Source organism: Scomber japonicus, chromosome 24 (genome assembly GCF_027409825.1).
Source record: "Scomber japonicus isolate fScoJap1 chromosome 24, fScoJap1.pri, whole genome shotgun sequence".
Taxonomy (NCBI): Eukaryota; Metazoa; Chordata; class Actinopteri; order Scombriformes; family Scombridae; genus Scomber; species Scomber japonicus.
Window position 1 is genome coordinate 9,701,266 of NC_070601.1, and position 106,774 is coordinate 9,808,039.

The window sequence follows — 106,774 nt, forward strand, 5'->3', positions numbered from 1 at the left end:
CCTTGAAAAGAAATACCTTGATTTATCTTGTGTCACTTTTCCTTGTTTGGATTATGACTAGTGAGCCTGTAACAATGAAATAACAAACACAACCAGAACAAACATTTGTGTTGTATGTCTTCTTTTTTCTTGTATTTATAAAAAGTGACTGAATTAAATTTTTGTCTCCAATTTACTAATTCTAATTGTGAAAGGTAAACTAAAAGAACACCTTACGTAGGAGAGTGTGTTGAGGCCAGGTCCTCCTCATTATGGTGGAGTTGTAATGTATTTGAGCTACTCACAGTTGTCACCAATACTAGGCCAAAAAACACTGTACAGCATATCTCCAACTGATCTGCAACATAGAATATGAAAACAGTTATTAAACTAGGTTTAGTGTGTGAAATAGCAACAGGAAGCCATTTTTTTCTATGCAAGATAATGTATCAGAATATTGGCTAATGGCAACTTGCTAACCACAAAGAGAAATTATAATAAATATTGGAGATTAGAACTGATGAAAATATTTATCTTACTAATGAGTTAAATCAGATATAACAAAATGAGCTGGGACCGCAAAATAAATGTGTTTCTATGCAGGAGATTTGAGGCCAAAATAAATACAACAGCACCAGTGCGACCAGAAAGAAAACAAGAAACTTATTTCTAAGCATGCCTGTCTTTTTCTGAGTAGTCTGGGTGGGGTAAACCTCACATTTTTAGTCCAGGATTTGAACTTGACCTTCATATCATCAACACATGTGCACAGATTATTCCCAAAACGCACAAAGCTTTGCCATGAGACATTTTGCATGATTTATCCCTGCTTTGAATGATGAAGTATGAAGTGGGAAGTATTAAATGAACTGTAAGTGCTGCTATGATCTCCCACCCACAAAAAGAATTAGGGGGAGGAGGGGGCACCTTCCTGCTTGAGTAGCTCCGGTGTCGGGCTGACTTCCACACAGCTTGGCAGGGTGGCTGCCAGGGAGAGGAACGTCAATTTTAAAAGAGCATCTCTTTCCTCTAGGCTGGAGGGTGACGGATAATGCTTTTGTGCATTACGGAGAGGGGAAGGCCATCCATCACAGCTACGTGCACGCCTTGGCCTGTGTGTATTTACAATGTGTGCATGTGCTGATTGTATGCAGGTAGTGTTGCTCTCCTCCAGGCTGTGGTGTGTAGTTATGGAAGGGGTGGAGGGGGAAAGGGAGGAGGAGGACGAGGCCTTGCGGTTAGATGCAAGGCAGGCAGAGCATCTGGAGACAAGGACTCTCACTGGTGTCAAGCGGGGGCGTGTTATTTATTTGGTTGGGGGTCGTGGGAATACTGGAAGCATCTTCTTGCTGATGAAGAACTGATGCTCTCAGACACATTGCAGTGCCAGTGGTGGTGTATATTTTGTGCTCCAGCACCAGATGTTGTCATAGGGTGGCTAAAGGGAGGGGAGGAAACACAGGAATGCAATAAGAAACATGCACATATATATATATACTGTATATACTGTACAGTATATGATTTCATATTCATAAGTTACAGGAGCTGGCTGTAGTTTTGACAGTGTCACCAGTCAAAACTCAGCGGGAGAGTGTACAGCAGGAAGGCTCACATTCTCTCTCATGTGTGGGGAAAATATGAAGTTAAAAAAAATCCGATTTTGGACACAAATGACTGGAAAATACAGGTGAAAAGCAGTGTAGAAATGAATTTATGCTTGCATAATTTGGAACATCTTTTGTATTTTGACTACTATATAAATCTGGGAGGAAATCCAGTCAATATAGAGGCATACAGAAGCACTTCTTATTCTTGGCAAGGTGCTGAGAAAGATAGTAGTTGACCTGGTGAACTTGCTCTGTTTAGCATGCCATGCTCTCTGGAGCTAACATACAACACCCATGCAAATCCTGTTCCTACAGCCACTCTTGTTTCCATAACAACTAAAGGTGAAAGAGCCTCTAACCAAAAAACAGAGCAGCTTTGGTGGGAGGACACACGGGAACTGAACCTGTGCACGCTCACACACGCGCACACACACACACACAAACAAACACACACACACACACACACACACACACACACACACACACACACACACACACACACACATTTACTGTAAAATAAGCACACACACAATTCCATACCACACAACAGAAATACACACATCCTCACAGCTGTAATTTTACACACCCAGACTGTATCCACCTACCCATCCGCCCACTCCTGTTGTTTTCCTTCTCCAGGTGTGTTCAGAGAAGAGGGCAGGTGGTGCGCGCTCCCCTGGTTCCATCCTTTGAGAGTTATTACAGTTACAAATAATCCCATGATGACGCCAAGTCCAAACAGTTTCAAAAATAAAGACTGGATATTGATTTGATATTTGCAGCGGTATTTGTCAGTGGATTCGGCTGCTTGTTTGTTGTTCTTCCCAGTGTATATATGAAAACTGCAGTGCTTGTGTCTTTGTGTGTGGCCTTGGTCATGGGAGGAAGGCCTTTTGTGTAGCTTGCTTATTCTACTACGATGTGTTTACTTGACTCTCTGCTTGTGTCCCAGTGGCCTGATGCTGTTATGTCTCAAAGGCCCCAAACTGTGGCTTGAGAGGGACTGATAAGCAAATTGAGCAGGCCTCTTTCCTCCTTGCTGTTTGGTTATATGCAGAACAATTTTACATTCGCATACAATGTGTTGCTTCCTTTTTACTGCCTCCTTTCTCAAATCGCTGTATGAATATTTTGTACCATGAGTGCAAAAGCGTGTAAGAGCATAGTGGTTTCAAGCCCATACAACTGTGAGATTCACTTCTGTGATAATGATGATTCAGGTGAAAAACAATACTGCACCGAAAAATGAGAGGAATGCGCAGAGATAAATCTCCAAAACACCTACTGCAAATGTTCCATGAATTTTACCTCTGTGACATAATTCAGCAAGAGCCTCTATGATGTTATGAGGAAAGGTGTGTGTGTGTGTGTGACAAGATAGAGAAGGAAAGCGAGAGAGAGCTTGCTAAGTTGGCGGTTTGAATGATGTTTAACTGGAGCTCAGCACAGTTGAATGATGCTGTAAATCCACTTTCTCCTGGGTGCAGATACTCAGAGCACCGTGGTACAGAACTATCACAGAGAGAAGGATGTCACCACATTAATGTCACCACATTACAGTCACGCACACACACACACACACACGCACACACACACACACACACACACACACACACACGCACGAATACTACCTCCTACAAGGCATAAAATATAACCCGTACCATCAACAGCAACCCACTCAGAGGATTGAGAATATACACAGAGCACAGAGCTACATCCCACATTAACCAAACACAGAGGTCTCTCCTCTTGAGGCTTTAAATCCACACTGGCCTCACTGACACATAATCTTCCTCTGCCACAACACTTTTCTTCACAGCTTACACTGCTTATGATCAAATCATGAAAACAGAGTTAAAAGGAAAACAACAAAACAAGGCGGACACTGACTGACAGCTGCAATTTCATGCCATAATGGAAATCAGTGTTGTGTATAAATAAATGAAAGATGGGATGAGGTCAATGTTTTGCTTTGGTTTTTTTTTCAGCTTTAAGAGATGTATCTACTATACGTCTAAATGTATGATTACAAACCTTTTCCCTTGCAGATTGGTATTCAGTTGACATTTCAACTAACATTGATATTTATAACTTCACTTAAGGGCATTTATTATAGCAAGTTGCACCAAATTGAAATTACTTGAGCAATAAAAGGCTTTTAAGGGCAAAAAAAAATCCCCTTCCATGCTTTTTCATTTTACCTTTTTATTCAGTGCCGCATTTTATGTCGACATCATACTGCAGTGTCCAACTTCATCAAAGAGGAAATGTGGTGGGTGTTCTTACAAAGCCGGTTCGTAAACACACGTTACTTGTGGAGCTAATTTGATTCAGATGAGGAGATTTATGTGCAGAGCCGAGCAGACTCGGGAGGTTGTTTTTTTGAAGGGTAGAATCGTCAATTATTTTGGAACAGATGGGTCTCAAAGTGCAATTGAATTTGATTATCGCCTCAATGGAATACATAATGAAAGAGCCATAATTTGAAGAGAAAGTTATGAGAAGGCCATTTCAATTACTCCACCAACTAAACTGGGGTACCAGCCTTACACAACACACTGAAGCATTCAGATGGTTTTCTATTTCTTATTTTCTTTCTTTCTTCCCCTTTAATGACAGTGAGAGTGAATCATGATGAACACAGCTGTTTATTTGCTTGTTTCAGATATCTGGCCCAGATGCATTCTTGAAAGCGTGAAGCTTTTGTCATCGTTAATTGATTACCGCTTTTCATGAAATACAACTTTGTTATTTTAAAATTCTATTATTGACGCGTTTGTTCAAATAATAACAGGCCTGGCATCTCAATTCTGTAGAAATTATTTGACAGATTCGGAGTAAAGAATTGTCTAACAGTGCCGGTATTGAAAAGAAGCTTTTAAGATGTTTTGTCCAAGAGCGTTCAAATCCTGACAACCTATCAAGCGTGATTGCTCCACCAACGACTCTCCTTTACTTAACTTGTGATTGACAGCTACATTTTTAGCTATTTCTCCTCTCAGGTTCAAGAGTTCATATTGATTGAGGTTTCATGACATTCTCAGAGCTTATTTAAAAAATGATCAGTTATTCCTTCATCTTCAGAGCACTAACACAATAACCACCGCTCCCTAATACAATTTTAGATACGTAATTGCTGTTGGTTGGACTAGATGTCTAAAAGTGGATTCTTGCCAAATGAGAACAGGTTATTAGGAAGGTTTGTTTGTGTGTGCAGCAACACTAAATAGATAGCAACACCATCCTAATACCAAAAGCTACAATCTAATTTAACATATCAGTGGTTAAAAAGATTACCTTGGGCAAAGTAAACATACATTTAATTTGATGAAACATTCAAGTCAGACTATTTAGAAGTCTACAAACTCCTTAAAGGTTCATAGATTTATCTCAATAAGCTGTGAGTGGGGCTGCTTTAATCCAAAGCAATTGCTTAAAACTGTACCACTATCACAATCAAGATTTTCTCAAGCTATTTTGAATTATAATCGGTCCCTTCAGATGCAACACCTTCACTCTAATCTGACCACAAACACTCCAGACAGATGGTTAGGACCCATTGCCAGAAGCCTCCGACCATGCCTTATAACAAGTTTCCCGGGCTATATAGGGCAAACATGACTGTAAACACACCAGCCTCAAGTGGAGCGAACAGGTGGCCTTCTACATAGGATCTACTGGTCACGTTGTGCGTGTGCCCACAACTAAAGATCATTTACGAGGAAATGCTTGAGCCATTCGATGACGGCCTAGGATGTGCTGATGGAGAAAATATCAGAGCTGTGGTGCTCCTGGGAAATCAAATCCAGAGCTCTGCACCCAAACATCGCTGATGAGCAATATCGGCAGCAGCTTCAGTCGAGGGGGAGTAGCATCCAAGCAAAAACAAAACTAAAGCCAGACCATCAGAATTGTGGTCCCTGGTCAACAGGCCTAAGAAATGCCTCAAATCACACTCACTCTATCTTTTTTATCAAGTTAATTTCCTCTGTGCTGCTTCACAATGACACACACACACTGGCCTAGTTTGGAGCTGTGAATAGAGCTTTTCTCATCGCAATCATTTCCTCCATGTATTTGTTTTCGGAGGCAGTATCCTCTGGTGGTCGGGACATGATAATGTCACGGAGGAAGGAAAGTGATGGTCTTCCTGGTGTTTATATAAGACTTTGGCATTTGTTGTCACTGGGTCTGCCGTCATTGGCAGGCAAGTTGCCACAGAGGCCCTTTCGATCTTCCATCCTCCACACACACACACACACACACACACACACACACACACACATACATGCACACACTCTGACCCATATAGGTGCTTTGAACCGCTGGCAGGCCCGACAAGATTATCTGGGCCCCCTTCCCAGGAAGACCACTGGGATCTGGGTGCGCGGTGGTGTGTGTGCACACGTGTGTGTGCATGAAACACATCTAAAAATGTAAGTGTTCTCTGTCAGTCACTGCATTTATATGTGCATTGCTGGTGCAGTTTTCTGACAGCACTTTGGATGCTGTTGAAAGAGATGTAAGGTTAGCCTCCAGATGGTTCTCTTCTTCAGACTGTCACTGAAGGTGCAGGGAGGATGATATAGAGGATTTAGATTTTTGAATTTATGATTTCTGAATTTATCCTGGGAATGTAGAATTCTACTCTGTTACTATTCTGCATGACTACATCAAAAACCATTTTCAAGGGTTAACAAGAGTTAAAACCATTGTATCTTGATCCAGCCATGTTTCACCTAGGACACCATGAGAACCCTCTGTGTATGAACATAAAGGAAATACTAAGTGATTAATTTATTATAAAACCAAACAAAGTTTCCCCCTACCTGTGATGACTAATGTTCTGCCTGTCTGCCTTCTCCTCCATCTTGATTACATAATCCCCAGATTAATTAGCTGTGTGTTTCAGTCACTTCCTGTAGCGCGACCATCAAATGGGCTCCCTCTGCAATCTGGCCTATCGACTTACAGGGCGCCAGAGCTTTTTCTTTGAAGGCCGCCTTGGCTTCAGAGGCAAAAGAACTCTCTGATCTGACGGCTAAAGGAAAGGGCCCCTGCAGTGTGCCATTACAGACTGATAAAAACCTAGAAAAACAACATTTGGGTAACACACACACTCACTTGGAAAAAAAAAAGAATAATTTGGTTGTGAAAACAAGAGGCAGTATGGAACAATGACAATCTGGCTCCTTTGGTAATTTCCTGTCGGCATTCATTCATGTGATGTGGCCGTGACTGTTCTACCGGGATCAATCAAACCTGTGAGCAGATGGCATCGTACTCCTCTGGCGGACTGGGGATTGTCTGTGTCTTTTCAGAGGCGGTAATTGGCCCGCTATGTCACGGACCGGAGCATGCTAACAGCCACTGCCATCGCCGCTGTGTAGCGACAACACGTGTCATTCTGCTTTGTATGTCTCCCAATGTGGTACCTGTGCTACAGGCTCCATTTCATATCAACGCAAAGTTGTGTTAAATGTTGTCAAAGTTAATAAGGTATGATGCCAATCTACTTCAGCAAGGAAAAACACATTTCAGGAGTGCACACGAGCCCCCCCCCCCCTCACTCTATGCACAAAATGTGTCTACCTTACTACAGGCGTCCACAAGACACAGAGGAGTGAGCGATATTGCCTTCTGGATCTGAAACTCAGTGCTGCATTTGCTAACAGGGTTTGCATTTAGGTGAGGAAAGCTTATGTGGATAAATGGAACCGTGTGTGGGAGACGCAGCACGCCGTATAAAAGAGAAGCAGAGTAATTGCATGTGTACTGTATGACTCTGTGTGTGTGTGTGTGTGTGTGTGAGGCTGAGACGGCGGGCACTTCAAAGCTTTGATGTTGGAGCTCCTAAATGAGGGCCACCAGAGGTCCAGACTAATGGGACATCATGGGGAGATTAGAGGCCAAGTGCAGCAGACTGACAACACAGCATTATGTATGTATGTGTATGTGACAGAAACAGAGAGGCAGAACATGAGTTTGTGAGGGAGTGTGATTCCCCGTGTGTAGTATTTTTGCAATTAAAAGTGAAAGTTTGGTCCGAGTCTCAGATGGCGTTTATGGGTAATTTGACAGGAAGCATTTAGTCGTGTCCACATGTATTGCAGGAAAGTCAATCAGCAAAGAAAACCTTGCATCAATCAAACTGTTCTTTTTAAACATTTTCTAAAAGCATCACAGCAAGAAAATCTTAGCCAGCATATTCTTTAGTATGGTATAAATCCTTTATTAAATAATCATAACAATAATTATAATAACAATAATAAAAAGAGCATTTCTGTACAAAGACCCCTTTAAAACAACAACAACAACAGCAGTCCGAGCAGTGCGAAGGGGGGATCCTGTCCTTTTATCTGTTTGGTCCTCCCTGGCAGAAGGGGGCACTATCACTGTCACTGTCAGTGTCACATTACTGTATCTGATGCCGGCTCCAAAGGCAAGCTGGATCCCCGAGGCTCCAAGGCACTTTGAAGAGAGTCAGTGGGATCCAGAGATGCGGGCCTCAGAGGAGAAGGAGGGCGAGTGTGTGTGTGTGTGTGTGTGTGTGTGTGTGTGTGTGTACATGAAGAGGGTGAATTGGGTGAAATGTTGAATGCATGTGTTTACTTCATAGTCATGGGGCTCAAATATATACCTCATGCTTCTCAGCAGCAGCCACTATTCCCTTCATTTGAGTGCCTCTCAGTGTGTATGTTCATGTCTTTCTGAGAGACAGTGTATTAATGTTCTGTATATACATCTGTATATACAAGCGGATCCTGTCAGTGTGTGTAGACGAGATGAACGTGTGTGTGTGTGCATGCGTGTGTGTATGTGTGTGTGCATGGGAGGGAATAATAAGACTTTTTTCCTCTCACCCTCTCCTTCTCATGGCTTATGAGTCCTTTCAGAGCGTGCAAGACAAGACCTTTTCTGATTGGTTTCAAAACCTTCCCGAGGAATGCCCGTCTTGCTGTGCGAGAGCTGACATTAAAAAAAACAAATAAAAAAACAAAAACAAAACAACTTAAAAAAATAGGCCACAATTAGCCAGTAGGTTGAGGTGGGGGTGGTGTAATGTATGTGTGTGTGTGTGTGTGTTCGTGTCTGCATCTGTGTGTGTGTTTTAGGTGGGTAGGTCCTTTAAATCATGGCTTTTGAGGTCCACAGGTAAAAAGAGAGAGGGATGGATACCTCCTCTGTAGTCTTGGTGTCACCTCAACGTTCCTTTTCAACATTTCCACAAACAGTTTGCTTTTAAGGCTTGTTGTGTGTCCGGGCACACAGTCAGTCGATTGAGAAGAACTGTTCCTGGCTGTGCATTTGTTTTTGATCCCATTTGTTTTTTGTCCTTGCGAAAGCACAGAGGGAACACCGCCCCCGTGAGAGGCAGGGGATTTTAGTGCTCTGTCAGTCATCATCTCTTTCGCTCTCTCTTTTTTTTCTCTTTCTCCAGTGGTTTTCAGTCTCTGCCCTTAACAGCAATCCATAGGTTGCACCGACCAAAGCTCCTTGACCTTTCACTATTAACCACAATGTAAACATGACCTTCTCTTTGACAGGAACCAGTAACAACAGTCTCTGACAACTAAATCTAACAATAACGCTCCCTGTCATTAAAAGAATGTGTTAAAATGCCCCCCTACCTCCCCACTTCTACACACACATACACTTTCTTTGCCTCTTTTTCTACTTATCTGCCATCACAGACTGGCAGCAGGTCAGAACGAAAACATTAAACAGAAAGAAAGTGACCAAGCAGAAAGACAAAACTTGAGGGACGTCAGTGACTAAAAATACCACAGACTGTCAGGAAGGAAGAGGATAACTGAGGTTGATAGGTAGCAGAATCTACGACGGAACAAAAAAGCCAACGGGCCACACATAGGAGCTAAGTTCTAGGCCGCTGTGTTCACATGTGATCAAAAAAGACGCTTTCTAAGCACGTTCCTAACCTACCACCTTTCCAACACAATGTGTTCTGACTCAGTATGTGTAGCTTACAGTATCCAGTTTCAAAACTAGACCTCTTACAAATCTATGATGCATTTATAAACAGTTGTCTTTTGGTGGAGCAGGAATCTGTAATTGATATGTGTAGATATTTATTTTTTGAGGCCTGAAAACCCCACAATGGAACAATCCATCTGGGTGACCCCAGTCTTTCTCTCATTGGTTCAAAAACCACCAACACTGGACTGTGCCATGTATTCCAAACAGGAAACAAGTACTCATTTGAGCTAAAAAATGGCATTCTTGTTGTCCAAGGATCTGCACCATTGAGGAAGTAAACTGACACTAAAGTGAACTGGAGGAAATGAAGAAAATAGTGAGAGGTTTTCACATAATGGCTGTATCTCTCGCGTTCTGTCTTCTTTTGTGGTTCTTCTCTCAAACCTCCTCACGCCTCAGTGCAGCAGCGCTGTTGGTTCAGTTTGACCTTGTGCTTGAGACCATCGTACAGTTCGAAGTTGTAGTTCTCCAGGGTGGTGGAGGAGCGTGACGACAGGCCGCTGTAGGAGCAGGTGCAGTACAGGAGGAGACCGGCGCAGACCGCACCGAGCAGGACGCCCAAGGAGCTCATGACGATGATGGTGACCAGGATGGGGTCCAAGGTGTACAACCAGGAGTTATCCTTCTCTGAGACGCGGGTCACTGGAGGCTCAGATGACGGGGATGCTGTATTCCACTCCGGGAACTGTAAACCTGATAGGAAGTGAGATGAGAAACAGGAATTTGAATTCATGACAGAAAAGTCGTGCCAGTATAAAATGTGTAAAGAGAATAAATGATTTAGAGATTGAGCAATTCATCATTCGTTAAAATCAGGCTTAATGAATGTACTGTGAGATGGGAATTCCACTTGCATAAATGTACAGCACAGAAAAGGGAGATGTATATTTTAATCTTAGTAGTTTTCTTGAACCAGCAATGTGATAAATGATTCTGCCTTTACTAAGCAAAAGGTGTTATATTGAGCTCCTCTTGGCTTACCTCCACCTAGTTGGTTTCTGCCACTGAACAGTCGTCCATCTCCAAATTCATTGGGTATTTTAACTGTTAGAGAGAAGCACAGGAAAACATTGTCTTTAAGCATCATGCAAATTCCAAACTGTCTGATTGATTATTTGGCTGTCAAAAAAAACAAACATGTATTAACCTTTTGGATATTGAATAAATAAATAACAATTTACAGATTTGGCGTCCATACACACACACAACACTCTTGGAATAATAGAAAAATATGACTTTATTAATAGAGAAAGATCATTATGTTACATTCCTGTCAAACACACAGTCATCACGTAGCATACTGATGGTATAAGACTGTTCATTCCATGTGAATAAAGATGCAAACATGTCATCAGATAATTAACATTACCCATCATTATCACCTTTAAAATCACTGACACTATTACTGTCAAGTTTAAGAGTGGTGTATAAGATGATCAAAGAAAAAACAACAACAACAACAACCTAATGGCAATAAATGTCAACATTTAAGTAGTGCTTGTGACAGTTTTGTTCTCCTTTCTGTGAAACCTGCGGCACTGCCAGACGGTGAGAAGTGGAAATTAATATGTATGCGGGTAAAAATTACAAGTGTGGCAAAACTAGCAATGGCTGCAGCACTTTAGTCGAGCCCAGTAGCTCAAGTGTATTCATACTTAGATCAGTTTTCTTTTCACTTTTTTTGTGTGTTTGTGTACATTTATGTCTGTGTGTGAGTGTGTGTTTTTGTGCTCCCTGCTCTTGGCAAGCGTTCAGGAGTGGGAGTAACTACTTGGCAAGGCACACGTCTAGATCTGGCGGTCTTTGATGGCCAATGGCGTTATTAATGCTGTTTCAAGGGCAACAGAAGTCGGCAGAGTATTGGGCGATGGAGGTGCGGTATATGGGAGGGAAAAGTGCTTACCGCAGCCTTAATAAATGTTATCTGTCCATTAACTAATTACAACTATTAGAGGCTTGGACCGTAACGGTGTCGAGGTGGACCAAGTAGGGTGTCCAATCCCTCCTCCCAAAGTTGATTTAAAAGCACACAGTGAGAGTGTGCCAATAAACGTTTTTTTTTACTCTGTGGAGAAAAGTGCAGATTCTAAATTTTGGCAACAAATCGACATGCATTCTGCTGAGCTGTGGCCTAGTAGGTGATGAATTTTCACTTGTGTGACAGATTACGAAAGCACGTCTTGTTAAGCCACAGAGTGAAGACCTCAATTTCATTCAATCCAGGGTGTTAAACCGAGCTCATGTCACATCTCACCACTTCGCTACCAACTGATGAGAGAGAAATTGGTGCCAATTGGTCTGTCTCAGTCAGGATTCAGTCAGTTAAATATGTTAAATATTAGGTAGAAGTGCATTTACTATGTTTGGTGTCTTATGGCACTAAGGACCCTCAATAGCTGCTCTGGTTTTGATAATGTCTTGGACTCCTTTCAAGGGTGCATATATACAGCAAAACACTGTGCTTATGGCTTCCAGCTGGTCCAACAGCATTGTGGGATTTGTAGGAGTATAAATCAAGAAAAGAGTGATGATGGCAGACAGCTGTGTCTATTTACAACCCTAAAAACAACAAGCACATATTCACACTGAAAACACAACAAGACTTGGCTCGGCATGGCATTCATCTGCTCTGTGCACCTCAAAGACATGGTGAACAACGGGAGTGGGTGGTATGAAGCATAAATGGGAGTGGAGCAACGTGCTTTATTATGCCAGAGAATCAAGATGAAACACTAAACTCTGAAGACGGCTGCATCCATCACTGACTGATACCTTTATCAGGAGAAGACAAGACATTCAATCAAATGAGCTGGTAATCTCCATTTGTGATGTAGGACTTTAAGTATGATGGATTTGCATTCCTTTGTTTTTTAAATGTGCACATGCTCTGTTGAAAAGGACAATGGGAGGATTTTTTTCTCCTCTGTTACAACACCATCACTATTGGTACAACAGGCCTAACTCATATCAAAGCTATCTCATGTTGTTATTACAGAGATACCAAGAGCTTTATTTTCTGGGGCTTGCCAAATAATTTCCACAGCTAGCACACTGAATGCCTCTCAGCCTAACAGTTTTCTCCTCTCTCTCTCTTTCTCTCTCTCGCTCGGCACTGCAGAGCTCCTCATGTCTCTGGGGTCTTGTTTTAGCCTGTGGTTTGGCAGCTCTGGCTGGCTCTCACAGCGGAACCAGCTCGACCACCCCCTCCTTCCCAGCCCACACATGTCTGTGTGTATGTCCATGCTGGGGTCATTCCAGGAGGACCGTTGGGGTTATGAGGAGCCAGACGGAACTCAATGGTCCGAAACAAGCTGTTCAGATAAATAACTTACTCAGACTTCAGTCCTCTCATCAGGAGCAGCATAGTGTGAAATGTCAACAGCAAACTCCTTAATGGAACAAAGAAGAAAATAGCAACCAAAGCTACAACCATTAGAGAGAGGGAGAGAGCACAGTGTTTTTTTGTTTTTGCAAATTTTGAACTTGGCAGTTTAGGACAGTGTCTGTGTTATCATCACCCTTGCAACTGTAAACTAAATGAGGGAGGGGTTCGTTGAGTGGATTTTCTGTCAATCTTGCAGCATCACGACACACATCCTGCCACTGACATCACAAGCTGGCGTCCTGCTCTGCCAAACAATGCAGCTAAGTGCTTCTTTCAGCAGAGGGTACGGTGTCGGTCCCGGCTGTCCAACCTCACTGTCAGGACTGGCTCCACCCCTGGGGTGGCCATACTGGAGGACCAGTTAGAATACTGGAAGCACTGTGAGGAGCTGTGATAGGCCACTGACAGCTGGCTCTTCTTGGTGGCCAGGTGTTGTCGGCAGCAACAGAGGGCTCTGACAAAGATGGCCACCGCCAGGAGAAGGAGGGCGCCTCCAGCGGCCATTATGTAATACCAGTGGATGGGCAAGGGAGGCACAGGAACGCCTCGCCCTGGTGGAGAGATACAGAATAATTGGCCAGCGGGAAAAAGAGAGGAGTGGCACTTGTTTATTTTCTACATTTAATTTGTATATTTTCTATCCCAATTGGTCTTCATCATACGAACAGCAGGCGTGCACCTCATATGAGCATGCACAAGCATGCCAGTTGCAAAAAATTAAAATATAAATCTCCAAGGCCAAAAAAAAAGAAAATTTTAAATGCATCCATTTCTGTCATGTAGCTTGGGTTGCAGTTGGAGGACAAGTTGTTTTCACACCAAGATCATCAAGAGATTTGGTTTGAAATCAGTCCAATGGTTGATCATATCAAATGCAGTACAATTCAATTTTTCAAAGCTCCAATGAAATGACTTGGTGTGAAAAGAAAGCCAAAATAATTAGTTATAAAAGCACCCACACACATTGAATTAAGGAGCTTCCTCTTCGTGCTTCACACTGGCACAGAAAGTCCAAACAGCCCTTCAATAAAGTCTCAGAACCATGCAAGACTCAGTCAGACACAGCATGAGAATCCAATGTTCCATAGCTCTCTCTGAGCTGGTAATGGATTGGCATTTGTTATTTAGCTGGCTCAAGTTGGTAAATTTCTTTTGAGTATATATTTTATACTGTCCTCTGTTCTTGGTTTTACATTTTTCTTTTTCTCATACATCAGCCTCCTGGCCAGTCCTCTCCTCCTCAAGCCAAGCGCCGTCTCCTTGGAGACTATCTCCACAGATCCTCTACACTGCTGCCCCTGGCTTGAACCCCCTTCTCAAATTCTTGGTAAGAACCAACTAACTGCCTTCCAAGAAGCCTCAACACTACAATTCAACACTGAATTGCAAAAAACCGGATCTCCAAAGAAAAATCTAAAAAATAAAGCTCACATGTACCACCCAAACTTGATGCAGAGAACTGGAAGACCGAAAGAATGTCACATTTAACTAGTAAAAGTCAAGCAGAGCTGAGAACATCCTGATTTTTGGACCATGTCGCATAATTACAGAGGGAAATGGTGCGTGCTCCTGCTACTTCACACTGCACACACTCATTAGACAGACCTGAGTTGGGGAGAGGAGAGAGAGAGACACCCGTGCTTGCTGCTGCTTAGTCACTCTATCTGATTGCTTTTCACTGGGGACACTGGTGTGTATGTGTGTGGTGATATAATTGTGTGTGTCTGTGCATGTTTGTCAAGGGTTAGAGACTCTGTGTATGACTGTGTGTGTCTATGTGTGTGTATGGAGACGGAGGGAGTAGAAAAGCCAAAGAAGTGCACACACATCACATTCACACTGAAACCGCCAAGCTCTTATCTTATTGGAAGACATTATGAGATGCCAAAACACTAACATCAATCTCATATAGTCCCCCAGGATACTCTAAATATTTTTCATGAGGCAGACAGTTATTTAAAACCCTTCAGGCTGTGTCAGGCAGCCTAGAACTGAGAATATGTTGCTCTTTTCAAATATCCGAATCCATGAGGTGTGCTTGATTTAGCTTGTCTTGCACGCAGAATTTGCTCTTTTGCGTCTAATCCTTTGTTTCCACGGAGACTGACAAAGTAAAACTAATGCACAACAATAAATTACTGGGATAATCTATTTTCCAACTAAGTTAGAGTTTGGGAAAAATCATTTGGCACTTGAAAATTCAATAATTAGGTTTTTTTTGGCAAGAGGTTTAGTATTTGTTTGGTGATGTCTCCATGCTGCTGATGATGCGATGAATCACTAGTTTTAAAAATGAATGCAGTTTTATTAATCTGGAAACACACAGCTCTAGCAGCCTCGGTGTTGTGGGCCACAGACTCGTTTGGGCTTATTATTTAGCGGTTGATACAACTTAGTGCCACCAAGCAAAAACCCCAGGCTAGTGCATACCAACGGGCAGGAAGCAAGACCAGAGAGGAAGTGACGCCATAATAAAGTCAGACTCACCTGTCATTTCAGGAGAAAAAGCAGCAAAGGGTTCTGCGAGGACAGAGAGAAAGTCAGGAGCAGAGCAAGAAAGAGAGAGAAAGAGAGAGAGCTGTTAGATAACTTTAAATATGAGGAGAAAGTCAGCCAAATGTCACACAAATGTCACGGGACTATCAAACTCCTCCTGAGGAAATTTAAGTTAATTCCTCACATAGCTCACATGAATTATGGCATTTACTCAGCTCCTTTGCTAGAATGCAATTTCAAACAGAGTACATTGTGTGAGTCGGGAGCTTGAGATGGGTTGTGCAGAGAGTGTATATGCTACGAGTGTTTGCATGTGTGCATGTGTGCATGTGTCCGTGTTCGCAAAGTTCACGTATTTCAACTTGTTTATCTACAGAGTCCAGTTAAACTGGAGAGGGCTGGTTGTTTTTGGCTTGCTGTAAAATGCACAGAGCAGAACATGCACTTTGATTGCCTGGAATGCAAACACAGAGAACTGGTATGTGTGTCTCTGTGTGTGTTAGACTGTGTATGTATGTCTGTGTGTATGTGTGTGTGTGTGATGGGGTTGGGTGAGAGAGAAAGAAGGAAACTGAGTTGGGAACTGGCGCCTTTTGGCGGGAACGCCAACGTACTGTGAAAAACTCAACTGCGTTGGGTGATAAGCAACATCCCAGCATGCTCTGGGAACAGTAAAGGAGGGGAGAGAAGGGAGGAAGGAGCAAACAGAGCAGCATGGTGGCAGGAGATGGTTCGACTGTCATCTTTGCCTTCCAAGCTGCGGTGCTGCTTAGACTCTATCAAGACTCTCGTGACACACGAAAATGACACAGAACGCAAACACAAAGAGGAAAAAACACACAAAAACAGAAGTGTTTGCCACAAGCTAGCAAACAACACACACACACACACACACACACACACACACACACACACACACACACACACACACACACACACACACACACACACACACACACACACACACACACACACACACACTTTCCCTCAATTACACTTTGCCTGCTCCCTACTGTGGTCCAGCTCCAAAGCACATTGGACGCCAGTCAGAAATGATGACGGCAGGTTTTTGGCTCTGAACCCCTCTGGTCTCTGATCTGTTTAAGACCCTCTCCAAAGCCCCTTCTCGGGCCAGATTAAGGAGGCTGCGCTGGCACTCGGCTCGCACCAGGCACCCAGAAACTTGCTTGGGAAACAGCCTGTCTAGTAATTCCCTTTGACGGCTTGGGAAGAACTCTGTTTACAAATACGACAGAGGAGTGAGCGCAAGGAGGAGAGATAGAGGGAGACGAGAGAAAGAGAAGAAGAGAAATCTAATGAAACATAGATTAGCATCGCTGGGGCCCACAGGGCGTTTATGGCCTAGTTTTCCTATTCTTCTTTTCTTTTCTTTTTTTTGTGGAGGAGTAAATGCTGTCCCTCCCTCTCCCTCCTTCTTTCATCTCTGTATTCGGTGGGAGAGACGGTCTCCAAAACTGAAATGGGAGGGTGAAGGAGTGGAGGAAGGAGTGGTGGGGGTGTTTATCACTTCATGTGTGTCACTGTTCAAGGACCTTCCGGGTAAAAGTGGAGGAGGTGGGAGGGAAAAAGAGGAAATGGCAGATTGATGGAGGTTGAGATGATGAGGTGATGGAAGCGTTGACAGAGGATGTGAGGGAGTTGGTGGGTCAAATGGATGTGAGTGTGTGCATATGCTTATTGTTTATTTTTCAATATCATACTGGATAGAAAAGATTTTGGCAAAAGGAAGCAAAAAAAGAAATAAAAAGAAACCCAAAAATAAGACAGTTTGTGCCCAAAGTTTGTCCCAGTCTGTCTGTCAAACCCTTGCAAATGTATGTGAAGTGCCAAATCTCACTGAATACCTGTGTGTGTGTGTGTGTGTGTGTGTGTGTGTGTGTGTGTGTGTGTGTGTGTGTGTGTGTGTGTGTAACTTACGTGTACACTCCTCCAGAGGGGTGCTGGAGCTCATCTGGATGTTGTCTATCCAGATGTGTCCTCTGGTGCCGTGCACAAAGAAACCCTCCATCACAACCTACCCCAGCCAAAACAGAGGAGGAGGCGGAGAAGGAGGAAGAGGAGGAGGAAAAAGTTGAAGAAGAAGAGGAAGAGGGAAACGGAGACAGGATGAAGGCAAGGGGGGAACAGGGGAGGGAGGATGGGGGTGGGGCAAATTGAGAATGGGGACAAGCATGCGGAGGAGGAGGAGGAGGAGAAGGAGAAAGAAGATAAAAACTTAATACAGTGCCTGTGATTTCAAAGTTGCACTCAACACATGCAATCATCTTTCCCTTCTCTGCAAGCTTCTCCAACTGACTTTTTTATGAGAACATTAACTGCTTGTGATCTCTCTGACAAATGCACAGTGATCCCCAAACAATCACGCAGCCAATAGAGACAATATGGCTTACTTTAGCTTCTTTTGAAGTTAAACTTTGCCTGGGTGACAGAGAGGTTAAAGCTGATGCTCTCTTATGCTCTGAGATGAATCTCTCAAATCCTCCCTGATAAAGACACTATACATATATTAATATTGACATATAATAAAGGGTCTGACCCAGTTACCTATTTATCAAGCAGACATACTTTTGATGCTTTTATAGCAGTGCAGTTATAACTTTTCCAGACACCTACTTTTCAAGCTCACTCAAATTTATGTTCTACTTAAAATGTGAGTTTATCACTACCTGAAAGTCTTTAGGGGAGCGAGGCAGGATGGTGCGCCCCTCCTTCCAGACAGGGCCCTGATCGTCTTTAAGTGTCCACAGGAGGGTCTCCTCGTTGTGGGCGTCCCGCAGCAGGACCCTCAGGTAGCCCTGGGCCTCCCCCACCATTTGGTAGTTGAAGAGGAGGCAGAGGGGCCCAGTGTCAGCCGCTAGTACGGGGCTCACGAGCCGGGCTCGTTGCTGCTCTGTCTTTAGGCTGGCGTCCATGTACAGATAGCTGTTGATCTCTGGAGGGGAGAAAGATACATCATGAAAAGAGATTACTTCGTCTTACTTTAAATGATTGTGTGTAAAATCCCTGAAATTGAATTTATATGCCCAGACAAAATCACTAGTCACCACACAGGAACATCTTTAAATCTAGATGTGCTACAAATGTTGACTAACTTTGTTGATATAGCTTAATTGACTAGTTCTGAATATCCCATGAAATTCACCAGAGAGAACCTTTCAAAACCCAATTAGGTAAACTCAGGAATACGTTGGATTAAATCAAAAATAAACCTACCAGTCACACTGTGCAACCCAGCTGTTTAACATTTTTAACACATTGCTAGAAATGAGCACAGCTGTGTTTAACCTTGAGTTTGCCGGTTGCCACAATCAGAAAGTGAAAAAAGCCTGATTTAATGGGTTTTTATTTCAGCCCTGGAGGCAATCAAAACTGGGAAATTTGAAAGGCTGTGTAGACTTTTGATATCCACTGTAAATGGTTGCTGCTTAAATGAGTTTGTTGGGCACAAATGTGTGCACTGATGAAGTCACACAGTTATAGCCATTAATCACCACTGCTTGCACATACAGACCGACTTAGGCACATATACATCCATATGCAGACATGTGGAGCAAGTGTTTTCACACAATTACGGATACCTCTAACATGACTCTCAATTGTAAAAGAAACTAATCACCAGTTGGTAACAGGAACGGGATCACTGCCACACAATAGTCACACTTAACAATAGGGATGTGACAAATATAAACACCCAGAAGAATAGGTCCAGTGAGAGCTTCATTCGTACATGGACCGCTACAAGAGCTCCAGCCAAGACCCTCGGGGACAATTTCTCTTCATTCCCTTCCAGGTAACTTAAACAACGGAAAAGTCCAACAAAATGCACGCCACTCCATTTGTGTATACCAGAGGATGTTTAGTTTGCAAATTGGATGCCGGCATGAATTCCATTGTGAGGGAGAAAGACTGGTGAGCTGACTGCATGTGCAAATGTGTGTGTGTGTATGTGTGTGAGTGGGAGAGAGTGAGAAAAATCAGCGTGTGTTTGCCCATATATGTGTGAGAGAATGACTCAATGAGGCGTCTGGTGAAGAATTTCTTAAGTGGGCCCTGTGGGAAAATGTCCAGTATCAACAATCTGCAGATTAAATCACCTGCTTTATCATGAATAACTGTGTGTGTGTGCGTGTGTATGTGTGACCAAGTATGTGTGGGAGAAGCTACGTGCCTTTCTGTTTTACAGGCAAGGAAACACACTCTGAGACAGGGGGAAAACAGGTATTTTCCAGAATGAGCAAATATGAGTGTGTCTGTTTTTGTTTTAGTCGCCACAAGGTTTTTCTTTACGACATCCCCGAGTAGCATTAGCAGTAGGCAGCAAGCAGTGTATGATTTAGCGAAGCCATGCTCAAGTTATTATGTGACTGGGCTGATACCCTTCTGCTGTGTGTGTATGTGTTTGTGTATATGTTTGTGCGGTCTTTCTAGCAGATCAGACAAGCAGTATCTGTAGGGACAAATCTTCCTCTGGCTTGACAGCTCCCCTCTGCTCGCCATACGCCCAGACTCGCCTGTGTGTGACACTTCAGACAGTGTGTGTGACAGTATGTCCCTTGGCCTTTCGCAGCCCTGGAATGAGTGTGTACTCTCCCTTGCTGCATATGACACTTTTTTTGTGTGTATATACTGCAAGTGTGTATGTGCCTAGAGAGGATGTGCGAGTGAAACATATTTGTGAGTCTGCGAGGCATTTTATCACTCATTCTAATGCGCGCACCAAAAGCCTCTTCCATTTTCTCTGCCTCACGTTGAAGCGGCGGCGTCTCGAAGCGAACCCCCCATTGTTGTGCCTCTTGTTCAGCAGACAGCTCATAATCGAGACTGCCTCGCAATACGCAGCACAACAGAGCATTATTAATCCATTTCATAGCGCTCTCCTGCTGCGAGAAGCAAACAAGGATTTAATCTATGAAGCCTAGTTAGCAAGCTTTTACTAGCGGGGGTATATTAAGACAAATAATACAACATCATTGTGACTACCGTAATTCAAACTCTGTGCCTTACTGACTGGTTTGATGACTTAGGTCAAGAGGTGAGGGGATCATGGTTTCAGGGTCACATGAGAAACCAGAATTCTATGGAGGATTAAAAAAGTGATTTGATAGTGGTGAAATCATGATCCTGTGTTGGCTGGGATTTCTGACCTTTGACACCTGAAGGAAAATCAAAGGCTGGCGTGGCGTGTCAAAACGGCTCGAAATGATATTTCATACATGAAAGCCACAACCTGACTAATCTAAGCAACCCTTCCAAAAACCAGCCGTGATGAAAGAAGCTGCTTTGAAGCCCCCTGTCAAAGATGGTTATGACCTAAATAGGTCATGCTTCAAGAAAATTTCTGCCTTTGCTGCGGGATCCATTGCCCTGCTGAACATGACCCAGGTGACATCACAAATTTAACAAAAAAACGGGGCATGCTAAACCTCTTGTTTAATTCTCTCCAGCTGGAGAAATTCTGAATCTTTCATGGAGACTTGCTCAAAACCAATGAATTTTAAAACAAGGTTGGGACAACAATCCCTTACCCTGCATATGAAAAAGTATTAATAGTGCTTTAAAAAACCCTCCTTAAACCCAGCAGGATATGTCTTCTATAGCTTTTAATAACATGCCAAAAGCTGCACTTTTGATCCGTGGGTATGTATAAAGGGAGAATGAATAATTATTTCTTCAAGGAGTGTCTAAGTAGATGGAAGTCTACACAGCATCATCTGGGATGTGCCTGAGGTAATGGAGGGGCAGTAACAGTCGACTGGGAATAACAGCTCGTCTTTGGAATCTCCTGCTCTGAACTTAATTGGAGCTACTGGGTCTTAACCCCTTCCTGCCGAGACGTCACACATTTTGACACATAGAGGCGAGCAGTCTGAGAGCTGGTCTGTGTCACACGTGTCATGTGTGAGGCTGTATATGCTTGACACAGCAGTGGTGTCTCTTTCCCTCTGGTTCCCTCGACTCATTTTCATTCGCATTCACTCAGAAAGAGCGGCGTGTCTGGCAGACAGTGTTACTGCTAAATTAGACTGGTTTCAATTTGAGGAATTATTTTAATCAAATTGAAAAAGGTCTCAATGAAGATACACATGGAGAATGACTCCATTTAATTATAGAAAACAGGGTCTTGTCTAGACCCAGTGAAGTTGAGAGAATAAACTTAATGCGTTTGTGCTTGTGCAATTTTCTGCGACTGAATGAAATTCTCCTTGCAGCTGCATACATAAAAGCTGCGCAACAAACACGCTGATTTTGAAAGAGGTAATACAGAAACTCAGAAACAGTTATCCATAGTCATCCTGAGCTGCTAACTGCATCATTTTGTAAAACCAACCGGACCTAAATGTGAGACCAATTTTAGAGAATTATAATTTGCACCATCACTGTGACACTTAAATTAATGTTCAGTCACCTCCTGCAGGTTATTGTCCATCAAATGCTTGCTACACAGAGAAAAGCTCCTTCAAGCAGACAGATAATCAGACAGAGGCAGTGAGTCATGCGGAATCTTCACATGAATGATGAGGAGACTCACCGTGGCTGTGCAGGGACCAGAGGAGAGGGGCGTTAGGGTCGTGCGTCCACCCACACAGACCATGGTCAAAGTCACACACGCTGTCTGATGGAGGAGCGGTGGCAGCTGTGGAGGAATGCAAAATCACAGTCATTTCAGATAAAGATGCATTCACAGCTGCTCTACATAATGTCACACAGGCTATTCAACACATTTCATCGCAGTCATTGCATCCTCCTAATAAGACTATTAATTTCTTCTCACCTGCAGTCGTGACGGGGACGGTAGTGGTCTCGATGCCAGCGGGCAGAGTTGGCGTGGCGGTGTCTGCCAGCGTGGTGGTTTCTACGGGAACAAACATAGCATAACTCGGGTCAAAAGGTGGTTGTGTGAAACAATCCTGAGATGTTAGATTACTGGAGAGAGGATACATAAATCAACCAGTGTTTGTTCAAGAGATTATGTATGTGGAATGTCTCCACTGGTAGCAATACATTAGGGAGAGCCAGGAAATACAGATGAGAGGAAATGATAAGCTGCAAAAACAGAAAGAACCATAAAGAAGTGAGGTATAGTGTCTTTATACACCTTTACTGACTGAATCAGAGTTTCTAAATGAACTACCTTTTTAACTACTTAAAGGAAATTCTTTATATCGTTTAAAAGCTTAAGTTTTGAGTTTGACATCTTTTCACTTTTTTTTTGATGGAAAGGTTGTGTCTCATGTGATGATTGATCCCCATAGGGAAATTGATCCTCGGCATTTAACCCATCTAACCCTAACCCACACAAACACTATACTGTAGGAGCTGTGAGCAGCTGCCTCCAGTTCTTTTGCCAGTGGAAGTAGGGGGACTGACAGAAGTATTAACTCTAACACACATATCTTTTGATAATAGGACACCGGAGCACCTGGTGGAAGCCCACGCAAACATGGGAAGAACATGCAAACTCTACATAGGACCTTGGGCGGCGTGGGTTCAAACCCAGGGCCTTCATGCTGTGAGGAAACACTGAGCCACCCTGCAGAGGACCTTTTAAACAGGAAGCTGAAGAGTTATAATGCACTTTTGAGTAACTTGTCAAGATTCTTTGACCCTAATTCAGCACATAAACAGTTGGTCTCAGCAGTGGTGAATTAAAATTGCTGTCATAATAGACAACGTGAGGTCATCGTCTGAGACTAGCTCTATCTCCCGACTCCTGTCTCCAATTCGGCCATCCCACCCAGAGTGTCAGAGACAGGCCGAGGCAGGCACAGATAGCCCCAGAGCACCAAAAGGGGCCCCCATCTTGTTGTGTCTGGGTGCTCAGGCGTCAGTGTCTGTCTCACACACTGACTCAAATATGTAGCCACACAGATGCACACATGTCCACATACTAATACACATGCAGATGCAGAGTCACACACACTCACATACATATAGAACGCCTGGCGCTAAGGTTGATGGATGGATGTGTCTAACAAACTCCCCTCGACCTTGGACAGGATGATCACACTGTGGGACCACTCACTGGCTGTCAGGGAGGATGCAGAGCACACACACACTCCATCTCCCACCCTCCTCTCTTGTACATGCGTGAGCTATGTGAGCTCACATTATAGCGTCTTCCTCACACCATAACTCATACGAACTCGGAGGAAAGCAGAACAAACACAGGGTGAAATGTATGCATTTCTTTTTGCCCTTAACATCTATTTAAGCACACATATATCAGAAACACTTAAATGAGCCAACAATTTGCTCATTAAAACACATCACATGTGCACACAAACAGACACATGTTGAGCAGGCTGCAGTTGGAATGTGAATTGGGAGAAAACACAGTGTTATTAGGAGCAGATGGGTCACCCCTGGTGAGTTATGAGAGTCTACACAGAGGTTTGGGTCATGTCTCAACCAATGATCCAAATCTATCATGTGAATAAACTATGTAAGCTGTTCTTCCTTTACTCTCTGCCTGTAACAAAACACGTTTACACAGGGACTTTTTTCCGTCACATTTCACTTAACTAGATTTCCACAATTTTCTGCAGATATATGACACCGGTGTCTTCTTCTCATTTAACTGACATTAATAACCACTAAAATGGGGAAGTGAATGCATATGCATAATATACTTTATGTTCATTTGTTAGCTTCTCCTGCCATATCCCATTTACGTCTACAAGACATAGCTCCTCAGTTGGAAAAGAAACACAAGAAGCATGCAAACATCTCAAATGAAGGAGTCACGTGGATTCGTCACCACACTTTGCTCTGCTAAACGCCTGTTAGCGGCAATTCTAGAGCCTCCTACTGATAATTTTCCTCTTTATGAAAGACTACCAACATCATTTAAAGGTGCTAAGGGTAACTAACGCGGCGTGATACACAATTGATCCGCTTAAAGGAACTTCCTGTGGAAATGAGCAGGACCGCTCCCCAGCTGGAGAAATGGCAAACATGAAAGGGCCGGCCACAGTTGGTGATGGCTTCTGACATTAACCCAGCGTTAATGTCATGTCCTTTATGCCAGTCATTAGCTACCTAATGAGACTTTTATCGCTGCCAGCCCACCAGGAAGGTGCAGTGTAAGGCAAAGAAAGTGAAAGCAACCAACCACTCAAACCTCTCTTCTTACTGAGTTTCATCATCTCTTGTTCCCCCTCTCCTTTTTATTCTGTTTCTGGTAATCACATATATTGTTTGTTTTTGCTTTTGTGGTTGTCTTTTTATTCCAGTCTAACCTTTGAGTCCCCCAGTTAAGTCTTGGGACAAGGCGTTAAAATAATCCAAGAGCCTACACATTAACTGGGAAGCAGCACACACGCACTCCCATGTGTTCAACAACTAAACACACATAAACACAAAACACACAGTCTAGTCCATTAAGATTCTACCCAGCTCCCGAGCACTCTATGCTTTCAAAGGTCAGGCCTTGTCACAGTGTAAATGTGCTGACCTTTCCAGGGTGTGACAGGAGTGTCAGGGGCAATGGGAATGGGACTGACTTTTGCGTTTATGTGGATGCGGATGTTTATGTGTGACAAAGAGAGAATGTGTGTGAACGTATGTGACCTGCCTACCTTGCCCCGAGCCCTGTCCTTGATTTGTGCGAGGAATAGGTCGCAGAGCTGCATAAGGAGGCCTATGTGTGCACAGACAGGCCTAGTGTACATGCGCACCAGAGGGCCTTGTAATGCAGGATAAGTCTCTCTGCAGCGGAGTGTTGGCTTACATAATGTGTCTACTGCTACATGTGATGATGCAAGTCATCATCATGCACGGGATGAAACACCAACACTTAGAACTGGACCCAGGGGAAGTGATGGTATAGATAATGGAGATGCATGCTCACATGCATAAATACACACTCGGTGCACCTGCACATGCATACACATGCTCACAGAAATACACATAGACATAAATACAGATTAATGCAATTTCAACACACAGAGACACACATCCCAAAAAACAACACACACACACACACACACACACACACACTCTCACACACACACATACACACACACACACACACACACACATAGGGTGGCGAGGGCCAACCCTCTCTGCATAAAAGACATTGCTCACTCCCAAAGTATCTGACTCAGCAATATGTCAGAGATGAGGGAAAAAAATCTTCAATTATGTAGAAAGCCTTTCTGTAAATCTCTGCTTGGCAGTCCCGGGTGCAAATACACACAAAAATGAATAGATCCATACACACACACTCACATCCCAAAAGAATATGATGGAAAAGACAAGTAGCCATTGTCTAAGCCATTTGATATTCTGGTGGGTGGGGTTAAGTGCTCAGATCAAGGATCAACACACACACACACACACACACACACACACACACACACACACACACACACACACACACACACACACACACACACACACACACACACACACACACATTCCTAGAGGATGGGATGCTATGAAAACAGTAATATAAAAAGCTTATTTGAACAGCTGTATAAGTATAGGACAAAGCTGTGATAACAGGTGTGAGGTATACAATACAGTATTCCTGAGATTAAAATTATCCTACCTAGAAAAAGTGAGAGGCGATATTTTGCATATTTTTTAACAGATCAGTCTGTAAAATTTCTTTCCTGAGCTCATAAATTTTTCATTTCTGGAGCATCTACATTAGAAAAAAACACTGTGACTGCTGCAGCTCTGAGCTAGTGTGAGTGTGTGTGTGTGTGTGTGTGTGAGAGAGTAAGACAACTGTGCATAAACAGGGAGAAACAGAAGGAGTCAGGACCAACAGCAAGGAAAAGAGGTGCGAGTGATGACTAACAGAGGCGGTGGGGAGGAGAGGAAAGGAGAGGACGCATGGTAACAACAAAAAAAAAGTACAAAAACATTTACGAACCCACGCACTGGGCCGCAGGGAGGGAAAAGAAAGAACTACAACCATGTGTGTGAATGGGAAGAGAGAGTTTATTCTGTTTCACTGTAGCAGTTGGTATGATTTGAGGGGGGGCGGTGGGGGGGGGGGGGGTTTCATCAGGCTAAATCACATAAATAAGATGTGTGAGCACATTCAAAAAAGTGCTTCACTGAGGACAAAACAAGTCCAAGTTTCAACGTGAAGTGAACAGTTAGAGTGGAACAGGAAGTGAATGATTTACAGGATTTCATAGTACTCCATTTCCCCTGCTGTGTTTTGGAAGGCCTGTGAAAAATGTGTGACACTCAGCAGCGGTTTTCTGTGTCACAGTTTCCCCAAGACTCTCCAGGCCATCTGATAAAAATCACCCTCTTAGTAAAAGTGGTAATCTGTGAGTTTTTATTTCATTTCTAGGGCTAGTTCTCACCATTGTTGTGTTTCTGCATGCGCTACACATCCCACAAGTCACTTGTCAATCACCAAGTAAATGCGAAACACATTTGTTTCCTGTGTGCCGCAGAAGTTTTAAGGGGAAATAAAATGACCACACCGGGTGTTAAGAGCAGCAAAAGTAAATGAATGGCATGCATTTAAATCAATTAAATCGTTACTTAAGAGAGATTTCTGGTTTATCACTGGCTGTAAAAAGTATTACAGCTCAATTATAACTATTAACACAAGTTATGTTACTTTGTGTTTTTATCTCAGGGATGGAATACATCTTTGATAGAGCACACACACAGGGACCTACTTTATACTCACACTATTTATCAATCACTTTTATTAGGCATTGTGAGTGGTGTTGTAATGGCAGATGTACATTTGTGTCTGTGTGCCTTTAAATGTGTATTATACTTTCCTGATGAGTGGTGAAGGCGATAATGAGGATGTGCTATTCTTAATATTTCATCTCTCTTCAACAAGAGAGGAGGTACAAGGCCACCACACTTCATCAGCACTTATTCAACAACACACAGACACACTTAAATCATCTCAATTAAAGAATAGCATAACTTGCATTTATCATGACATGATTACAATAGTGTGTGTGTGTGTGTGGGTGTGGGAATCTGGAGAGGACACATGTACATGTCTCTCATTCTGTGGTTTGTTCGGTGTGTGTCTATATGTGTTTGTGTATCTGTGCTTGTATGTGACTGCTGTGTGCCATACAGCCCAGTCATCCTGTTCAGGCACAGAGGGAGTGGTAACTAGTGAGAGTCCATATGTGTGATAGTGCCTCTGGATGTGTATGTGTGTCTCCAGAGCTGCCTCACATCTGGATAGCAGACCATGCTGGAAAGTCTCTCTAGGGAAGCATTCCTTTAAACCGAACCCTGTCCACTCCCTCCTGATGATAACACTTGTTGTAGAAGCTGACAGAGAGAGTCTAACTCGTACTTTCCAGGTGAAATGATCGAAGAAACAAATCAAAATAATAATGTTTGAGGGTCAAGCTTTCATAGTGCTACCACTTTCCCTTTCCCAGCTAACTCTGGATGTCTCTTTTCACCCCTGGCAGACTCTAATGACTCTCATGCATATGTAATGTAAGCCTCACTTTTATGGTGAGCCACCTTCCTCAAGGTCCATTCAGTTCTGGTTAGAGTTCATTACAGTACGGGGCAAATAATTCAGCCTGGAATAATATAGGCAGCAAATTATCATATATATAAAATGATTCTTTGTCATGTCGGCAGCAGCAGAATGTCCTACCTGGAAGGTCACAACCCAATATCTCCACTCTCATCCCGATCCCTGCTGGAGACCACCTCTCTGGATACAGTCTGATGTACTGGGCCACAACCTCGTCAAAATGACGCAGCTCTGGGGTGTCGTAGTGTGTGTTCCCCTCAAAAATCTGTGCAAAACACACAAATACAAAAGTGCAGGGTCATTGCACTGGTATGGGGGATGTTACTGAACTAGTGTTGTATAGTACAAACACATAAACATATAATCTTCTCCATCTATGCATTTCTCTACCTTGGGCAGGTTAGACTTCCAGTCCATGATGAGATTCCAATCTTTTCCATTCAGGCTGTATGCCATTTTGTACTTCCTGACAAATGCTCGGTTATCTGTGGTTGCTCCACTTCCTGTATCTCCTCCCCTCGCTCCCTGGGTGATTACCCCACGCACCGTCTTAGGAACACCTAAATCCACCTGTAGAGTTTAGATTAATTTACGGTGATTAAAGCACAAAAATACTTATTTGCAGCTGTGTCATCTATACTAATGTAAGGGATTAATAATGTATGGAAAATTAATTTAACAATGGCTCATTTTTGGTAAAATATCACACATTGCAACAAGAAACAATAGAGAAACATGGATCTGCAAGTTGAAGACTCTATAGTATAGTATAGAATAGTATAGATGTAAGATCATCTTGTACCTGAAGCCACTCCTCTCCAGCAAGAGGTTGTGGAGGAGCGGGGAACCAGCCGGAGCGACTGGCCACCAGACGGGCAGTCCCAGGGTTCCAGTCCATGTCCCTGCTGGAGGAGGCTGAGATCTGGGCATCGGGTAGCAGGCCAGACAGCAGGCCCTGCAAGTTTGAGCACGGGGCATCTGGAATTGGAAGCAGAGAGGGCAGAGATTACTTTAACCTTCACCTCAGGAGGGCTGATGGAGAAGTTTCAACCATGACCTAACACACACTCACACTGTTACAAATATTCCCACCTGGGAGCTGTTAAGCTTCACCGCAGGACTGCACTACTGGCCACTAAGCATTAAGAGTTTAGACTGGAACAAATAGGAGAGGGTGAGGTGAGAGACAGGGAGGGGGCGGAAAGGAAAAGATATGTGTAGAGCAGCACTGCTTGTTCATGTTCACTAAGGCTGCTATTAGTGAGATAAAAGCATGTGTTAAGTCTGCTATTGAATGGGCACACTTCCCTGCTTTGCATTCACGCACTTCACATCTCACACAAATACTTAATACATTGTCGGTTGTATCAATAGTCTGGTTGCTAACAGTGCTGCACACATACACTGACTGAGGCACAGTTGCAAGTACATATAAAATGAAACTTAGATATGGATGGGCAAGTAGCTTTGAAAGTAGCTTGCTGAGGGAGTATGTGAGAGGGGAAATGAGGATTAAGGGGATAAGAAAGGTATAATACAAGGAGTCGGGAGGCAGAGAAGTAGAGAGCGGAAAGAGAGGAGAAAAAAAAGAGACTTGGAGCTGAAGATGACGGCTTGGGGAAACTGGGAGGAGAGCAAGATGTTGGGATGAGACTCCTACAGTGAGAAACAGTGGGAAAGGGAAGGATAGAGGGAGGTGGATGAGCACGGAGGGTGGTAGCGGGAGAGAGCTTCAGGAAGAGACAGAGGAAGAGAGAAAGGGCAGGAGGAAGGGAGATGGGGAGATGTTAGTTGTGCTGACGGTTTAAGAGAACACAGATCAAAGTTTCATGCTGTTATGTCACTGCAAACGCAGGAGATAAATAATGAATAAAAGGCCCAGGAAGTGTGTGTGTGTATATGTGTGCCGGTGGGTGGTGTCTGTGTACATTTCAAAGGGTGTGCTTGCTTTTGAGGTCATCTGCTATATTTAGAAACCGACTGTGTGTGGATGTACCTGTACTGTAAGAGCTAATAGTTATTTCAATAGCAGCTGTTGAGGCTGAGGCGAATCTCAGTTTCTGATGTAAGAGTGAATGGGGAGCTATAAATGATTGATCGCTACTCATTTCTCGATATAGAAGAGCTCACAGAGCAAAGAGGACACATCAAAAAAATATCTAAAAACATGAGAGGAAAAATAGGCGGCGTTGGGGGAGTTAGAGACAGAAAGTGAGCACAGAGTAGAAGTGAGGGAGTACTGATGAGAGAGAGAGACACAGAAAGGGAGGAAGCATAGAGGGAAATGACACTGGTGCAGTGTCTGGAAGGAAGAATAGAGTAAAACTTTCCTTTAATTAGCCTGAGGCTTGCCATGTTTAAAAGATAGCAGGGGGAGTATGGGAGAGAACCTAAACACACATCTATGTGTGTGTCAGTGTGCATGTTCGTTCCTGGTTTTTATGGTTTAGGGAGTTTTTTTTTTTTTTTACTGATGTTCAATGTCTTTAAGGTTGATCTTTTTTTAAGCAATTATATTTAGTGTTCAAAACATTTTTTCATGGTGAGACAATGGAAAAGACAAACCACAACATCCCTAAATCACTGAAGTGGAAAGACGTGACTGAGTAACTTTCTCCTCTGCCTCATTGTCTCTGCTGAATTGTCTTGAACATGAAACTGAGCCCAGAAAACTGTTGTTGTTTTTGGGCAATCTAACTGTATCAGTAGGAAGCAGGTTGATGGTGGTGAAGTCAAATTTCTTTAGGGCAACAAAAAAAAGGTTAGAAAAATCGAACCTCGTGACAAACATACGCCCACACACACATACCTGTAATTTGGCATCCGTAGAGCTCGAAGCGCAGGGCGATGCCGTTCCTCCATGTCTGTGGTCGGATGCGAACAAACCGAGCCAAGACTGGCTGTGGGACGCGGTTCAGAACTACCTCAGCTGGGTCTGTGTTGGCATGGAAAGTCTAGTCAAACAAAGACAAAGAGATGATAAATTAAAGGAGATGAACTGTATATGCCCGTATGACTGCTTGCTTGTCTTATCTCTCTTTTTCTCTTGCACACAAACACACAAACACACACACACACACACACACACACACACACACACACAAACACACACACACACACACACACACTACCTCTTGCTCTAACACCCACCCACAGTGCACAGTTTCGCTTGGCTACACACACAGTGGCAGGCCGGACAAAGCAGAGACAACCCAAACACGGATCCAATGTCACCAGCCCAGCTGTCGATGCGTTTTGGGGTCAAAGGTTCGGCGCTGGGAGTCTGGGAAAGCCCGACGATAGATGAGGGTTTCTCTCTCTCTCTCTCTCTCTATCCTTCATGTTCACGCACATACACTGCTTACTCATCCAACAACTCCCATACACCTCTATGCTGGTGGTCATAGGAAACTGTGGGAGACGTGACCTGACATGACCAAACATGATTGGTCATCAGGCGCAGGAAGTCTCTCCAGGTGGGCAGGATGTGAGTGAAATTCACTTCCTGAGGCATCCGCCCAAAAAGCATCAACATTAACTTCTTCTTTATGAACACTCCCTTCCTTCCACTAGCTCTTAAGCGGCAGGGAGGGGCAGCAGGGGGTCAGAGGGCAAATGTAACGCAGGTGGTCAAGTTACGTCCTGTTTTGGGCAGAAAAGCATCTCGTGATGCTTAAGGGCGTTGGATGGGGACACTCAATGACAGACATGAGTCTTCCTTTCTATCTTTTTGTGGAAAACATGTTCCCTCAAAACCATAAACCTCCGGTTTGTAATTACGAATGACTTCCTTTTCCTGCAACACTTCCTTTTCTGTCTGCCTTTGGTCACAACATCCTTTCATTTCAATACCTCACTTTTCTCTTTCAATATGTTCCTCAAAACCATACAGTTGATATCTTTCAACATCTCCTCTCTCACCCCCTGTGTGCCTCTCTTCTCTTTTTGATGGCTACTAACTGAAACCATGCACAAAGACACAGGAAACCTAAGGAACCCACACACACACAGACACACACAGACACACACAGACACACACAAACACACACAGACACACACAAACACACACACATACACATCTATATCCTACATACTCAGATAAGCAGAGGAGGTGTCTTTTAACTGACTGTTAAGTGTCATTCACTCTATCTGGCTGTGGTCGAGTGTGCCGGATATCAGCAAAACCGCACCAATTAACATCACAGCCACACAACACAGTGAAAAGATGGAAAGACAACTGCTACAAGCAGCTGAATTAAAGATTAAAGCCATCCTTCTAAAAATAAAAGATCTCAACATGATTTTTTCTTTTACTCTAATCCAACCACGGGATGATCAAACCCACTGCCGTAGCTTAAGAATGTGATACACTATTGTTTTGATAATATTATTTTTCAGAAATGATACACGGTCTGGTTTCAGTTAGAGTTTGAAAATATTACTCTGCCATATTGATGTAAAGTGACCTATTTGTAAAATTCCCTCTCTGGCATACACCTCAAAATGACATGATATTCCAGAAATTCCATAACCAGTGGGAATATGACTGATACGACTTCAAAATCCTACTCGAGGGGTTTATTTGATTTTGGGCATGGTCTGATTTAATCAAGTGGAGATGACAATGGCAATACAAAGCAGTGTGAGTGTTTGAACAGATAAGAGGGGCTATCTCCATCTCTATCTCTGCTGTATCTGCTGCTGGATTGCGGATTGACAGCCGTTATGTTTACCTAAGAGGCCAAACAGTGGATGTGGGCTCTTATGGGGGTTATGTAAACACCCACACATGCTCACACAAAGACAAACGTATGATGGAAGCTTTGCCTCATATACAACCGAACCATCTTTACCACTCCCAGATAATTCTTGCTGTGAAACAAAGAGCTGCCGGGAGGAAAGACAGAGCAGGCACTGAAAAACAGAAAATGACTACAGGGAGGAATAGTCCTCAGAAGAATAGTTAAAAACAGATGAAGACAGGGGCGGAGGAGCATGTGAGAGAGAGGAGAGAAAAAGGAAAGGTTGAATGGAGGGCAGCAGATATCACTTAATGAGGAATATGAACAGCGGAATGTGGGAGAGGACGTAGGGAGTGGTAGTGAACAGTGAATAGATTCATCGCTGAGACAGGAAATCTGAGTATTTATCTCATAATGTGGCCAAAAAGCTAAATGTAATAGTATTTATCAGTTTTAAAATAAATTGCTGTCTGCATTTAAAGTTGACTGCAAAAATATCATCGGACACTTTAAATAAATAAATGATAAATTGTGCTAAAACATAATCCATATCGACATGATATGGGATATGGGTCTTAAAAGTGGGAGGTTCGAAAGACATTTGTCTGCTAAAACTTCCCAGAAACATCTTGTTCCAGCGTACAAAATGCCCACTATGACTAAAAGGCCATTAGCTGGTGCATTACAATACTGCCAGCTGCCTTTCTTTGTTTTCATCCTTGGAAAAAAAGCAGGGAATATATGGTCGACATTACTGACACAAAAAGAACAATTTGTTCAATAAGAATCAGCTCTCGAGAGGCTCTTTCCATTTTTCTTTTGGGATGTGAAAGGAGAGAGAAGAAGACTCAGATAGTAGAAAGAGAAAATCCACAATGAGATGTTGTCAGTTGGCTCATAGCCTCCTCTGCCCCCTCCACTTCCTCTCATCTATTGTCAGGGTACCTGAGGGGTCACTCATTTAACGCCCCGATCCATTACTTTTAAGGTTAAAGGTCAATGGCCTTAGGAAACAGATGGCTGGCCACTGACCAACTTGTCGGTAACACAGTTACTCTTTGACTATGAAGCTTCTTTAATGGCTTCAAATAATTTCCTCCAGTTGTTTTACTGTTATTATTGTGTAGAAATTGAAGTGTTGTGGCATTTGCAAGGGCAAGACAGCCACCTCTATAATCTGCCTGGAGACTGGTATGTTTTTTCCCCTATCTTTTGTATGTGTCTATGCGACTCTAACCCTCACGTGATGTGCAGGCGAGGTGGGCTGAATAATTAACGTTGTCATGTTGTGTCTCCTGGTGTGGAGAGTCATGAAAATATAACGAAGCCTCCCTCATAGTCTGAAGCCCCGCATACACACACACACATAGCAGTATGCGACGGTCAGACATGTTTGTGTGGACATTGTCGGGACGCAGGCACCATGGGTATTTAACTATTGATGACCTCTCTGTAGAACAAGGTCACTGTGAAAGATGTATGTGTGCTACAGTAAACAGCCTTTCTACAGATATAAAGCTCTGGACCAGCAAATACACAGTAACAAGAAGCTACTATGAATCTGAATGAATAAATTTTGGAATTTTTCGTTGTTGAGCAAAGAATGTTGGTTCTCTGGAAAATGAGGCGTGGATAGATGTATGCCCCGTAGCTTGATTCATTTACCATCTCCCTCTTTCTCTCCCTCTTCTGTGTTTTTGGCACATGTCTCCTTTCTCTGCCAGTGTTTTCCTTCAAGCTGATGGCACCGCGGGGAGATGTGGTGAGCTCTGCGTAAGACATTATTCGTTTCCCGGATGTTTTTTTTATCCCCGTGTTGTTCCCTCGATCCCAGTCTCTTTCTCTGTCCATTACACTCCTCATCCTCCTCTTCTTGCTCTAGTTACTCCCTCTGTCTCTATCTGTCTTTCTCGCCATTACCTCCTCCCATCTTTGCTTCAGACGTTCACCCCTCTAGTCTCTCTTCCTCGTTCTTGGTATGAAGATGTTGACAGTAGGAACTGGTTCCAGCTGGCCGCTCTCCACTACTGGCTCTAAGAGGGAGTAGCAGTGTGTGGTGTGGTGTGTGTGTGTGTGTGTGTGTGTGTGTGTGTGTGTGCGGGCTACGGTTGAAGCACTGATCCTTTGAAATGGTCTGACACCACCTTATGTCGAAGTCTTTGTACCAATGTTGCCAGATGTGTTGGACCCTGTTTGTGAGCTTGTTAACTGTGTGTGCATATGCAGAATCATGTTTCTATCATGTATTAACTTGAAGAATGACTGAGTGAACAAAAGAGCTTGCATGTGTGTGTGTGTGTGTATGTCTGTATGTTGGTGTGTGACACAGTGTGATGGAGGAACAGCGTGAAATGCTGTGTGGGCTTTTTCCTCCTCTCTCCCAGGTTACTTTGAGTGAATGTGTGTGTGTGTGTGTGTGTGTGTGTGTGTGTGTGTGTGTGTGTGTGTTGGACAGATTTAGCACAACCTCACAATGGTTTTCAAAAACACAATGCTTGGTTAGCACTGGGGCTGATGGGATTTTCCTCACAGACACATGGTAGTGTGTGTGTGTCTTAAATGTTAATTTGTTTGGGCGCACATGTGTGTTTATTGCTACAAAAATACTCTGTGTGATTGTGAGTGTGTGTGTGTGTGAGAGAGAGAGGAATAGATATGCAATTCTTAAGTGTGCTAGCATGTCATCAAGTAATGAGGTGCATATGTGAGTAGTGTGATTTAGAATTAACAAGTCACATGGGTGTCAAACTGAAAATGTGTCGGCATGCACAAAATTAGTCAAAAACACACACTAAACACACACACACACACACACACACACACACACACACACACACACACACACACACACACACACACACACACACACACACACACACACACACACACACACACACACACAAAGCCTGTTTGCTAGTGTGACTGAAGTGATTGCAATCTGCAGAGCTGGTGTTTTTCTCTTCCTACAGCACTTTTCCTACAGCACAAAAAAAGTGCTATTTCCCACAAAGCTTTTGCTTCTTCTGCCTCTCTCTTTCACCGTGTGTCTCCCTCTCTTTCTGTCATATAATCTTTATTGGCATTAAATCCTTCGATCTTTGTTAACACAGCAAACAAGGGCAGATCTTGACAATAAATGGCAATGTGGTCTCTCCCAATAACAAACACAGTGAGGTAAGAACTGCCAAGCCAATCCTTTTATTCATGGCTGATTCATATGATGCACAGATACACTCATGGCTCATCCTTGCGCAAACACACATATATTGTACACTGACGACCCACACACACATACTCATCCAAAGCTACATTAGCTTCAAGCTCACTGTTAAATGACAATTAGAAGAACCAAATCCTAGTCATTACGGGACCCCCTGACGAGACTTGAGCTTCAACCACTTAAGGGCTCTTTGGTGGGCTTAGTATGGGCTAACTGGGAGTTTGTATGACATGACTGGTGGATTAGCAGTCACGGAAGATTCAACAGCAGCCTGCGGGGACCAGAGGAGAACCTAGCTGATGAGAAGAATGAAAAGTATAGCGAACTCTTTTAATCTGAGCACTATAAAAGCACACCAGGCTGAAATCATGAGTGCAAATTGTCTTGTCAGCATGTGATTTGTCAAATGAATCATCCCTGAATCCCATTTTTGCTCATCTGTGGTCAGCAGAAGTACAAAGAGAAAGTTTTATCCAACCTAATCTAAGATGCATTACACATCAGAGAGTGAATGCACAATAAATCCTTGTGGATTTTAAGCAGAACTTGAGAGTCTTACCACGCATGAAGTGTTTTAACTGTCTTTAGCATCATGAAAAACAGATGGTATACTTAATCTGTCCGTGTAGATAATGTTATGTCCCATTAGTAAGCCGTATTTTGTGGTTTCAAATTGGTTTTGAGGAATACTCCCAAACTCTTTGGTTGCTTAAGTTAATACTGAGTTCAGTGTAGACTTGGCTATGTTATTGTAAACTTTCTACTGCAACAGTCACTCCAGGCTTTTTCCTGAGAAACCAACCCCAAGAAAAAAACTATAGCAAAAACCAACTACCTTTTAATCGATCTTTCATCATCCAACTGGACTTTGTGCAATCCAGAAGTCGAAAACTGTACCGTACTGTCTTCTTCCACTTTACGCCTGGTTCACACTGGGCGCGAAAGCGCCGCGCTTGGAAATTCTTGCGCGTCACAGCCCTTCAGTTCACACCAGAAGCGTATTTCTCCACGCCCGTCGGCAAGCGGCTCTGCTCCTCGACTCCTCTGTTGTCACACGTGGAGCTGTTTTTTCACTGTCTCTGTTTGCGTGTGTATGACACCCCACCCAGCCACCCCACTCTGTGTCCCTCTCTCTTTTGTGTGTGTGTGTGTGTGTGTGTGTGTGTGTGTGTTTATGCACGTGCGTGCCTGTGTGTGTTCGTCTTGTGCTCTGATTAGACACACACACACACCGCATTCGTCAAACGGGGTGTTTAATTATTGAAAAATAGTATAGTTGTTGCTTTGTTTGACTTCCTGCCCGGCTTGACAGATTCGCCCACGGCACGCGGAGAAAAATAGACCAGACGCCGAAATGATCGCTGCACAGCGCGAGCCGGCAGCAGGGCAGAGCGATGCGACACAACGCTTCTCATGTGAACGACACCATTGATTAACATGGCCCCAGGATCTCATCCCCGACCCGGAGAGTGCATTCCACCCTTTTCCGGTTGAGAACCATGGACTCGGATTTGGAGGTGATGATTCTCATCCCGGCCGCATCACACTCGGAGGCGAACCGATCCAGTGAGAGTTGGAGGTCACAGTCTGATGAACCCAACAGGACCACATCATCTGCAAAAAGCAGTGACCCAATCCTGGGGTCACCAAACCGGACCCCTCAACACCCTGGCTGCACCTAGAAATCCTGTTCATAAAAATTATGAACAGGATCGGTGACCCTCCCCCCGGACCTGTTTGCCATGGGAGACCCTACCAGGGGCATAAAAGCCCCCGACAACTGAGCTCCTGGGGTCATTGGGACATGCAAACCCCTCCAACACGATAAGGTAGTAGCTCAGGGAGGGTTACTACCGAAAACATCGACAATTAAAAAATTACAGTGACCACTCTAAGCACAAGAAACATCTCTCGCAAATGCATGTCGATGCATCTGTCTGAGTCCATGTCTGAAAGTGGTGAACAGTTTTTTTCCTGCTCAGACAGATTAGTGGACTCAGATTACAAGGGTGCAGACGGGCACACACATCATATACATATGCACACACATGCACAGACCTCCAGACAGAGAGATCATCCAGAGGTTATTTAAAGGAGGGAATCTGTGGATTTTATCTGTGTGTGTGAGTGTGTGTGCATGGAAGGTGTGGGGGGTTTCTGATGGGTTCTAATAAATTGCGCAGATGTTGACTTTTTAAGTCAAATCCACATTCTGCTCAATAATCTCCACATCAAATACCCCCCACCGGCCCCACCCAAACCAATCACTGGAACACACAGAAGGGGGCCGACAGTCGTTGTGGTTAAGTGTGTGTGTGGATTAACCCCCTCCTATACACACACTCACCCCCCCACCCTTGCCACTCTCTATTTTTCTGCTTGAAATCCACAGTGACCTTAACCCAGATATGAGGGGCAGTGTTCGAAACCCCCAGAGAAAGGCTTACTGTCGGTCTCACCGTGACAACAACAACAACCTGCACTGTATATTTATTCATGCACAAGCATTTACTATGACCCCCGCTCCCTACACACGTGTAAAAACACACATAAACAAGCAAGGATGGACACATGATGCTCAATCGAAGCACTGTGAGTGCACACGTGCTCAGTCTGCTCCGTTGGATTGCACAACATTAGGTGTACGTGTGTTTGTGTGTGTTGGTGTGAGAGAGATGATGAATAGCTAGCCCAGATAAGGGCACATAGAGGACTCTATTGTTCTTGTTTGTCAGCTTCCCCTCCTCTCTCTATCTCTATTGCTTCCTCCCTCCTATCACCTCTTTCTCTGCTTCACGACTAGGGTCATGACTCAGGTTCATAAACAGTCCTGGAAAGGGAATGACTCCTTCAGAAATGCTGCATCCACTGATATGCCTCTGAACGCACACAACAGCCTCTTTTATTGGAGAATATATCCTGATTGTAGTATGAAGGTTAAAGAAAGGGGAACTTGTGGTTAGAAGTTCAAATCCTTGTTGGGGAGGGTGTGTTTTTTAAAGCTTGTAACGACCACTTTTTCACTCGATTAGATTATGTTAATCTCATTGTAGGTTTGGGGTTTCCATGTACAATAAAACCTTACCTTGTGGTTTTTGCCATGCCGGTAGACCATCCAGTCCTCCCCGTTGGTGCTGACCTCCAGTTTGAAGGTGGTGACGTAGTAAGACTTTTGTGTCTCTTTGGAAATGGCCCCCTGTGTGGCGATGCCCGTCAGAACCTTCAGAAACTGAAGGTCAACCTGGAAAAACGAGCAAAAAATAAATGATTTAAAATTCGATTGAAGATGTACTTTATTATAAACTGAATAGAAAAGAGGAACTGAACTACAGGGTTGTGTAGATTCCAGGAGGGATTTATTATGCTCAGCGCTGATGTAGATAACAGAGACAGACCAGCTGCTGTGTCTATCTGTCACACAGACAGCAGGGGATGGACACTGACTGTGGGCCTACTGCTGTGGAAGCCTAGGTGGTGTGTCTGCTTGTGTGTGTGTGTGCATTGTCGTGTGTAAGGGGAGGAAAGCTGGAGGCAAAGATCAATGGCGTAATGTTCGAATGCATTCCTGAAGAGCACCTTCATCAATCAAGGGCTTCTTGGCGCTTTCCTCTGTGCTTGCTTGTGTCTACGTATGCATGCATACGCGCGAGTGTCTGAGACAGGAAAAGATTGAGAGCACAGAAGCACTTCCTTATCATCAGTTCACAGTTCCTCCATTTCCTCTCCTCGTGTGTGTGTCCTCACTGTATACGAGATGCAGGTGACCTGCACATCTTCTCCTTCATGCTAGTATCACTAAGATGAATTCCCCACATTCACTGTGCTCGGAAAATGAAAGCAGATCTCTATAGAGGTGTATTTAATCTTATTTACAACTACCATTATTGAAATTTTCATATCTGAAATGTGTGTGATTTTGCTGGTTTATACTAAAAATAATGTCTCTTTAGATCCATTTACACAGGAATGATCATGGTCTTTAAGTCACCTGTTTTCATTTGCAGGCTGCTAATTTGCACAGTAATTATTGTGTTTAAAGGTCATGAAAGCTTGTATTTATTGTTCTGAACACTTGAGTTTAAGAAAATTCAACTACTTTGGCAGGAAACCCTGGCAAAAACATGTCATCTCTGAGAAGTGCAGCACAAAAAAACTCGAGGACAAATACTTACAAATACGTCTGAACACTGACCTGTATGTACTCCTTGTTGCTGTCCTCTGAGGGTGTCCAGGCATTGTCATCATTGTTGAGGCGAGCCTGCCGTGGCAACCAGCGGTTGTCATAGAAAGATGTGGAAGCACTGATTTGATCGTCGCTGATCTTCCCCGACTCCATACCAAGGGCCATGCTGCAGTGGAACGCTGAAGGGAGAAAGAAAAAAAAGGGGGATGAAGGAGAGAAAGTGTGAATTGCTTTTTTGTGGATGGAGCTTTAGAGTGGAGATGGTTCATAAGCTGTATTAGAGTGAAGAAGAATTATAATGCACTGGAAAATGGAGACATAAAGAAGAAAAGTTGACAGAAGGAGGATTATTTTAAAGGGGCTGAAAGAAGATCTAAGTAGCATATTATGGAGCTTGAAGACAGAGACGAAAAGGTAAATCCAGACAGAGAAAGGGCAGAAGGAGACAGAAAGCAGTCCAACAGGTGAGCAGAGGTAAATTGAGGTGAAGTTAATTTATATTCTAAAAGAAAATAGTCTACCTCTGAGAAATCATGCTCTCTTAGGAGAAAGCAAAATAGGCTGAGAAGGGTGAGAGAGAGCTGTGAGATTGAAATAGCATTAAAGTAGGCGAGCTGAAAAGATCGAGAGGGTAAGAGGAGTGAAAGATGAAGAAGGAAAGATGAGTGTCACCAGAGATGACGGTGAAGAAACTCTTGAAAAGAAGAAAATGGAGATGGGGATAAAAACCGGTAAACAAACCTACAGAGAGGGCATTTTTGCACGTACACACACTCGCTAAAAGTTATCTCGCACTCACAGTCGCTGACTTCTTTGTGTGTCATGTTGTAGCGGGCGGAAAAGCCGTCTTTGGCCACGGCCATGTCGGTGTGGAAGGACAGGGACAGCAGGCCGGAGGACGACTGGATCTCTGGAGGGATCTTTGTTCCGCAGTACCGGCCGATTAGAGGAGCCACTGCAAGCAAACACATAAATCAAAACAATGTAAATAAGTGTGATATGTTGCTGTTTTTTGGTTAATCTAGTATTATCTACCTTGTTGCATTCACCACTTTTACTATAAGATACAACTTGTTATGAGCAAAAAAAAGGGAAATATTTCGCTTCCCAGTATCTTTGTGAAAAAACAAAAAAGCAACAATGTGTCATTTCCATTTACAATAAAACAAGAATCCAGCTGTGCAAAAGCAGGTTTCCTTTAGCCACACTGCTTCAGTAAGTGTTGTCTAATGAGACGCAGCATGGCCCCCCCCCCCCCCCCAATCTCTCATCTCTTTTCCGCCCATCATTCCTCTCTCTCCCTTTTCTCTCCTGTCCATCCCTCCATCTGCCATGTGTGTCTCAGCCAGGGCCCAGCAGGGGGATTGGAATCCCTGCCTTAATGCAAGCTGCTCTGGGATCAGCTGCAGACACACACACACACACGCAAATGCACACCAGTGAGGATTACAATAGTCTCAAGAGTAGCTCCTTCGCCAGACACCGAATTCTTCACCCTTCCGTCTTGTCTCCCATCCCTCTTTCATGCCCGAGGACTCGGCTCACTGGAACTGGGTTACACTTTAATTTCCTCCTAATTCTCAACTTTGAATGGTATAAATTGTTTTCAGCTATCAAAGCTCCTAAATTCAAGGCTATAATTGGAATTTTAAATCCACTTGGATCCCTTTTTAGCAACTGAAAATGGAATAATTAGAGCAAATCCTCAATTCTGTGCTTGATATATTAAAAAAGAGGGGAAGAAAGAAAGAAGGAAAGAAAGGGGGTAAAAGAAAGCAAGCATAAGTGGGAGAGAGAGGTGGGAAATACACCACTCACCACCACTAATGTGGTTTTCATCAGCAGAACAGCAACTAACATTACCCTATGGCGGTCACTATCAAAGCCCTTGATAACATCCTCAAATGTTTTTTCCTTTCCACTTCCTGATCCTGGCTGATAGGCCATTTTCGCAATCCTCGGCACCTCCTATTGGATATAAACAGATACTCATCGTGGCCGTCACTCTCACTCGCCCGGGGGAGGAAGGAAAGTGATAAGGAGGGAGGACAGGGAGGATAGGAAGGAGGGTGATGAAGGGTGTTATTATGGAGAGGGAAGAGGGGCATGGGAAAGGGCTGCTCCTTTGGGGTGTCGAAGCATTTTCAGTTCCCAGTGTGAAATAATGTTTCCTCTATGTAATGTAAAGGAATGCAAGGCAAGGCTGCTTACATCAAAGAAAGTGGTGTCTGCTCAGGAAATTGAAGACTGGTATGTAAATTTCTGTGTGGGAATAGGGGAGGATTGCACGAGTTCTGAATGTGGATATGAATACAGTGTGTGTGTGTGTGTGTGTGTGTGTGTGTGTGTGTGTGTGTGTGTGTGTGTGTGTGTGTGTGTGTGTTAGCTGGACAACCGGGAAACATCGATTTTATAAGCATGTCTGTTTGCCCTCACCTTGTGGCAGGCCGTCCCATACGTCCAGCCAGTCGTACTTGCAGTCACCTTCTCCCACTAGCAGGGGGTCGTTCTCAAGGTCAAAGGTCAGGAAAGTGAGGGTGATGTCCATGTGTGGCGGGGCGATGATCATGTAGGAGCACTCCAGATTGTGAGGGTATTTATCTGGGAATCCTGGGGACTCAATCATGCCGGAGGAGCTGGTAAAGTTGCGGAAGCAGAATTCCGACCCTGAGTGGATAGAAGGATAAAAAGATATTTAGAAAGGAATAAGCAATCGGTCATATAAGGAGAAGATAGAGCCGTAAGTGATCGATCACATGGGATATCTCATCTGACTTGCAGAGGGTGTTCCAGAAAGTCATTCATCACTGACAGCACGCACAAATATATAGTATCTGTAGTGGTGAAACACACAAACACACAGTTTATGATTACCGATGGAGGAGAAAACACAATGAGCAAATGCTCAAGTGGGTGTGTTGATACGAACAGTATAATAACTCTTTTTGCCAGTTGTGTCCCCCCTGCGTCTGTGTCCCAACCTGCCTGTCCGCTCCGCCAACATATTTAACACAAAGAACCAACATTTTCAACCACTTCTGTGCTCAAAACCAGTAAAGATATGAACAAAAAGGTATTCTTTCAGAAGAGGACGAATATGTCTTGGCCTTAAAAGACCCCATCCTCAAAGGTTTGATATTACTTAATATGACATAAACTATAAAATTACACATACTTAAAGAGGGGAGTAGATTGACCCCTACTCTACTGCATACGTTCAAATTAAATATTCTCTAACACTCTCTCTTCCCCTCTCCTTCTCTTTTGCGTTGTCGGAGTGTCTCTCACACTCAAACACACTCAAACACACCACAAACGTTGTGTAATGGTTCTAAGTGGGCCCTTTGCGGCGGCTCCTCATTAGCTATGCAGATTTATGCGCCCTGGGCGGCTCACCTTGAGTGGTGGCAGCTGTGTGGCTCAGATCATCTTCCCATCAGCCACTGCTCCGCAGCCCACTGGGGAGCCTGAGTCACGGCCGAGTGTTTATGGACCGGCACATCAATGAGGGTGGGAGAGAGTGTGCATAAAAAAGACAGGGGACCGAATGTCTATACACATACACACGCGTGTGTGTGCGCACACACACACACACACACAGTCTCATTCACAAACCTTGGATATTTTCTAAATCTGTCCACTCAGTCTCTCCTCTAACACTTCTATCTTTATATGTTGGCTATAAACAGTCTTGCTGTATCTGTATTTTTATGCTTGCCAGACCAGTGAATGTCTTCATGTGATAGTGTTACAAACAGACTGCAGGGTTTTCATTAGGTCTTTGTTTAACTGCACGTCAGAAATGCCTGCAGTGGTGGCCTTTCCAAATGAACCAATGGCAGTTAAGTTACTGCTCTTCTTGTGGTTATTTATGAGTGCACTTGCACTGGACGCTGGTTTTTGTCTTCTCTCCTGCTGAAATTACATGTGGTTCATTTCATTACTTTTTACTTTGCTGAGACACTCATAGCTGTCAAGCCTTTACCTAGCATAAGAAAAAGCGTCTGCTCTTGCAGTATTTTCCCAACAGTGAGTCTGTTGGAAAGCAGATAGGGAGGTCAGGTTGAAGAGACTCAGGGGAGCAGCCTCTGGTGGGTTTCAAACCTGGGAAAGTGGGGTTGCATTTAGTCAATAGCGCTGCACAGTCTCAGAGAACTGCCAGGTTGTGTTTGATACCCAGATACATATTCATAAAAGCAGCCTTTGGAGCACAGACATGTTAACAGCACATTCCTTCTGCAGCATTCCTCCAAGGCACCAGTCCTTATTATCAGGCAGCCCTATAAAAGCGGAGGGGTCGACGGGCTGCTCTGGCCCTCCCCTGTCTACACTTGGTTAATGGCAGAGAACTGACCCCAATCAGCACACAGAGACAGGGAAAAACTCAAGACTTGCACCGTCTGTATCTCTTTTCTTTGTTTTTCCTTGCCTCTATCGGCTCCCTTTTATCTGCTTCTTCCTCCTCACTATTTTTATGCCAATTATCTTGCAGTATTTTTTTGCCCCACTCACTCTGAGGCACTATATATGTATATATCTATTAATGTAGTTACAACTTACATGTATGTGTACCTGTCTGTCAACCTATTTTTTTTTACAAATGTGCAAATGGTGTACCAAAGATGTTGACACAAAGGTATCAATCTTCCTCATGTTAAAAGCAGCCCTCAACCCCGTGTCAACTCCCACACACATGCTGCAACATCAAAACAGCCCTGGATCATGTGACTTCATGGTATGAGCCTGGCTGCCTGAACACACACACACACAGAGGCACACCGACACACACACACACACACACACACACACACACACACACACACACTCACACAGAGAACTAGGCATGTTGAAATATGACAGTAATTTACAGCAAGCTACCAGTGATATCTCCCATTCCCTCAACTGCTGACCTCACCTCTCTGTGCTGAGTGTGTCTGATTGTGTGTGCGTGTCTACAGTTGCTGTGTGTATGAATGGATGGCATAAATTGGAGTAAACATAAATGCTATGAATGCATTAAAGCAGTGACATGCATGTATTATTATAATCAACAGTAAATTAACTATGCAGTATGTATGAGCCATATGTCATGTGAGCGTGTGTGGGGTTTTTTTCCTCCATGGTTGCCTTTTATTAAACTCCTTGTGTGTGTCTTTTGCTGCTGGCATGTTTGTCTCTTTGTATGTGCCTCTTGTGTTTATCTGTGTCTGAAGGTGTGTTTGTGTGTGACAGCTTCCCAGTATGTGTGAGACCCAGTAACACACTGGCCTTGTTTCTTACTGGGTCACGGTACAGCAGTCTGGAGTCCCACTGCCGAAAACTTCAGCCTGAGCACAGCTTGACTCCATCGCCTCCAAACACACCACCACTCTGTGTGTGTGTTTTGCAGTCGATGTGCACGAAGTAGTCGCTTCACACACTCGGAGCTGCCACGTGCCAACGCTGTGTGCATGCATGAGGTCTCATATTTGAGCGTGCGTGTCATGTGTTGCGTATGCATGAGTACCTTCTCTTTTCGTTAGCGCTCATTAGTTCACAGTGTATGAACATGCCAAAAACAAGCCCCCTCCCTTACTGCCTCCTTCCATCACCTCTCCGCCCATCTCTTACACACACACAAACGCATACACATGCCTGTGTTACGATGGCCCACGGATGGTGCTTGCATCGCACCATGAGCTGCCATTTGGCAAGAGATGTCTGCTGGCAAAGAGGGGGAGGTCATGGTGTGAATGTGTGACGCAGGGGGCGAGCGGGTGAGTTGCTGGGTAGAAACTGCTCGCCTCTTGCACATGAGTGCCTGATGTAGTAGCAGCTCCACATGTTGTGTCAGGGCAACCCCTTTCCCTCCTCCTCTCTTCTCCTCTCATCCAATCACTTGTTCCCTCTCTTCCTCAGCAGCGGCGTGCAGAGTCTGTGTTCATTCACTCTTTTAACTCTCTGTCTCGTCTGTCTCGCCTCCCCCCCTCTTCGGCACGCAACTCTTGCTGAGGGCTCACCTCTGCATTCGCGAGTGTCTGCCGCACATCAAAACCACCTCGCCCTCCGCTCACTACCTGCCTGTCTGTGTCTGACATACATCTACTCCTCATACACAGATACATGCAGAATCTCTCATGTAACCCTGTTTGAGCTCAATTCAAGATTTCATTGAAGAAAATCCCTCCTGAGGCATCTGAAGAGGGGTGTGTGTATGAGTTGCGTGTGTGAATATGTGGCAGAGAGGGCGTGCTACTCAGGGGGGTTAGGGTGGAAAAACCCACAATAACAACAACAACAACATCGCGAACAGCAAGAAGATCCGAGAAAAGAAAAACAACATACTTGGCGTGCCACCACTCCACACTTTTATAGGCCTTGCGAGACATTCAGCACCAGTCTGAAGATGCTCTATATATAGAGCAATGCTCCTTCTAACTCATGCTGATGCCTCTGTTATGTTTTGGGCAATGGAATGCCATCATCAAATTTTTGAGAATGAATAAAGCAGACGCAATGAAACCTCCTGCTGTTCATGATCAAAGATAGCTCTAGATATAGTGAGTCTTATTCATACAGTTGCCGTATCAATTAATTTTGAAACACATTTTCTTCATCACTGATCAGTCTTAAGCAGTTTTTTGCTCTCATCCAGTTTATTTATTCATGACTTTAATTTACCTTTGCTGATTAATTACTTGAGTGTAATTTCAGTGTACGGATGAGTCTGGTGATTCAGGAACAAACACTACATGGCAATCAGCCATTGCTGATGCAAGGGTCGCCATCCAATCAGCATGATAGCATCAGAAATACACACAGCCTCAATGTTATGACTAGCGCTTGGGTAGGGGTCCAGCCCCAGGCTGAGCTCCCGTTGCGACTCCACAGATGCTAGGCAGCGGTCACCAGCGGTCACAGAGGGGACCTAACGCCCTGGGGTGCTCTTGGCCTTGACTTAACTCGGGATTGGCTGCGACATTGTCTGCCCCCAGTGCGCTAGTGGTGGGCTTTGGGGAACTGGGAAAAGGGGGCCTTTGCTGGCAAGTCTTCCCCCTGTAGCCGTGGTAACAGCGTCAGTAGCACGTGACTGTGTGTAAGTACAGTATATGAAGGATGGATGGGTGTGTGGGGGGGGGTTGTAGTCGGGGCTGAATGAAAGGGTTAATCACGCATGAGTAGGAGCGAAGTAGGCCACAACAATAAGGGGGAGGAGGCGAGCCGTGCACTCTCACTGTATAGGGTTAATGCAGTGTGTGTGTGTGTGTGTGGTGTGTGTGTGTGTGTGTGTGTGTGTGTGTGTGTGGATGTGGGGGTTTGGTGGAAGGATGTTGTTTTGGGGCAAATGCTGACCCCGACTCCCATCAGGAGGTGTACTGGAGGAGTAGAGGGGTATCAGGATGGATGTAGAGTCATAGGTCTACTCCTGCTCCTCCTTGCTGGAAATAATTAGCTTTCACTGCACTGTACCCCATTAAACACACACACACACACACACACACACACACACACACACACACACACACACACACACACACACACAGAGAGAGACACACACACACACAGATTGCTTGTCCAATCCAAAAACCCCTAGAGTGGTTACAGTCACCGCTTATGTAATAAGCTTGAATGAACAAAACAAAAACAAGCCTCAGTATCATTAGTTACTAGTATGGAAAACGGGCCAAGATATGACTGTCTCTCGCTTTCTATCTCTCTCCCTAACACACACACACACACCCTCATACACAGTCAAAACCAGACACACACTGTCTGACTCCTAGACACAGTTTTGGGGGTCAACCGGGGGTCAGCCTGTGCTGTAAGCTGTCTGCTTAAGATGGGAAGGAAACTGGACATGCGTGCACACACACACACACACACACACACACACACACACACACACACACACACACACACACACAAACACAGCTCCAAGCTGTGTGCTGAGATTTCTATCTCTACTAGGACGCACCCTTTAAAAACACATACTGTACACAAACACACACCCACACGTACACAAACTGATACACTGAACACACACAGTCCAGTGCAATTTAGGATTACCATCACACTTCTGTACTTTTGATACTGACTTTAACTACAGTTTAATCAAAACATCTCTAAAGCAAAATAAACAGGTTCTTGAATTGTAGTTTCATATTCATATTGTATTTACATTGGAAATATGATGATGTTGTAATTGATGTCCAAAAATTCAGCACTTTAGTCTTGGATGCACTTCTATGATTGGGAGGGTCAACCTAAGACCAATGTTGTTTTCCCCAAGTCTGCAACAGTCAGTGCCCCGCCTTCCCCACATATCCCCACCCCCATTTGATGCACTCTTTTTGCATTTTATCATCTTGTATCTATGTCTTACCGCAAAACCAATTGCCCTCCGGGGGCAAATAGAGTTGAAAGTTGAAGTTGAAGTTAAAGTTATAGTAATAGTAGTGCAATTACTTCCACTCTGGTAAATAAACACGTCTCAGTCGGGATCTCTGCATTCTCGTCAGAAATTGTAAGCAGTGTTTAGTGGAAACCCATGGCCCAGGCCTGCCACGGTAAGACAAACAGCTGTGATGAGAGAGCGTGCAGGCGCTGGCAATGCCGTAATTAACACATGGCCTCAATCACGCATCCTGAATACATTTTCACTCTGACTCACTCTTCCTTTGTCGTTCGCTCTCCCTTCACCCCAATCATTTCCCCACTGTGTCTGTGTCTGTTTGTCTCTCTCTACCTCTTTCTCTTTCTCTCTCTCTCTCTCTCTCTCTCTCTCACACACACACACACACACACACACACACACACACACACACACACACACACACACACACACACACGCATCTATAAGTCCACCTCCACATACACACAGACAGACAGAATTTCACACAACAAGCTGAGTGGAACCACCCACACACGCATCGAGCAGACACCTACATGTGCTCACACAGTGACACAATCTCTTATACCCCCTGAATTTATACCAGGATCTTGTTAAAGCCATGGCAACCGCATCCCCCATCCACCAGCTTTCAATCCATCCGTCCATATGTGTGTATGCGTGCGTGTGTTTGTGTGTGTTTGAGAGATAGATGCAATCTACACTATTACATTATCGGGGTTCGAGCTGGTGGCCTTGGTAACAGAGCTGAACATCAAATCTGGGTCACATTCATTTGACACAAAACCAGAGATGTTTTTCATATGTAGGAGGTGATAACTCAACGCGTTTCTACTGCAGGAGGAATTCTTATTTTCTGTGCGGATTATACCCGGACATTTACTTTTTTTCAATGGCTTTCGATTGAAAGTCTCCTTCAATTTTTTGCTTTTCAATCAAGATACAATTTAAGTGAATGTTGGCTGGCTTAGTAGCTACCACAATCAGCTGGTGACTCATTTGAACATAAATCTCTCAGCTGCCTCAAGGCCAGCTGATCATTTCACCTTTCCTTCCACAACACACACAAATACCCCCACCCACCGCCACCAAAACAAATATACTTCCCACTACACCCTCACCTGCAAAGTGCACTTCACCTTGTGCACCTCAGTGACCTCGAGAAAATTCCATTTCGGCACACACTTATCCCCATCAATCTCCTCGCCTCCGCCTGTACCCATAAACCTTTAACCTAAAGTCCAACTGCAAGTTGCCTCGGAGCTCTCTCCATCATCCCAACGCCACCGCCACCACCACCACCACCTCCTCCTGCCTACACCCAGCCTATCTCAACCCTTTCTCTAACCCTAACCCAAAGGAAGTTGATCCCGCTCCAATTAAGCAAGCATTCCTCACATGCTTTCAGGCGGCATGAAAGTACTTAAAAATCTCTTTAACTTTTGTTTACATGCCTGGCTGCCTCTGCTGATGTAAATTGTTGTGAGAGTGCTGGTGACTGCAGGGGTGAACGATCACAGGTTTTGGGCCATTGACGTGGAGCAAAGACATGGCACAAACTGGACAAAATCATTAACTTAAGTATTCATAGTGCTTCATAGTGCAGAAAACTGTCTGAAACTCATGTTTCCCACACGTCTTTGGATAATTCCAGATATTTAAACACACAGTTCAGATATAGATAATCATATTGTGGGACTAATCATATGTTAAATTACGTTAAGAATATTGATCAAATTAAACAGCCAATGATCATTATGCAAATAGTCCAAAATGTTACCAATCAATCAAGCACAACTTTCTCATTCCATACTGCTACTAATATGTCCTCACCTGTTTTGAAGATCTCATAGCGCAGAGAGAAGCCCGCCCCCTGATGGGCGTAGTCTGATACAAATCTAATCTGGAGGGAGGGGCCTGATGAGATGATCGGCGCCGGGGCGATGTTGCTGCAGTGTCGGCCCAGAACGTCAGCATTGTCTGTATTTCCGTCGCGAATCTCGATGAAATCATACCTGAGTCACAAAAAAAGAGACATAACAAAGATAAATGTCATTTCTTGTTGCATTGAAATGTTTTGTCACAAGCACATTTCGGAACGATCTTAACTTTTAATTTACGTAGAGCTTAACACAACAGGAAGAGATTAAGAGAAGTAAATAGATACAAGGCGTGAGATTGGGGGAGATAAACATAGAAAGATAGTTATAGGGTTATGAAACAAGCTAAGCTAATAAAAACCAGACAGGTGTGGAGCTATTTACCATTATGACTTCAGCCTCAGGACAGAATACACATTGTCCAAGCAAAGGCACATAAAACAATGCTAAGATACAGATAAATATATTCACCACATGCTTAATCAAACCATCTCCATCTTACATGTGCTATTTTTCCGCTGTTGCGTTCAATTAATCAAGCTCTAACAAATCCGACCCAGTTTTGCTCAGGACTACAAACTGAAATCCTGCTGACATCAGCTTGGGGCCAGAAAACCCCAAATCTTTGAATTTTGGATCACAGGAAAGAAAAAAGGACGAAGGGTTGTGTTTCAAACAGAACATATGTGAACGAGTCGCTGCACTCTGAGGATTAAGATGCAGGCAAATAAGCAGCTGGATAGATTCATTAAAACAGAGTGTAAAAATAGACAGGGAAGCTCATGAAAAAATAAAGAGGTAAGAGCTTGAAGGGAGGAAAGGTGAGGACATTAAGAGGGCAGGGGGTGAGGGGGGGCTTAGGGAAAGAAATTAGGATAAATAAATGTGAAGACACCTCACATTTTAGCTTCCACATGCTTGAGCTCTCAGCTCATCATGACCTTTGACTAACCAACTGACCCCGAACGATAAAAGCAAATTCTTAACTGTCAGGTCAGTGTGTGTGTGTGTGTGTGTGTGTGTGTGTGTGTGTGTGTGTGTGTGTGTGTGTGTGTGTGTGTGTGTGTGTGTCTTTATGTCTGTGTGTGAGAAGAGAGAAAGACAAAGAGAGAGAGAGCCCCACCTGGCTGATCCAGAATTAGCTCATTGCCCTGTGTGTCATACCACTAACATTATTAAATAGATGCAACAGCGCAGTCGCAGACAGAGCAGACACACACTTAACTGCATGTGGGTGATGTTTGATTTACTCCTTTTTGAATGCCGCATGGGTGGATTTACAACATCCGGACAAATAAAACAGGGCAAAACTCATTGTCAGGAAAGTTAATATGCTTGTCACTATGGGAAACTCCTCAAATCCAGCCCAATATTGTTATCATGCCAAGTATGAGCCCATTTGTCTAATAAATGTTACAGAATAGAGGAGAATAGAGATAATGTGGGTAAAAACACTCCAGCATGAGCAATGATGAACACAGTAGATGTTTCCCCTAATGAATGATGTTTTATTTTAAAGTTTAAGTACCCTTGCATCACCCCAAGTGTGTTTAAATGGCTTTTTACACTCTTTGTTACACTGTAATTGTCCTATGAGGCGAAGCCATCTGCTACTCCAGATGCTGTTTCCGGGGAAAGTTTCAATTTCTACATTTACTTGACAGTATTGTTACGACTGGTTAGTACAACGAAAACTGTAATTTACTATAAAACACAGTCCTTCTGGGCATAACCTCCAGTAATTGATACCGTAGCTTTGTTGATATGATTAAGAAGGGACGAGCCCATGCCTGTGAACTACTGGGTTTTAAGTAATAATTTTGGGTTGTGATAATATTGTAAGGTGTGGAAATCTCTGTAATTTTTGTTTGCTACTATCTCAAGTAGTGTTTTAAGTAAGTTACATCAAATTTTACTGGATTGAAGTTCTTCCTGAACAGGCATTCATTCACTTTTCTAAGCGTATGTTTGTGTTGGTGCTGTTTGTGTGTGTATATATCTCCTTTTGCCGCTAAATATGCATGCTGTTGTATTTCAAGTTGTGCAACTGTGAATAATATCCTTGTAATTTTGGTCTCATCCCTGTTTTTTTTCATTCACTTATTCTTAAAGTGCCTCTTCTTCCTCCCATGTTGTGATTCCCTGTGTAACTAACTGCATCGCCGCAGGAGCTTTGAAGCGCTGTTGAGGACACCCTCCCGACATACACGCATGCAAACACACCCATCTCAATTAGTTCATATGATGGAGCCGTTAAAAGTCAACAGGGCCGCTGTTCTCTCACTAATTACTTTGATGGGCTCTTTGATGCAGAAAAAGCATCATAGACATCTCTTTGGGTTTTAGAAAGAGCAACTTCATCATGTTCTAAACAGGAAATGGTTGCTGTTTTTTTGTCACTACTTCCCCAAGTAAAGCTGAAAGGTACCAATCAGCACTAGCTTATGTTTCTATGTGGCATCTAAGCACTAATACAGCTTTTGTACTGCCAGGTTGGAATGAAACCTGGATTAAGTAGAGTCACTAAGCTTCTTTTTTGGCTATCTCATACCTGCAGTGTATTGATTCCAATACAGAGCATTCAAGCTAAGACTGCTGATGGAGGGATAATCCCAACCACATTAATCTGGGTCAGAGCAGCACACATACAGGTGAGGATCAATGTGTGAAAATGCTGCATTGAGCCTGTAATGTCACCACCAACATTGTCAGCACCACGTAAGCATCTGACAGACAACAGTGCGTAGGAAGAGGGCGGTTTTATGAATGCAAAAAAAAGGACAAAATGAACAGCCAAGTATTGTTATTGCGCAATTGTGATGAATCAGTTTTGGGAATTGTTCTGATTTGGCTTCAGAAAGATAGATCCTATTTTGAACTCGAATGTTAAGGGTGGATCCAAACAATTTTACACATCAGTATAATAGTCATGCTAAATACCCTTTGACTCAGCCTAAGAAAACAGTGGTATAATCTTGTGTGGAGCTGGAGGACTGGGCTTGTGGCCAGACAACAATTTTAATAGAAACCTATTTTAGAAAGTGGGATTGGATTATGGGAATTGCAGGAGCCAACATTTTTGAAGCTTGAGCTAGACTTTGGACTAGAAGTACAGATATTGCCACATCTGCTGCATTAAGTTTGGCTGTTCCTTCCCCTGCTCAACCTAATGGAAGTTCAGGAGTGCTCAGGAGTGACTTCCTACATTGGTAAGAAGACATGCTTGCTTCCTCTACATCCTTGCAGTTAAAGTATGTGATGGCTGTGGCTGAAGCAAATCAGCACAAGGTCTCAAGAGCACTCATGCCATTGAGTAAAGTAGCCGTCGTCCAATTCTCTTATACATGTCTTGGTTGTAATCCTGCATTACAGAGGTGATCGTAAAAGGCTTTAGTGGCGAGCTCCCACAGTGAGCCTGTAAGAGCCACGACTATCCCTAAGTACGTCTGCTTAGGGCTGTAACTGACACATGCTTAGGGAAAACACACACTCAGAAATGTGCCAACAAACACGCACGCACACACAGATAGACAGACACACAAGCACACACTGATACAGATGAACACAGGAGTGTGTGTACATATTCAGCGTCGTATTGCCAACACCACGGATAAAAGGCCAACGAAAGAGCTGGGAGCCTAATTAGGTTTTAATTGATTTTGGAGTGGGTCTTTCTCCTTCTTTCTCTCTCTGTCTCGCTCTGTCGTTCTCTCTCTTTCTCCCTCTCTCCTGTCGTGGATTAGCGTCAGTGAGTGAGTGTTCCTCAGATGTGATTATTGACCTGTTCACTCAGCCTCTCCCCAGGCTCTGATGAATACATGCATGAGGGTCTGACGTGTGAGAGCCCACTGTCTGTCTCTTTCAAATACACACTTAAACGCATTCCAGGACATTGCACACACACACACACACACACACACACACACATACATACATGTGCGTACACATAAATTGCGACACACACACCCACGAAGACACACATTAGCATCACATACCACTCACACACGCAGCCCCTCATCTAGATCCAGATTCCATTAGGAGTTGTTTTGATCCAAAACCCCGCCTATGTCTGACACCATCCATTCCCCATTCCCAGCTTTCTGTCTGTCTGGAAGTCTGTCTGGAACTGCATGACCGGCTCTGTGTTTAGGAAGCCATTATGGGGCACCGGTCTCCCCCTCCTCACACCCATAGAGAATAGCTGAAGCAGAGGGAGAGGGGTTAAGGAAACTAAAAACCCTTCAGGGCCAGTAATTCTGCACCAGTCCAGACATGTCCTCTCTTCCTACGCTCTCATATATCACTCCACCCCTCCGCCAAAACGACTAATTGCCTTTCACACCTTTCGCTGTTTGTTGGGGACCAGGGACATTTCCTGCAGGCATCGGCCTCACCACAGAGAAACATAACTGTGGTATGTATACACTGTGAGTATGTATATTTATAGGCCTAACAACTCCAGTTTTGTGGCTTTAGGGCACCTTGAGTGGTCACTCCCCCCTGCTATAAACACCAGTCAGTCTGGTCATCTCCCTCAGCAAATGAGCTCTCACTTAGCTACCTGATATTGTGTTTCGTTATGCTTCATCTACATTTACATGAAGCACTCAGTTCGAATCGAATCGAAATTACACAAAATATCATCTGATTTATTTTGTTTTGGTGATAAAAGAGTAACAGCTGTTCACAAATATAAGCAAACCAAACTTGGCTCTACCCAGACACTTGAGGCCTCCAGTTGAAATGATTTTCACCTCTGCTCTGCTCTGCCCCCACCCCCTGTTTTCCACTCTTGGAACGCAGAAACCCACAGGATTCCGATCCGGTAAACAACGAAGATGCATCTGTCGTCTTCTTTCTTCTCCCTCTTGATGATATACAGGAGCAGAAATTGAGTAAAGAGGAGGGTGTATAGCAGACACACACAAATTCATAGGCATCTACATACACACACACACACTACCACCCACTCCTCCTGCCCTCGGAGGGGACTCTAATAAACCATAAGTGCCTCTGAAATATTAACTAGATGCTGGGAGCAAAATCCCTGCAGATCTACAGGGCCTGCCATCTTCAATCTAGACCAAAAAACAAATAGCACTCCTCTTCCTCATCTCCTCATGCCTCAGCTCCCTCTTCTGCTGTCCATCACAGATTCATACTTACAGATGACTGGGGCCAAACCGCTGACCACAGGCAATCTGGTCTCGGCCCCAGGACCTTCTAGTGCAGCATCGATCTGAAACATCAGACTATAACTGCTGTCTGGGCTGAAGCCTTGACCCTGCTGCCCCTGCTGGATGTATTTTAATCGGCTTCTATCAACATATATTTGCAATGAGAGCTTTCCCACGCTGCATTGCAATACATCCAGACACCAACATACATTTCAGTTTAGATCCACAAATCCACCTTTACTTGTATGCAAATATCTCATAGAGAGGATAGACGAACCTTACAGCTTTGAAATATTTGATAACACTGATTTTTACATTTAATCACACTTCCCACCTATTATATCATCATTACAGCAATGACAGCTGTTATAGTCATGACCGCCAGATGCTGATGACCATGATCTTGTCCTAAACGCCGGCCAAGTGCCAGATATTGACAGATCAGAATCTCAACAACTCCCTTTAGTCATGACCTCTGGCAACTCATCTGTCTCTCCTTTCATCCTTAACCATCAACGTCCTCCTCTTCCTCTTCATCTCCTACGCTCTCTCTCCCTCTGGCCATTGCTGATCATCTATCGATTTCCCATTACAAGCGGAATACAGACATTGATCCCACACCTCACTGCCCCCACCCTCGGGTATTAGTGAGAGGGTGATATCATGGCGCACGCGTGCACACACACACTCACACAAACACAGGAGAGTTGTTAAATGTTGGTGACACCTCTCACTGTGACTGGACATGTCGCAGACTTGAAGGTATAAAGTTATATTTCTTTTCACCTCAGGCTACATCCAATAACAAATAAAACCAAATAAAAGTGAGAAAATGAAAACCACAAAGGTGAAAGAAATGGATCTTCCTGAATGACTACAGTTTTATGGCGCTTCTGTGTGTGTGTTTGTGTGTATAAGTCTGTATGTGACTCTGCTGGTTCCTATGTTTAATTCAGGTGTGTAAAAATAAAACACGTTCTCCTCAGGCTAGAGGAGAGGGAGAATGAAAGAACAAAGGGGGGGGGAAGACATAGATCAAGAAAAGGGAGGGAGGAAGAAAAGAGAATGAGAGAAAAAGGGAGAGAGGGAGGGAAGAAGGGAGAGTCGTCTCCTCCTCACTCCTCTCTCTCTCTCTCTCTCTCTCTCTCTCTCTCTCCCCCCTCCTCAGCTCCTGGTATATCACTAGGTAGCATCCTGGGGCTTGGTGATGGCAGATTGCATTAGAGATATGGGCCTGATATTTCATCTAGCCTTTATTACATTTAGTTCACATCAATCGGCTGGCAGCCCGGAGGTAAGAGCTATTTGGCACGCGGCCGGACTCCCCCTGAAAAGAAATCCTGAATTAAAGTGCCACCTCAGACATGGAGCACCTGCATAAGGCTGCGGATTTGATTGCTGCAGCACAGCCGCGGTTTGGCTATGTTATATCGTCCGAGTACTGACTGTTTGAACTCACTGAGGGAAAATCACCAGCTGGCCAGGGATATTACCCAGAGTTTAGACCCCTTGTATGGGCTGACCAAGCCCTTTTCTTGGTTTTATAAGAGCCTAAAGTGCCCAAGGGGGGATATGATGGTTTATGAGCACTCTTAAACCGACAGGTTGTAGGCTTAAGTGTGTACGTGCTTGTGTTCTTAAGCATATCCACCCAAAACATATGCCCATTTACAATCTTTATCACCGTGTTATCATGTATATTTTTTACTGTGTTCTGTTTCCACGATCAGCAGTCCAGACCACATAGCTCTGCGTCTTTCAGGTAACACAGAACTGGTTTTCTCTGTTGCCGTCTCTGTAATCCTAGCTGTCACGCAGATTTTCAGCCCTGACCGAGACGATGAGCCCTCCACCTCTGCACCCCTCCAGCTCTCCTCGCCCCATGCGATTCCCCTCACCGTGAAAACATGCAAAAATCTACTCACTCACTGCTCAATCACACTGCCGTGCCTAATCGCTCAGGCAAAAAAAGGAAGCTATCCGTAACAGTGCTACAGGACTCGGATCAATCCGGGTAAAATGCATAACATAGGACGGAAGGAGCAGGAATATCGAGCTGTACTTTGGCTTTTTCCACTTATTTCTGCTGTAATTTCTGTGCCCCAAAGGGACATGCATCCTCCATGAAACACAGATGGGCAAACACATTAGTGCTGGAGGTTACACATAAATAAATGCAGGCGTGATCCCCGATTTCTCTAATGGGCCTTTGAGATGGGGGATCACTTGGAGGCTGGATGGATGGATGGATGGTGGGAAGAGGGATGGAGTGGACAATTCTTATAAACTAGCTTTTGCTTACATGTTTGCAAAGTTACTCACATGTAGACGCCGTTTGCCACCCACGCTCACTTACTCTGTGTCTCATACACACATGCGCACACTCTCATACATGCAGGATGAGTGGGAGTGTGTGTTAGAGTGCAGGCCAAGGCCTCCAGGCGAGCGTAAAAAAACCTCATCCTAATAAAACTCTCGGTGGAAGGGAAAAGAGAGGAGGCATTTCAGTTTTTTCTTCTTCTTCTCCTCCCTCGGCCTCCTCCTGCCCTGCATGCCTTGGGCTGTGAGAAACTGCTTGACACACTGCTTATCAACAGCTGCGCCATTCCTCTCCGCACTACAGCGGGGAAGTCCAGTGTGCCACACTGTTGACGCAGTGACTCTGGTGTTAAAGCGTTACTACTGAGAAACATATTGGGAGGGAGATAATTATGCAACGTATTTTGCCTTTGTCAGAAAGTGTCAGAAACCTGGAGACACAAAGCCAAGACGTCAGAATAACATTTCCAGTTCACTGCAACATGATGCAACTGTGTGAATAGGGCCGACAATCATTACAAACCCCTTTCACCAAAGCGGCCATTGATGTACACATGAAAGTAACATTTGTCTCCTGGCCAGACAAAGTGCTTTGTCAGTGAACAATGCCAAAACACCCATCTAGGATTATTAATTCCTCAATTTACAGAGAGATGGGAGGGCTGGAACAAAGAAAGGGGAAATAAATAGGCATAATTGCAATGAGTACACTGATAAGTCATTTTAAACAGACCAAATGGACACAAAAAAGTCTCCGAATGGGTGAATTGTGAAACATTCTCCCTGACTTGATTGTATAAAACTGGATTAAACAGAGGAGACCGTGACTCTTTCCTTCTTCCTCTGAGGTCAAAGACAATAGGAGACCATATGATTTGGATTATTCATGTCTCTGAGAAAGGAAACTGACCAACATAGTCATATCCAGAGAAACAGCTGGCCTTCATTCTCTTCTTTTTCTCCTCCTTCCCTTCGATGTTTATCCTCCCTCTCTGACTTTTCCCCCACAAACTTCAAACTACATCATGATTTTTTTCCTTTTAATCCATCTGGTCTGTCTTTCCCTCATGCTATCTGGCCTCCATGCCCAAACTCAGACACACTCATTTTCAAAAGTTCCCTGGCATTTGGTTATCAGATGGAAGGGGATTACAGCTGGATTGTCCTGATAATGCCAGATAAGTTGTTACATACACAAAAATGATTCTCAAAATTTGCCTCAACTTTCCGATTGTGGTGTATAAATCGATGTGCTGTCCTTCTGGATGTCAAGAGCTTCTATCATCTGGTTCCTAGCAAAATAAAACCAAAAACATTTTATATTGACCCAGGTTTCTTGTCCTACATCACTGACTTCACCAGTGGAAGGAAAACATGGACTAATTATTTGAATAATTCCTTCCATTCAGTCTTTATTGTGCTCGTCTGTTTTCACAATCGTGCGAATGAGGCCAAAAACTTGGGGAGTGGAAACTGAAATGAGCAACAATTTCTGCTCTTTAAAATATTGAGGTTATGTGCAGCTGATGTGCCTTTGAGCAAGGAATTTAACACAGTAATTACCAAAGAGAAGCCTTTAAAAAGGCTAAGCAGCATCCATGACATAATGTGTGTAATGGTGTGAATGTGAAAAACGACGGGAAAGCTTATGTGCCCAATAAGTAGTTATTTCACAAACACAGTCCATTTAATGGTCTGCATTTTGCAGAAAGCTTGAATCTACAATTAAAATTTCCTGTGCGATTGACCTGGTGTGGTCAGAATGTGGAAAATGTATCAGCAACTTAGAATCAAGCCAAAAGCGCTGACAGTGAATTATAATAGTATGTTAAAATCTGTGCGCTTCTACAGGAAATGATTTAAAACGCTTTGGCAGAATACTAATGAAAATGTCACCACAAATCACCATTCAGCTAGAATAATAATACACTGTGAAGTCCTTATTGGTCAAAGCAATTTTACTCTGATATAAAAGAGGGGTTTACAGACTTTCTATTATCTGGCCCGAATCTAGCATATGGTCTACAAAGTGCCCAAGGGCCCTTGATCAGAAAGGGGCCCTCCGGGATGGGAGAAAAAAAACCCTCTTTTTTTCTTTGTTTGCGGTATGATGATGTTTGATGCTTCAAGTTTAGGTTGGAGCTGGACTTTTAGCGCCTGATCTCTGAATTAACATATATATGTGTGTTTGTGTGTGTGTGTGTGTGTGTGTGTGTGTGTGTGTGTGTGTGTGTTTGTGTGTGTGTTTGCTTAGCATGTGTTTTGCGTCACTGTGGTATGATGCTGCTATAGGCATATTTGTGGGAGTTGATTTGTCAAGTGCATTATATGTTGGCTTTTACAGTGTGTGAAGTTGACTCACTCACTTACTGACCCTTATTTGGAAACCAGTATTCAGCTGTGCTGTGTATTGTTGTATATACAGTCACATGTATCAGTCATAACTGTTGTGCTGTCTGCTTGGGTGGTTTTTCAGAGAATACTAATATTACCATCACCTTGAGCACTTCAGCACTTGGTTCATTGAAGTGTGGGCAGACCTGCTCCCAGCTCAGCTCAAGCACTTACTTACAAACAGGTGTGTGATTTGACATGTTAGCTTGACTGGAAGCTCAAAATAATTAGAATGGCCAGGGTGGGTAACATCGGGTGGACGTGATTTGTGCGGTGTGGGGGGTCCATGAGTGTCAGTGCCGGGGGCCCCTGTGAGTACTAATCCAGCCTTGTCTATTATGACATGAGTGCATCTGTCCCCTCTTTAAAAAGACTCCACACTGCCATCTACCCCCTCCCCGTCTTACTTGCAGTCCAGCCTCTCGATCTCAAAGTGCGGGTTGAAGTTGAGGACGATGCGCTGCGAGGGCTCTGGCGCCGTGATGACCCAGTGACAGTTCTGATGAGGCGGGTACTCCAGAGGATAACCGGGGGAGGTGATGTAACCTGCCTCGCTGGCATCGAAGACACCCCCGCACTCTGGGACTGCTATTGAGAGATACAGAAAGAAAGACAGAGGAATGGGATGGAGAGGGAGACAGCAGTTATTGTATGTAAAATACAAAAAAATGCATGAACAGTTCTTTCAATTTTGTGAGTGTTTTATTTTCAGCATAGTCGTGGTGCATCTCAACATCCGTCAACAGGGCAACAGGGCAGCGTCAAACCATAAGAATCCCCGGTAAACAGTGACTCAGAGGAGCGCCTTCATTTACCTTGTTTTTCTATATAAAGATGTGATGAGCAACAAATGAACAGTAAAACAAAGAAAGCAATTTAGGCCACCAGTTAGGAGGAAATTGGAAAAACTTCTCCATTGTGGATTTTCAATGCGAGTGGGACCACATGGGTAAGCTATTAAAACAATAAAAGATCATCACTGCCGCATTTGGTGGGCACACTCACACATACACACATAAGCAGAGAGACACACAGAGGCTTTTTCACCCCCTTCCACACCCAGGCTCTTATCTCTCTACTTCCCCATTGGGAGCTTTCTCCAAGTGTAATTGTTGCTCCGGCAAGCCAATCTGCAAACATTAGGACACATTCTCTGATCCTATCACGCTCTCCCAGGAACAATAGCCTGCCAATGGCATCGCTCAGCAGGCTTAGACAGGAAGTGACACACAGACGGCCTGTCTAGCGGGGTTCTGGGGGTCACCCCGACTCTGTAATGAGAAGCTAACACTGCAACAAAGACCCTATTCTCTGCTTGCGCCCAGACAGCTACTACAGCTCTTGCGCTTTGCGTTATCTCCCACAAACACGCAAAACACATAAACTCACATGAGCATTCAAAAGGAACATGTATGCGGGTATTCTACATGCACACACACCCAATGAGACATCTCACACACACACACACACACACACACACACACACGCTAACACACGCACAGCATCGTATACAATGGCTGTTTTATTACTTTTGCATTGCAATAGATTTGCAGGCGTTATTATTCTTTACGGAGGCAAAGGCAAGATGTGTTCTCCATGACAACAGCTGGGGGGTGGTTTTGCGCTCAACCTTCCACTGTATATGTCTGCATGTGTGTGCTTGGTTGCTGATACACCAGTGGGTTCTATATAATGAACTTCGTGATATTGAACTCAAGGAGAGAATAATGTCTTTTTCAATATTGCGGCAGACATATATTGGCCAAATAAGGAAAACACCACAGATGGAAGAAAGCAGAGTTATTTCAGGCAACAAACAAAATCTTATGGTATACTGCCATTAACAAAGCAGTACCAAATAGTGGGCTTAACCACTCAGCCGCTGAGCTGAATCTATTCTTGACATAAATGGGTTGATATTCTTGCCTGTTTCTTTCAAATTTCTGTGAAAGCATCAATAAAGGAAGCGGAAAAAAAGCACCAAAAAAAAAAGCACCAAAGGCTTGAAATGTAATAGACCCTTCAAGTGTTGACATTTCCACCGCCTATTGTGCTTAAAAGGCACACTTAAGATTCTCTGACATTTGATAGAGCTGCGATGGCTTCCTTACTTTGTTACTGGAGAGGAGCAACGCCCACGCTCACACACCAGGCACACACAGCTGCCGGTGATTTCATGTGAGTGCACAACTCAAGCCGCCCACATGTGCACACACACACAGATACACATACGAGCTGTTACACAGATATATAAATGCACACAAGTTCAGCTGCATGTGCACACACACACACAGAGGCACTCACGGGGATGCGCACTTCAACACACACCCACGCATTCACAGACACGCGCACACACACACATACACACATACACGCATACACGCATACACACGGGTTCTGTTCCATGTTCAAACGGCCACCCACACAAGCACACATCCAAATACATACAGAGGGCCTGTCAATCACGAGGGTCGACAGAGGCAGAAAAAATAGCAAACTGAAAAATTTCAAAAAGATAGTGGGGATGGCAAACAATGACAGAGACAGACAGAAAGCCACACACACACACAGACATCTCTTTATCTGCTGTGGCTGTTCAGACAGACAGTCATTGTTGAGAAGCCTATGTAGGGAAAGGGGTGCAGGAGGCTATCAGCACGCAGAGCCTCGGCAGATTAAGCCATTTGGGGAGAATCCTGCAGCCTCGACACTTTTTCACTGAGCTGCCAATTCAATGGCCTCCAAGGAGGATGAGGAGGAAGGGTGGAGAGGAGAGAAGGAGGAAGAGGATTACAGCTGGGAGGAAAATGGGAGAGGAGCAAAGGAGAGGAAGGGGGAGAGGATGAAAGAGTAAAGGAGGGATAAAGGAGTGGTGAGGGAGAGGAGGACCGGTGGATTGAAAAGGAGGAGAGACGGTCAGGCGATGGATAAAAGATGGATTGGGATGGAAGGGGGGAGATTGATCGAAAGGGGAGGAGGGTGAAGGCGGTGGGTGGGGTTGATGTACGATAGGCGGGTGCGAAGACATAGGTAGGTAGAGTGAGGGAGAGGGAGGATGTGTGACAGGCAGGGGGGGGGTGAGAGAGAGAGAGAGAGAGAGAGAGAGAGAGAGAGGCGACAAAAGGTGATGAGGAAGGAGAAACATGGAGGGTGAGGAAGGGAGGAAGAAAGATGCACTGAGTGAGAGAAGAGATGGAGCGACTGTGTGTGCATGTGTGTGTGTGTGTGTGTGTGGGCTGCGCAGAGAGCCTGACGAGCCTCATTAAGACATGCCTGCTATCCAGCGGCTCCCTGTAGACACTGACCCCACTGGGAAACCTCTGTCAGTCAGTGCTCGCTCTCTCTCTCTCACACACACACACACACACACACACACACACACACACACACACACACACACACACACACACACACACGCCGGCACTAGCAGCATGTGTGTGTTTGGGTGTGTGCATTTCTCTGTTGATGGTAAGAAAAATAAAGAATGATGGAGATGTGTATTTTTTCCTAATTGCTTGGATATCCGTGGCAATTAGTTAGTATAAAATATGTATGAATGTGTGTGTGTGTATGTGTGTGTGTGAGAGTGTAAGCTGACAAGCAGTATGTTTTGGTGAGAACTTGTGGTATTGGATGAGTAACAGGGGAAGCACTCAGGAGGTGCCAGCAAGCTTCATGAATTACGCTGTCTCTTCTACTAGAGGGGCTCATCTGTCTACACACACAGACACACAGACACACACACACATACAAGTGCCACCTACAGTATGTTTCTAACGTGCAGGGACCAAACCCCTATTACATGGGAACAATATCACTATTATGTGTGTGTGTGTACACTCTATGTAAGAGTGTATTTGCAGAAGTGTGTTTTTCATTATTATTCTGAGACCTGTGTGGACGAAACCGAAATGCAGCAGAAATACTGCAAATGAAGGTGTGTGTGTGTGTGTGTGTGTGTGTGAGAGCCCTTTTTTTGTAAGCATATATTGTGTCAGTGAAATTAATGTTAATTAAAGTGTGTGTGTGTGTGTGTGTGTGTGTGCGCAGATTTATGTAGTCACTCCAGATACAGTCAAACCCAGAGACATCTTTGTACCCGCTGTGAGTGCCTTTATCTTCATTATCTGGGAAAATGTGCATATGTCTGCATGTCTTAGCTCACGTTCAGTGGTGTGCGTGTGTGTGCGTGTGTGTATGTGTGTGTGTGTGCACGCCCGCGCTCTCATTTCTATTAGCCGCCTTATCTGGGGAAGTATGGCGTCACGCTCTGGGATAAGCTGCGAGTGTGCGGAGAGGCGCTGATGAATCCCTCCATCATTCCTAGTGTCTCTCGCCCATCCCTCCCTCAACTCCCCCCTCCTCCCCACACCCCCCCACCTTAATTAAAAAGTGCTATCGCCCAGAGTGAGGGAATGAGAGGGGAGAGTGGGCAGCACTCATCCATTCAGTCAAGAGCAGGGGTTGTCTCTCTGACTGCTTTTAATCTCACCCATTCCACAATAGACTGGACCCAAGGAGAGTGAGAGGATGAGGAGGAAGGGTGAAGAAAAGAGATTCACTTTCATCGCCCTGTGCTTTCAGACCTTTATGATGAGGCAGAATGGCAGCGCTTTGGAAAAGAAGCAGCAGTGGTATGAGCGCTATTAATGGTATTGGAGGTGTGACAGCGAGAGAACTGAGTTCACATTTAATGAAAAATCCACGTTACTGATATGTGGTTAAATATCAAAATGCCAGTTTCAAAGCTTTCTGGGAGTAACCTTGATGCTTTCCATACTTGTTGCATTCACCTCTGAGTGTCACCCCTTACTAATATCACGCAATGTCTAATTTGCATGTTGCATTAAGACTGTAGGTGGAGAATTAGCTGTAGTGTATGCATATTTTGTGATGGCTTTTCTCAGTCGGTTCAAAATGGCACATTTAGAAAGTAGTCTTGTACTGATGTTTATCTGCTAGAATAAAGAAACCAAAAAACACAACATACAACAACCAGCTCAGAAAAGCAACATACACAGACATAAGCTCTCCGTTAAACAGTGTCAAATGTGTTTAAGGAGGATTTTTTTTCCGTTTAAGAGCTAACAAAAGCCACATCAAAGGCAGATAATATCCAAAAATCCTCTTTTCCTCTCCCTCTGACTCCTTCTTTTTCTCCCTTTCTACTCCTCCTACCCTAACAGGATAAGTGCCCCATGCTAATCAGCTAAATGCACAGAGCTGGCCATCGTGATCAATGGTTCAATGGATCAATCGAGTAAACAGATGGTTGCCGGTGCCTGCAGGGGGGTAATGGTGTGGGCCTAATCCTACACACTACCTGACTACAGTATCATGTCTCCTTCTCCCATGGTGCTCTCTATTGTCTCTGTGCGACTGCCTCAAACCTGCAATGCCGAGGCTTTTTACAAAAGATTTCCCTGTCTAAAGAGTGGAAATAGCAGAGCCTACATCAGCAAGGGAGAGCTGTGAAGAAATGAGCTTTGCTGCGAGAGTCCTGGTGATTTGCCTCCACCACCCCCCCCCCCTCCCCGCCTCACAGAATGTTACCTTTCAGCGGAACTGACTGCTTAAAAAAGGCTTTTTGGGGTGAAATACAGCTCCTACAAAAGCGGTTTTGTCTCTAAATTCACCCCCTTTACTCTTTCCTCTTGTACCCTCTCCTCTTTAGCCCCACATGTGAATTACCATGAATTCAAAATGCTTTGCCTCTTGACAATGCTAACCCTCTCAAGCTTCCATCTAAACCTGTCCCTGAGCACCCGTTAAGACCCCCCTGTGCGGCTAATGCAGCAGAGCGAAAGACCCAGCTCTGTTTTATTTATGGGGGTCTTGTTTTTAATTTCACCCCAAGTGCGGCGGGCTGTTCGAGGGCTTTGCATGAGCCTGTGACTCTCATACCTGACTGGTATTGAACGGACCGTTCAGTTTGTCTTTGGCTATGAATGCTAATAGGTGACCTTGTTTTTCGCAGCTGATACCTCTGAGGCTGGGGCAGATTAAAACACACAGAAATGCAAAGAATTGAACAGCGGGTGGGAGAGGAAAGGAGAGGAGGGGAGAAGAGGTGAAGGTGCATGAGAAAAAAAAGCAAACAGAGAAGAGTAAAAATGAGACAGTCCTTTCACCCGGGAGCTAACATTTGAAAAAACAAATGATTAAATGAGCAGAAATCGAACTCTGGAAAAAGATGATACCATAGGTGGAAAGGATGCACAGCCTCCCACTCAATAAACATGCAAATGAGCTGCTTAATGGCCTGAATATTAATGCCTGTGGTACAGAGTAATTAATGTACATGTCACCGAGTCAAACTATTGTGATTACAGTACAAGTGGAGTGGAAGACTCTCTGCCTTGGAAAGAAGCATTGCAGCAAAGAGGTCTTGAGAAATGAAAAGGGACTTTTAAGCCGCATGAGGGGGACACCAGCAGAGACCAGCAGGCCACAACTGAAAATGTCCAAGCCACCTTATATCTTTCACGGCTCATTTACCCTAAGACCATATATGATTTTTACACTTACAGAGGTTTCTGGCTGAGATGCCTCATCATTTGAGGGAAATCTTTGCTACCTGGAAAGTGTTGAAACCAAATCATCAAAAGCACAAACTCTCTATAATCGCAAAAGTCTTTCATGTGAGTCTGATGTTTTTCTGATGGTACATCCACTTCACTTCTTTTTCGCTTTCGACCTGTAAAATCTCTCCCCGCAGAGCCCTGTCTGTGATTTTACCCCACTTTAGCTGTGTCACCCCAGACGACAGTGTCACTTCATAAACCCTTAATGCGATCTGTTCCCCGTCCGTCCAGTGCTGCTTTAACTCTGTGACCCCTGCACGCTTTGATGTTGCCCTTTCCTCTCACACTCCATTTGATGAACAATCCAACCTCCCTCACCCCCCACCCCCACCTTGCTCTCTCCTCCAAGTCTTCCTCTCTCTTGTTCCCCTCTGTTTCTTCGCATTACGGCTTGGTGGATGCCTTGGGTAGCTGTAATGAAGCTTTTGCATGTGCCTTCCATTCTTCTCTGTGTTCGCTGTTTTCTCTCTGTTCCCCCCCCGCACACCACCCCATATTTCTCCCTCTCTCCTTCCCTGCTGCACCCTCTTCCTCTCTCCTGTCTCTCTGAACCTCCCCGCTCTGTCTCCGCTCTGTTCTCTTTCAGTCTCTTTTTCCTCTGGCATCTGTGTGTAATGTGGCTCTTGAGGGGAGCATGGAGGCAGGGACATGCGGTGTAGTGTCTTGGCAGAGGAGAAAAAGAGGGAGAGGAAGAGAGAGAGAAAGAGAGGGAAGGGAGGGTAGGGGGATCTAGCTTCTTGCTTGCTTGATGACTGCCAAGAGGCCCACATCTGTCTCTGATCAACGGGTACATAGGCAGCCAGTAAAACACACACACGCACACATTCACAAGGATAGAGGGATGGCTGGGATGACTGTCCTGTTTAAAACAAGTAGCGTAAACAAGAAGAACCCATATGAACTGAAAAGAGCTTGATCTCGTTTTGAGGCAGGCCAGTGGTTACTGTTGTGAAGGCTCAACAATCATCATAGGATCATGAACAGCTCTTCACCCCTCCTACTCACAGTGAAAAGAAACACTGCAGCTAAATGTAGACTACTGTACATATAGGACAAAAAACAATTACTTAGTGCAGTATAATAGGAAAAGAAAAAGGTGTCATGAAGTTAGATGTGAACTTAAGATAGGAACCGTCAGACACACACTACAGTAACATTATATATACACTACTATTGTTCTTTTTCTTTGTTGTGGCAAAATTTCCCTTGACCACAAACAGCGAAAGCGCAAGTCTACATAAAATATTTAATTGTGACACCGTGAGTCAAACCAGTAAAACCCAAAACTATGTAAGAGTAGGATGACGGGGCGAGAGGCCATGTGTCATCCATGAGTCGCGTCACTTCTCTGCGTGGTAAGCCCCTGTATCCTTTCCCACCAGCACTTCCAAACCTGTCAACATCCTGCGCATTTCTGCTCACATAATGAAACAACAACTGCATTATTGTTTGATCGTTTTGATTATTTGATCATGCTTCCTGGTGTTAATTCTGCCTTTCAATAGGCTTCTAAATTAATTTGGCGCACTTTCATTAGTGAATCAAATGTGGGATTCATTCTGTAAACGTAACCTATGTCACAGAGTCGTTTCCGTAGTTAACGGTAAGAATGAGCATTTTTAAGTGCTTTTCCTTGCCTGCAGGATGCAAAGTGAACTTTTTTGTCCACGGGCCAAATGGATAGTCAATGTTCATTTTTTACCAGCCACTTAATAGATTGCCGTTATTCTTTGGCTGGTGACTGAAGCAAATCTACCAACCACTTGCATGTTTACTAGCATTTGGCTGCTGGCTGGTGCTAATTTTGTGCCCTGCCTAGGTCCAGGGCTGCTATTCTGCAGCTCATGCCGCACTATAATCTCCCCGTTTATTGTTATTTGATTGCTGAGAGCGCACGAAGGTGACGGTGCGCCGCCGACTGGAGCTGCCGGCGCTCAGCCACCTTCACCCAGCACACACAACTCGAGGAGCACGGGGAGATAATGAAGGAGAGAGACTTGTGGTGTCTGATGAAGATAATGATTATAATGGGGATGATTACAGGCCTATTAGTCCAATATTACAATGACAGCGTAGCTTTTACGCACGGCTTCTTAGGCACCAGCGATATTTTAAAAAAATAGCAGGTTATGGCTCAGTCGACGCCTAAAAGCTGTTTTCATCATGATGTGGAATAGCATTTTAATCAGGCGCGGGTTTGTTTATTTCCCTTGATGAATAATTAAATCAAAGAAAAACAACAGGCAACTCGGGTAAACAATGTGTTTGAATTTTCAAAAGCTTCATGCATATAATTGGCTCATTCACAGTCCAGTGAGCTGATGGTAGGCTCTATCTTGAACTTAGTCAAGCTGGGACAGATCTTCTCAATCTTCTTAATATTTGATGAAAGCATCTAAGTTCTTTAGTTTTAAATATGCTTATGTGTAACAACTGGCCTGGCAAAGGGCTTGAATTATATAATTATATATATATATATGTGTGTGTGTGTGTGAATTTAGTTTCCCCATAAAATGGTTTAACATGGTAAACCATATGTGCAATGAAATAATTTAAAACGCATGGAGCTCTTAAAAAATGGTAAAATAATTGTAAGGTTTAGCCCCAAAGGGTTAATTAAATGTGCTGTTCAGACTAAATCGATACCTCTCATGTTTAAAATATTTATTTTCCATTTGACGTGTTTTGGTTGAGACCATGCGTAAAATCGAAATCAAAAGAAGTAACTAAAACTCACCTTCTTCTCCTCTGACTCTCAATGCCAGATGACACATTGCCATTAAAAATCCAATCAACGATGACACAAAATCCATCTTGGATGATGCAGAAATCATAGAGAGCTTTAAGTTTCTAATGTTTCCACCTCGTAGAATATAAATTCTGCTGTTCTTCCAAAAATCCACACCCCTTCAACACCAAAAACCGCTGGCAGCAGTCAAAACTAAACCAGTTCAATAATCCCTCGGCGTTTATCAGACCATTGGTGGAGGAAACTGTGCCAACTACATGTCACTGAATAAATTCAGATATTCTTATTTGCTCAGTCCTTTGCCTTATAAGTCTGCCCATTCAGTGGAGCGTTGCCACTAAACCTTATCCAAAAATGACTGAACAAATAAACTCCCTGATAAATACTGCGTGTACTCCGCAGCTGAGAGGCTTCAGGCGATATCTCTGCTCCGGAGAGTCTGGACAGCGGCTCCAGGGTGCTTCAAGTTCCGATTGAGAGGCTCCCACTGCCCGTTTCTCCGTGTCAGCGTCCCCGCGTATTTTGCGCACACGAGGTTTGGCTCCCCTGTAAGGGTTTCGTAGTAGCAAGCAAAAGTCCACAGTAACAGCTCTCAAAGCCCTGGAAACCTCCGCCAGACAGTCACAATCACCTTCTAAACGCCGCAAAAAAGTCACAGAATAATAAATGAAAAAAAGTGTTGCGCTCTTTCCTCCTAAAAGGATCGTTCATGTCACACCACCTCCTGCGACACAGCCCTCGCTCCTGTGTGTGTGTGTCTCTCTCTGGTAACGGCTCTGTCTCAGTGCAGCCTGCGCTCGGGCTCCGACACCAGCGTGTGTCTTGGGTACGCGTCTGAGAAGTGTGTGTAAAGAGTGTGTGTGAGTGATCGCGCTTTTGAGCTGAGCAGCTATCGCGTTACAGTCAGCGCTTCAACTCCGCCCCCTCCCGTCGGTCGCTGATTATGGGTGGGTGGGTGTGTTGAGGGGGGTACTCTCGCTCTCTCTTGCTTTCTACCCCCTCCTCTCTCTCTCTCTCTCTCTCTCTCTCTCTTTCTCACACATACATCCACACACACACACACACACACACACACACACACACACACACACACACACACACACACACACACACACACACCTTCAGATGATACCACAGATATGAACTCTTCCACAGATAATACCTAGATAAGACATATTGTGATGGTAAACTAGGGAGCAGAACTTCTCCTGGGGCTGTTTTCAAAGGAACAGAGAGGTGCGATGAGGAATAGAAAATCCCAGAAAGAGTGAGAAAGAAAGAGTGAGAAAGAGGGAGGAGTGTCTGACTGAGGAGGGGTGGTGGGGAGAGTGGGGGGGTGCATAGCAAAACGGCACACGGCTGCCTTTCACCACAACACACATCAAATGAGGGAGCCAATGTCCAAGCCCTCAACTCAATCTAGGGAGAGCCCACCTCAGCCCTGCCCAATCTCAGCCCTACAATCAACAGGCCTAAATACAGAGCGGGAGGCCGTATAATGACACAGTAGTGAGCCCAAAATAATCTGCTGAGAAAGGCCTCTCTAGCGTCCAGCCCATGTGCCCTGCCTATGGCTTATATTACTGTGTAATGTAATGGACTGGCTGAGGCCTGGCTGTATAATGAGGTACAGTATGTAGCCTTGCTGGCATCTTTATTTGGAACAGCTAGGTGCATCCCTAAAGGTCAGGACACATGGGAAAACTTTTTGGAGGCAATGTAACACACTGTACACCTTCTGGCATCCCATATGTACAGTATAGATGCATGCATTTTGAAGAGAACTGAGCCAAACATTGCAAGTGTTGGTGCCTTGCTCCTCCAGCAACAACACTGAATAGAAACACTTATCTGCACTCTGATAGTGTCTCTAATTAGGAAGATAGACTAGAGCAGAGATGGAGCCAGAGGATGCTGATAAACACTAAAAATTAAGCCTTTTTTTTACACAATAATAAGTGTGCCTTCTTGGTTGAAGACAGATGTAAACAATGTCAACTAAAGACCTCAATGTCCTTGACAGAAGGTTGTATGACAAGTCTGTGTGTCACTGTCGGTCTGTCACCTCAGTCAACTGTCATCCCCCGCTGCTCCGTACCCCCAGGTTGACTAGATGCCATCAACTTGCAGCTTTCTTACAGCCTGTCAGTCATTTTTAAGTCCACCTCTAGCCCAAGGGTGCGGCGGCTGTCAGATGTCACTCTGATTGGCTAATCTGGACCTCTGGGTGGCGGGGTCCACACTGGCATAAACCAGTTTGCCATGTGGTATGTTTGTGGAGTTGTTTATGATTGATTGTTTTTCCCCCCCTGTGCCGCTTGTGTGTGTTTTATATGTGTTTGCTGATTAGAAAGCGTTGATTAAACTCTTGGTGATGTGGGGCGCGCAGGTGGTCGAGTGGTTAAAGCGCATGCCATGTACGCAGCTGACCCCGGTTCGAGTCCGGGCTGGAGGTCCTTTGCTACATGTCGCAACCCCCTCTCTCTCCCATGTTTCCTGTCTGTCAACTTCTGAATAAAGGTGTCTATGCCGAAAAAACAAAAACAAAAAAAAGGTCTTGGTGATGAGCAGCAGCTGATTTTCGTTTCACCCCATTTACGACCCTTCCTCAGAGATCAAGAGAGAGATATCGAGATAAAGAGAGTAAGCACAGCTAGTATAAACCCTTCAAGCAACACTGGGTCACTTTCTGTTCTGCTCCCCCCGCCTCCCAGTCCCCAGGGGTCATTTGATACCCCTCTCTCCCATTTGTCAACATCTCTGCCCCCACCATCAGCTTTGAACCGCCAAAATATTGGGTCAACGCATGGCTAATGAAGGGCAACAGAGAACCTGGGAGAAAGAGAGATATAGAGGAAGTGAGAGTGGAATGTGTTTGCATTTATCCCACAACGGAAAACATACACTGCAGCTTTTTATATACAATACTTGGCTGTGTATGTAATGGCTTTCGTGGTAAATTACAGTTTTTTGGCAGCACCTTAAATGCTGCACTGCACTTCCAGAGATCACCTGTCAATCAAACTATTACAAATATTTTCTTGGATTTTCTGTTGATGAAATATGAGTTTCTGTAGGTGACGTGCATTCAGCCACATTGGCTACCACCACTCATAGAGACTACCCATTTCCTCTGCTGTATATACAGAAGGAAAGAAGAGAGCAGCAAGGCAGACATTTATAGGAGAGTAATGAGTGAGATATGCTGCCAATGACTAAAATGAAACTCATATCCTTGCAAGCACGTGGCATGCTATGAGCTCCAGCTTAAAAAAGCCACCAGGACATTGCATGTCTCAATGTCAGATTGTGTTTAAGTGCCACAGCAGTGAAATCAAACACTTAACCTGCAGCTGCAGTATGCGAAGCCCTATTTCTAATGTATTTCCCCCCTTAGGTCTTACCATCTGTATCCCCCTGTCATCTCTCTGCCCCAAAATACAGTCGACAAATGGCTGCCATACAGTCCAACTCCTCACCTCAGCACACCTGTGCTGTGTTCACTCATGGGTGGTAGAGGGGAACACAACAGGGTCTTTCTCCCCCTGTTATGTGTGTGTGAGAGAGAGACGGTGAGAGAGAGATAGATACCAACCACTGCCATGCAGCCACTCTTATCACAACCTGCCCCGGAGACTGACAGCATGACTGATAACTCTCCCTCTCTTCGGCTCTCTTTCTCTCTCCCCTGTCTGTCACACACACACATACACACACATACACATACCTCTCTACCTCTTCCTCTCTCTTAACACCTCTCCTCCCCCTCTCTCCCATCAGTGTGTTTTGCCAGTCAGCGGGCTGTAGGTTCAAGGAGGAAACTGTGTGAAAGTCTAGTAGTCTTTCTGAGAGGCTGACTGATCCCAGTCGAGGCTCTTCAGCTTTCTTCTCTTCATCACCGACAGACACGACTTTAGATCTAACGGTGGGGGAGATAAGCTAGAGATAGCCTCGACTTGACCCTATCAGCATCTTGAGAGTGTGTGTGTATGTGTGCGTGTGTTTGGGAGGAGCTAAAGACATTGTAAGAATATAAAGAATGAGGTGTCAAGGAGGAGTTTTGCGATCCTCTTTGGTATTGATTGGAGTGACATGAACACACACACACATATACCACTGCACAAGTTGGAGGCAGTGCTCTTTCAAATCCTATAGCAGCTCTGCATTAAAATGATATAGCCGAAGCATCGCTAATCTTCAAAATGTTCTGTTTATCTTCACACCGTTCTTTGCTGCTGCAGTGACCCAATTTCCCCTTGGGATCATTAAAGTTTCATCTGGTCTTTATCTTATGAGCACATCTGCACACACACACACACACACACACACACACACACACACACACACACACACACACACACACACACACACACACTCTTCTGCCCTGTCATTTTTCCAAATATTCCCATACCAATTCCTCCAGAGAGAAGGTTCTTCCCTTTTCACCAGAAGGCACAAATCACAAATCTCTCACATCGTCTTGTATTTCTAGACTCACTGCCACCGGAAAAAAAAAAACCCTTCCAGGGCCACCCAAGCGATGGGCATGCCCTGGCCAGGGTAATAATTACACACACACACACTAACATACTGTACCGCGTACACTAATCTTGCTTCTGCTGTGTTGGCTGGCTGGATTGTATGGAAACATCTGGTGTCTGTCTGCTGTCTTACCACTCTCTCCTCCTCCTCCTCCTCCTCCTCATCCTCCTCCTCCTCCTCCTTCTGTGTGTTTGTACTGTGCGTGTGCTTCTGTATGTGCTACCTTCGATAGCAAAAAACATCTCAATCATCAAAACTCTCTCAGCTGCAGTTAGAAACAGCAAGCACACCAGACAGAGAGGAAACCTCAAAGTCGGGCTGTGCAGAAATACAGCTTTTTGATTTAAGGAGACACAGAAACATTAGATTTTGTGATCTTTCTCTGCAGGATTTCGTCCATCCGTTTTGTTGTAAGCTCTAATATACTTACTCTGACATTTTATGGCTGCTAGGAGAGATGACAAAACACTAACTATAGTCTGGAGTCATATCCAATGACTACTCTGAACCTTGTTGTACAAGATGATTCATTTGTAGTACACAACTAAACCTAATGGGGGCAGGCAACTGCATCAAGCCAAGGTGGTGAGAAATCCAGCTTCAGACAATGTTGAGGAACATGGTGTATAAACAAACTTGATGTTAGATTATGCATACATTAAAACGATTAAGATATTAAGATCAACATTCAGGCAAACTGCACTTATGACAGCTATCTACACAGATCTCATTTGCCTAATCGTGGCATATTCAAAGCATCTTAGAGTGCGGCTTGTTAAAATAAGGCAGAAATTATTAATCATTCAGTAAATAAGTCACAGTGGATGATCAGCACTTGCCAAATGCCCTATTTTGATGAATGGTAATTTATTAACCTGCTTAATAAGTTGCTGTTTTTGATTCTGATATGAGCTTTGCTTGCTTCAGATGCAAGATGGCCGTGCTGCTGTGGATGCAGCCTGTAGCTGTTGTCAGCTTGGTTAAAAAATGTTGTTTGCCCACTTTAATTGCAAGATGCCTGCTCTATTCCCCGGCCGCTTCTTGTTTATGATACAGCATCATTATCCTCTGTATGTTACAGAGGAGATGAGGGAATGAGTCTCCTCTTCCTCTGCTCTTCCACCAGGATCTATTTTACTTCTGCTCTCTCTCTTTCATCTCTTTCCACTGGCCTGCTGTGTGTCTTTATAGTCACATCAAAGTGACCTTCGCCACCCTGTTCCCTCCAAACCTCCCACCCCTCCCTTTAGTCTAGAGACTGGAGAGAGAAAGAGAGAGACACAGAGAGGGAGAGAGAGGGGGGGGGGTTAACTACACATATTTTCCAGACAGCAATACAATACCTGACATGTTGAGTGGTTTTCAAATTACAATGGAAATGCAATTACATATAAAACTAAACTGCAGATGTTACAGCTAATCTTTTTTGGGTCTTATTGCTGGCGCTCGACATAAATGCTGTTGTTGAGATCAGAAAACGTGAGAGAAATCCACTTCAGGGTGTATTTGTGCATGTAAATGTGGATATTTTAGTGTGGCTCTCTTTGCATGCTCTATGTGTGCGTGTATGGAGAGTGCATGGCAGTTGCCCCCCATCCCTCCCTCCCTCCCAATCACATGGTGTTTGTAGGTTCCAACCCCACTCCATCACAGCAGGAATGAGTGCTGTATTAGGAGGCAATAATAAAAAGACAAGAGGCCATTCTCCACGCCTTGTTTACTCTGCGGGGCCTTTATCACTCGGCCTGTGAAGGAAAGATCAGCGCGTGACAAACTGGGGAGAGAAAGCACTGGAGGACAAGTGCATGTTAATGAGAGAGATAGTTTTTTTGTTGGGGAGGGGTTAGGGGGGTTAAAAGCGTTGCATAGCTAGGAGCTACAGTTTCGTCCACTACTACCACAATGCAAGGCAGAAGAAGAATGTGAATCATGTCTTTATCGTATGAAGTCAGGCACTTAAACATTAGTATGCGTGCTGTAACTGTGACTGAAGACATACTGTTATATTACATCACGAATGGGTATTTTTTTTTACATATAAATATATTTATTTAAGGTGCATAGACTACAGGCTGAAGGCTTTTTTGACAACAAGATAAATATAGATTTAAGAAAGTAATCGTGAGCGTTTTATACTCATTACAAGCTGTTTGATTTATCCATGTCTATGCTTAGTCAACAAAGGGACATCTTGAAACCAAGTGGTATGGGGAGAGAGGCGGATTTAGACTATAAAGTGCCGGATTTTAAACATTTGGTATGGGTTTCTGAAAAGGAGTCATGCCAATAAAGTCACTCAATTAGAGACAAAGAGATAAAGTCAAAGAGATGGGGAGACAGATAGGGAGAGAAAGGAAGAGATGTAAGGAGCAACAGAAGAGGGGATTTGCTGTGCATCTGCTGGGGGAGAAAAGGGAGAAAGAGAGAGGAAGTGAGGAACCACACAAAGGAAGAAAAGTACTATTAACAGAAATAGGAAGAGGCAGAGAGAGGCACTTAGGATAAGATGGCTGACAAATTTTAGAAATGCAATGGTCTTTGAGAAAGGCGGCTCCCTTAATGCGGTTTAACCCTGGTGCATTCACATTACCATGGTAATCTTATCAATATCATGTGTGCGTGTGTGTTTGTGTGCCCGTTAGAGACGCTTAAGCACTCGTCCCATTAGCAAAACCTAATTGACTTACAGCCTTTTGACCATAAAGGTAACATGTGTGTCAGTCATAAGTGAATGCCCCATGTCACCTCACACACACACACAGACACACAGACACACACAGACACACACTCACACACACACCTAAATGACATTTGCCTCATTGTGCATCCCTTTGCCACTGACTGACCTTGATATGCACCAGTGGATGCAATATGGACCATATCTTTGTCTCCTTGAGATGAGATTTGGTAGGAAATAGGGGCAAAAGAGGGCCTATAAGATTGTAAAAAACATCTTATCCCATGTTGTCTCACAGTATCACATACATATTGTACCATACACAGCTTGCTGCTGCTCAGTTTAGTGAGTTAAACAGTCAAACCCAATATGATGGGTTTAGCTGCACCATATCCTTGTTGTGCATCATTGGACACACATTTTCTCCTAACTTGAACCTGACATATTTAGCATCTTTTGGAATTTCAAAGCAAGCACATCAAAATATAATGCAGATGCTTTGGCAAAGGGGCAAAATTAATATGCATGCACACTGAATTAATGCTCCTAAACAAAATGTTTATCTAGTACAAATACAATATTTTGTAATTGCATTCAGATGTTCAGTATGCACATATGGACTTCATCTGATTCAATGCAAATGTAAATCCTTGGTCAAGCCTTGCTAGCACTGAAGTAACACATACATTTTTTTTGTTTTTTGCAGAAAACTCCATGACTGCATGTTACATATCAATCAATGAAATACTTCACTCCCTGTAAAAATATGTTACATCCATCTACCTCAGAAGATAGAGTCTCATGACATGATAATTGCTGACATGTTGACGATAAAGTGAAAAATTACAACATCAGTAAACGACAACCCATTGCAGGAAGACGAAGACAGACAAGATTACAAAAAGGTATCCTTGTTTATCCCTAGGAGACAGTATTCAAGGTCTGTATGCATAAATAAGACTCTATTCAGAGTATTTATGTCATGCTCTACAGGAATAGATTGTAAAGACTGTCTAGCCCACTAGTGGGTCACTGAGGTTTTAGGTTTCACCCAGCAGACAGATCGACAGACTGAGAGGAACAAAGACAGACACAACAGCAATGAGGGATTGACACACATACAGAGTCAGAGGAGAGGGAACGGGAAGACAGGTGAAAAAGCCAAGCTCAGGGATCCATCATTATTTAGCCATGGATATAGAATATCAAATGGAAGACAGGGGACGCCTCCATATCAGCCTGCTATTATTGAAAATGACTAATATATTCTGAGGGGAGAAAGACAGAGAGAGAAAGAGAGATGGATGTGATATGGAATCCGATGGAGACTGACACTCAATCTTTCTGAATAGTAATCCAATAACATCTCCTGAGTTTCCTTATGGCTAATCAATTGTGCCGCAGCGCAGAAACAAATCACCATATCGCTGAGTCAATAACCGTCAGTCATGGAAATACCTTGCCTCAACTGTCAGTGTTTATCAAGCTTGGCTGAATCGTAGATCTCAGTGCAGCGGTGGAGAGGAGGGTGACATGGGTATGTTTGGTATGCACTCTCCCGGCTCCCTAAGGTGGCCCTGGTTGGTTGTAATTTAGATAGTGATAAGGAGGAGATAGCGAGGAGATATCAAACATGGCCTGACCTCAGGTGAAGCCAAGCTCAACCAAAGTAAAGCTGGATGATGATCTATGGCAGGCAGGGCAAACAACACACGGGTTTATCAGGGAAGGGGAATAGATATCCCACACTTTCATAACACGCACATGGGAAAGAGCTTTAAAAGAAACTGATTCAAAGTTTACTTGAAACATTATTGATACCTTCCTTCTTTCTTTTTCTCTGTCTGGTCCCAGGAGAGTGTCTGCTAATGGCATGCTTAATCAATGGGCTTCACATCGCTACACATCACAAAACACACAAACACTTCTGCCTAAACCAGGTGAGCCTGTCAGTACTGGTTCGGTAGCTTGGACTGGAAACCTCATAATCAGGAACTTTTGTCAAGATCAGGATAAGTTAAGGAAACAGGAAGCTGCAGCACAGAACACAATATAATGGTTTATCAAGTAGTAGTTGGAGGAAAGTTCACTGGAACTGATTCACTTGATAAAATGGCAGGAAGCTGTTCTACTCACCTTTTTGCAGACTAAGGCTGGTAACAAATTTCTCTATAGGATCAGTGCACGTGTCGAGTACAAGAAGAACAACATCTTGACCTAGATGAAGAAAAATAAGAGGAATAAATTAGCACAAACACACATCTAAACCTTTGGGAAGATTGTCAGTACCTGTTCAGCCAGGGTCAGATCAGTTCAACTCAAACTCAAGAAAACAGCTCATTGAAATAGTATTTCATAATTATTACAATAGATTGAATATCCCTAGTGTTGCATATGTGAAACCTTATTAATGTTTCATGTTTAAGATATTGCCATAGTATTTTTAATCCCTAAATTCAACAATTAAGGTCATCAGCGGGGCAGCTAACAATAGTTTTGTCACTGTAGCATGCTAACAACAGCTAGGTGCTAAAAGATACTGCCAGTACAAGGCTATATTTAATTTGCCACTAATTAGCAAACAATGGTCTCACTAGTGAAGTTAAAGTAACAGAACATTTAGCAAAAACAAACCAGACTAATGAATTGAAGACTATCTTCTGACCTTCAGAGCAGTGGTTGGAGACAGCATGCGGTCTATTCTGGTCACATCTTAAAAAAATAGATATGATAAAATCTCAAAACTTTGCTGCAAATCCAAACTAAATTCCTGTGTGTGCCATCCTTGGCGCTGCAGTTACTTTTGCTCTCAAGGTCTGGGCCTAAGTGGGTCAAACTTTTGGAGAAAAAGAGTTTATTGACTAGAAGTGTCCTGTCTAATCAGCTCCTTAATTAAATACAGTGTGTGCAACCCAACAGCACTGTTCTTTGTCTTTAACAACCTAACGAGTTAAGCCTGTGGAGCACAAATATCTTGATGTGTGTGCCTGTTTGTGGCATATTTTTTGCAAACATGTTGAATCATTTCAGAGACAGAGGTTGGTAAAGGCCTTTTTTTTTGCCTTCCTCTACATTTGAACATCCCCAAATCTCCACCGAGCTTACTGAGTTACATTCAGAGGGAATTTTAATTAACTTACAATCTGGTAAAACTGATTTCACCTTCTAGGAGAAAAAAACAGCACCAACTCTGTGATATGTATTAAGAAATATCACTTCATAAACATGTTTCATGACAGTCTGGCTATAGAAGAAAGAGTGGGAGATATCTGGTCTAAACCTGCATGGAGCTTCAGAGTGAATGACGTGACCTCATGTCCTCACCGTGGCAACATGGTTAAGGTTTTATACCGTATTAATTACAGTGAAGCAAAACTGTCAAGGGTTTACCCCCATGATAATAAATGAAACATGTGACTGTATCTCTGCCAAACCAGCATTGACTCATGTTTTGGTTCTGACCTAGATAAACTGACTTTTGGTGTTGTGTGTTTTAAATTTCTGTCTGAAGCGTTTGGCATGAATATGCAGCCCAGTACTAGAAGGCCAGTTATGTTTTTTGTTTGTTTTGTTTTTTTAGGATGAAATTATTAAAATGGTCTTTCCTTTGAAAATGCCAATGTTACTCAAAGCAAGCAACTCAGTCACATTATATTAACAGAAGAAATACTCCAATCACAGGATCAATACAGAGTCCTATATATAAAAAATATCCCTTTTCACACTTGAATTGGTAGAAAAAGTCAAAAGAAAATGTGGAACTTTTATTTCTAAAGTGGAGCTTTGTTAAGTAATAAGAACAGCTTAATGTGTGAACTTCTTTTGTTACCAGATTAACAGAATCCTTGTCTGTCTTAATACCGTGTCTCCACAGCCTTTAATTATAAAATATAATTACGAGAGCTCAACATCCTGGCTTGTAGTACTTACATTAAATTATGTATAACTCACATCTAAAATAAGGATGATATAAGAATGATGTGAGATGTTTTAGATTGCTTTTTGTTTCAAGGACATATATCTCTAATATCAGCATATTAGCCTAATGATGGAAGGTCTTTTCTAAAACAACCATATATTATCAATGCATTTAAGTGTTCAGATGTTTTTTATGAATTGATACTATATTTCAAGGTCTAATGGTATCACTTAGTTGGACTGTTTTAAAAGGTTTTCTGCTCTGGTAGCCACATAATGAACTACTAAAAGCTGAATAATTGTGTATTAAGAGTATTGAGCAGAAAACAAGGTAAGCTCAGTCTAAAGGTACTGGTATAAACACTTCCTGGCTTCATATCTATGCTGTAAACAAGTCTACTATAAGTCTGCATGTACAATCAACCATAACAGACATTTTACTTTGTCTACTGTCTACTTTGACATTTTATACATACATGCAGAGTTTAATGAAGTTTGAGCTGAACTACATCTGATAAGAGAGACCCTAAAATAAAATTGACATAATGGGAATCTACCCCGAGGTCAAAAGTCTAATGAAATAATTGTATTTATTTTTTAATGAATTATCAATTAACTGGTAAATTATTGAGTCTCCTCAGGCAGCGTTCACTGATTGGCTGACCTAATATCCTTATATCCTATATAGCTTTAAAGCAGACTTATTTAAGGAAGATGAGCTTTCTGGTGGGATACCAACAGAATTAGAAATGTTGAGTTTGATTTTCTGTTTGTCAAGGTTGAATGCCTTATACGCCTTTAATCCCATTGCTGCTATTTACTGCTACAACTACTACTAGTGAGGATTTCAGCTCCTCTAAAATGTGAGCATCACTTTCTTCTGCATGTTTCTCATTTTCTAATTCAGCACTTTGATGTAACTTGATTCAGTTCGATGGGAAACACCTCTCAGTCAGCTATATTGCCTCTTATGGCTGACAGGCAGCTTAACCCGACACTTCAAGACAGGCAATGCATTAAAAATGTTCAAAATGGGTGTTTAATTTGAATACTTATATAAAGAGCTGTAAATCATCAATTATTCCTGAACACTTCCTGTCTGAACGCTGTGATGCTCTAACATCACAGACAGTTGCCTATTAACATACTCATTAGTGAAAAGCTGCTAAATATACACTGTAACTCCTGGGAGGAGAAGTCTGATATGCATCAGTGTTCACTTTGGATACTCGTGAGATTCGCTCTGTATCAGCCTCATGAGTTGGAAGCATCTCTGTTGGTTTGGCCGGGTTTCACTGGCTCGAGTGTGTGTGCACGCCATCTGTAAGTGTGTGGTTTTTACAGTGACAAGCCCAGTTGAGAGTCAGATGTGGTTCAGCAGTCACTAACCCAACGGGCATCTTTGAAGAAGATAATGTCACTCGAGTGAAGAAAGTTCTTTTTAAAAAGTTCATTCGATTTGGAAGCTATCACCTAATTAGCTGAATATTTTAACTGCTTTTACAAAAATGTAATTTTAAGAGTCAACACTGGACTAGGGGACTCAACTTTTATCTCTTGCAGTGTGTGTGTGTGTGTGTGTGTGTGTGTGTCTGTGTGACTGAGAGAGACACAGTGAGAGACAGACTGATAGGGTTAGGGTTGTGTAAAAAAATAGAACATTATCTTCCTTTCCCTTTCTTTCTGTTTCACCGCCTCTCACCTCTGTTTCTTTTGAAGGCAAAACAACAATGGCGCCATTAAGTGTCTGAAGGGGGTCTTTGATGTGAATGGACCCTAAATGGTCCTTTCAACAGCCAGTCAGAAGAAGGGGGAGGGGATGGTGAGATCAGGGGTGAGGAGAGTGGAGTCAAGTCGAGATAGTTAAGGGTCACCTTGCTTCAATGCAGTATCTTATTATTTGTAAAAGAAAGTGTGGAGTCTTAGTATTTCTGGAATTATTTAAGCTACCAATCATAATAAATAACAACACTGTCAATCATTTTTAACTTCCAAAGAAATCATCTGACAATCATTTTGATTGATATATGATTAAAAACCATAACTTCACACCCGCCCATGTCTCCCCATTAAGGATCTTCTCCCTTGTGCAGATCCTTCTCCTGTATTTTGTCAAACCATGTCAAAATCGGCCTGAGTCACCCGCCAACAAGCAAAGAGCTCTCAATATAAACCGAGTAAGCTGTCAATCATTTAGCCGCACAGCCCATCAAACACAATTGGCAGAGAGGAGCCGCATTCTCATACACAGCGATGTCTACAGTATCATATCTGTGTTTTGGAAAAGACGAAAGAGTGGGATCTCATGAGTCATTACGCTCAGAGGCTGTGGGAAGGAAAAGCCTACTGTATGTTAGACAAATTTGGGTATTTTTGCTCTCTTTCCTCTCTGTGCTTCAGAAGATCAATCCGCTGCATGTGGCAAGCTCGGAGGCACTGGGACCTCATGAGCCAGTGGACTGAGAGATAGCACAACTGGATGTGCTGCTGCATTCTGCTGAGAAGGAAAGCATGTGTTTAAAAAGAAACAAAAACTGGGGTATATTTTTTCCACATGAACTGCTGGAGTTGGAACCATCACATCTCCATCAAATCAAAACAATTTATTAAGCATATAAACTAATTAAAATCTTTGTTATAGGACTGACAAACATTATATTGCATTAGTTACCATGTTTACTCCATGAAAGTCGGCACTTCAGTTAATCATTACAACAGCTCATAGAATCAACATGTCTCACAGTCTAGACATTCAGGTTCCTGTATTGGAGACTGCCTGAAAGTGTGAATACAAAAGTTTATATTGGATGATTCCACAAAACCACTGGTTATAAGAACAGTTTTGGTTTGTTGTTTTAAAAATGATTGGTTTCTACAAATCTATGGCGACTAAAACAATTATTCAGACTGTGGTAATGGTTGATATAAACACAAATATGAATTGCATATCTGTAACAGGAGGTGAACTCCTGCATGAAAGTCAGACACACCCATCCACCACCCAGACTTCCACACCTTTGCTCTCTGCCTCGCTACATAAACAGCACGCTACTTCCTGAATTGGCACTCATGAGGTGCAGAATCGTCCAATATGGGTTGTAAATGTTGGGGATACTGGGCTAGTTATCCTTGTGATACAATCGACCGGCACAGTGTGATTGTAAGGATGGATGGACTAATCATGGGAATGAATAAAGTTGAGTAGAATGAGTAGAATCCAGAGTAAAAGTAGAATTGGGACATCAGGAATTAACCTTGGATAAGGCGAGATTGAAAAAAATAGGTTTAATTTGAATATGTTTAGGCTACACTGTACCACACTGTAGCTTTTCTGGAGCAGGTATGCTGACCCAAGCCTTTTCACAGAAACTGAATATATATTGTTTTCTGAGTTATGATGGTGATTTGTATCGCTGGTGTGTGAATGAGAGGAGGCCAGGACTAAAAAGAGAGGAAGGTGGATTATAGGAAATCGAGAAAGACAGAAAGAAGGCAGGAAGGAAGAGATAGGAAAGAGAAGAAACAATCATAATGCAAGGAGGGCAGAAAGAAGGAGAGAGAAACTGTCATATCTCCACTGTAATGGGGGAAAGGGAAGCTTTGCTGATTGGAGTTGCCATGGCAATGGTTGGCACCTACTATATGTGTGTGCCTTCCTGTGTGTGTATCTGTTCATGATTGTATTTGTGTGGGTTTTGTGGATGTGAATGTGCTTCTGAGCATCTGGAAATGTTTGTCAGTGAGTGTGTGTGTGTGTGTGTGTGGAGGTGGGGGTTTGAATGAGGGATCTTGTTGGGGGATTATCAGTGTTGTCAAAGGCAAATGAGGAAGGGGACTAGAGAGACACAACAAAGCGCTATTAGCCTGCACTGAGGATGGACACTGTAAACACACAACCAGGAGAGAGAGACTGTCAGACAGAGGAGGGGGGGGGGGGGGTGATGTGGATCTTATACAATATACTGGTAACATTATCCTCAACTTTGACGGGGCTACGCATGTCAAACTGATTGAATGTGAGCATAATAGAGTTAGCATGATAGAGAGATGAAGTGGAGAGAGACAGAGAGCCAGAAAAGAGAGAAACATTGGACGTCCACGAGAGAAAATAAGCGTCTGCCCAAATCTTTCAAAATGCACCACAGTTGTCTTTGCTTTTTCTTGCCAGACACTAGCTTGGAGAGAACTTCACATGCTCATCATTTGTGGAAATATACACAACCCTGCCTCAACTTTGGTTTCTGTACAGGAAATGACTCGTTTAATATCAGAACACACATACATAAAGATGAACATTCATACAAAATGGGAGCCATATTGAGTGTATTTATAATCCAATTGCTCTCTAACAGCAATACACACACACAGTCCCACACTCCTCACCTCTACATGTGATGACTGCAACCACACTCATTATTTCCAATCCCAGGTGCCAGGGTGGTTACAATCTAAAGGTCATGACAATAGCCTCTAATTGTTTTCGGGGATCACAAACCTGTTTGTCGAGAATGTCTAAGCCAGCACCTCACGTGTCACAGTCATTATTAATAATGGCCACAGTTGCTGCAGCATCTCGCGCCGCTCTCGGGGTCAATATGCTTTCAATCCGAGGGAGTCAAACTTCAAAACTGGAGATGGGCTGGAAGCAGGAAGCAGCATGCCACACAGCAGCAGAGTGATGGATGTATTCAGTTTATTGGCCAGACTATGTCGTGAATTGTGTATTCTCAGAGTATTTAAAAAGATGAATCTTTGACATTCTGTTTTCTTTAATTTATGGATGTGTTTGTGCTCTGCCCACAGATCAAACACTGCAAGCAGCATTTCTTCCTTGGATTCTCCTTTGACAAACTTTTTGACAAATTTTTGTAGGTGGTACTCTCTTTTCCTTCTCTTTTTCAGCTTTGGTGACCATCGCTGCTCATCCTAACAACACAGCTCTTCTAATTAACATAAAATGCATCAGTTGTTATGTACCAAAGGACTTCAAAAGGTAACGGCCACCTGTCAGACAGAGCCTGTAATCTTTGATTGACAGATGTATAATGAACATTTATTTATAGGCAAAGCAAAGCAAGTTTATTTATAAGGAACCTGTCATACAGAAAGGCAATGCAAAGTCCTTTTTATAATACGCACAAGGCACGGATTAAGAAATACAGCATGTGAGATAAGACACAAGAAACAAGTTTAAATAGAAATTAAAATAGTCAAAACAGAGAATTAAATCAAATCTATATGTGTATTCTGGGTTTCTTCCAGTTCTGTGAGGAATAACAAAATGCTGGTTCTTCATGTTTAGTTTGGAACAGTTAGCAGACTGCAATAACTCCAACCCCCCCCCCCCAAGAGGCCAACAGGGTTCATGAAGTTAAGGACAGATATATAATTTTTGCTCCTAAAACCACTGAGAGATTTATAGAGCAGCAGTAGTATTTTAAACTAGAGTTAAGGTTTCTTCACCTTTATGACCAGAGCAGCAATATTCTCAATGAACTGGAGTTGCCTGATTTTTTTTTTTTTTTTGGAAAAGACTTTACAGTAGTTTCTATAAATAACAGTTATGCTTGGTTTTCAAAGAAAGATAGTGGAGTTGAGCATTTAGCAGCTAGGGAAATGATCTTAGTATAGACAACAACCAATCACTGATTATCTTAATGCACATTATGGAGACTAGCTTGGGGGCAGAGCCAGGTACATTTGAATGGCGTCTACATAATGATAGATGATTTGAACTGGCCAAATAGAAGCATGTAAATGACAATGGACCATGAATTAAGCCATGTAGAGGTCCAAACATCATGTTGGTTTGTTTATGTACATCATTTCTGAATGAGACAAAAAGGGGTTTTGTCTCATTTTGTTCTTTGCTAGTCGGTCTATTGGTATTGTAATGTCACTTGCAGTTATCGTACTTACAAAGGAAAGGCTTCATATATGTCTGTAGTTTGTACATATAGACTATGAATATGTACTATTTTACTGAGCAAGCTGTGACTTTATTTGCTTCACTGTCACAAAGATAAGCCCATGCACAGTTATTATACTTAGTAACATGATCCTGATTTTGAATACAGTGTTTTTAAAATCCAAGCTATGGGGAAAATAAATGATAAACATTCTGTCATTACTTTGCACCGTCCAGTTTCAGTTTACATTCTAAATTCCTGCTGAGTAAATACAACAATCAGCCTGAGCTTGTTGTCATTTCGCTTCCACTTCAAATCCTCTGCTGCTATGGGAAAGTGCTCGCATTCATAAATCATTCACTTGTTATTTTGCAACCCAGATATGGAAGAGAAGAATGCATCGCAGCCTACAGCTTCCTATCCTACATTATATCCATATTTTCTGCTCTGTGCGACTGATAGAAAATCCTGGCGCAAGTTTCCGACTTAGTAAATGTCAATCTCTCCGAGGTTTGTGAAGAGACTTGCTTCCACAATAGGCTTTTCATGACAGCTTCAGTACCATGATAATTAGGCAGAGTTTGAAGAGGCAGGCTAAAACTGGGATGCCATTTGCAGTATTTGCTTGTGTTTGTGTATGTGTGTGTATGTGTGTGTGATGGTGGTGGGGAGGGTAACTGAGCTGATCCGCAGTACACAATGGACTGGCAGCTGCTGTAAACGATAGCAAGGTCATCACTGCTGCAGCCGCTTGATCAGGACTGAGTGCATGGGAATGTATGTGTGTGTGTGTGTGTGTGTGTGTGTGTGTGTGTGTGTGTGTGTGTGTGATGGAGAAAAGAGAGGAAATCGTTGGCAAGTACATGAGAGAATGCAGCTATATTTCCATCAATTTATAAAAAGGTTTTTAAGAGGACTTTTCTAACTTTCCTAACTTTTCTAATAAAATGCAAATTGAGTGCATTTTCTCTTAACTTTATTGGAGCGAATAAAATATAGCTTACACAAAATGTATTGTAGGTGACTTAAGTTGATGGTGGCAATGCATTATTACATTTAGTGCTTGCTGCCTAACAAGGAGACATAGCTGAGTCAGAAAATAAAACTACACAGAGGAAAATAGAACAAGGAGCCGTATACAACTGGCAGAGCTGTTGAATTGCTTTCCCTGTTTCATATTTCTATATTACATTTCATGTTGCCTGGAGATTGTTATCAGAATATCTGGGATCACACACAGCCAGAACAGCTCATCAGTCATGTTACTTGTCCGTTCGCTGTCAATTTAAAGAATAACTCTTCACTGACAAAAGCAAAAAGAGGCCAAACGGAGCATAAAAGCTTTTCTTTTCAAGTCAAATCTTTTCCTTTTCAGTGCAGTTTTTCTACACTTTATGATGTGCAAGAAAAATACTGGCTAGCGTGTGAGAGAGAGGGGTGTGAAACAGAGAAAGTAGAGAGAGCATAAACAGAAGAACACACTGTACCTGTGAGCTGATCCTGGAGCTGACAGATAGTGAAGTTACTGTCATTCAGGTGTTTTTCCTCTGTGACAGAGATTCTGACCCTCCACGAGTCAAACCATAACTCAGTCGTGTCCTGTTTGGTGAATAAGAAATGTAGGCAAATTGAGATGCTTGACTCATAACATTTGTTTTTTAAAGAAGATCAGCAGCTAACTTTCTAATCTAAAAATGTACAGGGTGACTTTGGGTGGAGCTATATGGGGAATTATGTGAGGTTACTAAATAAGAATGTAATAATGATCAAGATGTAAGTTGCCCTGCACTAACAAAGCTAACAGAGTCAATGCACACTTGCATGCATATAGTTCTGGGAAGAGTTCTATAATAAGTACCTGTATGTGTGTGTGTAAAGGTCACTTGTAGTGATGAATCCACAGAATTATCCAACAGATTCTGCACTGGATTTTCAGCCTATGGTTTTGGTTTTACTGCAACTTTTGTGTTCCCTCCCATGGCTCTCACAGTGTGATTTTCAGCTACAGCAGTCAACAACTAAAAAAAACTTGTATAAGCCCACTGTACACTACCTGCCCTGCATCAAAGTCTGACAGAAAGTTGGTGACTAGCAGCTGAGCACTGAGCAGCATTTGGAGGCTAAAAAAGCCAGATATTTCCCTCAGGAGTAAAACAGAGCCAAAACTGTAGTTTAGTGCTAGTCAGGTAGTGCAGAGAGGTACATAAGCTAACTAATGAGCTAAAAGGCTAAAAAGCTCAGTATAGGTGAGGGGAACAGCAGAGTTGAGTGATAATTCTCTGCAGATTCATCAATTACACATTAATTGACTGTTAACTTACAAAATATTGATTGCTACAGCTTTAAGGCTTATGGAAGCTCTCCCTTGACATCAGTAGCAGCTCACTGACCCATAGTTGTATGTGGATTTCTGTTCTTCCTTGTTGACAAGACAGTTGTAAGACACTTCACTGGAACAATGACTTAGGGTTAGGTAACAGGTGACAGGTGACAGGTTTGTCAAGTGTGCATTTTTTAAAAACAAGATTGACCTAAAGATACAAGATGATTAATTAAAGCACTCTCAATGCTTTTTCCTGCTATTCATTTCACTTGTTTATATGTCTTGGCCATGATCAGGGCTGTTACTTTCAGTGACATTTTCTAACGTAGTCCACCCGATGAATAATAAATTTTTTCATTATATTCTTTGTTATGATCGTAAAAAAGAAGTCTGGATTTAATGAACTCTGGAATATAAGTAACATGTTTAGGAGAGCGAGATGAGGAAATAGCTGCATGGTATCAAACAATTTGGAGCTAAAGCAACATGAAGAATAAAAAGTCCAGCATGTGAACAGAGAAGCAGGGTATTGAAAATGTCACATTAGCTATATTTATTAAAATCTTCCTGGTATGCCTCTCTGTGCTCTAGATTTCCTTCTGGTGCGATAAGTTTTTTAATGAATTGGCCAGCATCCAGCAGTACAATATTACTCCAACGATAGAAGCCTTTGCACGGCACTAAATATCTGATGGGCTCTGCCGATCTCTCTGCTGATGTGAAGTGCTAAATACGGAGATGCCATTAGTGTGGGCCAGGCAGTCCCTAGCCATTATCTTAGCAACACCATCTTGACATAAACATTTCGGAGGCAATTAAAGATTATATGTGTGTGTGCGTGCGTGTGTGTGCGTGGCTGTCAAAGAGCAATTACGGTGACAATGTCCTCAATGTGGTTGCGGATGGCTCATTTTCATATAAGAGGAGACTGTGATGTTTCCAAAATTTGATTAATGTGTTTTCAGAAGAACGTGTGTGCAGTGTGCAGTGTGCAGGGATGTATGTGCAAAAACCCACGCACGACAACACATTTGGAAATGAAAAAAAACAAACAACACACACACACACACACACACACACACACCCACGAATAGATGAGATGGATGAGAGGCAGTAAATGGATCTTAATTGATGCACTACATCCTTTGTTTCATTATTTACAGACCCGCCTCATTATTCTAACATTTCCAACTCTAAGTACTCCACAGAGCAGCTTCCATGATATAAACAAATAAAAACAAGAGCCAAGAATAGCAAATGGCACCAACTTCATCATAATGGGAGGATGGTGTCTGGTTGGTGTGTGAGTGCGGGATGAGGCTGGGTTTGTATTATCTTTACGTGTGTGACAGTATGTGAAGACAGCCGGTTAAGACAGCAGGTTGTGTGCGCTTTTTTTTGCATAAATGTATGTGTGTGTGTGTCAGATGTCAGAGGTTTAAGATTATCTGACAAAATAAGCATGAATACACCAGATGCATAGAATTCATCTTGCAGGTTTTTAAAGCCGACTTAAATTTTAAAATGAGAAATCACAGAAGAGGTGCACAGAAAGTATTTTTCTACTACACAAGCCCCCGAAAGAGAATGAGCAAGCTGATATCATTGTTTCCCACAAGCCCCATTTTCATCTTCAGCACCAAAATGCAATAATAGCTTTTTCAGATTTACACATTCTGGAAAACAGCTTGAGTGAGGGGCTGAAACAGAGGAAAAGATGAGGTTTCACATGTAGCAGATTTGGTGTCAGGTGCCTCTAATCTGTAAATCATTATTTCTTTTAAATGGAAGGTGTTAATATGTCTCATAATGCTAATAATAGCCTATAATCTGCTTTGCTTTCCTGCCAGCAGTCATTTTATATGAGTAGGTGTAGATTTTTCCAAATGATGTAAATGTGGCTTTGGAAGGAAATCTGAGGGGAAAGTGAAACCTGTAAAAAAATATGATTAAATTCAATGTATGGGTGTGCATGCCATTTTTACTATATCACATTTGGGGTGTGAGTGAGATCATATTATTCTGATGTGTGTGTGTGTGTGTATGTGACATGTCAGGGTGGGCCTTAATTGAAGGAGGGTGCTGTGCCAGACTGGCCATTATGGGGCTGAATCTTGATCTAATCCGCAGAGTTAGTGGCCTTAAATAGATAATGCTCCTGTACTGGGGTCCAGTCGCTGGGGAGGCTGAACATATGGTCCATGTGAGTCTGTGTGTGTGTGTGTGTGTGTGTGTGTGTGTTTGACAGAGAAAGAAAGAGTGTATGTGTACATGTACAGGAGTAGACAGCTGAAACCAAGCCAAAGGCAGAACGGCATGCCTGTAGCATGAGCAGCAAACTTTCCAGAGTAACTGAGACCCCCAGCTGGTCTCTACAGAGCGGTGTAACTTTAATGCCGCTATGCTCCACTAACGTGAACTGACACTCCGGATCCGAGAGGAGGAAGGCCTGGGTCGGACCTGGCGAAGATGAAAACAGAGATAGTGATAGAGAAAAGGAGTAGGAGAGACAGATTGACAGCTAAACGGAGTGAAAAACACAGCAGCAGACAGATGAAAACAAAACATAGTGTGAGAAATAGCATACGCTTAAAAAAAAAAAAATCAAATGTAGGCAAAATAGTACCTGCCAGAAACCCCAGCATGCTCTGTGCTCCAAATTGCAGAGCCAGGGCATTAGAGTAGCTTGTCAATCATGACCCCCTCGACACGCACAGAGCAGGTGAGCCGAGGTTTAACTGATACACACACGGACGAGTCAATTACAGGCCGGCGAGGCAGAATGTCACGGCCGCCCGGACACTAAACCGACGGCTTAACCTCCTCACACTGCATCAATATGCCTCCACCATAGAAGAAAGGAGGAGGAGAAGGAAGGCCCGGACCCTGCTGGAGACTGAGAGCACGTGCATGCCGGGCATTCTTACACACAAGTACTAATGTGATACATTTGTGCATCAACATTCAAATATGGATGTGATCTTGTAGTTTTAAGATTCATACAGACAGACAACTATTTATTTTCAGCCCGGGTTTCGTTTTCATCTATCTCGTATAAAGTTTCATCACTTACTTCACTGTAAAAGTTGACATAGGAGCTCTGAGATGCAGTGAGTGCACACAAACAGCACCGGTGCCAAAAAGCAATTAAAACATGTTCTCTGAATAGTCACAGCGCACTGAAACCTGCCTGATATGTGTGTATACTTTGTCATTACTTATTTTAGTCTGACTAGCATTAGCTCACTGGCAAGTAGACCAATGAAGACTGATGGTGCATTAAATGAAGGAACAACCAACCTGGAAAAAAACATTCAAACATTCTACTGATGTTGGCAGCCTAAGGTATGAAAAATTAGTTATCATTAATATTCACAGCATGACAATTAACTGAACCACTGTGCGAAATTTCATGTTTTATTGCTTAAAATATGCAAAAGAAAAGCTTTGAGCAATGAAAATAAACTCCAGTCATTCCTTGTGTATGAAACACTGTCATTGATACTGACATTGCAGTCAATGACAATGACATTTAACCTAATCTGGAGCTTTTTGCAGAATCATCCAATATGAATGTTTTGTTTGGCTCGTGACTGAAATGTGAACGCAGCAGTAGCAGCAGCAGCAGCAAGCAAAAAGGAAGTGTGTAGACAGTTTTTTGAAAGTGATTCTTAACAGCTGCTTTAACTGTGCAGTGAGTGTTATTTTATTACAACACTGCGTCTATGTTTAATTGGGTTTTACAGTTGGCTCTACCTGTGTGTGTGTGTGTGTGTGTGTGTGTGATAGAGAGCTGAGTGATGAAGCACAGATAATCATTTTGATACAGGTGGGACTGCACTTTGTGAAATTTCTCTCATATGTGAAGAAATGTTGTTAAAATATGTAAACCCCCCCTCCCCCCACCGCCACCCCCTCCGCCAAAAACAACACAAAAACATTGTCTTTTCAGCAGCAGATGAGATCTGTCATGTTCAAAGAAAAAGCCGCCTGTCCACACACATCCCTCTGTCAATTCTGCTTATCTGACTCACACATCTCCTGTCATTCTGCTACAAATGAACACACACACACACACACACACACACACACACACACACACACACACACACACACAATCACAAACACACGTGCACACTTGATGTCTGGAAGGGCTGTTGCTCACTTTGCTCTCCGCTCAAGAGGAGGAATAGGATGCGACTTGCCCTCACGGACACCCATCGGCCTTCACTCCTCCACGCTGTCTCTATATGTGTGTAAATGAACAAACTAAAGTAAGATAGCTCAAGGCTTTCGTGTGGCCAGACCCTCACCTCTTATAGGATGGAGTCTGTGCCACTGTCTACACACGCTGATGCTGTAATGGAAACTATTTTGCCATAATGCATGAAAATATATTTCTGTATATATATATTTATGTGTGTGTATGTATGTGTCTGCTAGGAATTAAGCAAAACACACAGGGAATCCCCAGCTCTGCCCTCCCCCTCGTCCTTCTCCCTCTGAAGTGGGGTGGGCTGAGATAAGGCGTGTTACAAAAACACACTCTCTCAGAGGGTGGTCAGAGCCGGCAGGTCACATATCTCTGATGTTTACAGGGGAACTCCGCTGTGTGAGCGGGTACATGAAGAAAGAGTATGTGTTTTACTTACTGAACTCTGGATAGTTAATTTTTATCTCCATTTGTTAGGGGAAAGATTGTGTATCACTCAAGGCGATAGTACACTGTGAGCACGAGGTGGTGCCAGGGAATGTGTATTTAAATCACGGAAGAGGTCATACAAGTGCAAAGTGTAATGGGGTAACAAGGATATTGCCCCCTGTAGGACAAAGGTGGGATTAGTTCTTAGAGTAGCTTGCAAAAAACACTAAAAAGTGAAAGGAAATGCTTTAAATTAAACATGAAAATGCAAATTATCCCTTTTTTTAGCCTCATCTGCTGGGCTGGGGTTTTTTCATCCAAGGAACTTGTGGAAAGAGACGCGGGCGGCTGTGTGTGTTTGTGTGTTGCTCTTATTTCCTCCCTATCACACAGCTTATCTGTGGACTGTAAAGAATTGGGGGGAGGGGGGGGGCAGAATGGAAAGAGGAGACGGAGGAGTGTGGCAGGAGAGAAACAGAGAGGCAGAGGGATGGAAAGTCAAGCTGCAGAGTGAGAAGGGCAGGCAGTTGGTAACTTGTGTGTGTTTGTGACAAAGCGAGTGCAGTTGTGGCAGTTTGACTGTTATGTCTAGAATGGAGCCGTAATGAAGGGGCAGGTTAAAATATATGAAGCGTGACTCAGTCAAACTCTCCTTTATGCCTTTTCTTTTCATATTGCATGAAAATACTTTTAACTGTCTCGAGAATCTGCAAAACACAATAAATAAACTATGATACAAAAAAAAGTTGTGTCAGGCGTCTTTGCTCATCTGCCAGAAAGTCTTGCATGAAAACCTCAAAAAGCTGAAAAACTTCTCCCTGTATTTTGCTGCTTAATCTCCCTGGGGCTGCAGCTCTGTAGTGAACAATCACCTCGAGAAAATGAGCAGTAAGTGGAATCCAAAAAGTACAAACTGGCCAAAGCAAGAGAAGCACAGGGAAGCAACTTTGCCTTCACTGCACAGAGCTTCTCAATTAGCCACTAATTGCCTCGCCTTAACGAGCAGAACATTTTTTAGCACTAATGAAGCTGGTGGCAGGCGCAGAGAGTGTGTGTCACTCCCAGTTACGGCGTGAGATGTGTGTGTGTGTGGGTGTGTGGAAGAGTGTGTGTTTCTGAAAGATAGAAAGCAGAGAGACAGAGCGGAGATCTAATGGAGTCGGGTCCGTAGCTCATTTTCAGTGAGCTGCACGGCATTCTCTGGAAGGAATGCGTGGATGGATTACACTGCTGGCTGCCACAGCGACTTTCCAATGAGGCTCCACTTTGTCTTCACCCTTATCTAATCCACGCTGGAATGACCATCTCTGCAAAATGAAAATGAGGCCGGAAATCAAATGACCTGCCTGTTTGTTACAGCCGCATGTATGGACATGTGATTCGAGAAATTAAACTCTACTCAGTCTGTGCGAGAGAGAGTGTGATTTGCATTGCGTACTGGTATCCATAAAGTGGGTGCAAACAGGAAAATATCTCCATAAAACATATGGTGAACATAATAAGCAATGCAACACAGGGTACATAGAAGCAAACATATTTTCTCCATGAATGAAACAGGCAATTCAAATGCATAATCCTTTCAAATATCATTGAGGCAGTGATACACAAAGAGCAGTGTTTCACTGAAATCTGCATCATACACAGAATATTTATAAAAATTGAGAATATTAAAGGGGCACTCCGCAGATTTTTCATGTCAAAGTCAGTTTACTAGTCATAGGGGGGTACTGTTCAGCCTGTGAAAACAGCTGTGTAATGTCTTTTGTGACTCTGGAGGAGCTCTGGCAAGCCTGAGAAATATAATGTAAAGTGATGTCACCCGCTTATCTCGGCCTTGACATGAAACTGCAAATCTTTAACTGAAGCCTGTGTTGCAAAGTGAGAGCATGGAGTTTGAATATTGAGATTTTTCAACCACTAGCATTTCAATCTTTCTGACAGGTCTCCCAAACTTTATGGAAGTGCAGTACACCCAATGTCACTGGAGTAATTTGAACTGATATTATTTTTGCTACATAGTTTAATGAGCATTTGTGTTTGATAATTTCTTTGAAAGGAATATAGAAAGGGATATTCATTTAGATTAGATTGATATCAATCTTATATCTGTATGGAAAATATGAAGCTACCACCAGCAGCAGGTTAGCTTAGCCCAACAGCTAGGCTCAACAGCTGGCCCTGTCCAGAGGTAACAAAATCTGCATACCACTAACGCTCAAGTGTAAACCAACCCATCATCTCATCTAACTCACAACAAGAGAGTCAATAAGCGAATAAGTGACACAATTCTGTTTAAATTCTGCATGCCACTTGAACAAACATTAGCTACCTTCCTGGCTAATGACAATGTTTACATGGTCAGGGACTGAATAGTGTCAGATTTAAAACACCCCAAGAAGTCTTGACCTTTGACCTTTTGGACAAACTGTGTTAGTTTTCCAACACTGCGTTATTGTGTAAAAGTGACGCAAACCAGACCTCTAGCAGTTAGCCTTAATGTTTACACGAGATAAGAGTTTTTTTCTGCATCAAGTTTTTCCAGGCTCGCTCGTGAAGTATGGGAGAAAATACATTTTACACTATCAAAATATGTTATCACTCAGAGTTTAATCAAAATATGACGTCAAAATATCACATTTGACATACATAATGGTGGCTCGTATCATCAGGTTTCAGTAGTGTTTGGGGATGTCACCTGAGATACCCTCCATTTATAGTGAAGACTCTATATCATAGACCATTTCTCAGGCTCATACAGAAACTAAGCAGTCCCTAATTCCTCTTGGGACCGGCAGTGCTCTATCTTAGCCAAGAGGCCGGGCTGACAGGGACACACGACATATTACCCCATCCTTTCCTTGCTGCTCGCAGCAACCCAACACTCCTGACACAAGCTCACCCCCAGCACCCCTGACTGCCAAGCAAAACACCTGGCATCTGTATAAGAAGGGCGCCAATTTCACAGTGACTGCCAGGCGGTCAGCTGAGCCTCCCATCACACACATATTGGTGACATGTGTGTGAGGGCATACGGATGTGCTGTGTGTCTGTAAAGACAGCTTGTGTGTGTCTGAGCCCGCAGCAGGTGTGTGTGTATGTGAGAGACAGCAGTGCAGGCATATGAAAAGTATGTGTTAGAATAAGAACTTAATATACAAGGATGTGACTGTGCATGACAGACAGCTCAGTCTGGACACACATAAAACCGCAGTTTGGCTGTGTCAGTGCATATGGAAACATTTATAGCATTATATTCTCATGCACAACCACACTGGTGTGTGTTAACTTGCATGCAGACAGAATTCTACTGTGTATGCATGTCAAACCTTGGACAAAGTGCATACATATAATTTTATATGGTTCTAGTGTCTCTCTGACATTGATGCATTTCCCTGTTGCGTGCTTCCATTCCCTGGCTGAAGTTTTGTGTGTGTCAGAGGCCAAGGCTGGTGCTGAAAGCCTGATGGATGGGGTCCAGAGGTCACGGACTTCAGCTGTTGTTGGCCACATCACAACCCAGCGAACCTCACTGCTAGCCTTGGGTTAGCACCATAGTGCATCGTGCTTTTGAGTGTTTCTTCATTGTTGGAGTGATAGGAAAGCTGAGAGGGTCGGGGGAGATATAAAGAGAAGATTCTGGAGGGTTTGGATGCCGAGCTGGCAGGGGTGTATAAGGGTACAAAAGTACAGGTCTGACCAGTCCAACAGCTCTGAGCCTTCTCAGCCCAGGAAGCAAATAAACAATGCAGTCGCTTCATCCTGGAAGTAACACATCACTGCTCTATTCAGGTGGGGACCCACAGGGAACAGGCCTACAAACCATTCAGCAGTCTCACCTGAATGTTTGTAGCCACTGATTTAAAAAAAGAGTCACGCAATGGACCCATGTTTTGATTTTTCAAAAGCAGCACTAAAAGTGGAGGAATACATGCAGTGTGAGGCTTACTGAATTTGTATTTATGCTAACTGGCTGCACCCACAAGAGCTCCCCTTGATAAACTGATATCTACTTTAAATTCTGAATGTGATGCAGATGGTATCCCAGCTGCACGCTCCCTATACATTATAGTACCAGTGTTGCCACAAAGAATAAATGTCGCATTTGATAAAGGATCTTACTGCAGTGGTTCTCATACTTTTCCTCGCCAAGGATCCTTAAACTGACACAAACTAGACCACAGACCCCCCCTCACTAGATTTTGTCCCAGGGTCCCCCATCTGATAAGATTTTTGCTTTTAGATGTTTTAGTTCAGAAAGTGTATGAAAACCCTCACCTAAATAGTCATACATTCTGTCATAGTGTTACTTAAGGATGGAATTACAGTAAAAATAAATTATCCCCTTAATGGACCTCTGGGGGTCCACGGACCCCATTTTGAGAACCACTGTTTTACTGTATATGAGGTTTTAGGAGCTCAGTGACCCTGCCTAAAAAGAGAGTGAAAAAAAATCCTTTTTACCATAATGGGATGCATGAACCTTTCATTGTTGCCACGACGATGTCATCAGCTCTGAAAGGGGCTGCTGTGCCAGGAGAGGCGGCCACGTTGCCATGGAGACAGTTGGTATAAAAGATGGTGGTTGGTGGCTTGGCTGTGGTGTGTGGGCAAAGAAGAGGCAGCCGGGAAGCCAACATTGCTTTTAGGGTAAATATGGTCTAAATTAACAGTGCTGCTGCATCAAATTGGCAAAAGAAAAAAAAAAGACATTAAGTAAAAATGGATGTCTTAAACACTGCAGAAGGTGAAACCAAGCAAGAATATTGCAGCAGAGGATATGAAATTATTTCCAATATCAGCCCAACTGTGGAAATTCAATTTCACAGCTCATGAACAATATCAAACAAACACGCTGGCTGAAAGAGCACACTCCAACTTGAGTGATACTGTATCAAAAGGCTACACTGCAGACATAAAAGCGAATGAGGTGGGTGAAGGGCAGGCTAACTGGTAATGGTAATCCATAACTGGACCAATCTCCATATTCAGGCCGTTTAAACTGCACATTAGCCACCAGCTATTCCCATGGCCTGTCTCAGACCTGGGTGGAGGGGGGGGCGGACTGGCTTTCTAATGAACTGTATAATTAAATGAGAAGCACCGTTCAGCCCGCTCCAACTACTCTCGATTCCGAGACCATGATGCTTTAGCGAGGGCGGAATCGAAATGAATGGCAGCAGGTGAAGGACAGAAGGACAGCGGGCTAATGCGGTGGAATGTGCCTTTAATGAAGAGGATGAAAGGGGGGAGAAAGAGAGTAGGCCGAGGTCACTGTGGGTGCACACCCGCAACTTCATTTTGCAGTGTGAGGGTGTATAGTCTCCCCGCACACACACACACACACACACACACACACACACACACACACACACTCTATCTACTGTACACACACCCCTCCATCTCTCTCTGCCTATCTCTGCACAGCTCTGTCTTTTTTGGGAGCTGTGTGGGGGAGAGATAACTGTTTCAGCTCTCCACTTTGCCCTCCCCAGAGCACGGCTTTTGATTGACACATGCTAACAAGCTAAGGTGTTCGACAGGGGCGCCGGCAGAATAGGTAATGCTAAGAGAACATTACCAGGGAATTCTCCCTCAACCCGTGGTTCATGACAATCGACTGGGGAACAGCGTGTGCTTCTGCAATTTTTTTTTCCCTTTTTACAGGAACTGCATCAAGACTGTGGGCTTATGAGGTGTCAAATTAATTCACGAAACCCCCCCATATTTGTAATAAAAGAGGAAATTTCAAAAAACCAAAAGGAACCGAGCAGAATCGTCAAGGAACTTCAACAAAAGGAGGATGGGTGTAGAGCATAGACAAACAGCCTTTAAGGGATCGTACCGCCTTACATAAAATCAAAAGGTCATGCAGCGGAAAGAGAAAGAAGTTCTTCTCATGGCAAGTGTGTGAGCTGATATGAGGCATGTGTCTTTCTGCATATCAACGGCTGTGACCGCATCCAGTCCGTCTGTGTGTGTGTCATGTGATAAATTCTTTCTGGATGACCATGAACAAAGGAGAGAGACTCATAAGGCACACACACACACACCGTAGCTGATTACAACAAACTGTGGCTGGAAGAGTGGTTTCACTAAGATGTGTGTTACAGCAGACGACTCCTGACAGTGATTTCAAAGCGTTTATTTAATGGATGTTAAATGCAATTAATTCTTGGATGTTCAGTAGCTGTTGTTTATTGTCTTTGGCAGCCAACTGACCACAAGCACTTGACGGAGGCTGTTTACTGTGTAGTTATTCTTTAAAGTACAGTAATGGCCCAAGTGAAGCCAGCTTAAGTGCTGTAAGTTGCTTTGCCATCAGTAAGAATGAGAGAAGACATGGCCTTTGCTGACCTCCACTCATGATACTGGTTGAATTCAGATGATGGTTGGAGTTTTGGCGTATTTAAATACTTCAATCTGATTTATATAGCACTTTAAAGACATCACAGTCAATCCATAGTGCTTTAGAAGTCACAATGATGATAAAAATGACTACAACATTAATAACAAAGGTAATAATAGAGAAGCACATGGTTACATAGAGCACATGGTGACAACAGCACAAACATAAGGAGATACAGTTAAAAGCTAGGGAGCAGAAGAAGTATGTTTTTAAGTGATTGATATTTGGAGAGAATGATGGGTGATGGGCGGAGGATGAGCATTCCACAGTTTTGGGGAAGCAATAAAGAAGACCCTGTCCTCATAACACTTAGTCCTGGATTCGTGGACAAGCAGAAATCTCTGGTCAGATGATCTCAGTGTGAAATGGGGACAGGAGTTTTATGATAGATGGGAGAACAAGACCAGTCAGTGCCTTGTAAACAACCATGGTGGAATGATATGAAGGGACAGATGACTTTCTTCAGGGTTCAGGTCAAAAGTTCAAAAAATGACTGTATGGATTGGACAGGCCATAAAAACTGTTCTTTTATTTTTAACCTCATTATGCAACCCTTTGTCTTCCATAATATCATTCAGCTTCAGTTTTAAGGTTTGTTTCTCTTTGCAAATGTATATAGTGTTACATACACTATATACATTTGCAATACAATAATGTATGTAATTTATGAGGAAGGTTTAAAGTATTGTCCCTGTTGGTGTGTTCACATGCCCTCTAATTGTTTCCTTCAGCTGACACTTTACTTCATTTCAGATACAGGAGTGTCTTTGAATGACCCACCAAAGAGAGCTTTTTTATGATGTTCCACATTTGCAACTGCATTAGCATGGCATAATGATATTACCAAGTAATTATCATGGCACTGTAATGTCGTTGGTAATGGTAAAGCCACGGTACATGTGACACTTAATGATCTAAAACATGCAAACCTCCTCTCTAGGGCTGTTTCAAAGTGTGACTTGGAGACTGAAATACTTCCGTCTTAAGAAGAAAATGTGCAACACTGCAATGTTCTTGCAGAAGGACATTTTTAAATCATAAGATTTTTATTAAACAGTCTTCCTCTTGGGCATGTGTGGATTAGTTTGAGGTATTAGACAGAAGTTTTGTGCCATTTTGTCATCACAGGATGGTCAACAGACAGCTCAGTTCAGCCTTTTCCCTTCATTGTTTATCTGCCTTTTATCTATTCTGCTGAAAAACACCATATGAATAGAAATGTGTTATAATAAGCATTTGTTTATTAGTTCTACTCTACCTGGTAGCTTGTTTGGTTTTCTGAAGTAGGTTGGAATCACTGACGTGTGCATTGACTAACTGGGAAGGAGTTCATTTGGTTCGAATAGGTTTGAATAAAACAATTGATCAACCGTTTATCTGGCTGCGCTGGCCAGTTAAAAAGGTCTATTTCAGCACAGACAGGAGAGGGTCAAAGCAGCGCAGAGACTAGACAGATCAGCAGAGGCCCGGTCCCTGTTGGCCTTGATGCTAATTAAACGCTAACTGATAGAAAAAGCCTTCTCCACACTCTAATTATTCCCCATTTCCAGACTAATTTCACCAATCAGTGCCATCTTTATTTCTGAGAGCAAATTGTGCAGTAATCATTTTCTAGTGGCGATTTCCCTGCGTCTAATTGTTGAAGATGATTTAGTCATTATCAGGACGCTGGCTACTCTTATCAGTCATCTCACAGGGAAAATGTATCTGGAGATTGTGTTCAGAGAAATTAAGCTGAATATTGTAATTAATTTTTTAAAGTGCTGAGTCATGGTGTTTGAGGTTTTAAATATGCATCGCCTGGTGAATTGGTTCAATGAAACAGAACTAGGGTGAAATGATTTGGTGCAGCACAGGAAGAGAATTTAATTATATTTAATGAAAAATATTTGTATAAAAAAAAAAATCATGCATCTATTTGACAACATTGTTTAAATCACACCACCATTTTAAACATTAATACGTTTTCAGTGCAATGACGTGTATTAATGATATGTTAAAGGATAAAACTATTTCTTCATTAGCTGCACAGTGTTTAAAAAGTTACACGGCATCTTTCATAGTCTGTAGTTTAAGTGTGGATCAAAATTTAGAGACTTTAATATCAACACCACAAAAATAACAAATAATCTCATACGCAAATATCAAATCAGCCACATCCACAGCTAAGTAATCAAAGGTAAAAACGCAAAAAAATATACCAAAGTGTGATCGCAGGATATGGAGGAAGTCCGAGCGACTAAACATCAAGGACAAGAAGACACTTTGAAGGGGAGTTTCCTTTTCCTGCTTGTCGGTGTTGACTTCCCGTGTCTCGTGTGTTATTGCAGTCCGGCGGGGGTCAAGGTGGTTCCTCTATTTCCTTCAGTTTGATCAGCTTGTGCAAAATGCAAGATAGCACTGCCTTCATGCCCAGTTTGCTTGCTGGAATAGAGGTGATTCTGTACAACATATGGTGCTACATTTCCTCTATGTGTCTGTGTAATTAAGTTAATTACCCTTCATTTAATTTCAATTCTACAATATAAAATCTATGTCAGAATAAGATCCTGTTATATACACCGATGTGCTTGCTAACATACAGGAGGAGTTGCAAACATGATTATATAAACACACTCATGAGTTCTTGTTAAATCTGTCTTGGCCCGTGGAGACAGATGGTTCTGAAAATAAGCCCTGTTTTAGCCTCTCGCCTTGTCACTTATTTCTTTCAGATAAATCAATATGGTAAAGTCTTATTTATCCACACTGGCAGTCTAGATGACAGCTGATATTATGTTTACATGAATTTGGAGCTATTTATATACTCATTGTGTGAATGACTCAAGTTCATATCATTTTTGGGGCACGATGAGAGCAGGCTGTCACTCACTACAACCACCTTAAACAGCACCTATCATGGGGTTCTTCCGCCTTCGGTTTGGCTGCCTTTCATCTTCGTAGCCGTAGCGCTGTGGGCTGGTGTAGCGCTCCCTGGCGTCGGGGTACCTCTCTGGGCTGATGTAGCGGCCAGGGCTGGCCTGCCGGTAGGCGTCAACTCGCCCTCCGCCGGCTTCGTAGTACTGCCGCCCTCTGTGGCCTGCGTTGGGGGAAGGTGGAACGTCCTGCCTTAACGCTGCACGGTGCTGCTGCCCTGCGTGGGGAGATGAGGGGTAGTAGCCTGGCTTGTTGGAAGTTTGCTGGTGGGGCGGCACACGGCCCGAGTGGCTGGAGACGGGTTGGTCATGGTAGGGTCCGGGGTAGGGGACAGGCTCTCTTGGCGCAGTTCTGGAGTGAGTGGGGTAGTCATATGGATCCCTCCTGAAAGAGAAAGATGGTTGATGGAGAAAAATGAGAAAGTGGTTACTATATGTTCACTGAGAAGACAATATTTAATTCTGGTTTAAACTAGTTTGGGGGTAGAGGACGTGCCAGAGATTTGGCCCTCCCTCACAGTAAGCCTCCTGCTGTTATTCAGTTTACGTGGCCTTGGCAGGATCGAGTTGTGGGGGGGACGTGGATGGAGAGATGCCAAGAGATAACAGCAAATGCCTCGGTAAGCACATATGAGGATGTGTGTCTGTGTTTAACTTGTGTGTGTAGGAATGTGTGTGTGTGTGTGTGTGTGTGTGTGTGTCCCAGGGGTCTGCAGTAACGAGGCAGCCAGCTGGAAGTCTCCGGTTCCCTCCCACTAGCTCTGGGTGATTAGGGGCTAAACCCCCGGGTAAGGCGACACGCGGGCCTCGGGGAGATCGAAGAGAGAGAGAGTGACGGAGAAAGAGAGGGGAACTGGAGAGAAAGTGAGAGAGAGAAAGAGGAGGAAAGAGAAGGGAGGGCTGCTCACCTTTCACAGGCCCATTCAAATGTTTTCCATCTTATGTGCTGTTTCCAGTGCTGAGTGACACACAAGTCTAGCTAGAGCAAGTAAGCAAATCTGAACGCCAGGTCTTCAACGACCTCGCTGCAAGCAAAACTCTCCTATTTATAAAAGTGGTGATCTGCAGCAGCCGTGTCAACATCATAAATGATCAACATTTGTTCACTCAAACAAACTTTTCCTGTTTATTCCAAACAAACTTTCCAGACAACTTTAACATAAACCACATCACACCGGTTTTGCAGTCAAACTTTTCAAGGGTCTGTGTTAGTGCAGGCGTGTTGATACTGGTCCTCTGTGAGAAGACGGAAGTCCAGTTTGAAGCCACAACACAGTGCTTGAATCTTCTCTAAGTCAGGGTTTTACCACTTTGGGAAATTACTGTGGTGGCAATAATACAGCTGTTGCTTTTAATGTAAATAAGCACAATGCTACATGGTATTCTAAGTGTTTATGTGCAGATTCTGCTGTGAAGTCCATACTCCTTTATGACAGTAAGACATTTAATGGTGCATCTTGGGTCTGACAGACATTTCATAGGACTCATTTATCAATTGAGAAAATAATTGACAGATAAATGAAACTAATCAGTAGTTGCTACACTAATATACTACATAAATATCATGCACAAGGTAGTACAGTGCACACCAGTACACAATACTTACATGCTGCTCAGTAATCTGATCTGTTCAGTTGTATGAGGGATGGAAAATGCTGCTCTCTGACTGTTTTTGGTGGAGCACAACCGTGTGATTTTTTTTAGAAATAGCCTGTTCAGTGGCAGAAACCATCTTATTTAGACTTCTAGTAGAAGTAGTTATTTAAACTTTTAGTCAAACTTGAATTGATCTTTTCATTCATCTTGTTCTGCAGATGTATACATGTATACAGTCACTTTGAAAGCTGGTTATGTGTATATGACACAAACCAAGCAGGGGAACCCCCAATCCACATTACAGTAACCGGTTTTCTTACCGAGGTATACATAACACTGAAGTAACTGGAGTACTGTGTAAAGCCAACAGTAGCCTGCTTATTTCTTGATATAGTGCTTTTGTCTTTGTGAACACAACCTAAAACGGCAAATGTTACAGCTTTGATTCACCAGCTGCAGTTCAAATTGCTGTTATAGTAGATATAGATTTAGACCCATCAATATCAAACCAAACACATTTTCCCCACTATTCAACAATGGCTCCCACTGCAGTTATTATACAGAAGCTTTGAGCTTAGCCTCTCCCTTGTTCTGCAATCATATCCCCGCGTCTCCTCTGTCTGCTCCCTCGAGTCGAGCTCAGCACCTGTTGACTGGACAATTAGAATGACTCACTCACCACAGATTAGGTAGCACACAGCTTGCTTGTGTGTGTGTGTCTACGCTTGTGCTTAAGCAGACTTCCCTTGAGGATATTCATGGACTGTGGTGAGGTGGATTTCTATATGTGTGTGTGTGCGTGTCGCAGATATCAATAGAGTGTGTTTTCTGCGGGCTGGGAGGCCTGACCACCCAAACAGAGTGGTGGGACAGGATGCACAGGTGGTCCCAAGAATGAACAGCCCCGCCTTGTCAGTCAGCATAGCAGGAAAGACAGAGGCATGCAGATACATAACACGCATTGCAAGGCTGCAGATAAGGAAGAAAAGTAGAAAAAGAGAGGGATCCGAGAGATAGAAAGCGAACAGAGAGAAAGAGATTTCATCTGAAATTAAGATGCAAGGAGACAGAAGCAGATGTGGAGGGAGTCTGGGTGAAAAAATCCTCCCTGTAAAGCTTGATGAGGGGGAGTGAAGCAGAAGTGCGAGAGAGTGAGGGAGAAAGCGAGACGAAGGTCAACCTCCTCATTAATCCAGATTAAATGGTGAAGGCCACCAGGGGAGGCAGAGAGATGGAAAGAAAGAAGGATGGAGTGATATGTCGAGAGAGGAGGGGGAACACCTGGGCCACCCAAACAGACAGGAACCACCGCCGGCTTTCCGTTCTTCTTCGCACCATTCTCCTCATTTCTCGGCAATCTTTAACTTCCCCCTGCATATTCATTTCCCTCCATCCACCACTTCTCTCTCCATCATCTATTCATAACCTTCTTCCCCATCTCCTCTTTTCATCCTTTCTCATTTTTTACTCATCTACAATAAATACTGTAAAGTAATTTTAGGTGTCACACCACAAAACACTACTAAATATTTTCTTTGTCAGTATCAGTCATCTTTCCGGATGACAAATGAAGCAGGATAAATTCCTTTTGCTCCACAGTAGATATGTGTGAATGACCTTTGACCCCAGCATTACATGGGGAGCAGCTCACTGGCAGCTGTGTAATGTCTGTTCATATCAGAGTATTCATGTGTCTTCAGGGAAAAGAGTGTGGGATGGAGTATCCTAAAGACATTTATTAACCCTCATTTTAGGTTGAAAATCTGTAATATTTAAATTTATTGTAAAAATGTTCAATCAATGTATGTTGCAACCATATGCAAGCATTTATGTGTGTGTTTCTGTGTTTCTAGCCAAGCAGCTGGGGGATTAGGGGGTCTACGGGCCTCAGTGACCCACAGAGAGTTCCTCATCCGTGGGTCACACAGCTGGCTTCAGCCTGGTTTGCGAGATGGAGGGAAGTGAAAGAGTTTAGTCTGCTGCTGCTAACCTGAAATGTCCTCCGACCCCTTCCAATATCCACAACCGTTTGAATTTGGACATAAATAGTGATTTCATTTAGCCGATTCACATAAACACTTGTGTGTGAGTGTATCAGTGAGGATGAGTGCATGAGTGCATGGCTGTGTTTGCCAGAATGAAATCTCTATTTACGTGTTCACTTATGTAACATCAGCAATGATGATGTGTGCTATGTACTATTTGAGTCTGGGTAATAGAAAAGGAA

At 43.3% G+C, this 106,774-nt stretch overlaps 2 protein-coding genes across 2 annotated transcripts in view; both read right to left on the bottom strand.

The window, feature by feature from the left end:
• Positions 1–7,805: 7,805 nt before the first annotated feature.
• On the bottom strand, positions 7,806–70,325 carry nrp2a (neuropilin 2a). Its single transcript, XM_053314772.1, has 18 exons — positions 69,608–70,325; positions 60,694–60,874; positions 50,350–50,531; positions 42,564–42,794; positions 40,927–41,082; positions 40,137–40,306; positions 39,030–39,185; positions 30,792–30,936; positions 28,785–28,960; positions 28,373–28,552; positions 28,103–28,247; positions 22,259–22,339; positions 22,016–22,120; positions 18,153–18,418; positions 17,404–17,500; positions 15,457–15,489; positions 10,566–10,628; positions 7,806–10,277 (listed from the first exon to the last, which is right to left on the bottom strand). Exons 1-18 carry the CDS (start codon positions 69,702–69,704, stop codon positions 9,973–9,975), a joined length of 2,769 nt encoding a protein of 922 aa, XP_053170747.1. The 5' UTR covers positions 69,705–70,325; the 3' UTR covers positions 7,806–9,972.
• Positions 70,326–101,987: 31,662 nt separating this feature from the next.
• Positions 101,988–106,774, bottom strand: part of pard3ba (par-3 family cell polarity regulator beta a) — a 153,524-nt gene continuing 148,737 nt past the window's right edge. The window contains exon 24 of the mRNA XM_053314634.1: positions 101,988–103,336. Within this exon, the coding sequence (XP_053170609.1) occupies positions 102,919–103,336 (418 nt within the window). The 3' untranslated portion in view covers positions 101,988–102,918. The remainder of the gene's footprint in view (positions 103,337–106,774) is intronic.

Excerpts from the sequence above, each read along its gene's own strand:
- nrp2a (XM_053314772.1), bottom strand. The coding sequence starts at position 69,704 with ATGATTTCTGCATCATCCAAGATGGATTTTGTGTCATCGTTGATTGGA. Across the intron at positions 40,307-40,926 it reads ACACAAAGAAGTCAGCGACT|CGTTCCACTGCAGCATGGCC; the intron begins GTGAGTGCGAGA and ends TTCTCCCTTCAG. Across the intron at positions 15,490-17,403 it reads CCCTCTGGAGGAGTGTACAC|AACCCTTTGCTGCTTTTTCT; the intron begins GTAAGTTACACA and ends CTGTCCTCGCAG.